Raw genomic sequence first — 144,179 nt, 5'->3', positions numbered from 1 at the left:
CAAGGGAACTTATGAGGCTTGTTTTGGGCGGCTGCAGGATGAATGGATCTCCTCATCCGCCCACCAGAACCTTAGAACTTTACACAGAGGACTTCAGTCATGTGTATAGTACAGATGGTCTCACAACATATTACTCTCTCAAGGCTGTGTCCTTGGGGCAGCTTCTAGTGCAGGGAAAGCAAGCAGAACACACATTCCAAGGACAGAGAGGGATGAGGAGCCGCTGATTTCCCGGGTCCACCTCACAGGTCAAGCCGTCACCTCCTCTCGATGACCTCCTGCAACAGCCACATATTGCTAGTGCCTTGGATTCTGAGTGAGAAAGGCTTGTGACAGGTAGATTGTATGCCCCCTTTATTGCCCTCTTATGCCAGTTAGGAGATTTAAGCCCAGAGAGGGCAAACGCAGTTCTCAAGTTGACACAGCAAATAGTGGGTATAGCTAGGAGTCAAACTCAGATCACCTGTTTTTCCCACTGTTCGCTCCTGGGACAGAGTTCAGGAGTGGGGACACTCATCCTGGGGAGAATGAAGAACAGCCCAGGGACTCAGGGCCCAGGGCCAGTTATTCCGTCATGAAACTAATATCTTTTGAAACAGTGATGAGAGGTAAGATTCAAAAAAATCTTAAAACTATACAGAGAACATGAGACATGTAGTTCTCTGGAGTAGAGTAGATTCTTTAATATCCCTTATGTAAAAGTTTGATCAATAATGAACTAACCATTTTTAAAACACATTCTCTCATTTGGGAATTTTAATCGGTTACACTTTTAATTTGGTTGTGTGCTTAGTGTTAAATATTTACCTCAAACAAAAATTTGAGTAGTGAGGTAAGATATCTATTTTATTAATATTAATTAACAAATCCACATTCATGTCTTAACCTATTCAATTTAATTGAAGTTTGCTTTTGAGCACATTGAGATTTAGTACAACTATGGTTGTCCATATCAATGGACATTTCATTGATGCACAGGTATTGGATTTGCGAGCTCCATCTCTCTAAGAGACTGCATTAATTTTCCTCGATGATAGTAATGATGTAAGGAATTATCTGGTTGATATACAGAATGATTAATCCTGTCCCTCCTCAAAGACTTAAGACTTATGAGAAGCATAGTTTGGGGAAAGAAGAAAGGCCATTTTGTGTGTATATGGATATACAGTACAATATAAAAAAGAAGCCATACTATTCAAAAGGTATATATAAATTTTTGTTGCCTTAAAAATTATTACTTTTCTAAGTGTTTAAAATGCTTAGTTCATTAGTGACTTGGATCTAAAGCACTGAATTTAGGTTTATTTTTTACTTTCTTTTTTGATGTTGGTTTTGTATTATTTCTCTAATTGCTTTACACTTTCAAAACACAGTCATGCACCACATAACGAAGTTTCAGTCAACAGTGGACCGCATCTATGACAGTCGTCTCATAAGATTAGTATCATATAGCCTAGATGTGTAGTAGGCTATACCATTCAAGTTTAAGTACTCTTTGGTGTTCACACAACAACAAAATTGCTTAATGATGCATTTCTCTGAACATATCTCCGTTGTTAAGCGATGCGTGACTGTACTTTTATGCTAGTGTGCCTTTGTAATACTCCTTCTTAGAATCAGACAAGGCCAGAAATATTATACTATGACGGCAGTTTGGAGAAGGCCAAGGCAACTCTTCTAAGGTCTTTTTTCACTAGTAATTTGCATTTAATTTATATCTCTCCACCAAACAATATTGAGTTTCATTCCTAGAGTGATAAACATAAGATCTCTTCTCATAACTCAATGAAAAAGGCATTTTTAAGTATTCTCAAAAGTACAGTGAAAAGGGTAAAAATAAGTAATTAATGTACAATTGTAGCATGATTCAAATAGTTGTAAACAACTATTTAAGTTTATTCACATAGTTTAGACTGTCCCTGGAAGTAGATATAGTAACATTACAGTTTGGGGTAAATGCCAAACTCAGTTTCAGCACACCACTTGTAGTAATTTCAGAAACTGAGATGTGTACGTTTGCCACTGAAAAGGCTTCAGTCCTTCTCTAGGCTATATCTGATATTGCAATAAGTTCTTCCAACTTGACAGGTTTGCACCTGATTTAAGAGTTGACTTTATTAATATATAGCGAACTGCATTAAGAAGCAACATGTTTTCCATTGAATTGGTCTTTTTTTGTTATTTACTGAGCAATGAATATTAAATAATTGCTGAGTATTATTTCATAAACAGATTATGAGGAAAAGGATAGACCTAAGTATAGTCTAAAAACTGTCTTTAATATCCAATGACTCACTGATTCTTCAACTATGGAATTCCTTCAGGGCTGAATTATTCACAGATAATTCATGCTAAACTCATTATTAAAGTAAAACGACTCTGGGGGATGTACTGGATTGAATCGTGTCCTCCAAAAATCCGTGTCCACCAGAAACCTGTAAATGTGACCTTATTTGGCAATACGGTCTTTGCAGACGTAATCAAGTTAAAAGGAGGTCATACTGGATTAGAATAGTCCCTAATCCAATGAGTAGTGTCCTTATGGGGGGAGGGAAATTTGGATACAGAGACACACAGAGGGAGAAGGCCAAGAAAACGGAGCCATAGATTAGAATAACGCATCTACAGCCAAAACGTGCCAAGGATTGCCAGCAGCCACCAGAAGCTGGGAGAGACGCATGGAACAAATTCTCCCTCAGAGGCTTCAGAAGGAACCAATCATTGACACCTTGGTTTTGGACTTCTAGTCTCCAGACCTGTGAGAGAATAAATATCCATTGTTTTAAGCCAGCCAGTTTGTGGTACTTTGTTATGACAGCCCTAGGAAACTAATATAGGAGAGATACACAGTTCTGATGGAATTGCAAGGACCTTCAACTTTTAATGTGAGATGCACTCTTCTCCATTTATTTCTCAGAGGAAAAGTGCTCTTTACTTTTCTAATTCCTCTGTGTCTCTCTCTCTCTTTTTTTTTTTTTAACTTACAAAGAAGCAAAAAACAGAGAAAGTATATAATAATATGATGGTATTGATCTATATGAAATCCTATCATGGTATTTTATTAAATCAAAAGTTTTCTTAATAGTTCTTCATCATCTCCTCCAGAGAGAGCTTTCCAACATTATTTGATAAATTTAGATTGAATAGTCAAATTAAATATTTCTGCACTTTATGAAAAGTCAGAGTTCTACAAATTCCTGTTTTGAACTTAAAATTATTTTACAGAAGAGAAAATACAAAAAATGCCTTATTTTGTTGTTTACATCATATAAATATAGCAAAAGTACACTTAGCCAGGAATCATCTAGCCCACACTTTCATAAAATAACCAAGATGTTAAAAATTTAGCAAAAAAAAAAATTCACTTAGACTATCTCCTCAACAGAGTAAGTTTTTAGTGCAATCATAAAATACATTGTGATGTTTGTGATGGATATTATTTCATCCAATAAATTTGGTATACATAGGAAAACTCATATTTGTAGGAAGGTAGATGACATCAAGAAATACATCCCTTCTTATCAACGTCGATGTTCATAGAACAGACATATGAGACGTTGTCCTTATCTTTCTTTCTCATGAGTTATTCTTTATAGGTCTATATGCCTTAAGTTCACAAACTGTGAATTTAACTACATTAACATTTTGTTCCCTTTTGTTTTAAAATTTGTATCAGGAAGGATTTACATTCACCTATGAGCAACTGAACCCCAGCATGTTCTCTGTAACTAGCAGAAGATTAAGAAAAAAACTCTATATCACATTTAAAGTCTTTCAAATTAATCAGAAAGAAAAACCAAGATTCTTTCTATAGTTACTCCACAGGAAAGTTACCATTAACTTCTAAAGAAACATAGTGGAAAGTATCTTTTTTTTTTTTTTTTTTTTTTGTGAGGAAATCAGCCCTGAGCTAACATCCGCCAATCCTCCTCTTTTTTTGCTGAGGAAGACGGCCCTGGGCCAACATCTGTGCCTATCTTCCTCCACTTTATATGGGACGCCGCCACAGCATGGCTTACCAAGCAGTGCGTCGGTGCGCACCCGGGATCCGAACCAGCGAACCCCGGGCCGCCGCAGCGGAGCGCGCGCACTTAACCGCTTGCGCCACCGGGCCGGCCCCTGGAAAGTATCTTTAAGAGGCAAATAGAAAACTGCAAGTACTAGACATTCTAGAAACTTATCTTTTACAAAAAAATTACAATATATGTAAAACTGGAACTAACACATTTTAATTATTTTATATGTCTAAGAAATAAAATATATCATAATAATATAAGGTTAATACTTATAAGGAAACATATATAAATTTCAGTTGCAAAATTTCCAAACAATTGATACTTAGTATGATTTTTCTTCAGTTCTATTCTGAAATGGAATAAAGATACTAAATATTTTTGTGTTACTTTTAAATGTCACATGGAATGTAAGACCTGGTTCCACAGACCTATAGTTTCTGAGAAACACGGATAAAAAGTCTAATATTGGGCCTCTCTTTAAGCCTGAAGATCTTTGAAATAAATGGTTGGTTGGCTGGTTGGCTGGTTGGCTGGTTGGCTGGTTTTCACAAGTAATGATAACATTAGGGCTTTTTTTTTAACTACAGTTACTCCTTCTTTTAGGAGACACTTCACTCAGGAAAACAAAAGTTGAGAATAGACCATGTTGTTCACAGCTCCTACCCCTTGGGTTCAATGATTTGCTAGACAGACTCACATAATTGAGGAAAGCCATTGTACACGTAGTTACAGCTGTTACAGTGACAGGGTTCAGGTTCGCATCAGCAGAGAAGAGGCACACAAGGCAGGGTCGCAGGTGAGCCTCCAGTTATCCTCTCCCAGGGGAGTCACGTGGACAGTGCTTACTTTCCCAGCAAAACACACGGAGTACTGTCAGGAGGGGAAGCTCTCCTGAGCCTTGGTGTCCAGGGATTTTACTGGGGGCTTGTCACGTAGGCATTGCTCACAGCCCACATGGCTGCCCTAAGTCTCCAGCCCCTCCAGAGGCCAAGCTGCTGCTGTGTGGTCCCAAACCTCCCCAGTAATGGCATGGTGGGCACAGACTATCCGGCATGGCCCAAGACCCCGAGTAAACAAAGACACTCTTGTCAGGCAAGGTATTCCAAGGGCTTCGAGTTAGCTTCCAGGGATGGGGGTAACGGCCATACTTTTAATGTGCAGGGTGTGGACAAGACAGACTTGTTGAGTCAAATGACTACAAAAGAGGATATTGATAAAACTTCTTTTATTGTAAGAGACCCATTTCTAATATACCAAATAATTTCATGAATAGAGAGCTCATTTTATATCAGAAATATAAACTAGCAAATTTTAGAGTATCTTACATTTGAAAAACTTTTGAGGACATAGGAAAAAATTGCCAAAACTTTTTATTATCTTATTTGCATCTTAGGAACATTGTCTGAATTATCTACTCCAATTTCTCAAATCAGGACAAATAGTAAATTCTTGCAGAAACTATGCTGACCAAATTCACCAGGTTGTGTAAATAAAAGAGTAAATGGTTAAATATTAATACTAATAATAAATTACTGGAGAATGCTACATGATGATAAAAAAGATAGAGTAAAACAGAACATATCACTTCTGCAATCAAAATAAACAGAAGACAGACTATGAAAGAACATAGTTTCCTTTCCATGTATAATTATGGATACATCACTGTGTATCTGCTAAAACTCAAATCAAAGCAATCTCATCAGATGATTTATTTTAAACAGCCCTTAAGATACTGTAGGAGCAATAAAGGTTATTGTCCCGTGGTTTTTGCACTAATGATATCTTCAATTCACACTTCTCACAACTGTTTTGTTTCTTAGAACAGCCTTGAAATTTTTTAGTTCTGAGAGGAAAATCAATGACATCTTTGGGAACTCACTTCTTTGTGATAAAAATGTACTTGAGGGCCGGCCCCGTGGCTTAGCGGTTAAGTGCTCGTGCTTCGCTGCTGGCGGCCCGGGTTAGGATCCCAGGCGCGCACCGACATACCGCTTCTCCGGCCATGCTGAGGCCGCGTCCCACATACAGCAACTAGAAGGATGTGCAACTACGACATACAACTATCTACTGGTGCTTTGGGGGAAAAGAAATAAATAAATAAAATTAAAAAAAAAAAAATGTACTTGAGGTCAGATGAATAGCAAAATTTCTCCTCTCATATCAACAATGGTTATATTTCTTAATTTCTTCTCCACAGTCTCTTCTCAATGTTATAAGTCCTGAGATCTGTGGATTTTTTTTACTGAACTTTCTCAACTCTAATCAAAAAATAAAAACTTTAGTTGTTTGTTGTTATAAAATATTTGCAATGCATCTTTATGCAAAAAATCTTTATCCTGAAAAAATTAGTTAGCCCAGAAATTTTCCTAGTCCTTAATAAGTAAGTTGTTTCTTATTCTTTTTTTTTCTTTTTGTGAGTTAGATCAGCCCTGAGCTACCATCCATGCCAATCCTCCTCTTTTTGCTGAGGAAGATTGGCCCTGGGCTAACATCCCTGCCTGTCTTCCTCCACTTCATGTGGGATGCTGCCACAGCATGGCCTGACAAGCGGTGCATAGGTACGCACCCAGGATCCGAACCCAGGCCGCCAGCAGTGGAGCGTGCACACTTAACCGCTACACCACAGGGCTGGCCCCAGTAAGTTATTTCTTAAAAAAATAAGAATAAAATAGGTTTAAGACTGGTTCTGGTACTTATTTGTTAACGTGGGTACAGAAAAATCAATCTTTTCCTAGGACCACAAATAACCACCAGAACACATCTTAAATCCACTCAATCAACAGCGATAGACATATTCCAGTAAACTTGAATATGAAAGCAGCCAATTAACAACATTCTTTTCTGTTACCACGCTTCTAAAGTTTACCAATTCCTGAACATCATGCTTCCCCCCAAACCCTATACAGTATAAGACTAATTCCTTGCTTTGCTGCAAAAGACTGTACCAGTCTCCCATACTATCCCCTACTTAAGTAAGCAATAAACTCAGCTTTGTGTTTTTGCTTTGGTTATTGAGCGGTGATCTCAAGCTTTGATACTCCTATGTTCTAACAACAATAATAGCCTATAAAAATCATTCTTGACCCTGATCCCTTTTCTCACAATTTTCTTAAATGCAGTCTTTATTTCTACAATATTACCTTATTACCCCTTGCCTATATATTTTTCCTTTTGTTTCTTGAAGAGTTTGTAATAACCATCTGTTGACACAAATAATCCATAATCAATCTATAAATCAAAATTGGGGTGAGTTTATTATAAGCCAAATTTGAGGGCCATAGCCCAGGGCCTTCCTTCCCCAAGAAAGGAAGGGCACCAAAGAAGTGGGGTGTACAGAGCAGTTATATACAGTCAAAGAGCATGTGTCATATATGATTGCAATGTCCCTTTTACAACAGTCACAATATTGCCCTGTCAGATTATCCTTTCAACATAGCAATTGATGGACACAGCAGGTAGCAAGTCTGTTGTCTCAAGTTGGATGGTTGCAGGATGAACGCAGCAATCAAATCCTAGCCTAAGGAGAAATACTTATCCTTAAGGAAATGCCAAGGTAGAGGAACTTGCATCCTTATCTCAAGGGCATTTGTTCTTATCTTTGGGACATGGTAAAGCAGATATGCAATGCATGTTCAAAGGCCACAGGGCCTTTCGGAAAAACAAGCTCAGGCAGGATTAGTTTTACACCAAATGGCTTCCTCATATGCTCCAATATAGCCTATTTCTTGCCATTTATTTATCACATCTCTAATTCATGCAATCGCTAAAACTTCCCTTTGCACTCTGGCCATTTCTACCTCTACATGGGCTGGTTTCTACGTGCACAACTTGCTAAGTCAACCAATTTGAATAAGAGCTTCCCATTAAAACTGTAAAAATGTTTTACTTTTACAGAATTTCTTCATTACCATCATGTCAAAACTGATTTGCACTTGCACAAACACCACCAAGCAGAAAAGAACAATCACGTCCCAGAACAATATATTTGACTAAATTTTACTGAACTTTTATTCAACTTAATTGAATATAGTAGTTCAATTTAACTTTGTAAAACATTTTAAAAATATTTCATGTTAGCCAAAATTTGCAAGAATTTTTCTTTGAAATGAGGATGGCAAAGTCATATTTGATAATCAACCTATATCTGCTTATCTTCACACTTGTTGAAATGATTCTTTACTATTTCTCAGAAAATAAAGTCTTGAAAAGTATGAAGATGTTCTCTTTGGTCCAGTTAGTATTAAATTGTAAGCAAATAGAATGGCAAAATGAAAAGATGAATTTATTCATCTATATGTTAGAAAAGATATAATTAATATTTCCCTAAGTATTGCCCTTAGAACTGGGCAAGATGGATTCTTGGCCTGGGTCCTAAGCTTTTAAGAGTCCCACATGTCATACACATCATCTGTTAAAGAAAATATGGATTCTGCCTCACAGAATTCAACACTTAATGCTGCTAGCAGGACCTGTGACACTAAACACCACCTCTCACAACTAACAACTGTTCAGGCCCCAGGAAAAAGCTTCTAAACTTCTCTTCTCCCATGTCCTTCCAAACAAAAGGTGATTACATCCAACTGCCAGGAAGGTTTGTGGATTGTATGACTGCCTCACCAGACACAGAAACTGAGAGTGAGGAGGATGTGAGTGGCAGAAGTGCTTAAATAGGAGACAATATAACTATTAGTCAACTCCTTCCTTCAACATGAATGCAAAAAATTCTCACATAGCAAAGAATTTCCTATCAGTACATAGAACCCTAATAGTTGCAGAAGGTAGCTGAGACGAATTTACTATATTAAACAATTCTTATTACTCTTAAATTTGTATGTATGTAGGTCTAGACTTATGATTTTAACACTTCACTTTGGTTTCACATGTGCATTGAATACTATAATTGCAAAGAGTTTTATTTTATGAAAATATTTAATAGGACTTAAACATTCAAAAACATTTCAGCTGTATTAAAATAATTTTGAGATAAATTTTTAAAAGGTATTATAAATTATATTTTGCATTTTAATTTCAATAAAAAACTTCTAAAAGCAAACATGAAAATAATTTTATTTTTTATTTTTTACTTTAATAGATTTTGGTAAAAATATACTTACTTTCTTACACGTTGAAAAAAATTACACTTTATTAGATGACTGAAAATGAATTCAAGTTAGAGTCACAATAGGATACATAAAAGTGGAGCTCAAAAGAAGCTGAAAAATGAGGAAACTCTTCAGAGAGGTAGTCTGTTTATATTTTTTAAAAACTAAAAGCAATGAAAGAGACTAGATTTTATTTAAGCATAACCAACCTAAATTGAGCATAAGGGACCCCACAAATGACTAATTTAATGAAGATTTAGTTTCTTATGAAAATGAGAAGAAAAACTGTCTCACCAAATTCAAAAGTTAAACAAGTCAGATGAAAACCCTATAATTTTATTTAATAATTCTTGGTTAAAATAACATGAAGCATTTCACTGACATACAAAAATGAACGTGAGCAATTATTAGAACTAAAAGAAGGCTGAATAAAACACCAAGCATAATGTAGAATAATTACAAGAAAATGCCAATAAAGAATATCGGTTTGAAGGCTTGAAGTTATTGAAAAAATAAAATTATATGTCCATTATTTATCAAGCATGGCAATAATTTTATATACTATATATATAGAAAAGTAGGAAATATCTAGGTTTAGTAGAACTGATTTCAAAATGTGATACTAGATTGACTAACATGTAAACATGATATAAGTAGTGAAATAAATGATCACTATCCAGAATGGAGACTTCTAAATGAGATTAACTTATTGTGTAATTAAAGGGGAAAAGAAACTAAAATAAAATAAAAATAATTCAATATTAGTTGATTTAACTGGATAGAACTTGGAACGAGAGTCATGTGGAACAATAAACATTTATACATACCATTGAACTACCAAGAGAAGAAAACAAGCAGATCAAAATTAATAAATATTTTACAGATTTTACACTGATTTTAAAAGCACAGGTTTTGACTTAAGTGAAGAACTGAAGAAACAAAATTCAACATTAGACGTGTTAAAAAAAAAAAAAAGAAATAGGTTCAAAATGATTTTGACTAGAGCAAACCAAGACTTCATTACAGTTGCAGTCCCTCCCAGGAATGTGACCTTTAAACAACCTGGAACTTCCTGAGTTGCACTAGTGAGGTCATCTGCATGAGAAAACCCCTGCCAGTTCCCTTCCCCCAGAAAAGATGTCCCGGCCCAAAGTAGCCCTCTCTTTTCTTCTTTTTTTTTGTGGGGGGAGAAGATTGGCCCTGTGCTAACATCTGTTGCCAGTCTTCCTCTTTTTCTTTTTCCTCCCCACAGCCCCAGTACACAGTTGTGTATCATAGTTGTAGAGCTGTAGCTCTTCTATGTGGGACGCTGCCTCAGCATGGCTTGATGAGCGGTGAGTAGGTCAGCGCCCAGGATCCGAACTGGCCAACCCTGGGCTGCTGAAGCAGAACACACAAACATAACTGCTATGCCACCAGGATGGCCCCAGCCCTCTCTTTTCTTTTGCTAACGAATTCCTTGCCCCACCCTTCTTCCTATAAAAACCTTCCATTTTGTACAAGCCCTCAGAGCACCCTCCTAGTAGCTATATAGGATGTTGCTTGATTCATGAATCGCTTAATACCTCTGCCATCAAGTGTGGCAGGTAAACACAGATAAAATTCAAGGCCTTGGAACTATGTTGTGGATTCACAACCATCAATTCCTTCAGCAGTTAGGTTCTGCTCTCTTTGGTCTCCCACCACCAAAGAGGGGCCTAACATATCCTTGAACTCAGGGTATTGGAGACAGTATGTGCCCTGCTTAAAATTTCTACTTGACCCCTTTCATTGACTGACCTACAAATCAGCTTGCTTTAAGTTGGATCTGTAAACACAAATAACCAATAACCATTCTATAGATAAGAGAGATGAGGTGAATTTTACTTGAGCCAAGCTAAGGCCTAGCCTGGGAAGGCAGTTTCCAGAAAGGGAGAAAGCATTCTGGAGAAACTTGGTTTTCAGTACAGTTTTATACCTTTTCAGAACAAAGAACATACATCAAACATGTTCAGGATACATAGTCAAAGAGATATGTAGCTACAGATTACCAGGTATTGTGAAGTCTGGGTAGGGAAACTTATCTTCAGGAATACTGATACTGGCATTGTAGGAGGGAAAGTATGCATTCTTCTTCAAAGAGTGCATTCCTTTACTTTGAGATAATGTTTAATGTATCTTATTTTACTGGTTAAAGCAGATGTACAACGTATGTTTGACAGGCCATAAGTCAGGCTTCTTTAGTTCAGGCTGAATCAGGCTTAAACCAGAATAGCTACCCCATGTACCTCAATATGTGAAAATTTCTTGTCATTTACCCCTTTTGATCAATAGTGTTTTGATAGAAAGCATTGATGATCAAAACATTGTCCCTTGGTGCCAGGGTGCTTGCTATCTGCCCTGGCTCCATCACATCCCTTGATGCTAGGCTGTTATTTCATTGATTTGCCCAGTTACCCATGTTGGGGAGAAATAGTCAGATATAGTGGACAAGCAGAGAGGTATATACTGACAGGGAAAGCATTTCACAGGTTATGTAATTTGTCAATTATTTTTAGATTGTCCCACAAACATTGTACATGAGCTTTTAGATGACTTCTTATGATTACATTGTTTATAACAACCATAGTAACAATGGTAATAAATTTAATACTTGAAATGATTAGTTTAGAAGAATGAGTTTTAGGCAGAGTCTTTATCAGGAAAAGAAATTCGTCCAGAGTTATAAGATCGATTGGCTATCTCAAGTCGTTGAGCAATCATCACTCTAGCCTGCATGCCAGTCTTATAACACTGAGCAAAGAAAACAACGATTAGTTTGAACATTATGATTAATACAAGAATTCCAAGGACTAACAGAAATAGGAATTGCAATCCAGATCACAAAAAGGAGCCAATGCCTGAAGGGAAGCAACTAAACAAATCGAGACTAGGTGTGGGCTTGCTTAGGGCATTCATCTGCTTTTCATGGGCTTTAGCAGAGATGATGCCTTGGAAGACTCGTCAGGTATAGAAACACAGCATTCAGTTTGAATGATTGCACATGTACCACCTTGGGATGCAGTTAGAATATCTGAGCCCATTCTATTTTGAAGGACAGCATTTCTCGTTAAAGATATTTTGGTGCATCATAAGGCTATTCGTACTTGACTATCATTAAAGGTTTGTTGAGTAAATTTGGCCAAGGCCTCTATATGTGATATGACATCTTCTAGGCCTAAGAAGGAAAAAATATAGCCACTAGGTGGTCATACCAGTGGAACACTGAATGAGTCCATCTGGTCTTAAGGAGAGGAAGATTGGCAATAGTTGTTAGCTCAGGGCAAAACCTTCCCTGCATCCAAGAGAAACCCAGGGTGCAGAGTCCTAGCCATCCAGGCAGTAGCCAAGGCCAAATGTTTGTTCCACATAACCACTGAGTTCCATTAGGAGCCACCCAATAAATGCCTGGCCTTCAAGACCAATCTGTTCTAAACTCATCACTTTCTTTAAGTATGATTGCATTTTGACATGACTCAGGGAATATCCACCACATATTTTGAGTGCAACTCAGCAGAATTTGTTTGGAATGGTTTTGTTCCCAACATAAAGGTGCTGGTATACTTAAAGATCCGTAGCTAGGAATAAGCCAAATATATCTACCCCAGATTTGTGTGAAACCTCTCATAGTTCTCACTGTAATATCTGATTTCTTTTGCTTAATTGCAAATTATTTGGATAATTGGATGGCTTGAGTAACAGGAAAAGAATTTCTGTGTTCTGTATCATTGATAATATGGGCTATTGGCCATGTTTCAGGGTCATAATTGGTAATATCAGATGAACTGTGAACACTGGAACTAGATCTTTCCAACATAATAGCTTGTTTTAAAGCTTTCCAGTCTGTACCTTGAAAGGCGGAAACCCACCAAGGTAACCCAGATGCACTAGAAAGAGGAAGTTCGCCACATATCCAACAATTGGACGGATTTTTGTGTGAAACAGAGTAATGAGCCCATTGTAAAAAGACATTGCCATCAGTGGCCCATTCAGATGTGGATTGCAAAAACAAACATAGTATCAGGAAACCCTTAAATGGCATTTTTGTGGTTAATTAAAAGGTTTTGTAACTAGGTTCTAACCTACCTTATAGAGTTGGAGGGGTAGAAAGAACAATAGTTAAAAGGAACCAAAAAGGCAATCTAAAACAACAAGGAAGGTGACCAGCGTTGTGTAAGAGTATTAAAAGTGCTAATACACTCATGATCATCGTAGCCATTATAAAGTGGGTATATAGTTTATGTATTACAATGGATTAACCAACGAGACATAAGGTTGGAAATACAGGCCTGGTCCGGAGTCTTGCGACAGCTGTCTGTAACAGATGCCATCTTCTTCACATCCTAGTTTGGAGGTATTTGTCTTGATCAGTCGAAGTCAGGTGTCAGAATCAGGAGTTGAAATCCACTCAGACAGAGGGGACTTTTTCAAATGAGACAAGTGAATCCATAAGTTCATTCTTTTTAATTTTGCAACGCATGGATTGGATAAAAGTATATGATTTGGTCCTTTCCAATGGGGCTGCAAAGAGTCTTTTATTTGATGCCTCTTCCAATAAACAAAATCTCCAGGTTGTAGTCCATGATCCTTAAGGTCGTCATCTTCCTGGAGCTCACTGTGAAAGGAATGAGCTACCAACCTGTCATTTCTTTTAAGTGCCTCAATGAGGCCCTGACAATAATGTAATATATCTCCCTTGAGGAAAATTGGTTCTACATTCCCTCATCTAATTGCATAAGCTGTATTGTTATTATTTCAAAAGGAGACAGCCCATGTTTACCAAAAGGTGTAGATCTAAGATTGAGAAGTACCAGTAGAAGAACTTTTGGCCATGAGAGAATAAATACTTCTGAAAGTTTTGCCAATTGAGTTTTGATAGTGCTATGAGTTCTTTCCACTGATCCTGAGAACTGGGGATGATAAGCACAGTGAAAGTGCTGCATTATTGGTGAAATGTCACAAATAGATTTAATTACTTGTCGAGCGAAATGAGTTCCCCAATCACTATGTAACTCAATAGGAATTCCTTAAACAGGAATTATTCTTTCCAATAACAATTTACCTACTGTTAAAACCATTGCTCTTCTGCTAGGAAAGACCTCAACCCAACGTGAAAACATACAAATCATTACTAAGATATATTTATATACTTGAGATGGTGGCATTTGAACAAAGTTCAATTGCCATACCTCAAACGATCCCTTAGGAAGAGGAAAGTGACCTTGCAACCCCTGAAATGTTTTCCTAGGATTATATTTAGAACATATAGTACAACAAGCATATGCTTTATGAGCCATTATGGGATAAAGTTTCCAAAAATATTGTTTTCCCCATAAAATCATCTTTTCAGGTGCCTAATGAGTTAAATGATGTATGTGTTAGAGTAACAGCAATTATGCCCCAACAAGTACTATAGGTTTTTTATTAGGTCCAAACTACATTTGTGTAGCGGGATCAAAAACTCCCACTTTTTGTCAGCGTATATGTTTCTCTTCTTCTGTGGCAATTTCTTGAGTCCGTAGAAGGAAATCTTTCACTGGGTTAGCGGGGTTAACAGAGAGCAGTGGGCATTCTTGAGGCTGGACAGGCTATGTATTTAAAGTTGCCTGCTTGGCAGCAGCATCAGAAGTTGGTTATCTTTGGTTTCCACAGTATCACATTTGGAATGCCCTGGTATTTTAATAATTGCTAATTGTTTCAGTAGTTGCATAGCATTTAACAATTCTACAACCTGTTTTCCAGTTTTTATAGGTTGTCTTGAAGAGGTTAAGAAGCCTGTTGTTTCCATAGCATTCCAAAATTGTGTGCCACTCCAAAGGCATAATGATTGTCAGTATAAACATTAGCTATCTGATCCTTAGCTAGTTGACAAGTTCAAGTTAAAGCAACTAATTCAAGTTGCTGTGCTGATTCTATTCCTGATAAATAAGAGCTTTCAATTATGTTCACTGTGGATGTTATTACATATTCATCCTGGTAATGTCCCTGTTCCTCTTTTTTAATACGACCCATCTGTAAACTAAATTAGATCAGCATTACCAATAGGAGTCTCTTGTAAGTCATTCCTAGGAGTAAAACGGTAATCTGTTATTAAATTGCAGTCATGAATTTTCCTCCTGTGGTGCTGGAAGCACGGTACAAGGGTTAAGTTTATTACATAGAGCTAAGGTAATATTAGGTGCAGAAAGAGACAGTACTTCATAAGAGGCTAATCAGCTTACAGAACAGTGCTGAGTGTGATGAGAATTTAGAAGAGATTCAACTGAGGGTGGGACATAAATAGTGAAAGGAGACCCCATTACCATTTCTTCCGTAGCCTTACAGGAGAGCTGTTGCTGAAATAACCCTCACACGCAGTGGAAGTCCTTTTGCTACCAAGTCCAACTGCTGACTATAATATCCTATAGGTCAATACTGATCACCATGTTTTTGAGTAAATACGCCTAAAGCATTTCCTTTATCTTTATCTTCATGTACAAAGAGAAAAAATGGCAAGTTGAAATTAGGGTGACCTAAAGCCGGGGCCTGAGACAAGATTTAAGGTGTTTATTGCATTTTCTCCTCCTATTCAATCAAATCAGGCTGGTCGGACTCAAGCAATGTATACAAATGTTGAGCAATGAGCAAAAAGTTAGACACCCAATTCCTGCAGTATCCAGTCAGCCCTCGAAATCCTCTCAATTGTGCTTTTGTTTTGGAGAGAGAAAAAGCCAAAATTCCTTTAATTCTTTTGGAGTCAATCAATAGCCCATCCTTAGATATTAGGTGCCCCAAATATTATACAACAGGCAAACAAAATTGGAATTTACCTTTGGACACCTGATAGCTATGTCCTTTAGATACTAGTTGTTGTAATAGATAGATAGTGTCCTTTGGGGAGTTTAATTCAGCCTTGGAGCATAAAAGCAAGTCATCTACATATTGAATAAGGTAGAGCCATTACGAAAATCTACATTAGCTAAACCAGCCTTATGTATTTGAGAAAAGTAAGTGGGACTTTCACTATAGCCCTGTGGCATGACTGTCCAGCTATATTGGTGATCTTCTCACATAAAGGCAAAAAGATACTGACTTTCTTTTTCTACTAGAATAGTAAAGAAGGATCTGCATTAATCAATTACTGAAAAATAGCAGCTATCAGCTGGAATGGCTGAGAGCAGAGTGTGTGGATTTTGGACCACAGGATGATGAGTAGTCACAATATTATTTATAGCTCTCAGATCTTGAACAAATTTCCAGCCTTTCCCATTTGGCTTTCTTACTGGTAAGATAGGTGTATTACAAGGACTAGTACAAGGAATTATAAGCGCCTTCTCAAGAAAGTCCTGAATCATAGGTCTTATTCCATTTAACATCTCTGTTTTAAGTGGATATTGTCAAATATTAGGTAAAGGCTTTAAGTTGTCAACAGTTACCTTAATGGGAGTAGCTGATTTAATTTTTCCAATATGGGAAGAAGAAGATGACCATAATTCTTTACACACTTGTAATAACAGGTCATCAATTTTTCTCTTGGTCTATCTGAGCTACTAATTTCATAGTCATCAATTTTTCAGTGACTAAATTTTGGTCAGCATCCAAATCTTCTAATTCTAGAAGCATTTCACCTTTGTGAAAAGGCAATATGAGCATTGTATGCTTCTAAAAGATCTCATCCTATCAAATGAATTGGGGCACATTTTACTAGAAGAAACACACGTTTCCCTGTGATGGTTCCTAACTGAAAAGTTATTGGCTCTGATTTAAAAACTTGCATTGGTAAATTAGAAACCCTTACCATTTGAATTGATTGTTTACACTGAGGGAGAGGGCAACAAATAAGGGTAGAGTTGAGAACAGATAATGTAGCTCTAGTATCTACAAGGGCTTTTGAAGTTTCCCCTCCAATAGTTATTTCAACCTCCCCTAAGGTATTGGTGAGGAGGAGGGGAAATGCCCTCTCATAATCCTCGGAGCACCCCTGTTCCTTTTTCGACTTTGTCATGTTTTTATTCCCATTTAAGTTTATGGCAATCTTGTTTCAAATGACCGTGTTTTTGCAATAGTAACAAGCGTGGTCATTTCATCTTTGGTCAGAGCTGGAAAAGAGTATCCTAATTGGGCCGCTAAGCTGTCGTAATCGCACATTCATAACTTTAGTAGCTCTTTCCTTTTCTATCTTTTGTAGAGTTTTAGAGAGTTTATCTACAATAGTGACAAGTGCACTAGTGGGCAATGCAGCCCAGTCCAATTCATGTCTTTTAATCAATCTTGCCAATTCCTCATCAAATCCTTCCAAAAAGATTGAATTTAAAATTGGATCATTTTGATGTCCTGAAAATTTTCAGGAGCCATCCTAGAGAACTGCTTGAAGGTTTTTTCAAACCTTTCAAAACAATCAAAGATGCTTTTTGCTTACATTGGTGGACCTTTGTCCAATCTATTTTCTTAGGAAAAATCCTGGGAATGGCTTGGTGTAAATTATGAGCAAGTTCCCAGCATTTCTGAACATCAGCAGGCTCGTGTTTATGAAAATCTTACATGAGTGCTTTCCAATTTACCTCCTTTAGCAATTCCTTAGCTTACTTCCAGGACTAGCAAATGCACACACTGATATAAATGAGTATCCTGGTTCCTTTGTTCTAACAGGTTGAACTCTTGAGCCAACCCTAAAGGATCTTGTAAAGAGTCTGGAAAGTCGTTAGTTAAATTCTCAAGTTCAGTAGTCCAGGGAGAATATGTAAGTGCAGGCTCACCTCTCCCGGTAGGTTTGCTTTACAGGGAGCTGCAAGGATTTTAGGACTTTCAGTATTAGTTCTCACAGATTCAGTTAATTTTTCCTTTGGAGATAAAGGAGGAGGAGGAGACAAAGTAGACAAGTCGGGGTATGGAAATTCAGAAAGCAGAAGATGCAAGGGTGCTGAAGAAAAGGAAGGGAAGGTGAAGAAGGAGATGGCGGAGGCAGGGCAGCTACTGAACTCTTCTCCAATTTAGCAACAGTTTCTAATAATTTTCAATTAGTTTCCTATAAAGATGTCATTTTATCATTACCATGCTTTGAAGCTTCCAAATACCACTTACAATATGCTTCCCATTCTGCTTGTTTGATTTTATAGCCGGCTTTTTCCAATTGTGCATGCAAATAAACTAATTGGGGTAAATCAAACGTTCCCCATATTGGCCATTTAAGATTCAAGCCATCCTTTGTAAAATTTCCCCATTTTGTTAAGCACTTGCAAGTATCAGCTCCATACATATTGTGCATGAAGGCAGCCAGAGTTCTAGTGGGAGGTTGCCCGTTCGGGAGTTGGTTGGCTTTAGAAGCACAATTTCCCATTTTCTTTTAGTTTTTTTTTTTACTATAAACTCTGAACAATTTCTAAGGACAATGTAGTGTATCAGAAGCGTGCTGCTTGTGAGTGTCACTTTTAAGGCCATGATCACTCTCTTACGTGTCTCAGTTCCCCCGCCAGTAGTTAAAACTACTCAGAGCACTGGCCGGCCAATCCTTACACGTGTGTCCCTGGACGATCTATTGACTACTTAAAGTGAACGATCACAATGGAATTCCCTATAGGACTGTTGCACATCATAAAGACCAACCTCGGACACTTCCACTAGGTTCTCAGTCACCTGAGAACGCCTTTTGATTGGAAGGAGCTGGTGTCCCTTCTCCTCAGAGGTGAATGAGATCAGTCTCTCATTTTGCTATCAAACAATTTGTTCAGATTTTATAGACACAATTTTTTCCAAATTAAAGGAAAAATAAAAGACCAGCCCTGCTCCCTCCAAAGATCCCCCTAAGCTCCCCTGGCCTAGGAAAATTCCCCTAGATTCCTCTTACCTAGGGTATGTACCAGGACCCCCTTAAGACACCTAGTGAAGCAGCTCAAGTAAAAGTCAGGATCCGTGACTTAAACAAGGAGGTCTGGATTTCAGGAGAACTCACCACGGCACCTGAAGTGTATAGTAAGCCGAGGGGCTCAGTGGGCTCATATTCAAGGTCTCAGGTGGGTTTCTCTGAAATCCTGCTGAATGCCAAGAAACGTTGACTCAAATAACAAATACCTATTCTACAGATAAGAGAGAGGAGGTGAATTTTACCTGAGCCAAGCTGGCGACCGGCCTGGGAAGGCAGCCTCCAAAAGGAAGAGAGCCACCCAGAGAAGGATGGTTTTCAGTGCAGTTTTATACCTTTTTAGAGCAAAGAACATACATCAAATATGTTCAGGATACACATTCAAAGAGACACTTAGTTATAGATTAGCAGGTCCAACATGATCCTGATGTCTGGGAAAGAAAGCTTATCTCCAAGAGTACTGATACTCATGTCACAGGAGGGGAAGTACGCATTCTTATCTTCAAAGAGTGCATTCCTTTACTTTGAGATAATGTTTAATGCACCCTTACTTTTAATGGTTAAAGCAGATGTACAATGTATGTCTGACAGGCCATAAGTCAGACTTCTTTAGTTGAGGCCGAATCGGGTTTAAACCAGAAGAGCTACCCCATGTACCTCAATATGTGAAAATTCCTTGTCAGATCCAAATCAAAAGGTTCCTTGGAAACTTTCCTGCAGACTGGCATGTGCTCTCTACTTTTGGGTCCCACAACGTTAATGACCCCTTTGAGATAAAAACTTCTATGACTGATAATTTTGCCTATTGAAGTCCTCAGGGATGGGAGGTAGTCTCTCCTTGGAGGTCCCCTTGAGGGTTTTGGAATAATTGTTGCTCTGACACAGTTACCAAATATAGCACTTTTGATAAACAACTATTAGCATGCTATTGGGCTTTGTTTGAACTGAACACCTTACCCAGAGGGGCCTCCTGAATCTCCAACATAACACCCCATTTGGAGATGGGTCAACCCAGAGTCCCTGACTAACAAGATAAGGCACGTTCAACAAGCCTCACTTGTCAAGTGGAAATAGCATATTCACCCTGGCCCCAGCAACGTTTTGTCTTTACACGAGAAAGTGGCAGCTGTGCCCGTGAGGGACACTTTATTCCCCACTCCATTGCCTGAAGCAAAATTGCCTGCTCAATGAGTCCTCATGTCACAGAGATTCCCAGAATGCCTGGGCCTGGTTTACTGATGGCTCTGCTAACCCAAAACCTGATGGTGTACGCAGGGCTTCTGCAGGTTCAGCCTCAGGACCAGCTATGCCAAACTGAAAAGGACCGTGGTTGTTTTACTCAATAGGCAGATCTCAAAACATTCTCACAACTCAGACAAATACTCCCCTTGATGAATTTTGTTATATTTTCTCCTACTCTTGAGCTGCTGGAAAAGGCCTAGAGGTTTGGTCAGCTACATGAAAACTATGGACTGTTAGATTAAAGACAACTTTCTTTGGGGCCATAAAGTATGAAAACAAGTCAAGACTACTAATCAAACTGTCTGGGCCACTTTTTAAATCGCCATGATAAAGGTCCATTCTCTGATGAGGCCAACTGGAATCACACTGCTGATGGGACCTACACTGCCTAGATTGCCACAATCATTGCATGGATTCATCGTCATACCAGATATGGCAATCTACCCACTATCATAGACTAGGCTCAAGGGAAAGGATTCTATGTGCCTGATGTGGAGGCTACTACTGCATAACGAACTCTTGCCAAAAGTTGGCCTATTGTCTCGAGGTGGAAGGAACCAAATTGCATGAGACTTGTCCCCTACTCAATCCTTACCAACTGATTGCTTCAGCCCCCTGACCCTTTTATTGAGGCAACTAATAGCTGACTCTAGTCACATCATTTTGGCCCTTGAAATTAATCTCTATCACGTGTTTGACTTTCTCGACCATTAGCAGTCTGACAGTGGTGATCCTTCTATTAAAAAAGTCACTCAACAGACTGGACACTACCCTGATATGTATTTGATGGATCTTTTACACTGCCTACCATCCCCAAGCATCTAGCATTGTTGAGCATTGGAGAGCTCTCCTAAAAATCAGCTCAAAAAGATTTCCAATGCTACTTGCCTCACTTCCTCCTCATCCACACACCTGAGTAAGGCAAGCTGGTCCTTAAAGAAGCATCTGATGATCAGGATGAAAATGGTGGGGGACTATGTAGATCTATTTTGAAAATTTGGGATTGCAACCTGACAAATTCTGAGCATTATGCTTCTTTATTTCCCTTAACAGCAACCCCAGGCTAGACCAGTTAGTACATTCTCCTAGTGGCAACTGAAGCAAAAGGGATCTTAGGGGATTCAAACTGAATGCTGGTCCAGCACGTGGATTCTCTTGTTGAATTTATGTGATTTTAGAACACAAGAATAAAGACGATTTTGTTGAGCACACTGCACCACAAGCCCCCTAGAGTGGCCCATGTGGCCAAAGTAGGGGATATGCCGTGTCTCTGAAGGTTTTATAAAAATGTCCTTATCCCTCTTGCAGCTGGGCCTTCTGGATGAAAGTTTTAGAAGACAGTAGAGGATGATTGGAAGAAAGTGGCATTATATCTACTGTAATAGAACACAGATTTTTATGGTAGTGGAAAGAGCAACAACCCTGGCCTCTTAGGAACTAACACCTCAGACACAGGAGGTGTGAGAGAGGGAGGGATGTTAATGATAGTTTGCCTTTCAGAATTGCCGTGGAAGCCTTCTCTGTAAAAAAAAAAAAAAAAAAAAAAAAATGCTATTTTGTAACTCTCTCAGATGGTTGCAAGTACCTTGAATTTAACTGACTGCTGGGTTTTTTGTCTCCCACCAGATGGCTCTGATGATGATTTGATCACCAGTCCCTGTAACCATCCAAGAAGTCTATTGGAAATAACAAGGGAAGACCCCGTCTCCCACATTCCCTCATAAAACACCTGTCAACACTTCTGGGTGTCTTTCCCACCCTTATTCTTGTAGCTATTGTTCTGACGCTCCATGGGGCAGATGAATGTCCCCAGATGGTGGTGTGTGAAAGCTGGACAGATCAGCCAAATTGCCTCTAGGCAGTCTCTCCAAAGATAAGTATTAGACTGAACTGGGAACTACAGCAGCTGGCCAGGAGACCCTGTGGAAGGCACTGCCAACCTGTGTCTTCTAACCAATATAGGTCCCATTTGGGAGATTCTTACAGTTGTAAACAACAATTTCTTTCCAAGATCCATATACACCCCCCTGATGGTACTTCTTATAAAGAAGCCACCATTAACTTTCTTCCCTCCTTCAAGTGTTTGAGGGAGTTCAATCTGTAATTGATGTAGCCCTCAGATGACTGTGGAGATCTCTTCAAAATGGCTACCCTCAGCTCCTTACGGGAGCTTCCTGGAGAGATAACTGACTTATGATTCATGAGTACCAAGTGGACAGTTTTACCTACAATAGGAGTCATTCCATTAGAAAAAGTGGCACAAATTTGTAAAATTAAACTTCTGTGTGTAGAATTGTTCGTATCTCCTCATAACTAGTCAGCAAGGTCTGATACAAGTTCCCATGGGTTGTGTTGTATCATGAATATAGGCTTGGCAATCAGATAGAGTCTCTCTGAAAGACATGGATTCAAATTCCAGATGCTCCATTCTAGAATGGAATGACCTGGAGGAAATCAGAACACTTCAGTGTTTTGGATTTTTTCTCTGAAAATGTGGATGATATTACTGAAACTGACAAATTACATGAACACGTCTGGCATAGTTACTGGTATATAAAAGAGGCTCAAATCAATGACGGTTTTCTTTGTTTTTCTTATTTCATTTAATACAGTTGAAATATTTTTTCATTATTTTTCTTTAGTCATTTATTACTTGAGATTTTAAGTTTCTGACTGTCCTTAAGAGGAAAAAATAAAAAGTAAAATCTTGCCTACACTATGTGATGTGCTGAAAATAAATTGGACTTTGCAATCTACAAATCTAGATACAAACTGAGGTCCATCACTCTTTATCAGTGTAAGATTAGGCAAGTTACTTAAATTCCTGGACCTAAAAAAAATCAGAGGTTTGAACTAAATGATCATTACTGTGCTACAAATTTCTAAAAGAATAAATGTGGTTTTGAATACTGTGTTAGATTACTAAAGTATCTTTTAAAAACATTGAGATTTATTTTTTTAAAGATTTGTGACGACACTTTTAAAACTGAATTACATTATTCTTATATTCTTAAAAAAAGTGATCAGAATACATTTTCCCATTTATTGATAAGTCAGGATTACCATTATGGTCATTAAATATCATAATGTGCTGTAATACTGAACAGTCTTAAAATATTCATGCCTCATGATTTTTCAGATTTAGAGCTTCAGATATGTGACAACACCCTTCCATAATCTAAGAAACATAAACTCTTTTGGGGGGAGGGAGGGGGGGGAAGAAGATTGCCCCTGAGCTAACATCTGTGCCAATCTTCCTCTATTTTGTATGTGGGTTGCTGCTTCAGCATGGCTGACAAGTGGTGTGGGTCAGTGCCTGGGATGCGAACCTGTGAACCCAGGCCGCTGAAGAGGAGCGCTCCGAACTTAACCACTATGCCACAGGGCTGGCCCCCAGAAACTCTTATTTTTTAAACAAAGTTGGAGAAATAGTTGGTCAAATGTTATTTTTCCTTTCAACTGAAAAATAAACAAGACAGGGAACATGTTTATCCTAGGCGAAAGGCTCTATCTAAACATATCTCCAATAGGATTTCCTACGTTATTAAATTTATTCATAGAAACAATTCATATTTTACATCATTTATATTAAGCACTAAACTAGGTATTTTTAAATATATACAGGGAACAACGGGATTCTTGTCGGCAGAGCTCTAAGACATCAGCACCGTGTGAGATTCTGAAAGGTGTTCGGTCCCCGTCGTGACATGAATGTGCTCCAAGCACGACTGCAGCTCTGCCAGCTCAGGCCCCATGCACAGATTTTCACAAATTAATTCCTCCAAGCATGAAGTGTATTCTGGCAGTTCTTCTCAGATACACAGCCAAGGAATGCAATTAGTGTCTAGGGGCTGTGTTGGAGCTTTGGGGGAAAAAAAAAAGATGGATATTGTATGTTACATCACTTGAGCCCATTATCTCATTGTTTACTTATTTATTATTTAGAGTCATTCAGAAGCAGATAATCATGCTTCTTAAAACAAAACATCTAATTGCTATGAATGTGACATTTGAGAAACTGTCCAGGACGGTAAAACCTTCTGTAGATCACAATGACCTAACTCTGCCTTAACTCCTGTTTCAAGGACATGTTGATAGGCATGAGCCTTGACTGTCAAAAGGGAATGGACTTTGACAGTGGACAATGGTGAAGAGAAGACACAATGACTTGAACGATGCTCTCCTCATGAAGATTGTCCAACCAGCACAAGGAAAACTTATTTTTAGATGGAAAATTTAAATGTTGAAAGTGGTAACTAACATTATTTTATTAAGCATTTGAGGAAAGATAGGCACTTATGAATAATCTCTATTTATGTAGTGTCTTTTTACACAGCTCCAGGCATTCTGTTGCTCACAGTCCCCATGGATTGTGTTGTGTCACAAATATAGGCTTGGCAATCAGACAGAGTCTCTCTGAAAGACATAGACTCTTTATCATTTAGGTAGAGTTACTAAAGGAATCATCTGTTTTAGTGGCTTATTTGGTCCTCTTTATTGAGAACTAGAATTGCGTCTTCCCAGCTCCCTCACTGTATGAAATAGAACTATTCCTTCACCTAAGACAAAGTAGTGAAGTTATTGGTCCACCCTCCCATTACATCTGTAAAGAGTACCTGATTTAATTCCAGAAGCGCAAAGTATACTCTTATCATTTTGCTGAAAAATGTCCACTTAAAATATCAAAGCAGATATGTAATCAAAAGTATTTTTTAAAAAGCCAATCAGTTTTTACCTTCTTTGTTGTTATGTGTGAACACTCACTAAAGGACATTTGGGGAATGACTATGCCGGTGTGATGGCAGTGCTGGTTTTCTTTGTTTTGCATAGAAACAGCATTTCGGTAAGCGGCAGGACATCAGTGAGAATTTGAAGGAAGTGCTCTAGAATTCCTAATATAATATTTCCAAAATTCTCAAATACCCTGAAAAATGGATATATTACTTTCTCTAGGAAAAATTCTAAAGCATTATTCTCTTAATGTAAATATTGGAAGGGTTTCAGTGAATTGAGGAAGATATTGCTACAGCATTTATTACATTTCGTCCCTTTAAACTCTGACCACCACCTCATAATCCTGGCTGCTTTCTCCCCTTGTGACTCCTGAGCCCTTTTCTGACAATTTCTCATCTTTCATAATTTACTTTCTCTGCAGAAAAACCACGCACTGCTGTTGCTGTCCCTTCACGGAGCCTTGTGGGTCAAATACAAACCTGAGAGATGTTTCTAAGGAAGAGTCAGTAGGCTCTGATGACTTATTTGATGTCGCCGCAAGGAAGACGACAGCATTTAGATAAGGAGAATCTGAAGACTAGTTGCCAAAAGAGCCGGAGCTAAGAATTTATTTATCCTCACGAGTGAGAATCACCTGCTGCACAGTTCCCTTACTGAAAAGTTTGCTGACAGCTTCGGCTCTGGAACATTTACTGAAGTTTCTGCTGCTTTCTCTAAAAGATCGAGAAACTGGGAGTGAGAAATTAGAACTTTCCTAACCGTCCATTCCGAGTTTCCATCTATTTTAGAGTGCTTTTTGTCTTCATTTGCCAAAATAGTTGAGATTTTTTTTTCTCTGTGTGCCTTACCTGAACGTAGGTCTTTTCTTCTAGATCTTGACTATATACCTGAAACTGGAAACTTGAAAACTTTTCACTGGAAAACATGGTCTCCTTTGAAAGGCACTCATACCTAAAGTGTCAGAGGAAATGGCAGTTCTCGTCCCTGACTCTGAGCCCTACCCACTATGAGTCCAGATGCTGTACCAGTACTAGGGGTTCTGTGGCAAATGAGAAAATGTCCTTGTCCCAAAAGGCTTAAAATTTAAACATGCAAAAAAAAAAAAAATGTACCACACAATATGGCAGGTGTATGGTAAAAGAGGAGGGAAAAGAAGTCCACAGGGAATTCAAAAACTCTCCCCTAGGAACCAAGTATCATAAATGGCTTCATGGAGGTTGCGCCTCTACCTACTTTTGAACAGGGAATAGGAGTTTGCATTTCATGCAGAGAGCAGGTGCGTACAGGTACAGATGGGGCAAACAGACTCATGCTCAGGGAATGGCAAGCAGACTAGTACGTATGAAACAACAGCGTAGACAAGTATTCTCAAGAGATAAAAATGGATAGTTGGCAGGACTCACTTTACAGAAGATCTATGACATCTCTGGGACCATCGTGATTTCCTGTCCTACACCCACCCACCCATCCCCCTTATGTGGCAGCTGTGTAGTCTGAGTGGGAGTCACTCCACTCCAAGTTCTGGGATGCGCCATGATTGATGTCCACAATCAGAGCAATCCCACTCCCCTTGCCGCAGTGATTGGTGCAGGGAGAGACACTAGCCACCGCCTAAATGAGCCAATGCACTGCAATTTCCTACCCAAAGCGATTTGTTCAAACAAGGGCCAATCAGCATGAAGCTAAAGACATTTTCTATATGGTCATGGAAACTGACTAACTGCCCTTCCTCCGGAGAAGGAAGCTCCTTGTCCCATTTGCAGCTGAACAAAGTCAGTCTAAGAACGAAGATAACGGAGTGGGAGGGCAAGTCCAAACAAAAGCAGGAAAAAAGTGCATGAGGCCCACCTTACATTTCAGTGAGCTGATCCTGTCAATTGACTTTACCGTTTAGAAACTGTTCGTGTTACGTTTTCTGATACAGCGCCCTATAGAAGCCATTGAAACATTTTAGTTACAGAGGTAATATTACCAGTTTTATGCTTTAGAAAGACCGTTCAAGCCACAGGTGTAGAAGGAATTAATAAAGCACATGATTGCAGTCAGGACTCTCTCTTAAAAGCCTACTTCAGTAGCCTGTGTGAGAGGCTGCGAAGGCGCACAGCAGGGGTGATGGATTCAAGAGTCAGATATCAGACACAATGAGAAGATAGAATCCATAGGACTTGGTGATTTTAGGCCTGGGCAGAGGGGTCAGGAAAGCAGAGGATTATAGCTATCACAAGGTTTCTGGCTTTGGGATACAAGTTTTTTTACTAGACAGGAAGTGCTGGAGGTGGAGTAGTTCTTCAAGAAAATCTGGCCATGTCTATTCTGAGGCAAATGTAGGAAACACAATCAGACGTGTCAAGTAAACCCTGGATACACTCAAAGTAATTTTTTGATAGCAATATAAATTTGAGAACCACAAACACCTACAGGGGAATACATTAAGTAAGAAGAAGAAATAATAAAAGATAAAATGCAGAAAGAAGACTACTATGTGGCCCTAGGAGAAGGATCCAATAAGGGAAGTACAGAAAATGCCCAGAAAAGTAGTAGGAGAACCGAGAGGATGTGTATCAGAAACCAGGAGGGCAAGAGTGACCAGAAGAGAACGAGGGAGATGTTGAAAACACCACCGAGAGTGAGACAAGGCGTCACTCATTCATTCACCAGAGCACGCTCTGACTTTGCGCCAGTGCGGTCGTGAGGCTGAGACACGCAGTGCAACAGGCGGACAAAGCACGTACTCCCGTGGAGCTTTCAACTACGAGTCATTCCCACGCTGGACAAGACAGTTCCAGCGCAGTGATGGGGGCAAAATCCAAATGACAGGTGTGGAAAAGCGAGCCCTCTATTGCAGGCTGCAATGCTGAGAAGCATGGCGGAGAAGCAGGGAATAAGAAAGAGCATACAGTTCTGGAGTGGCCTCACATGAGAATGAGCATGATTAAGCTGTGGGACAAAAGAACGCTAGAGAAAACATTTGAAAATACAGATAAGAAAGGGAACAACAAATGTTGCTGGCAATGTCCTAGAAGGTGGGGTGAGTTGGAATCAAGAGCACAAATGCAGAAGTGAGCCTTGAGTTAGAAAGGGGATGCGAAAGCCGGGAGGTGGTTGGCCATCCTTGACCTCCCAGATGGAGTGAGGGCTGTGCTCCACGGTTCAGCTGAGCGTGCACACACCGCTATCTTATTGTTGTGATCATTTTCAAGTGCTTTCCTCCCTGATGAACTGTGAGCTCCGTGCAACCGGCAGCGGTGTATTTCAGCTGTTTCTCCCACCATGAGAGCAGCACCTGGAACGTGGCATGTGCTTAACAAATGTGTGTTCATAACAGATGCTGCCAGAGCAGGACTGAGCACTCCTGACTTGAAGGACTATGAAGGACTACATTCTGAAGGTGAAGAACTGCCAAATAACTTCAGTTAGTTCCCACTTTGTTTCCATGAGGCTTCAGGATTAAGTAACATAAATAAAATAAAACACTTCAAAGTTTTTATTGGATTTTCTTACCATCATAGCTGTAAATAACATATACAAACAACTCCATATGCCCTCAACCTACACTTTCATTGAATAAAGGCCTTCCAAATGAGGTGTGCTTATTTGCAACTAATTCCTTCAAAAATGTGAAAAATTTTCCTGTTATGAGACCTCAGAATTAACACTACTACTTAGTGATTACTTACTGGTTACTACTTAGAGATTAGTATAACACTAATCTCTCCAAAGCATAAACAAATATAGAAACTCCACAGAGTCCTTCATACTGATGATAAAATCAGAGCTGCTTTTTAGTTAAGCAAGAGTTCCCTAATGAGTCACATAATCCATATTCTCTATGAAGGAATGGGATTTAAAACACAGATTGGGTCTTTCCCTTTATACAAGTAAGCACACGATTGTAATCACCATTCTTGCCTTGTCTCTTTCTTCTCCAAGTGTCTCTGATCATATAAACAAAGGATCATAGTTCATAACCCAGTGAATAAGAATAAAATGACTTACTTTCAAAAATCTTATTTCAGAGAAACCTTAAATACTTTCAAAGTTAAGTAACTGAAGTTTCTTCATCCTTAGTTGATAAACTTGTTTTTAGTTCTGAAGGAGGGGACAGGAGGAAATAAAATGTGAATGTTAGCCAGTACCATTGACTTCTAGAGAAGAGATTACATCCATTCTTGACATTTTGTACCACATTTCAAATTTAATGACAACCAAAAATTAATGCAATAATGATTCCCAAGTTCTTAGCAATGACCCACTTAATTCACATGATTGTTAGGAATACAAAATTTGCTCTGTAAGTGTTGACTTTAATTTATGTTACTCTGTTACATCCCTATTGATCCTTTTGTATATGTGTATCTATTAGGAATTTGTTCCACTGTAAGTGACAGAAAACCCAATTTATAATGACTTTCGCTAATAGGGATTTATTTTTCTCACATAATAATAAGTTTGAATGTAGGAGGTGGCTGTAGTTGGTTCAGCTGCTCAGTAACATTGTCAGGGAATTGATCTTTCTAGCTCTCTGCTATTCCATCTTTAGTGTGTTAATTTGTTTCTCATGAATGCCAGATTATGGTCACGAAACGTCTGCTACAGGTCCAGATCCCTGTCTGTTTTCAAGGCAGAAGAAAATGGGGACGAAAGATGCTAGCCACCATTATTCTCTACTTCAAGAAAGGAAAAGCCATTGCGGAAACTCCTCCATATACTGTTATTTCAGTCTCTTTAGCCATTCTTAGCTGCAAGATAGACCAGGAAAGCAGAGAACAGGATTCTAGAGATTGGATTAAACCAAACACGCCTTGCCTATGGCTGTGCTCATTGTTGTTCCAAACAAAATAGGATAACAATAACAGAAGAAAAGAGAGGAGATGGATTTTGGGTAGACAACTAACAATGTCTGCCAGAGTATGTAATAATGTCTCTATTGTCTAGAATGTTTATAAAATACAATTTTACTTTTTCTAGTTAAAAAAAAAGAGTTTAGGTAGTAGACTGTTAGCCCTTCAAGAGCAGGGACTGTGATTTTCTCGTGGCTTTGTTAAAACACAGATACAATAACTGACATATAGCAGATATCCAACAAACTTTTGTGGATGAATGGATAAATAAATGAATAGATGAATGAATCCACATGTGAATTATTGATTTTCAAAAACTTGAGTGCCAAAGCATCATTCAGTACTCAAATTATATTGAATAATAGATATTTTATGCTGTATTATATAGTTGTGATCCCCTCATGTTTTTAACTTCTTTTTTAATTTAATTTATTTTTTCCAGCTTTGTTGGGATGCAATTGACATATAACACTGTGTAAGTTTAAGGTGTGCAACATATGGATTTGATACACTTATATATAACAAAATGAGTACCACCGTAGTGTTAGTTAACACCTCCATCACGTCACCTAGCTACCATTTCTTTTTCATGGTCAGAACATTTAAGATCTACTCTCCTAACAACTTTCAAGTATATACTAAGTCTTATTAACTATAATAACTGTGCTGTACATTAAATCCCAGAGCTTATTCATCTTATAACAAACTTATCCATAAGTTTGTACACTTTGACTAGCATCTCTCTATTTCCCCCACCTCCTAGTCCCTGGTAACCACCATTCTAGTCTCTGTCTCTATGAGTTCAGTTTTTTTAGATGCCACATATAAGTGATATCATATACAGTCGTGTACCTCATAATGACGTCTTGGTCAATGACTGACTGTATACATGATGGTAATCCCATAGGATTAGTACCATATAGCCTGGGTGTGTAGCAGGCTATACCATCTAAGTTTGTGTAAATACCATAGGGGAGGAAGAAATTTTTCTCTACCTTTCTAGATTCTTCTCGCTAGTTTAAGAATTAAATTGACATTGTGGGAGATCAAGATTTGGCCACCCTGAAATATATCTCTTTACCTTGATTGTTTTCTCTGAGGGACATTTGACCTCCCCCACTAACTGCCTAAAGAATTTGACATGGTGGCTCCTTTCTGGAACAGATCATCTATCATGATGGCTATAAAGATAATGTAGGATAGAGGTTACAATAGCAAAGGCACCAGGCCTCTTTTATCAAAAAACTCTGTCTCTCCCTGACCACATTATCTATAGATGACCCCAAAAAGAATTGTCCTCCTGCCCTCTGAAGTCCCAGGCCACTACCCACCCACAACATGCTCCTCGCCTTTAGCTGCAATACTTAGGCAAGCAGCTTAGACAGAGGGACGAGTTGCTCATTTCTGAGTTTCTCCCATGTATACATGTTATTAAACTTGGTATTATTTTCTCCTGCTAACCTGTCTTGTTGATTATTTGGCCAGCCATAAGAACCTTAAGGAAAAGGGCAGAGGGAGATTCTCCCTCTTCCCCCGACAACATGAAACAAATTAGCAGGAGAAAAGGAAAGTTTAATAGTGTGTATACATGGCAGAAATCCAGGAAAAGTGAGTAACTTGCCAAAATGGTCAAAACCCTCACCTGAAACACCATCCTTAGCTGAAGACAAAAGAAGATATTGGGAATGGGCAGAGCTAGGTACTTCAAAGGGAGGAAGGCAATTCACAGGTTGGTGAAAAGGAGCAAATGTTCAAAAAACAAGTGTTTGTTTGGCCATGCAGAAACAGAAGAACACAGAGGGGAGCCCAACAAACAGGCTTTTCTAGGTTCCTCCCTGTCTACCACCTAGTTCATGTTATGCTAAGGTGACAGCTCACTTCCTGAGACAGGTTTTATAGTCTGATTTCTTTTAGGCAGTTAAGAAGTAACAAGAAAAACTTTCTGAGTCTTTCATTTCTCAAAAATAATCAGCCTAAAATAATCCTCATGTTAAAGAGACATATTTTTGGGTGGCAAATTTTGGTCTCCTTCAATACACTCTATGATGTTTGCATAATGATGAAATTGCCTAACAATGCATTTCTCAGAATGTATCCCTGTCATTAGGTGATGCATGACTGTAGTATTTGTCTTTCTCTGACTTATTTCACTTAGCATAATCCCCTCAAGGTCCATCCATCTTGTTGCAAATGGCAGGATTTCCTTCTTTTTTATGGTTGAATAATATTCCATCATATATATACACCACAATTTCTTTATCCATTCTTCCATCCATGGACACTTAAGGTTGTTTCCATATCTTGCTATCGTGAATAATGCTGCAATGAATATAGGAATACAGATATCTCTTTGAAATCCTATTTTAATTTCCTTTAGATATATGCCCACAGATGGCATTGCTGGATCATATGGTAGTTCTATTTTTAATTTTTTGAGGAACCTCCATACTGTTTTCCATAGTGGCTGCACCAATTTACTTTCCCATAGACAGTGCACAAGAGTTCCCTTTTCTCCACATCCTCGCCAACACTTTTGATCTCTTGTCATTTTGAGGATAACCATTTTAACAAGTGTGGGGTGGTATCTCATTGTAGTTTTGATTTGGATTTCCCTGATAATTAGTGAAGTTGAGCACCTTTTTGTGTACCTGTTGGCCACTTGGATGTCTTCTTTGGAAAAATATCTCATAAGTTCCTCTGCCCATTTTTTAATCAGATTTTTTTTTATTTGCTACTGAGTTGTATGAGTTCTTTATATACGAATATAAACCTCTAATCAGTTATGATTTGGAAATATTTTCTCCCATTCCATAGGTTCCCTTTCATTTTGTTGATGATTTCCTTTATTCTACAGAAGCTTTTCAGTTTGATGTAGTCCCATTTGTTTATTTTTGCTTTTGTTGCCTTTGCTTTGGTATCAAATCCAAAAAATCATCACCAAGATCAATGTCAAGGAAATTACCTTGTAATTGTAAGGGAGGGAGGGAGGCAGAAAAAAGAAAAAGGAAAGGAAGTACTCAAGTTATCAAGATGGCAGCCAGACATCCAAGAGTGAAATGTAACATCATCTAAAGTCCTGGAAATAACAAAAAAAGTATAGGTTGACTTAGCTTTGTCTTCTCAAGTCTAAGAATAAAATAAGGATTAGATTAAATAGTCTTTGATAATAAAGTATAATAGAATAAGCTCTTAATTATACTGGGACATTAGAAGCTCTTTAAATAATACTCAGAATGATACTTCCATCTTTTAAAACAATATTAAATAATATGAGGTAGGTGAGGATTTTCTTTTCCCTGTAAATCCTTTTCTCTATTGCCTAACCGTCTCCTCAATCTTCCACTTTTGGCAAAAGGGAGTTATTGGTTAGATTGAGAAGAGCCTCCTAGATTTCCGGGTAGCAAACTAAGAAAATCTCAATAGGAAAGGTAGAGAAAGTGTCATACCATTTTCTGGACTCTACATGAGCCTATGATAGATAATAGTAAGAGTGTTTTCTCTCTGGGAACCAGCTACCCCCACAACCTTGTAAAAGGTACAAATGAAAAGCTACCTTTTTTTGCAGTTATTTTTCATAAATTTTAATTTTTACAGAAAAAAATAAGTTGAAAAGTATCCAATACTGTATTTCTCTTAGCTACACATGAAAAGACTTGTTAAGCTGATGGACTGTGCCCTCCTGGTGAGAGGTGTTTCAACTGCAAGGCAAATATGAAGGAGGAAACAAATAGCACCATAAATATCATAATTCTGTGCAAATACAAGCCAATCAAATAGGGGCAAATTAATGGAATCATTAAAATTTAAAGCAGAATAAGACCTTAGAGAAAAATGAATCTAACCTCCTCATTTTAATGAAGAATAAACTAATATTTAAAACTACATAACTGGATGGCAGAATTCAGGCTAAATCCAGATATCCAACAGCATAAGATTAATCTATTTCATCATGCTGTAAATTTTGGGAAAGTATATGACTGTCTCTTGACTGAGTTTATCATTGAGGCCATCAGATATATAAGCAAGTTTGTCTGTAAATAGTTTAAGTTAATCCAAAAACCAGTTTGACAGATTTTTGTTAACTACCTTAATTTGCCTAATGAGTAACATGATTATGAATTTTAAAATTGTCCATATTAAATGGGTGTTCTTGGCTTTTGTTATGCATAAATTATCATGCATATAAAAATTAATGTGTGGAAGTTTACGTATCTACTTGCCTATTAAATTCTAATGTGCATAATGTAGACATTAAACCTGGAGTGAAGTCTGTCAGAGCTGTGCTACAGCTGGTGAACATCAAAGATAGGCTATTTGCCTTCAAGTTAATTGCAAATAACTTTTGTCTGAAATAGAAAAGTATTGCTGCAGCTTTACGTTCATTTAAAATCCATCCAAATTGCATATGTGGTTGCCACAGACTAGATAGAAAAGTTACTATTTCCGTTGAAATGGTATATGCTGATCACAAACGTTGTCCTCCCATGCCAACTTCCCTAATTGTGTATCCAATGTTTTCTTAATTATATGGTGTTATATGAAGGGTGGCACAATCAATATCATGGCCCTGGCTTTATTTAATTAGTAATATGCAGTTTACTGCAAATTAGGTTTTTCTTTGTTCTTTGGAAGAGTAGCTCTGTGTATTTTACTGAGAAAATTAGCTGAACATTATCTTACTGAACATATCAAAGCAAGTCTAATACGGTTTCATTATTCTAATGAAACAATAGCTGTTTCGTTTGTGATGTTACAACCACGTTTTCTAAAAATCCAACATTAGTTACTTTGTATTTTTGTAAATATTTGACGAATGTCCATTTCCTCAGACTCTATGCACCATTGTATCCCCAGTGTCTCTTGTGCAAAGAGCCGCTCCTCAATAAACATTTCAGGGATGTGTTACTGAGTGTTCATCACAGAGGAAAAGGCTAGCCCCTTGTTACACAAGCGTGATCCTGAGACCACGGCAGCTTTGCCATGCCCTAGGTGCTTGAGAGAAGTCCATAATCTCCAGCCCCATGCACACGGACTGGATGAAAATCTACATTTTAACAAGATCCTCTAATGATTCCTGTGTATTTTAAAGTTTAAGAAGCAATGGGATAGATTTTGCATGTCCTCCAGACTTTAGATAGGCAGATTTTAAAAAGTTATCATAAATAATAGGTGTAATTTTATTACATGAACCTCTGGGAGGGGTTAAAGCAACAAATGAAAGTTGGGGAGCCCTAGGTGTGATATTTTGATTTTAAAACTAACCCTGATGACGAATAAAAGAGTATGGTACATAACAACAACAACGAAAATATCAAAATGGTATTGAACAGGAGTTCTCTGCCAGTTCAAGTTTTTAAAATAGCAAGTATAATAGCTAATATTTAATGAGAGCTTTCTATATACCAGATGCTGTTCTACGTTCTTTATATGAATTAACTTATTTCTCCCTTATTAATTGATTAATTAATTACATTAAACCCATGCAATGGGAGGGAATGCTGTCCTCATTGTATAGATGCTAACACTGAGAAACAAAGAAGTTGAATAAATACCCCAAGTATAAATAGCTAATTAGTTTTGGAGGCAAATTTCAAATCCAAGAAATCTCTTCCCTATGAAAGTCATAAGACAATTGAACTGACTTGTTACTACAGCATTTCACAGTCTTAAGACCAAAATGAGGTTTGCTATAAGTCAACGTATAACAAAAAGTCCTTTCTTTTCCTTTCTGTTGAATTAAGTTTGAATAAAAGAAGATCAAGAAAGTGATAGTCTCAGTGTTTGGGGCCAAAAGTATAAGTGCTGATGCAGGAAGAAAATAGCAAACTCTCAGTTCTGATTTGTTTCTGTCTTCCCTGAAAATGGCAATAATTTCTTTAGTGAAAGGGGTAGAACAGACATTTTTAGAAAGGCGTATAAACTCAAGATGGATGAAAGATTTGAAAATCTACTCTAAATGAGTTAGTTACTTGGCCACAGAGAAGTTCCATCTTATGGTATTAAGGAAACCTAAAATAAGAAAATGAGGAAACTATAAATCATAATTAGGAATATAAAAAGGGAAAAAATCTTAAAAACTAGAAAAAGGGGAAGTGAGTTACAAAAATTAAAAATACAATTTTCAAATATCTTGACAGTGATTCTAATAAAGAAATTAGAAAAGTTTGTATTATATGAGGAAAAAGCCATACATACATATGAATGCTCATTTCAGCTTTGTTTATTATAGCAAAAAATTAGAAACAACCTAAATATCCAATGATAAATTGTTATATAAATTGTTACCTTCATGCTATAGAATACTTTGCAGTCTACAAAGGTAACTCTACAGACAACTATATGATTGTGGAATTTTTTTAAATGTTTAGTAAACATTCCCTGTTTGTGTGGGGTGTGTGTGTTCAGATGTAAATTTGTTGAACAATGAAATGTCTAGAAAAAGTTCATTGAAAGATAAAATATGTAGAAAATTTTCCAATACTTATAGGAGAATTTGTGGTTATTTTAAGCATATTTTTTTACCTATATTCCATAAAAAATATATAATAAACAAGTATTCTCTTTGATTTTTTAAAGTTTTGCAAAGCAATATTTATTGAGGAGATAGTTTATGAGCAGCCCTCACCACCCCATATAGGTTCATATCCAGTAAGGTCTGCTTATTTCTTCAGGAATTAACAGACTAGTAGAAGGGAGAATCATGGTAGCCATAGAGGATCTATATTAAACAAGCAAATTAGGAATAAAAAGTAACATCCTAAAACTGATAGAAGGTGTCTCATTTCAGCTTGCTGAGACTTCTAATCACAATTGGAGGTTGAATTCTGTCGAAAGATTTTTATGCATTTACTCAAATGATCATATAGTTTTCTTCTATATACTGTTTATATGAGAGATTACATTCATTTATATTAGAACGTTAATTCCTGGAACAAACCCTACCTGCTTATGATGCACTATCCTTTTCGTATGTAGTTGGATTCAAAATATTGTTTTAGTATCCTTTTAATGCCTATAGAATGTACAGTGATAATTCATCTTTCATTCACTAAAAATCTACTAGAACTATTGAGCAAGTTCAGCAAATTAAGGGTTAGATGATCAATCTATAAAATTCAATTGTATTTCTAGGCATTAGCAATGAATAATCCAAAAAATTACATTAAGAAAACAATTCCATTTCCAATAGCATGAAAAAGAATAAAATACTTAGGAATAAACTAAACAAAAGAAATACAAAATGTATAGCCTGAAAACCACAAAACAGTATTGAAATTAAAGAAGACATAAATAAATGGAAAGACATTTCTTTTTCTCCAATTAGGAACACTAACATGATTAAAATGGCAATGCCTCCCAAATTAACTTACAGATTTATCACAATCCCTATCAAAACCCTGGTTGGCTTTACTGAAGAAGTTTACAAGCCAATCCTAAAATTTATATGAAATTTCAAGGGATTGAGAATAGCCAAGACTATTTTGAAAAAGAAGAACAAATTTGGAGGACTCACATTTCCCAATTTCAAAACTTACTACAAAGCTACAGAAATCAAGGAAATGTACTACTGGCATAAGGATAAATGTATAGATCAATGGAATAATATTGAGAGTCCAGAAATAAACTCTTAGATTTATGATATTGATTTTCAACAAGGTGCTAAGATAATTCAATTGAGAAAGAATTATCTTTTGAATAAATGGTGCTGGGACAAATGAATACCCAATTGAAGATGGACTCTTTCCTCACACCATATACAAAAACTAATCAAAATAGATTAAATACCTAAATGTAAGAGCCAAAACTCTTGGAAGAAAATAGAGGAATAAATCTTATTGACCATGAATTAGGTAAAGCCTTCTTAGATAGGACACCAAAAGCACAAGAGACAAAAGAAAAAATAGATAATTTGGACTTTATCAAAATTAAAAACTTCACAGGACACCAACCAAGAAAGTTAAAAAACAACTCATGGAATGAGAGAAAATAATTGGAGATCATATATCAGATAAGGGACTTGTATGTAAAATATATAAAAACTCTTACAACTCAATAATACAAAACCAAATAATACAACTAAAAATGGGCAAAGGACCTGAATAGATATTTCTCCAAAGATATTCAAATGACCAATAAACACATGAAAACATGCTCAGCACCATTAGTCATTAAGAAAATGTGAATCAAAACACCAGTGTGGTACCACGTCACACCCAGTAGGATGGCTATAATCAAAAAGGCAGATAACAGTAAGGTTCACAAGGACATGGAGAAATTGGAACCCTCATTTTGCATGTAAAATGCTACAGATGCCTTGGAAAACAATCTGGCAGTACCTGAAAAGGTTAAATATAGACTTACCATATGACCAGCAATTCTACTCCTAGATATAGAAAGAAATGAAATGAAAACATATGACTATGCAAAAACTTGTATACTAGTGTGCATAGCACCACTATTCATAATGGTGAAAAATTGGAAATAACCCGATGTCCTTCACCTGATGAATGGATAAATAAAATTTGGTATGTTTAACCATACAGTGGAAGCCTAGTCTGCAATCAGAAGGAACAAAGTAGTGATACATGTTTAACATAGACGATCCCTGAAAACATGCTAAGTGAAAGAAGCCAGACGTTAAAAGACCATATATTGTATGTTCTACTTACATTAAATGTCTAGAATGGGCAAATCTATAGAGACAGAAAGTAAATTAGCAGTGACCTGCGGCAACGGGATGGAGTGGGGGAAACCGGGAGTGAGTGCTAATGGGCATGGGGTTCTTTGGGAGATGATGTATATATTCCAAGATTGATTATGATGATGGCTGCACAACTCTGAGTACACTAAAAACCACTGAATTATAAACTTTGAATGTGTGAATTTTATGAGACATGAATTATATCTCAATAAAGCTGTTTAGAAGTTAAGGCATGAGTTGTGTTAGTGAAAGAGCAAAGAAGCAGGGCAGGGCTGGAAGGGAGAGAAGGGGCCTAAGCACAGGGCTGAACACAACGTAAGGGCTGGAACTGGAGCTGGCAGGATTGGCCTAGAGACTTTATAAAAACAAAAACTCAAACTTTAAAATACTTACCACACAGCACCACATACCTTTTTTTTTTTTTTTTTTGGTGAGGAAGATTAGCCCTGAGCTCACATCTACGCCAATCTTCCTCTATTTTGTGTGTGGGTCTCTGCCAGAGCATGGAAGCTGAAGAGTGGTGTAGGTCCGTGTCCAGGAACCGAACCTGCAAACCTAGGCCACTGAAGTGGAGCATGCCCCACTTAACGACTACGCCATAGAGCCGGCCCCACATACCTATTCTTAGTAATACTTTTGACTTTAAAATTAAATCAATATACATAATTGCTTTCTATTAATGGTGTTTTTTGGGCAGGAAAGCATACTTTTGAATCAGTCATAAGATGGATTCAATCCAATATATGCCACTTACTGGCTGGTTAACCCTATGAAAGTTACTCAACTTCTCTAAGCCTCAGTTTCTCTACTTGTGAACAGGAACACACACATTTCTCTTAGTCTCAAAACACATCTAAGGTGCTTGTCTTGGCGTGGTGTTGGACTCAATAAGCGGCAGCCGTTGGTAGAAGTAGTCGTAATAATCATTATCATTCACTGATAATTACTAATTTACAGTGATGATTCACCATATTCTACTGAAAGTTTGCCAATAGGAAAATCTGAACCTTGTTACTTAGAGTATTGTTTCTAGGTTCTACAGGAGGATGTAGCTAAAAATCTTTTCCTTTCTGTTTCATATCAAACAATTATGGAACAGCAAATATTTTTCATCATGTAGAAGAAAACATGGGAAAAAAGACAATAAAGATAAATAACTGACCTGAAGCCTAACAGTACATTATTACAGAACAACATAACTTTCTCACTGTGGTATCACCACCTAGAAAAGTAAAGTAAAGTGAAAGGAAAAGAGACTTAGAAGTATAGAAAATAGGAGACTGATAGAAATTGGAGTCTCAAAAAGGAGAGAAAGAGCAAGAAAAATATACGTACCTGAGGGCAAATAACTCTTTATTATTATCATCGACTTAAAAAATGGACAGTTTCAGTTATGACAATAACATAGAAAAGGCAAACACGACATATAAATTTTGTATGTTGTAATATCATATTGTAACATATAGCATATATTAATACATAATAATTAGGGCCAAACATCTGCCTATCTATTTTACAGAGACATCCTCCTTAAACTTGGAAAGGTTAATTAAACATCAAGTATTTGTGCATTTATCCATAACACCCCTGCTAACATGGCAGTTAAGAAATAAAACGGTGTTAAGCTACAAGGAATGAAAAAACAGGAAAGCAGACATGAAATTTCCATATTTTACTAGGAGAAGGGAAAACTGAAAGCAGATAGATGAACAGTAGCTGGCCCCTCTGCACCCAAGAAAGGCTCAGAACTGGAAAGTGTAGGCATCTTAGAAGGTGGGTGTAGCACAGTACCAGAAACAGGTGTGTTGGTTATAAGTCTTGTATGTGTAATGGAAAACTATGGCTAAGTCCTGTGACCATTCCTTATAGCTGGGCAATAATTTCTCTGTCTTCACCCCAGGAGAGAGACTGGAGATTTATTCTCTAGAAAAATTGCACCAGAGATTTTCTGCACAGAAAACATCAGACACAAGACACAGTATAGGAGGATAAAGTGAAAATTTATATAATAAAGAGTGGAATTCGCAGTTCCCTTACCCTTTACTATTCCCAGAATGCCTCCAGAAGCAGACTGAAAGATTCTTCTCTGTAGTAACTGACCAGCCCCAGAGAACAGATTCTCTCCTTCCATGGAACATACAGCTCACTGACCCACCAATTTTAAAGAAGCCCACTCTTAGGTACAACCTGGAACACAGAGCTTCTGTGTCCCACTTTTGAATATTAATAAACATCCAAAGAATACCAGACATTTGAAGATACCTTCAACATGAAAAGCAGAGCATGACAGCGGGGGAGAGGATGGATATTTTATATGGCATCATTGGATGACACTGTAAAAGGCACTGAATAACTTCTACCGTTCAAGAAATATCATTTTTGAAAAACGAATGAATAGATTTTATTTAATATCAAAGTGAAAGATATATACTCGATATATTTATTCATGTATACATTTCAAAAATTACTTAGCATCTTCCAATTTCTGGGTACTAGGCAAATTACCAAGGGTAAGCAAAGTTGAAAAAAACAGTTTCTCCTTAAAGTACCTCAGAGTCTAGAAGAAAAAAAACAAATGCACAAACACAAAAAAATTACAACTAAGTGTGATAAATAATAAAATAATAGGATGGACACAGTCTGAGGCATCATATAAGTAAAATAATTAAATACTTGGGAAAGCCTGCTTCCCAAAGCAGCATTAAGATATACTTTAAAACAAACTCACTAATACTATTATACTGTAAACACGTGCTTTTTAAAGTAATGTAAGGAAAAATTTATAATTAAAAAATGTTGAGAAATTCATCTCTCTTAGAAAACTAAAAGATTTATGGGAGAACCTTATTTCAAAGAACCTGTCTACTTCATCTGATGTTCTTACTAGGACTCCACTTATAACAGCGGGTTTACCCATACTGCTGTGCTGGGCTCTCTGTTTTCAACTTTAGACTATTACTACGAAGGCACTTTAAAGGGTTGCGGGATTGGCATGGAGTTTTGAACAAATTGTACTAAAATTCTTTGAGAATTGCACTTAAGTAAGCAATAATAATTTATCAACAGCCCTACCAAGCTGTTAGTTTATTGGTCTCATTTCACATTCATAAGAAGAAGCATACATGTAAAGATAATAATAAACATATTATTTTTAAAATAATCAAAATTTGTTCTCCATCAAGGACACACATTAATCAATCTCCTAAATACTAATGTTTTGGGATATTTTTATTCTGTTTTAAACACTTGTAGTCTACCTTGTTGTCCTAGTAAATTTCCAAGGATAGATGTTAATTACAGTGGAGCCTGTTTTACATATATTATTAAGAACTGGCAACAATCTAGTAGAGAGTTTTACCTTGATTTTCCAAAAGCAACCTTGTTTTTATTGGCATTATCTCTATAACTACATCTATACAGAAATAACAAGCAGGACATTGTGAGGACAAAAGAGAAAGACGTGTTTATCTTAAGTACATACTGGCTTTTCAATGTTGCCATTTGGTACTCCAATTGGTTATCGTACTCACTGGTACAAATGCATGCAAAGCACCCTATCTGGCTGTCCAGAAGCTGCATTCAGTAGTCCCCCCTTATCTGTGGGGGATACATTCCAAGACCCCCAGTGGATGCTAGAAACCTGGGATAGCACCAAACCCTATGCTTGTTCCTATACATACATATCTACGATAAAAGTTTAAATTAGGCACAGTAAGAGATTAACAACAATAACTAATAATAAAATAGAACAATTATATACTGTAATAAAAGTTATATGAATGTGGTCTACCTCTCTCAAAATATCTTATTGCACTGTACTAACCCTTCTTCTTGTGATGATGTGAGATGATACCAAGTGATGAGATGAATGATGTAGACATTGTGACGTAGCTATAGGCTACTCTTAGCCTTCTAAGAGTACGTCAGAAGGAGGATCATTGAGCCCTGATGTAGATGGTTGGATGTCGGGAGCAGAGGATTTCTATGGTTGGTGATCCGATAAAGGGATGATTCACATCCTGGGCAGGACAGAGCAGGACGGCAGGAGATTTCATCACGCTACTCAGAACGCGCACAATTTAAAATTTATGAATTGTTTATTTCTGGAAATTTCCATTTAATATTGTTGGACTGAGGTTGACCTCGGGTAACTGAAACCTCGGAAAGTGAAACTGCAGATAAAGGGGGACTAGTACAGTTGCAAAATTATATTTCTACAAAATATCTTCAAATGTGGTTTGTATATGTTGACATGAGGAGCTTCTGATCAAAAGATTAGCAACATTGAAGAATCTCCTTAAGGATCAAAACCTGATAGTTTTGTTTTGATTTCCTTGCTAATTTTCTTCACATTAAGTTGATCTTATATTGTGTAATACTTTACCTCTTTCTATGAAAGTTATGTACTGTATCCCAGTATACTCAGGGTAACTTCTAGACATAGATAGATTTGGCATTATTCCCATAAGAAATTTTAGGAAGCTGAAATTGCAAGAAATTAAATACCTTAAGTTACCAAGCTGTTTAACAGCTAGACGAAATTAAGAGTTAAGTTAGTTCAATTCTAATGCAAAGCTCTTTTATGATCTTTATGCCTGGTTTTCTCATGAATACAGAGAGAGAACTATAATTTTCCTGTTCCCTTACCAAACTCACAATAAATGAGAAATTGTGCAATGGTATTGAAAATATTGAGACTAATATAAACAATGGCTGTGGGTAAAACACAATTATAACTGAGAATAACATTAAAGTTATTAAGAAACATGGACTTATTTGTATCGACATCTCTTGAAATAACTTGGGTTTTTAGCGGGAAGGTTTGATTATATAGCATCTTAATGTTAGTATCTCTTTAACCGAATTGGACCAACAGTTGTTTTTCTATCATACCATCATAGTAGACTTAGTAATAGTAACTACTCATTTTTACACATCTCATAGTCTCCAATATTTTTGCCCAGCCATATTACATATTATAATGTGCAAAACATCATGTGCGATTCTCTCAGCCGTGGAACCAAAAACAACGCGGCAACAGACGAGAACATCATTTCAGTGTTTGTGTTCCTCTTGGTCACTACTGTTTTTTGTGTGTGTGTATGTGTGAGGAGATCAGTCTTGTGCTAACATCTGCCAATCCTCCTCTTTTTTTGCTGAGGAAGACTGGCCCTGGGCTAACATCCGTGCCCATCTTCCTCCACTTTATATGGGATGCTGCCAAAGCATGGCTTGCCACGCAGTGCATTGGGGCGCGCCTGGGATCCCAACCGGCGAACCCTGGGCCGCCGCAGTGGAGCGCGAGCACTTAAGCGCTTGTGCCACCAGACTGGCCCCTTGGTCACTACTCTTGTACCCAGTTTTACAGATGAACTAACTGTGGCCCACTTCACCTACAGCAAGATTGTTCCATGGTGACAGACTAGAACCTTCTAGGTAAGTGGTCTTTCTGCTACATCATATTGCACGTTTGGAAAACAATTCATGAATTAAACTAGAGTGGGAATTTCAATGAACCAATCTAAATGAAAGATAAATAATCTAAATAAAAGAACCAATCTAAATTATGAACCCAATTTTTCTGTTGGTGTTTTAGATATGACGATATTCTCTCGGGAGTTGCCTAGGCATGTTTTCTACTTACAAGAAAATAAGCATTATTTTATAATAGGAATTATTTCCCAATCCAGTCTTCCCCTGCATATTATGGAGTTATTAAATTACATTTATTCAACCTTTTCATACCTTTCTATTTGACTTCCTTCCAAAGGAACTGAGCAATTATATGATGAATTTAATGAATGGATGAAGTCAATCTGAATGATTATGAAAAAATGAAATGCTTTTTCCATAAACTTAGGGATACGTTATTGATTTTATTGCTTTAATTTGCTTTATGAGTTTTCTTTTTATTCTGCAGTATTTTCTCCAAAATAGGAAAAAACAGTACTTAAAATAATGCTTCTAAAAAGTGACCTTTTGATGTCATGGAATGAGTCAGTGGATCTTACTTGTGAGGTTTATGAGGTCAGGTTAATCTTCTGTAGTTAGCCATATAATTCAAGGAAAACACAAGCCATTAAGGAAAGGCTACATTATTTAGGCCTGCATTTTTTGTGTTAATTCTGTCTACACTCCTTACATCTTTTTACAACTTCTCAGCTTTTTCCTTAATTTTGTGACTTATGGCTGGCTTTTACAGTTATCTTAACAAAGCAATCAGCTCAATTGAAAGGAACAGGGAACTTCAACTTAGTCTTAAACTGAGATCAATATTATCAAAATAGTGTAATTTGTCCTTAATGAAAATCTCCTTTCTGGCAGGAGCTCAAAAAATAGACTATTAGTGTCTTACCTATTAACACATGTGTCCCCAAATATTTAAGATTAAAACAAAACAAGACCTTTAAGAACAGACACTTTCTGGATGTTTCATTTAAACTTTCAAAAAGAATTTGTGATGATTTAATTCATTTAATTCATCCTAAACAACTTAAAAGCAGTGAACTTAAAAACTGACTGAGCTGCTGTTCTCTTTCTCACTGAGATTCAGCCTTGTAATATGTAGTAAGACACCTAAAGAAGCGGCCTAGTTACTCATCCTCTACTTAGAGTAATGCTTGCTGAGTGCTCTGACAGTATCTTGCCTGCTGCGTTAAGTATCTGTGTACTGAATACCAAATGGAATATCTCTAGGGCAGAAAACGCCCTGTTGCAGGATGGAAGATGCATTTTCATCACTGATATCTAAGCAAAGTTGTTTGCTGCAGTAGCAATAGCAGAAACATCTGAAACTTAAGATCCCCTTTGCATCCTAGGTGAGGTCTTTCCCACATCTTCACTTAACATAATCTACCCCTCAGATGCTGTATAGAATTGCTAGCTCCAATTGCACAAATCCAAACATGGCATCTAGAAGCATCCTTCTAAGCAGAGGGTGGAGACATTCCTAATCTGCTTAGTGAGGTGATATAACCTTGGACTCTCTCCATGGCTGTCATCTACAAGATTTGTTACAAATCACTCTGGGTACAAGTGTAAAATCAAGGTGGTGAATACCATATCTTCTAGGGAAATGACTGTTTTATTAGGAAAGTTATACATCTTGACTTCCTCTGGGATTATTTTCACTATGCTTTGCTAAATGAGAAGCCATAACCACACAGTCACATATTCATAAGGGACAAGGCCTGGAACTGTGCAAATCATGGCTCAGGGAACCAAGGTTTAAGAATTATGTGGGAGAATGAAAACACGAAATAAATGCTAATGATAATCTGAAGTCATTACTCATAATAATTCAGCTAGCATTTCTTGAGGACTAAGTGCCAAGCATTATGTTTAGTGTTTTATATACAGTATCTCATTTAAATATATGATGCCAGAGAACAAGGATGACATCACCCACAGAAGAAAGATGGGCTGGAAAACATAGATTTAGTCCATCAGGAAGATTTATATGCGATCATCTCTGGACGGCAGAAACTACTGGGAGGTGGGAGAGCAGAAAGGATGTTCAGTGATGAGAGCTCATTCTGGGAAAAAGGATCTAGAACAGTCAGGCCCAGGGTGAAACAGTCCTGGGAGGATCAACCCGTGGACTGTGGGGAAGGTGCTCTGTTCAAAAACTCTGTCCCACTCTTCCCAGCTTTGGAGACCTGCTGGGAAACTTTCACCTTTAGGAAGCACTCCAGTTTTGAGGGTCAGTCAAAGCAGGTTTGGGAAGTTCCTGGTAGACCACAGCTGACGGGACTCTGTCTACTGGGCTATGAAACATTAATCTGGAAAAAAGATTTAAACCAGAAACAGGAAAAGCCAAGTATTTTCTCAAGGTCAAATCCAAGTCAAAACACTAGAGATATATTCTAAGTCATCTGGAGAGTAAACCACTATGGACGCCTTAGAATAACGACTTGAATAAACTCTGGACCCGCAACACTGCCTATCTCTCCTCTCCTCTCACCCCCAACCTCAATTCTTTCTCAGGACACTGCTGCTTTGTGAAATTGTGGGTAAACAGATCTCCGGGCCCACTTAGTGGCTGGTTCTCAATCCCACTTACTGCTGCCTCTAACTGATCTGACCTCACCTTCACTTTCTTCACTTTCCTGATCTGACCTCACCTTATCCCTGGCCACCTAACCAGATAACAAGAGTCACTCAGAAGGAGATGCAAAGATAAAAAGGAAAAGGAGACTAAAGTCGTTTTACTTTAGATGCTTTCCGAAAGGTTGTCCACGTCATTTCCAGATTCCATGAACAGATAATCTCCAAGGTATCACTCAAGTTAGAGAAAGGGCACTTTTCCCTCCCCCGCCCTTCTCCGCGCATCAGTGGGAGGGGAGGGAGGGGACGGCTGAGGAGAGGGCGGGAGGGGAAAGTGAGAGAAGCCAGCCGAGAAAGGGGTGTGGGAGGAAGGAAGCGATGAAGGCCAGGAGCGAGGAGTATTAGGGGTGAGAGCCCGGGCGTCCGTCCGCCTGCGCTCGGCACCCGCCGGCGCGCACCCCAGCGCCGCAGCGCGCAGCCAGCTCCGCGGCCCCGGAGCAGCCGGGCGCGCCGCTCTCCGCCGGCCCCCTGCCCGCGCCCCCGGCCCGGGGCGCCGCCCTCCCCGCGCCGGACAGCGCCCGCGGTGAGTGTGCGGCCCGCGCCCGGCCGGCAGAGCGGCGCCCCGGGCCGGGGGGGGAAGGCGCGGGGGGCCTGGGGCAGCGCCCGCCGCGGCGGGGCGCCGGGACGCCCTGCGGGCTGCGGGCTCAGTCCTTCCCCACGCGTCTCTGGGGCGAACGAGCAGCGCTGGGATTCAAGAATCGCCCTTTCCCGCTTCGCCCGCAGCCCGTGAGCCCCCGGCGCGAAGTTGCGGGGAGCACGCGTGGTCCTGGGCGGAGCGGTGGTCCGGGCTGGGAGGTCCGGCCTGGGAGGGAGGGGCCCGCCTGGGCCCAGGGGCGAGGGGTGGCGGTCCCAGCCCGCGACGCTCACTTAGGGCGCAGGCTCCGCGAGCTCCTGCCTTGAGGGGCCGCCGGGCTGGAGAGAGACGAGCCCGACCGGAATCCAGCAGCGGAAGGACAGGAGAGTCTTCCAACCCATCCCTCGGTGAGATCTGGGGAGGATTCTGGGGAAATTAAGACAAAAGAGGGGCGGGCGGAGGCGTCGATCGGACAGAAGGTTGCGGTTTCTCACTTGACTTCCCGCGGCCCGAACCACGGAGTGCAAGGGCGGGAGGGAGCTGCCCCGCGCGCGCGCCGGCCCGGGCCCCGCGGGTCTGCCCCACCGAGGGACGCGCCTTCCCCTTCAGGGGGGCGGTGGAGCAAAGGAGAAAGGGGATCCGGGAGGGTTCGTCCCCAGGGTTCCTGTCCTCAAAGGGGCTGGGAGAGCCGCATCTCTGTCCCCAGGAAGTGAAGGAATCAAATGGAGGCGATGAGGGGAGAGAATACGTACGGAGATTAGCATTTGCCGTGCCTCATATGCTGCGTTTGGGTTTGGTTATTCCTATTTGCATGAAGGAGGCGGCCCCTGATAGGGCACTGGGTGGGAACAGAAGGTGCGCTGCTACGACGCACTTTGGAAGGAGCCTTGAGAAGACTTCGTTTTCTGCATGTGAAGTACTTCCCGGGCACCTTGACGGTTGTAATATAGTTAAGCTGATTTGTTGAGTGAACATTTAGGATGACATAAGCAGGGAGGGTCACCCGCCCCTCCCCTCAATTTTTCTGGAATATGTATGTAATTATCACAGTTTGATGAAATTTTAGTGGGTGTGCTATACCAAAAGCCAGGAAAATAAAACAAATTCGAAATGGGTTCACTTTGGTTCCGTTTCCGTACAAATCTGCAATTAGATTCAGTTGCCCCATGTGTCTGTCTGTCTGTGGGGGGAGGCCGACTGGGCTCAGGGCTTTCACTGATGGAGGGGAGTGTCGACAGCCAGAGCGAGCTGAGGAAGACTGCCGTCCCTATGGGCCTGCGAGTGCTGTACCTCCTCCTTCCCTTTCTCCCTCGCTGAACCGCTAAGCAAGTTCAATCGTCACTTGTGTGTCTCCTCCAACGAAAGTGGAGCTCTCGCTCCCCTCCACCCCATTCGAACCCGTGGGTCATAATAATGAAAGTAGTTATTCACTACTTCTAATCAGAAGTGGTGTTCTATGCTTTGGGTGGATTGTTCCTTAAACTCACATGTTTCTAGAGCGAATGTTATACTTGCCTGATATTAGCTTAGGAGTTCCCAGATATGAAAAATAACTTATTTTGTCCAAGAAATTTTGGTATATTTTCCCACACCCCCTTTGGTCAGTATGAATCATTTGTCAAGCCTCAGCCACTGAGGCTCATTACAGAGCTTCAGAGCTTAAGTTATATCCTTAATATATATCAACAGATTGTTCCCTTTCAACAGTATGTAAAGATCTCTCTTGGAATGAAGATTTAAAGAATAATGCAACTTTTGCAAGTTTACCTCATTAGGCAAATTTTATAAATGACTGGAATTGAGCAATAGCACATTTGTAAAGGCAGCTTTTTCATTGTTTTAAATAAATAAATGTATTACTTAAGTTTTATAAAGTTCGTAGGCATAATGTTCTTATAAAGACTACGATGAAGCTGCTAATAAAAATACAACACACCTTTCTTCAATTTTTTAATTTAAAATTCAGTACATATCTCTTTTCAAAGACTTGTAGAATTATAACTTAATTCTTAATGGAGAAGGAGAAGAGTGACAGTTTGAATTTTCTTATCTAGTAAATGTAGTCCCTTTTGAATTTGATTAACTAAAATTGAAATCATTTCAAAGATTTTTGAAGGGCACTTTCTAGTATATTAGTAATACATGGCTAATGTAAAACAACATGGATATGGTAATATTTGAAAGGCCATGGCAGGATTCTCTTTTTTTCAATGTTGATTTACGACGTGGGAAGGATGCTGTTTGGGACAGAGTAAACAAGATGCGGTGTGTTGCTTCCTGATTGCTATTAACTGAAAGCACTAATAATCCTTAGGTGATGGAGTCCTGAGCCCCCCCAGGCAAGCATCTGTAGGGATCCGATATAGAACCACAGCTCCCGCACCCACAGTGGGAAACTCTGCTTTTCTATCCCCTCAGCCTTAAATTAGATGGGCAAGAAATACTAATTTCTGCTCTAATAGTGAAGAACCCTTGAAGTGGGAATTGGCATCTGTAACAGAAATTATTGCTTCCACTTGAAAAGGTACAAAGAGAGATGTTTCAGAGCCCAGGAATAACATAAATAAGCAAAAATTATATCAGTGAGTGCGCATAGTATTAAAGGGGGAGCTGTATTGATCTGACAATTTCTCCAATTCCTTGGTCATATTTCCTTCTCTCAGAAGTAGTAAGTGGCCTTTTAACTCCTGGTGCGGAGTTTCTACCTTCTTCTACATACAATGGGAAGCCATTGAAGTGTTTCTGGTGGGAAACTGTTTTACCAGGATCCTCTTGCTATTGTGTCGCCATGATATGTTGAAAGACAAGAAGGAAACAAAGAAGCTATTAGGCAGCTCGTCTTTCACCAGAGTGACAACAGCGGAGATGGGGAGAAGGGGCCAGGTTCTGGGCGTACTTGGAGTTGAAGGTGACAGGACTTGCTGATGGATCAGAAGTGGTTGCTGACAGAAGGAAAGGAGTCTAGGGTCATGCCTAGATTTCTGACCAGAGCAACTGGAAGGATGCAGTTGTCGCCAACTGCTATGGAAGACTAAGGAGAAGCAGTTCAGTTTTGAGCAACCTCTGATATTCAGGTGCAGGCATCACAAGGGTAGTTGGGACAGAACTCGGGAAAAGTCAGAGTTGGAGATAACAATGTGTGAGTCATCAGTGTCTAAATGGTATCTGAACAGTGGGACTTTATGAAATGATTTAAGGGGAGAATGTATTTAAAGGATCAGACTGAAAAATAAGCACTATGACAGTCCAACATATGGACCTCAAGAAGGGTAAGAGCCAGAAAAGGAAACTGAGAAGGAGCAGTCAGTGAAATCGGGGGAAATCCGGAAGGTGTAATGTCATGGAAGCCAAAAGAAGAAAGTATGTTAAGAAGGAGGAAGTGATGATCAGCAATGTCCAATGCTGTGGAAGAGTTAAATTATATAAGGACAAAGAATTACCTTGGAATTTTATTTGACCTTGGTAAGGGCTATTTCAGTTGAAATGGTAGTGATAAATGATTGACCGATAAGGATTGAACAAAGACTGGCGACCTAGTGATTCCAATCCTAGAAATTTGTTTTACAGATATATTTGCACTTAGGAAAAATAGTGCATGTTCTGAGTTACTCCCTGCAGCTTTTTATACAAGTAAACAATTGAAAATAATAAATACCTTTAAACATAAAAAAGCCAAATAAACTATTATATCCATTCAATGAAATACTATCCAGCTGTTAAAATTATTAAGGCAGCTTTCTATGTACTAATATGAAAAGATCTTCAAAGTATATTAAGCATAAAAAGTTGCAATGCAATGTGCATGGTATGTTATCATTTATTAAAGAACAAAGAAAAATGAGCCTACATATGCAAGTATATACCAAAAAAATGGATAATAGTGGTTGCCTGCAGGGAAGGAAACTGAGTGGTAGGGTACAATAACGGGAGGGAGATTAAGTCTTGTATATGCTTAATTCCTTTGAGTTATGTGCACATAGATTAGCTATTCAAAATACTGAATAAAATTTTATACATAAATCTGAAAAAAATTGTAATTTAAAATAATGAGAGGAAAGAAAGAATGGGAGGTGAGGAAGTAATGCTCTATATAAAAAACTCTTCCAAGAAGTGTTCAAGACGAGGATTAAAAGTAGCTGGAGCAGGCCATGGAGATTTGTTTTTAAAATCAGAGCTATTAATGTTGGAATTAGATCAATGAGAATGAAGCAGACAGAAGGAAAAGTTGATTAAAAAAAAAGACATGTAGGGGAGCACAATTCTTTAGTAAGTGGTAGGGGATGGAGTTCCGGGCACTAGTGAGGGAGGAAACGAGCGTGACTGGGAACAGAGGCAGTGCTTGCTCCTACAGACCCCCACATCTGGATGGTCCTCTGGTCAGCTTCCTACATTCCCAGAGTTAAGTGCTGCCTGGGACATTTGTAGGAAGTATTCCAATTGAGGCAGCTGTAAAGTCTTAGTTCTAATGTCATTTAGACCCTCAACTTCCCGTCACATCTTTTCTCACTACTGGTTGGCATCCTCTCTAGTTCTCCTCAGCAGCTGGAGCACAGCTTGCCACTCCTTTCAAAACTCACTCTCTGCCCCAGCCCCCTGACTCTCGAGATGATTCTTCTTTCTGGGGAACTCAGAGACCCCCTGGAATGAAGCTCCCTCGCCACTTCTAACTCCTGCATATTTATGTGCTCAGCTGCTCTTCTTCCCTGCAGTCTTACAGTCAAGCTGACCTCCCTCGCTGCTCTGGATCCCACAACCATCCCATTCCAATCTGAACTTTGCTTCAGAAACTATTCTTTTCATCACTTGCAAAACGTTGTCTTCTTTATCTAATGACTCCATCATTTAAGTGTATTAAGATCATACCACCCCCATATCTAAAACAAGCCAACAGAAAAGCCTCTCATGATCCTGAACACCCCTATATCTAGTCTCCTATTCACTCTTTTTCTCAGCCAGCTTCTAGAAAAAAACTAATTTTTATCTTTCCTCACCATCTTCTCCCTTCCCATTAACTCCTCTCCCACCACAGTCTGGCTTCTACCCTCACCATCCCATGAAACTGCTCTGCCAACGGTCCCCATGTTATTAAATCAGAAGCTACTGATCATTGAAAGCTTAGCTCGCTGAATTACATAGGAGCATTTGAAGGCATAAGCATAACCACTCATGCCTTTTCTCTCTTCCCTTAGACTCAAGGTTCCTTTCTCCCTCTTGAAGACTGGCAGTGACAGCGCTCTCTTAGTCCACGACCTGTGTCTTTGAATTTTACTTCTCCATTCATTTGGTGTTCCTCTTCCGTTGTCCATCTTTAGCTCTCTTCTGCATTCACTTCCATTTTTCTTATTCTTTTACGATCAAAGATCCCTTTATGAGTCTAAAAACAAAAACAAACACTTATGTTATCTCTCCTCAGGGAAAAAAAAAGCACATTGGTACAAATATTTACGATAATTTTTTCAATTAACAGACTCCCTGAAGCCCATCCATGGAAATTAAGAATCCTTCCTAAAGTAATTTCATTAGCTACTGTGGTTTCAGTTACCTCCAAGTGAGATGATGGATCCTGGGTATTCCAAATGTGAAGATGAATCTCAGTTCTAACAATACCCATTAATGGTCTGCTTTTGCTGTATCCAAGTCTCAACACATACTGCCTTCATGATTTTTTCCATATCTTCACACCACATTATTTCTTCTTTATGTAATTTCTCAAGTTGAATCACATTTAAAAATATAAATAAATAAAAATAAAATTCTTATCACTGTTGTTAATGGAAAATCAGTCTTACTGCCACAAATAAAAGACAATGATAAAAAAAGGAAGATAGCCAAAAAAATAGTGATGTTATTAAATTTTAATCAGATATTTCTTTCCAGCTAAGAGCCTTGAGCCTCAGGCTGACTTTCCCTTGGCTTATAAGGGAGATAGCAAACGTTTAAAACCAATTTTCACCGAACTGAAGCTCTCTCAAGTGGTTAATCCAAAGGGAAAAAAATCAAAGAGGGAATAAATTCCTCACTATGTGCTCCAGTGTTATTTAATGCCATGACCTAGTACAAGTCAAGTCATGTCAAGTAGCACCAGTGGGACTGACTTGGGAAAATTCCGTCTGTTCTGCATATCCAGCCCAAACTTCCCCACTAAGCTACAGACCCTGGAGATCGCCATATGGACAGATAAATGAGCCCCAGTCCCAGTCAACAGGTTGGTAATTAAACTCGTTTTCTTTCTCCCTTAAATGTTTAAGCCTCTTATATTCCATATCCCATCAGAGAAACTCCCAAATTCCCTTTTTAAATTTTTCTCCATACCCAGCCAAATTCAGTTAGTCTACCCCCAATGGGGCTCTTGAATCTACTTTCCTGATCATCCGTTAACTTACTTTAACTCAATATGCCTCACCAGGACTCTTAAATACCTTCAATCCCATCTCCCTGGATCTAGCCGTTTTTCCCATACTGTCACCAAATTAATTTTAGAGATCTGTTCTGTCCCATGCTTGATGTCTTTTGGCGGCTCCACATTTACTTCTGGGAGCAAGCCAAGCCGTGCGGCTCACCCTTCCAGCCCTCCTTCATCTGGACTTCTGCTCAAGCTCACTCACTGCCGCTCCACCTTGCCCCCCTGCCAGGCCTGCTTCAGCCATGGGGACTACTCACACTTCTCCGGCACATGTGGTTTTCCTCTCTGGTCTTCACTTGGCTTTCAGTGTCCTTTCTTCCACCAGGGAAATTCTCAGTCATTTGACAAAATGCAGATTTTTTTTGTTTTGTTTTCCTTTCCAGATCCCTTCCTTAACCAGAACCACCCCTCATCCCCGCCCCATACACCAGTTACAAACCGTTTGCAAGCTTCCATGCTGCACTCACCAGGCTGTTTATATTTTATCTACATATGTCTTCTCTCCAATTAGACCAGTGAGTCCTTGGAGGCAGGAATTGAGTCTTTCTCGTCTCTGTTTCCCCAGACTGAATGAACACAGTGCTTGGCACAAAGAGCATCAAAGGGAAACTTCTCTGCTCTCATGCTGCCTCTGAACAGGCCTTGGCACCGGGCATTTCACAAGTGTTTGGGTGAGAGTGATTTTCTACACATCATTTCAAAAACTTCTCTTTCGCTATTCAGCGGTAGCTCTGTCTATGGCATTTCACTCTTTCATAAAATTAAAAGGCCAAAAAAAACCTCAGAGAAGCTTCCTAACAAATTCTTCTATACCTACAATCTCCAAGACAAATGGCTATTTTTCTCATATAATAAAACCTCAAGAGAAGAAAATTATATAACTTCACTCAATAACCCACTTTTGTGTTCAACTACCTTCATTTTTTATACAATAATAAATTGACATTGCTGTAGTCATTTCTATTCTTTTTTGAAATGGACGGTGTGTGGTTACATTTTCCTTATATCAATCTTTCATCTATTTCAAAACAATGTCAACTAATATTGAACAAAAATATCTCAATTAAATCAAGAGTTATTGATACTCATTCATCTTGTGCAAATGTTTAACTTTCAACCTTATCCAAGCTACAAAGATCTTTGGCTCCAGTTCAACTTGAATTTTCTTCTCTTTCTGTGTTATTTCCCTACCTTGTAATTAGTATATATCAGTGTATTAACACACTCATAGTAAGAATTAATGGAATAAAATCTTCTTTGAGATACATGTTTTATATTAAGTAGAAACCAGTACATACATTAAAACAGTCAGGGTTATCTGCAGATACCCAGCCATCAAAAGCCCTCATTTTATAATTATGATTTAGTCTTATATTATTTTGCTTTCTGAGGCAGTTATGATATTTTGAAAAGTAGATAAAGTATGATTTTGTTTTCTAATTACCATAGCAAACAAGATTCCTACCTACTGCATTAATAGCTACAATAATTTCAGGAAAAGACTAATTTGGCTCATGCTTACAAGTAAGGGTGGCTTAATTATGTGGTACAAGTAATAATGAATAGGTTAGTCACATATTTTCATACATTCTTGTTAAGTAACATTTGAAATAATGAGTTCCAGATTTGGAAAGTGGTCATTTCAACATTTTGTCTGCATGTTATCCAGTGTGGCCACTGCAGCACAGCACTAATAATCCAAGGCCTCTTCTAGCTCTTCTTTGGGATCTTGGCAGCTGTGCTTGACAAAGCAAGGACCCTTCAATCTTTGTAATTCTAGTTGAAATAAAAGCAACGGAGCTCTCTGTTTTTAACTTTCATAACTAAAGTCTAGATTGCATGATTTGGAGCCTTTCTGTTTTGAGAACAGGAGCTGTATTTCAAATGCTCAAAGAACCATTTTCTCTCAAATTCCTGTGTGGATCTTTCTTTCCCCTCTTCTCTGACTAGGTTAAATCAGCCATCATTAGTCCAAGAACATATCAGAAGAGAGGAACTAATATTCTATCCTTCCTAGTCATAATCTTGAAAAGGGCTTTCAAATGAATGGGTTAAAATCCTGACAAACTTCATTTTTGTCTTAAAGAAGTTTACCAAGATGTAGCTCAAATCCATGCAAGTTTCCTTTCTATGCTTCTCCTCCCAGAATACCCTCTCACTGAAAACAGGTGAACCTTTCATGAAACGTCATTGCTGCCACAGGACCCAAGTGGAGAAAATCTGTCAAAATTGTCACACTTTTTAAAAAAGTACATAAATACACCACGCTATTGTAAAATAGTAAATAGACCATAATTCTACAGTGGCTGAAGAAGGTTACATTAAAACCAGTATCACTTGTTGGAACATTTGTTTTCTCAGAAAAACATGTTATTTGATGTAAGATATGAATATGTAGAATTCATAGTGAAACAGTAGGGAAGTAAGTGCTTTCTGAATGAATAACTTTATGATTATCTATAGCATACTGAAGTGGTATTGGACCTCACTAAATGAAAAGTAGAAGGAATGCTTCTGCCCTGGAAACAAACTAATTGAGTAAGTAGAAAAATAATTGAAAAAATTAGAACTATACGTAATTCCATGAGCACAATCATAATGGCTTGAAAATGAACTGTTTGATAGTTTTTACAGTTACATTCCAACGTATTATTACATTTTATCTTCACATCCAGACAGGAATATTTTTCCCTACTTTACAGAAGAGGGAAGTGATTCCTGGAGATTACACGGTTTCCTATAGCTGGGGGCTCATAAATGGAATAACTGAGGGGCACAAATCCACATTCAACTCGGGCCAGTCATCTTCCAACTATAGGATATGTTGTCCTTTGACCCTAAAGTATTTGAGAAAAAACTGCAGCCTCTTCTACAGTTTTTAAGATGCATTTTACCATTTTCATTGTTAGGTTTAAATAGAAATGAATTGCAAAGGTACACTTAAAACTAAAAAGTATTTTATTTCTTATTACTCACTTTACAGATGCTTCCAATATACAAAAATGTGATTTTATTCTAATAACATTTTCTTCATTTTGAAAACATGAATATATAAAACTATTTAAAGAATAAAATAAAAATCTCCATGATTCTATCACAATATTATCACAAGAATTGAGTATTATATCTTAGTTTTTAAGAAATTTTTGCTGAACTGATAGCCAAAATTATACATCTCAATTCTTGTTGACACTGGTATATTTTTCATTTGATTACCTATAAGGCTGAATATAATTTTTAATGTTTTTATGATTATTTCAATTTCTCCTTTTTGAATTGTCATTACTTTTTGCTCCTATTACTATAGACATATTTATGGTTTTTCAAAGGTGTGTCTGTCATGTATTGCAAATATTTCCCTTTGTTAATGTCTTTGAACTTGTTCCCTGGTAATTATTCATGGCACATAAGTTTAAATTTTGTGTGATTCAGCATATCAATTTTTTTACTTTGGTTTGGTTTCGGTTTCATGAAACCAGAAGTAAGTTTACAACTTTCCATCCCAAGATCAGCTGGATATTTGTTCATATTTTTCAATTTTAATGGTCTTATTTTATATTTAATTCTTTGATCAAGCTGTAATTCATTTTTATACATCATGTGTGACAAGTTACCATCTTGATCTTTTTTCTAAAGACTTAGCCTATTGTCCTAGTACCATGTCTTGAAAAGTCATTCCATCCCCACTGGTATGAAATACTAAATTTATCATCTACTAGGTGCTTCTGTTGACAGTGATCAGTTCTGTTTAATTGCTCTCCCTCTCTTAACTGTTGCAGCAGACCTGCACTACTTTTAGTGATTGACAATTTTATAATATTTTAGCAACTGTAGGGCAAGGGTTTTTTATAACTCTTCTCCAAAATTTTGCTTATTCTTTTCCATTTGTTACCCCTCAATGAGCATGGGTAATTTCATGAGATATCAAAAAAAGTTAAGATTTTTATTACAGCATTTTGAGTAAAAATTAATGTGAAAGGGCTAACTGGATTTCCCATGGAGGAATATACCTTTCAGTTTATTTAGGACTTGTTGCATGTTTGTCAATAAAGTTTTTTTTTTTTTTTTGTGAGGAAGACTAGCCCTGAGCTAACATCCGATGCCAATCCTCCTCTTTTTTGCTGAGGAAGATTGGCCCTGGGCTAACATTTGTGCCCATCTTCCTCTACTTTATATGGGACGCTGCTACAGCATGGCTTGACAAACGGTGAGTTGGTGCATGGCTGGGATCCTAACCTGCGAACTCCAGGCCACCAAAGCAGAACATGCACACTTAACCGCTGCGCCACCAGGCTGGCCCGTAAAGTTTTATAATTGACTTCTTATGGGTCCCACACATTTCTTATTTGGATTTTTCCAAGGTATTTCATGTTATGGAATATTAATATGGATGATAATTATTTCTTATTACATCTCCTTGTGGCTATGGCTAGTTCATAGAAAAGTCACTTATTTTTATTCATGTATCTTTAATCTATTTAATTTGCTAAGGTCTTGTTAATATGAATAGATTTTTAGTTCATTCTCTTGGCTATCTAAAATAAACAATAGTATATTCTGAATCTAAAAATCTTACTTGTTTCATATTTTAAGCAAAACAATAGTATGTAATTGTATTTATGAAGGTATTCCATTAGAATTACTATATAGCATTCTTTTTTTTTTTTTACGTTTGTCATATATTTTAATTTGTTGTTTATTGCAGTAACATTGGTTTATAACATTGTATAAATTTCAGGTGTACATCATTGTACTTCTATTTCTGCATAGATTACATCATGTTCACCACCCAAATACTAATTACAACCCATCACCACACACATGTACCGAATTATCCCTTTCACCCTCCTCCCTCCCCCCTTCCCCTCTGGTAACCACCAATCCAATCTCTGTCCCTATGTGTTTGTTTATTGTTGTTATTATCTACTACTTAATGAAGGAAATCATACGGTATTTGACCTTCTCCCTCTGACTTATTTCACTTTGCATTATACCCTCAATGTCCATCCATGTTGTCACAAATGGCTGGATTTCATCGTTTCTTATGGCTGAGTAGTATTCCATTGTGTATATATACCACAGCTTCTTTATCCTAGCATTCTTAATAGTACAAACCAAATAATGTACCATTGAATTCTAATGTTCCTCTGTAATTCAAAAATTATTTTGAAGAAGCTGTTATAAATGACAAGGTTTTGTGTTTTTGTGTTTACATATCTTCAGTTGATGTTTATTTTTAATATTATATTGAGACCAGAAAATGTGACCAGCATGATTTCTATTTGAGATGCTTAAATAAGGTTTTCTGTTCGGTTTGCATATGTTTAATTTGTGTAAAATTCAACTGCACACTTGAAAAACAGTGACTCATGTGCTGTGTATAACACTAAAATTCAACATTATATTTGTCACTTCCATATTATGTTATTTTATATGACTGATGTATTATTGATTTATAGAGATCCATTAAAGTCTCCCTCTAAAATTGTATTTGTATATTTCCCATTGGATATCCAACTTATGGTTATTTGTATATTGTGGTGCTTGATTCTGGGGCACTTAAAGATATATACTTATCTGGGGGGTTTTCTTACATGAAATTTATTTTTCTTCATTGAATTCATCTTGCCTGATATTAGATGTATTATCCTTACTTTTTTAGGTTTGCCTAAAGTTTGTTGGCCTGAGTCATTTTATGTTTGGATTTTTCTTAGAAGCAAAACATTACTAGGTTTTGTTCTTACCTGATCTGGATACTCAATCTGGATATTTTTCCATTTTAATAGATGAGCTCACCTTATTGTTTAAATTAACTACTGTAAATATCAGGTTCCATTTTACCTGGACTGAAAAATTTTCAGTGTTTTCTTGTTCTTTCCTTTCTATTTTGTCACTTCTCTTCTATTTTGGCATTGATTGGTAATTTATTCTTTTGGAGAAAAATGCATGTTTATTCAATTTGGAATTATAGGCAAATGGAGTTGATATGGATTCTGTTAGAAATTGGTATAGACTGTTGTTTGAATTCCTTATCACTTCCAAGATCCTGTAGTCTGATGAAATGGAGGGAATGAAGTGTCCCAAAAGAAACTTCTTTCATCAAAATGTCATCATTCACACCTTTTGATGTTACTGTCCTTGCCACAATAAACTTCAGCAGTGCCCAGTTGCATACTTAGCCAGACCACGCACTTCTGGACGTTAGCATGCCTCCCAGGGCCCCAAGCAGACAGCCGCCCTGGGAACAACAGCGTCCATTCCTGCCCAGACTCTTTACTGCCATTCCTTTGCTCACTCAGTTAGAGTGTGGCAGATTGAGGTGGCCAGCATTGCCTTTACTTACTGCCAGATATTCAGCTTTATTAATGGAGGTAAGATCGAAAATTGTTATATTCCCATCCTCTATGCCTTTCATCAAACTGATTTACACTATTTTAAGGAGAAACTCCTGAAATTTTGGCCAGTAAGATGTCAGATCTTACCAGTTTCTAACAATAGCTCAGTTGTTTCCTTCTTTATTGGTTTATAAATTATTTCAATATGAACTCAAGTGGGTGATGAACTGTATGCAATCTTACAAAGAAATTCCTCGAATTGTGGCTTTTGACCCAGTTTACATATCCTGTGAAAACGGATAGATAGAAACTTTGCACAGGAGTTATTAATTTTTAAGAAGCACTTGGCCAGAGTGTATACATTGAATTCTTTATCAATCTGAGATAGATCATCTATCCATTCTTATAAATTTAGAATATTAAAACTTACTCTTGTTTTCCCCCAAATAATCTTTTTTACCAATCAGCCAGAGACTAGGTACTAGTATGCGATTCTGATTTCAGATAGTTCATTAACTTATTTCTTCTCCTAGTTCAGAAAGGCTCCTCACTTCATACTTCTTAGATTCTCACTTAGTTTTTGTTTAAATCCACTATTTGCTTATTGACTAAGCCAATTCCATCCCTTACCTCTTCCCCTTCTAAGTTATTTTTGTCACAACTTATTTCATCTTGTGTTGTTAGTTTGTGGTTAAAATTGAGGAGATTATATTTATTTTTGGTGTTTTCCTTCTCTTTCTTTTAATGTTATAATTAAGGGTTTGCTAACCTGTTCTGAAAGAGACCTGCAATTTCCCAGTTTTGTCTGCCTACTTATCTCCTTGCTCAAAGCTTGGTAACCCCCCCTTTTTTTTCAAGTGTGAGGACTTTCTTGAGTGTTTCTTGTGGGGGGGTTCTTGTGGCGATGAACTCCCTTAGCATTTGTTTATCTGGGAAAGTTTTTATTTCTCCATCATATCTGAAGGATATTTTTGCTGGATAGAGTATTCTTGCCTGAAAGTTTTTGTCTTTCAGAATTTTAAATATATCATTCCACTCTCTCCTAGCCTGTTAGGTTTCTGCTGAGAAATCCACTGAAAGCCTGATAGGAGTTCCTTTGTAAGTTATTTTCTTCTGCCTTGCTGCCCTTACTATTTTTCCTTTGTCATTGACTTTTGCCAGCTTTACTACTATATGCCCCTTTATATTGATAGAGTTAGGAGTTCTATTAGCTTCTTTCACTTGTATTTCCAGCTCCTTCCCCAGGTTTGGGAAGTTCTCAGCTATTATTTCTTTGAACAAGCTCTCTGCTCCATTCTCCTTCTATTCTCCATCTGGAATACCTATAATCCTTATGTTGCATTTCCTAATTGAGTCGGATATTTCTCAGAGAATTTCTTCATTTCTTTTTAGTCTTAGTTCTCTCTCCTCCTCCATCTGAAGCATTTCTATATTTCTGTCACCAGGCCACTGATTTGCTGTTCCATAATATCAGCTCTGTTATTCAGGGAGTCCTGATTTTTCTTTATCTCATCTATTGTGTTTTTCATCTCCAACATTTCTGATTGGTTTTTCTTTATAATTTCAATCTCTTTTGTGAAGAAGTTCCTGATTTCATTGAACTATCTGTATTTTCTTGTAACTCATTGCGTGTTTTTATGATCGTTATTTTGAATTCTCTGTCATTTAGATTATAAATTTCTGTGCCTTCAGGATTGATTTCTGGGTGCTTTTCATTTTCCTTCTGGTCTGGAGATTTAATATATTTTTTCATACGGATTGACAGCATGGATTTGTGCCTCCACATAGTGATAGAGATCTGGTCACAGCTTCCACCAGCTGCCAGAGTGGGGGTCTGCCACGATCCATGGCTCCCTCGCTCACCCCTCGCTCAGCTGCTGCTTTTCTCTCACATGTGTGGGTGTTCTGGCCAACCTGCTGAGCTGGAGCACTGGGCAGGGGAGGGGCGCTTTCTTTCACCTGCATGATCCCAGGGGCGTTCTCATTCTGCCCTCACTATCTGCTTTCCTGGAGTGCTAGTTTGATGAAGACAACCCTGCAATAGGTTAGTCACCTCCCTGTGGGGCTTTCCCATGGGCTGTGAAGGAACTTGGAGAGTGAAAGGGCCACCCCTGCCCCCTCTCCTCTCAGAACCACCCACGGTCCAGAGCCCAGGGTCACTGATGTTGGGAAGGGAGAGGAGATCCCCTTATCTCCTTCTACTTCCCCTGGGAGGTCCAGCACTTCCACCTTCAGATGTATGGCTGTGTGGGTCTCTCAGAAATCTGTTGTGTTGTGTGAATGTCCTCTGTTGGTATGTGAATGTCCTTTTCGTTGTATCGTGGGGGGGAGAGTCTAAGGGGAGAGCTCACTCTGCTATGATGCTGACATCACCCTTCTATTCAATTCCATTTTTAAATCAAGTTATTTGGGGTTTTTTTGAGATTCAGCTGTAGGAGTTCCCTATATTTTGGATATTAACCTTTTTTCAAATATATGGCTTGCAAATATTTTCTCCCATTCCATAGGTTGTCTTTTTATTCTGTTGAGTGTTTCCTTTGCTGTGCAGAAGCTTTTTAGTTTGATGTAGTCCCACTTGTCTATTTTTGCTTTTGTTACCTGTGATTTTGGTGTCATATCCAAGATCACATTGTCAAGCCCAAAGACAAGAAGCTTTTCTGCTATGTTTACTTCTAGGAGTTTTGCAGTTTCAGGTCTTATGTTTGTAAGATTATGTTTAATCTATAATCCATTTTTAGTTAATTTTTGTGTATGGGGTAAGATAAGGGTTCGGTTTCATTCTTTGCTTGTAGATATCCAGTTTTCCCAACACCGTTTATTGAAGAGACTATCCTTTCCCCGTTGTGTATTCTTGGCACACTTGTCAAAGATCAGTTGACAGTATATATGTGGGATTTATTTCTGGGGTCTCTATTCTGTCCCATTGGTCTGTGTGTTTGTTTTTATGCCAGTACCATGCTGTTTTAATTACAGTAGCTTTGCAATATATTTTGAAATCAGGAAGTGTAATGCCTCCAGTTTTGTTCTTTTTGCTCAAAATTGCTTTGGCTATTTAGGGTCTTGTGTGGTTCCATAGGAATTTTAGGATTGTTTTTTCTATTTCTGTAAAAAATGCCATTGGGATTTTAATAGGGATTGCATTGACTCTAGATTGATTTGGGTAGTATGGACATTTTAACAATATTAAGTCTTCCAGTCCATGAACACAAGATGTTTTTCCAGTTATTTGTATCTGCTTTAATTTTCTTTATCAGTGTTTTATAGCTTTCCAGAGTATAGGTCTTTCACTTTGGTGGTTAAATTTATTCCTAAGTATTTTATTCTTTTTGATACTATTGTCAGTGGGATTGTTTTCTTGATTTCCTTTCCAGATAGTACATTGTTGGTGTATAGAAGGACACCTGATTTTTGTATGTTAATTTTGTATTCTGCAACTTTACTGAATTCATTTTCCAGTTCCAACAGTTTTTTTCTTTTTTTTTGGAGTCTTTAGGGTTTTCTACATATAAGATCATGTCATCTGCAAACTGATAATTTTACTTCCTCCTTTCTGATTTAGATGCCTTTCTTGCCTGATTGGTCTGGCTAGGACTCCCAGTACTATGTTGAATAGAAATGGCAAGAATGGGCCAGATCTTTGAGGAAAAGCTTTCAATTTTTCACCATTGAGTATGATGTTAGCTGTGGGCTTTTCATATATGGCCTTTATTGTGTTGAGGTAAGTTCCTTCTATACCTAATTTGTTGAGAATTTTCATCAGGAAAGTGTGTCTATTTTGTGAAATGCTCTTTCTGCATCTGTTGAGATGACTGTGACTTTTACCCTTCATTCTGTGAGTGTGGTGTATGACACTAGTGGACTTGCCTATGTTGAGCCATTCTTGCATCCCAGGGATAAAACCCACTTGGCCATGGTATATAATCCTTTTAATGTGCTGTTGAATTGGGGTTGCTAATATTTTATTGAAGACTTTTACATTCATATTCGTCTGGAATATTGGCCTATATTTTTCTTTTCTTATGGCCTCTTCGTCGGGCTTTGCTATCAGGGTTGCTAGCCTCATAAAATAAGTTTGCAAGTGTTTCCTCTTCTTCTATTTTTGGAAGAGTTTAAGAGGGATTGGTATTAATTCTTTAAATGTTTGGTAGAATTCACCTGTGAAGCAATCTGGTCCTGGGCTTTTTTTTTTTATAGGAGATTTTTTATTTCCACTTCAATCTCCTTATTTGTTATTGGTCTGTTCTTGCTTTCTATTTCTTCTTGATTCAGTCTTGGTCAGTTGTATGCTGCTAGGAATTTATCCATTTCTTCTAGCTTTCCAATTTGTTGGTGTATAATTATACATAGTAGTTTCTTATGATCTTTTTTTTTCCTGTGGCGTCAGTTGTAATGTATTTTTTTTCATTTCTGATTTTATTCATTTGGGTCTTCTCTCTCTTTTCTTGGTTAGTCTAGCTAAAGTTTTGTTAATCTTGTTGATCTTTTCAAAAAAACCGACTCCTAATTTCATTGATTTTTTTTCTGTTGTTTTTCTATTCTCTATTTCATTTATTTCTGCTCTAATCTTTATTATTTCCTTCTTCTGCTAACTTTGGGCTTAGTTTGTTCTTTTTTTTAGTTCCTTGAGGTATAAAGTTAGGTTGTTTATTTGAGATCTTTCTTATTTTTTAATGGAGGCATTTATCACTATAAAATTCCCTCTTACTACTGCTTTTGCTTTATTCCATTGATTTTGGTATGTTGTGTTTTTATATTCCTCTCAGATATTTTCTAATTTTCCTTTTGATTTCTTCTTTGACCCAATGATTGTTCAAGAGTGTGTTGTTTAATTTCCATGTATTTGTGAGTTTTCTCATTTTCCTTTTGTTATTCTAGTTTTATACCATTCTGGTTGCAAAAGATAGTTTGATTGATTTCTATATTCTTAAATTTGGTGAAACTTGTTTTGTGACCTGTACGTAATCTATCCTGGAGAATGTTCATGAGTGCTTGAGGAGAATGTGTATTCTGCTGCTGTTGAGTGGAACGTTCTATATATGTCTGTTAGGTCCATTTGTTCTATAATATTGTTCAAGTCTGCTGTTTCTTTATTGATTTTCTGTCTAGATGATCTATCCATCATGAAAAGTGGTGTATTGAATCCTACTATTATTATAGCCAACCGTAGTGGTCCAGTGGTTAAGATTTGGTGCTCTCACTGCCATGGCCCAGGTTTGTTTCCCAGTCAGGGGACTACACCACCCACCTGTCAGTTGTCATGCTGTGGTGGCTGCGTGTTGCTGTGATGCTGAAAGCAATGCCACTGGGATTTCAGATACCAACAGGGTCACCCAAGGTCGAGAGGTTTTAGCAGAGCTTCCAGACTAAGACAGACTAGAAAGAAGGACCTGGCCACCCACTTCCAAAAAAATTGGCCGTGAAAATCCTATAAATAGCAGCAGAGCATTGTCTGATATGGTGCCAAAAGGCAAGAAGATGGTGCAAAAAGATCGGACAGACTCTTGCTCTGCTGTACACAGGGTTGCTAGGAGTTGGAATTGACTTGACTGCACTAACAACAACAAACTATTATTGTATCATCGACTATTTCTCCCTTCACATCTGTCCATATTTGCTTTATATATTACGTGCTCCAACGTTGGATGCATATATATTTGTAATTGTTATAGCTTCCAGGTGAATTGGCCCTTTTATCATAATGTAATGTCTCTTTTGCCTCTAGAGACAGTTTTCAACTTAAAATCTTTTTTGTCAGATTTAAGTATAGCCACCCTGCTCTCCTTTGGTTATCATTTTCATGGATTATCTTTTTCCATCTTTTCACTTTCACCCTCTGTGTATCTTTAAATATAAAGTGAGTCTCTTATAGATAGCATATAGTTCAAATTTTTTTTTATCCATTCAGCCACTCTGTGTCTTTAGATTGAGGAGTTTAATCAATTTACTTTTATTATTGATAGAGAAGGACTTACTATTGCCATTTTGTTAATTGTTTTCTGCCTGTTTTGTAATTCTTTTGCTCCTCTCTTGCTGTCTTCCTTTGGGTTTTGATGGAGTTTTTTTGTAGTGATATACTTTGATTCTTTTCTCTTTATCATTTTTGTGTCTACTGTAGGTTTTTTCTTTGTGGTTACTATGAGGCTTGCATAAAACTTCTTGTAATTATAACAGTCTGTTGTAAGCTGATAATAACCTAACTTCAATCACATACAAAAACTGTACACTTTCTCTCCCTCTACTTTATGTTATTGATGTCGGAATTTACTTCTTTTTATATTGTGTATCTGTAAGCAAATTTTTGTGGTTATAGTTATCTTTAACACTTTTGTCTTCAGAAACTACTTCTTAAAACTCTCTTTAGTTAGTACAGCAAAACTCTCCTGATTTTTCTTTTTAACTATTCTTTTTATATTTTACATAATTCATTAATTTGTTTGATTCTGTTTTGGTGGGACTTGGGGGTCAATGGAGTTTGGTGAAAGCAAAGGTCAGAAGCGTGATAAAATCAAGCACCTTTAGGGCCAGCCTGGTGGTGTAGCTATTAAGTTCACATGCTTGCTGCAGCAGCCTGGGGTTTGCGGGTTTGGATCCCAGATGCGGACCGATGCATTGCTTGTCAAGCCATGCTGTGGCAGTATCCCATATAAGGTAGAGGAAGATGGGCACAGATGTTAGCCCAGGGCCAATCTTCCTCAGCAAAAAGAGGAGGATTAGCAACGGATGTTAGCTCAGGGCTAATCTTCCTCACACACACACACACACACACACACACACACAAAAGATCAAGCACCTTTAACCTGGTGTAAAGATGCTTCACAGTCTGGCCTCCATCTATATTTTCAACTTCATCTCTAAACCAGATTAACTCACCATTCTGGATCTCTCAGCTGAAAACCACTTAGCAATCACATCCTCAACAAAATCCTCCTAGAGTCTCTCTAGAAGTTGTTATTCAATTTACTGGCCTCTCGCAACTCTTATTTGTATATATTTATAGTTGAACTTATTACATTTATATGTAGTTTATGTATAAAAATATATCCCCCACCCTTACTGTACCATGAGCTTCTGAATGGCAAGGAACATGTCTTTAATCATTGTTTACCCAGTGACTACTGACTAAAATAAGGTTTAAAAATATCAACAAAAGCATATTTAATAAGCAAATGAAAGTTAAATGAACTAATACTCTCTGGGCCTCTTATTAGTAGTGTCATCTTGGTCTAGTCTCTAAACATCTTTATGTCTTTGTTCATTGAGCTGCAAAAGAGGTATAATAATTCTTGGCCTCTTTAAAATCTCACAAGTCTTGTTGGTATCAAAATAAGGAAATGAATTACATCAATATTTTGTAAATATATTATGTATATTTTGAATTTGAATGTTATGAGTCCATAGTTTTTCTAAACTTCCAAATAGACACACACCTGCATGCAGGCACAAACACACACACAAATGAAATTAAATGCTACCGGATTTCTTATCCTTACTAGTTCTTACATTGCCAATGTGTAGAGAAAGTATCAGCTTTGCTGAATTGGTAGCCCCACAATTGAATGCTATCAAGGGGGAGGTATTAACTTCATTCAACATAGCTTTTTGAATCATCTTAGTCTACATCATTATTGTTCTCTTAGATTTTAAGTTCCCAAAAGATGAGAAGTGCATTTCTATGTAGTACGTAATTTACCATTATACACAAATCGTCAGTAAGGAGGCATTTTTGATAGTGATAAAGATTTTCTTAATGTTTATAAACAGGATTGGAAGTGATAAAATAACTGATATGCAATAAGAAAAGTCAGGCAATGGTTCTTACCATCCCCATTGCAAAATTCCTACACAGAGTGGTATGCATTTTAGCTAGCAAAATATGATTTACAAGTCCTTGAAACTACCAGTTGGGAATGCTACACTCGTTGAATTGCTGAGAGCTCTGGCCTGTCATTATTGTTCTGTATATGAACTAAGCGATGCTTTCGGCATCCTGCAAACTGTTAAATTTTGCAGATGAGACCACAGCTGGAAGATGACTTGACCTTTGCTTCCAGCAATCTTTCAGATGCCTTTACTCCAAGTGAAGAAAGGACGTTTACATCTACAAAGGTAAAGAAGACAAAGGGTAAGATTACTGAGGTGTTTTAAACATATGTCAAGTTTTTCATCATTCATTGATTTTGCAGATGCCGCCTCAGTACTATTGCTCATGTTGTTGATGAAGCTGTGCTATATAAAGCACAGCTCTGTCAGATACACAAGAGTTAGTGGAAAGATATTCCTTGTCAGAGATGGAATTGACAAGTACAGACTGTGGAAACTGTCTGATAACCTTCAGAAATGGCATTCTACTTTTGTAGGATCCCAAAGAAACACCATTATCAGGAAGGAAAAAGAGTTCTTGTGATTTATTTTTGGTTGCTGTAAAGAATTATACAAATGTGCTGTAATTCTGGGAATTTTGCATATGTTTATTTGCTTCATGTTTGAAGAGCTCTCAACGGAGAGACCTCGGCTAAGATGTAAAGTAGCCATCTGAATGAATGAGAGAATCTGTAAAGAGCTGTACTAATGCATACATACATAAGAGCGACCTGAGAGCTTGTGATAGAAACTTTAAAAATAATCCATGTACAGGGCGATGGGGCTGATGGAAGGGTGACAGTGAAGAGTCAAACCCCCTGCTGAGCATAGCAAGGCTGCATATTTCCCATGTGTCAAGGGAAGATCTAGAAGATATCTGTATTTGAGCTGTCTTGCCAGTACCCCACCATGAAGGCTGCTCAGGGAGTGAGGCAATTCCAGAAGCAAAAGGATCTGGGGAGCAGGGGTAATGGTGGAAGACAGTGGCTCAGACCTAAATGTCATCTGAGGCTTCCACTTGATCCACAGGAGATCTGCAACCCTGTCATGCCAAATAGTGGGCTTGTAGGCTCCTCCACTGCTACCCCTCTTTCAGCCTCCCATTCCCCACCCTCCTATCTCTGCCTCTGTCTAATGATGGTTTCCCTTGTTTATGTATCCACAGACATACATCAAGTCTACAGGTTAAACCAATATCCAGTAGGAAAGAAGCCTAGAGCACAATAATTAAGGAGGCATTTACTCTCAGGACGGTGCAAAGACCTCCTTAAATTTTGCACACTAGGAACCTCACTTGCTTCAATCTAGACCCAGGTGTGAGAGGAGGGTATAATGAGGTATCTTAGTCAGTTCAGACTGCAATAACAAAAATGCCATAGACTGGGTGGCTTGTGAATAGTGGAAATTTATTTCACACAGTTCTGGAGGCTGGGAAGTCTGAGATCAAAGTGTTGGCAGCTTACTTGTCTGGTGAGAGCCACTTCCTGGTTCATCGACAGCCATCTGCTAGCTGTGTCCTCACAGGGTGGAAGGGAGGAGGGATCTTTCTGGGGCGTCTTTTATAAGTGCACTAATCCCATTCATGAGGGCTCCACCTTCATGATCTAATCACCTCCCCAAGGCCCCCCTCCAAATATCATCACGTTGGGGATTAGCTTTCAACATAATGAATTTGTGGGGGACACGAACATTCACTCTATAGCACAGGGTAACTTTGGAATCCTCTCCATGAGCTCTGCAGGAATTTGACTAACCTCAATAACTAGAACCTTTTCAGTAGATTTATAAACTTACATATTGGGTTCTTGTTGCCTTCTGTCTTCAGCTTTGGCCTGAAATTCCGGGAAACAGACAAAATATGCTTCCACTTCCTGGTACATGTAGAACAACAGAGATAGTTTTCTTCCAGTTTTTCACTGTTATAAACAGTTCAATGAATGGTCTCATGTGCATATTATTTCATTTAAATTATTTCTGCATGATAAATATCTAGGAATAGGATTACTAGTCAAATGATATGAACATTTTGGGGATGTGTTGCTTACTGCCAAGGTTCTTTTTAAAAGAATTTTACCAATTGTCCCTGTAAATTTGTATGGTTGTGTTCATTTCTCCACAACCTGATACAGAAATAAGTATTTTAGTTGCTAATTCAGCTGACATAAGAAGATAAGATTTTTTCTTAACTCTTGAATATTTTTATATGTTTGTGTCCATTGTTTTATCTTTTGGCTTATTTTTATAGGGCAGTTTTATTTTTCATCTAGTTTGTTAATTTGGATCTTCTAAATTCATGGAAGAATGCTAGGAGAATTATAGTAAATTATCTCATGATAACTGGATTCTTCCTTATTTTTTTCTCTTGGTTTTTTTTTTCTTTGATATCATCTTATAATGCTATTCCTTTTCATAATATCTTCTGCTTTTGTTTTGCACATTTATATTCATGCTGGGATTTGGCCAAGTTATATAAAGAAATAAAATTGGGAAATAGGAATTATTTATTAATGAAAAAACTTTATAATTGACCAGTATCTCCATCATGCCAATATATAAAATTATAAAATTTTAATGTATGTGATAAGATAGTAGACCACTAGCTAATATGAAGCAAAATGTTTTTGTATTTTATGTTTCCCAAAATGAGATTCAATATTAATCAGTATTTCAACCAAAATTCATGCTTACTATTGACAAATACAGAGCTTAGTAAAATGAGGAAAAATTAAATATTGAATGTGAGCAGTTTAACTCTTAAACTTATGGAGCAAGTTTTCAAGGATATTATACTTATATGTAATTTCAATTTTTAACTTTAATATTCTGCTTTTTGATGTTTCTATGTGATATCTGAATTTCCTTTTGGGCAATAGAAGTACTTTAACCCAACTTTGAAAAGTAGTAATAATGAGCAAGTCTAAATCCTAAAATCTGATAGACAAAAGTGAAAGAAATAGGCTTAAGTAAAGATTTCAATGACACTAGTTTCCTAGAATTATGAACCATTTCAACATGATATATGCTCATGTGTAGAGAGCAGGATGTGTTGCTTACTGCCAGCATCTCCAAGATGTTGAGAAATGTGTAGTAGGATGGTCACATACCATCAAAGATGCAATTAGATATTTGGAAATATACTAATGTTGTTTTAGAATATTTACTTAATACTTCATAAAATGCTTGATCAGATTTTTAAATTTTTTACATTCAAAAGGTAAATTCTAAGTAATAAATTTGAGAGTTAGTATTGGTACATTTGGTTAAAATCAATCTCATAAATGTTATTAATATTACTAGTTTTCTATCTTAAAGGGAAAGGAATGAGCCTAAAATAAAGTGGCTAAGATTTACGGTGCAACCACCAGTAGTATTAATTACCCCACTTATGTTTTGTAAAGTTTTTCATAACCATTTGACTATCAACTCAGGTAAATCAAATTTTAAATTTATCTTAAGGGATACTAAATATGACTAAACCAAAAGTCAGCATAAGCATTCCAGAACATGTCAAATAAACAATTATTTTTCAATTGAAGGTAATGTCCATTGATTTCCTAACTAACTGATTTAAACAAGAAATAATAGGATTGCCAATGCATAAACCAATCTGTTGGTAATATTTGGCATTTCACATCAATAGTGCTTTTCAACATTTTATTCCTGCCTAAAGATATTAAATAATGAATGACATATGCTTTTGCTGCACAGAGATTATTTAAATTAAATTCTATGAAAAATATTATTTTGGATTTTAATATCCACATTTTCTGCATTATATTCTTTTATTGAAAGCCACTGTAAAGAATTCCAGGAACTCATAGTGTTACATTTATGTAATCTTTATATTGTCCCAAGTACTTCCAATTACATTATCTCCTTTGACCCTCTTATCAACTCTATGAAATAGGAAAGACCAATGTTATCGGTCCCTTTTTTCCATTAGAAATTGACCCCACCCCACACAGCCAGTGATCTTATGCTTTTCTAACCTTAGTCCCACAAAGCACGGAATGCAGTATGCCATTAGCTTACTCTAGATTAAAATGCTAGCAATTTGATGTCCCACACCTGCTAGAAATAAAGTCTTCCCATAACCCCTCAAATCCCAAAATATTTGCGATGGCCTTTCATTTACTGATAACACTAGTTCTGCCCCCTGGGTAGAGTAGATAGTGTCATAAAGAGCAGGTCAATGAAACCACCGTCCCAAGTGTCATTAGTCGATTTACTTCCTGTTCTCTAATTAATTCTTTAATCAAATATATGGTAGATATTGATTAATGTTAGCAACAAAAAGAACTAGCCAAATATCCTTATTTAGTGTACATTTCATAACACAGCTATTAAAGTTTGTCTTCACACACACACAAAAAAGCCTTTTTTTTCCTTTGACTTCTAAATCTGTTGTTTCACTTTAAAAAATGGCTATGGTGGAGGAGGGCTCCAGTTGCATCAATACAGCAGAGCCAGGGTGTATTATGGCTGGAACAATTTGAGGAGAATAGAAACGAAATAATTTGGAGGAGGTAGTCAAGATGGCAGCATAGGCGGACTCTGAACCCACCTCCTCCCATGGACACAGAAGACTTAACAGCTACTCTTGGAAAAATTACCCCTGAGTGAGAACTGAAAACTGGATAAAAGGAATGCTGCAACAAACAGTCCTGACTAAGGTGAAAGAGACAGAAATTCCCTTCTGGAGAGAAAAAAACCCACAGTGCTTCACGGCCACCCAGGAGCACTCCAAAGGTACGCAGCCTTTCCTGGAGGAGCAGGGGACCTGAGCTGGGGAGCATTGCCGCTATACACATTTTTTGGACCCAGCACAACTGAGACATAATATCTGACTTTGCCGGCTACTAACAACAATGGTGAATACCCCCCGAAAAGCTGGGACATAAAGAAATTAAAGTTGGCTCTTAAAGGGCCCATGCACAAATTCGCCTGTTTTGGAAAGCAACCTAAAACCACCAGAAAGAAAGATACACAGTCCTTTGGTGAAAAGAGACTCACCTGATAGGTTCTAGGTGCATCTCACTGAGAGGTAAGACCTCTCCAGGGACTGAGACATTGGCGGCAGCCATTGTTGTCACCTGGTGTAGGTGTGCTGACACAGATACTAGCAGAGGCCATTGGAGTTCTCCCCCTGGCCTGCTAGCCCAGGGCCTGCCCCACCCACTATATTACCTATTTAATCCAGCTTAGCCAGGGCAAGCAGCCCACCCTAAGTACTGGCCCCACCCAACAACAAGCCCTTAGGCAGCTTATGGGCCTGCATAGGCTAGGTGCCTGGCTTCTCTGCAGCCTGGCGAGTGGATCCACCTCTGCAGGGCAGGGCATGCAGGAGGAGCCGGTGGAGTGTGTGGTGTATGGGGGAGGGTGTGGGGCCTCTGCCATGGGGCAATTGGGTACACTTCAGGGAGTCAGGGCATGTGCTGGTGCAGGACTGTGTTGATGGTGTGTGTCGCCCTGTGGGCAGTGGGGCTTGTCAGCTGCAGAAGACTTGTGCTTTTCAAACAGCCACATAGGGGATTGGCCCCACCTTCCAAAGCCTGAAACAATTAGGTGCTCCCATGTCTGGGGCCAGCCCTACCCAGCTGCAATCCTCAGAGAGGGCTGACAAGAGCCTTCTAGGTTGGAGGCTTATAGCAATTGTAAGCCCTTGAGCCTAACAACCAGCAACACTAGGGGCTTACTCACTTAACAAAAAAACTGTAACAGGAATATGCTGTTAGTCCTAGCAGCCAGCTGTACTGGGGCTCCCCACACCCAATAAAGAGACTGAAGTGTCCACAACAACTACACACAGCTGAGCATTACAACCAGCCAGGCAGGGTACAGCTCAGTCTCCCTGGGTACCTACAGTAAGAGCAACCCCACCACAACAGAAGGACACATGTAGCCCACATAGGGGTCACTCCTGGAACAGTTGGAACTGGTGATGAGAGGGAGCCACACTCCTGGGCCTCATAAGGCATCACTTACATAAGAGCACCTCTCCAAGATCAGGAGACATAGCTGACCTACCTAATACCTAGATACAAGCACTGAGATAGAGGCAAAATGAGGAGGCAAAGGAATACATTCCAAGTAAGGGAACAGGACAAAACCACAGAAAAAGAATCAAATGAAAGAGAAATGAGCAATCTACCTGGCAAAGAGTTCAAACAAAGAGTCATAAGGATGCTCACTGACCTTGGGGGAAGAATAGATGAACTCAGAACATCAACAAAGAAATGGAAAAGAGAAAAAAGAATCAATCAGAAATGAAGAATACAATACTGGAAATGAAAAATTTACTAGAGAGACTCAAAAGCAGAGTAGAGGATACAGAAGAACAGATCAGTGAGTTGGACGAAAGACTAGAGGAAATCACTCAAGCTGAACAGATAAAAGAAAAAAGAATTAAAAAGAGTGAGGACAGTCTAAGGGACCTCTGGGACAACATCAAGCACACTAATATCCATATTATAGGTGTCCCAGAAGGAGAAGAGAGAGACAAAGGGGGAGAGAATCTATTTGAAGAAATAATAGCTGAAAACTTTCCTAAACTAAGGAAGGAAACAGACATCCAGGTACAGGAAACACAGAGAGCATGAAACCCAAAGAGGCCCACACCAAGACACATTATAACTAAAATGTCCAGAATTAAAGATAAAAAGAGAATCCTAAAAGCTGCAAGAGAATGACAACAAGTTACATACAAAGGAAACCTCATAAGGCTATCAGCTAACTTCTCAGCAGAAACCTTACAGGCTGGAAGAGGGTGGCATGATATATTTAAAGTGCTAAAAGGAAAAAAACCTACAGCCAAGGATACTCTACCTGGCAAGGTTATCGTTCAGATTGGAAGGAGAGAGAAAGAGTTTCCCAGACAAGCACAAATTAAAGGAGTTTATTACTGAGAAACCAGTCCTACAATAAATGCTTAAGGGACTCATTTAAGGGGGAAAGAGAAGACCACAAATAGGAAAAGATTACCTATTTCCATGATAAGAGAGTAACAGATACAAACACACAAAAAAGAAGTTAGATGTGATATCAAAAATATAAAATGTGGGAGGAGGGGAGTAAAAGAGTAGAGCTTTTAGAAACAAGTCAAACTAAAGAGACCATCAACTTAATATAGATTACTATATATGTAGGTTATTGTATATGAAGTTCATGGTAATCACCAGAAACCTATAATAAATACACAAAAAACTAAGAGAAAGGAACCCAAACATAATACTAAAGAAAGCCATCAAACCACAGGGGAAGAGAGCAAGAGAAGAAGAAAGGAACAGAGAAGAACTATTAAACCACCCAGAAAAAAGTAAAAAAATGGGAGTAAGTACATACTTATCAATAGCTACTCTAAATGTCAATGGACTAAATGCTCCAATCAAAAGGCATAGGGTGGCTGATTGGATAAAAAAACAAGACCTATATATATGCTGCATACAAGAGACACACTTCAGACCTAAAGACACTCACAAACTGAAAGTGAAGGGATGGAAAAAGATACTCCATGCAAATGACAATGAAAAGAAAGCAGGGGTAGCAATACTTATATCAGATGAAATAGACTTTAAAACAAAAACCGTAACAAGAGACAAAGAAGGGCACTACATCATGATCAAGGGAACAATCCAACAAGAGGATATAACACTTGTAAATATCTATGCACCCAACATAGGAGCACCTAAATATATAAAGCAATTATTAACAGACATAAAAGGAGAAATAGACAGTAACACAATAATAGTAGGGGACTTTAACACTCCACTTACACCAACGGATAGATCATTCAAACAGAAAATCAATACAGTAATGTTGCGGGATACAAAATCAGCAAACAAAAATCAGTTGCATTTCTATATACTAACAACAAAGTAGCAGAAGGAGAAATTAAGAATACAATCCCATTTACAATTGCAACAAAAAGAATAAAATACCTAGAAATGAACTTAACCATGGAGGCGAAAGATCTGTACACTTAAAACTACAAAACATTGTTGAAAGAAATTGAAGACACAAAGAAAGGGAAAGACATTCAGCGCTCCTGGATTGGAAGAATTAACGTAGTTAAAATGTCCAGGGCCGGCCCCGTGCCTTAGTGGTTAAGTGCACGTGCTCTGCTACTGGCTGCCCGGGTTCGGATCCCGGGCGCAGACCGATGCACTGCTTGTCAGGCCATGCTGAGGCTGCATCCTACATACAGCAACTAGAAGGATGTGCAACTATGACATACAACTATCTACTGGGGCTTTGGGGAATTAAAAAAAAGGAGGAGGATTGGCAATAGATGTTAGCCCAGAGCTGGTCTTCCTCAGCAAAAAGAGGAGGATTAGCATGGATGTTAGCTCAGGGCTGATCTTCCTCACACACACAAAAAAAAATGTCCATACTTCCTAAAGCAATCTATAGATTCAATTCAATCCCTATCAAAGTTCCAACAACATTTTTCACAGAAATAGAACAAAGAATCCTAAAATCTATATGGAACAACAAAAGACCCTGTATAGCCAAAGGAATCCTGAGAAAAAAACTACAATACTGGAGGTATCATACTCCCTGATTTCAGAATATACTACAAGTCTATAGTAACCAAAACAGCATGGTACTGGCACAAAAACAGACACACAGATCAATGGAAGAGAATTGAGAGCCCAGAAATAAGCCCACACATCTATGGACAGCTGTTTTTTGACAAAGGAGCCAAGAACATACAGTGGAGAAAGGAAAGTCTCTTCAATAAATGGTGTTGGGAAAACTGGACAGCCACATGCAAAAAAATGAAAGTAGACCATTATCTTATACCACAGACAAAAATTAACTCAAAATGGATTAAAGACTTGAATGTAAGTCCTGAAACCATGAAACATCTAGAAGAAAATATAGGCAGTACACTCTTCAACATTGGTCTTGGCAACATATTTTCAAGTACCATGTCTGAGTGGGCAAGGGAAACAATAGAAAAAATAAATGGGACTACATCAAACTAAAAAGCTTCTGCACAGCAAAGGAAACCATCAACAAAACGAAAAGACAACCTAACAATTGGGAGAAGATATTTGTAAACCATATATCTGATAAGGGGTTAATCTCCAAAATATATAAAGAACTCATACAACTCAACAACAAAAACACTAACAACCCAATTAAAAAATGGGCAAAAGACTTGAATAGACATTTCTCCAAAGAAGATATACAGATGGCCAACAGGCACATGAAAAGATGTTCAACATCATTAACTATCAGGGAAATGCAAATCAAAACTTCAATGAGATATCACCTCACTCCTGTCAGAATGGCTATAATTAACATGACAGGAAACAACAAGTTGGAGAGGATGTGGAGAGACGGGAACTCTCATACACTGCTGGTGGGAGTGCAAACTGGTGCAGCCTCTATGGAAAACAGTATGGAGATTCCTCAAAAAATTAAGAACAGAACTACCATACAATCCATCTATTCCACTGCTGGGTGTTTATCCAAAGAACATGAAGACACGCACGTGTAAAGATACATGCACCCCTGTGTTCGCTGCAGCATTATTCACAATAGCCAAGACTTGGAAGCAACCTAGGTGCCCATCAAGGGACAAATGGACAAAGAAGATGTGGTATATATACACAATGGAATACTACTCAGCCATAAGAAACGATGAAATCCAGCCATTTGTGACAACATGGATGGACATTGAGGGTATTATGCTAAGCAAAATAAGTCAGAAGGAGAAGGTCAAATACCATATGATCTCACTCATAAGTAGAAGATAAAAACAACAAACATATAGAGACAGCGATTGGATTGGTGGTTACCAGATGGGAGGAGGGGAGGGAGGAGGGTGAAAGGGATGATTAGGCATCTGTGTGTGGGGATGGATTGTAATTAGTCTTTGAGTGGTGAACATGATGTAATCTATGCAGAAATAGAACTATAATGATGTACACCTGAAATTTATACGATGTTATAAACCAATGTTAGAGCAATAAAAAAAAAGAAAAAGGAAAAGAAAAGAAATAATTTGTTTCATTCTTTTTATTTTTAGGGAGAGGCTATGAAGAGAGAGAGAGATTATTGGACTGTGAGACTTTCACTGACTTCTCACAAGAGCAGGAGCGTGAGGAGTGGGAGAGGTGATAAAAACCAGTCATTCAGTCTATCATAATATGGTGAGCATTCTCAGATTTAAATGATAAAGAAAAATAAATTGAGAATTAGGAATAAAATGAAAAAACAGTGTGGTAAATCAGGAACTAAGAGCAGAAGTGACACTGAGGGGATGAAAGTCAGTATGGGTACTGAAAGGCCACCGCCATTGATTAATTGGTTCACTAACGGCCAGTAGTGTTTAAAGGTGGAAGGAAGGACAGGCCCAAGAACCTGCTGGAAGAAGAGAGGGTAGAAACTTAGAATGTTGCTTAGGGAACATTTGAGTGAGTGAACGTGAATTAAGGATAAAGTGAATTAAAAGAAATGCTTCTAGAAAATGAAAAATAGACATAAAATACTATATTAGAAAGAAAACCTGCAGAATTTTAGATTTAACAAAGAATCTTAGTAATAGTCATCATCATTTGGAAAATCCAGTTTTTCTTTTTTATTGTTTGAAAGGATGATAATTGTCCTTGATGGAATGACAAATTGGTTTTAGCTCTTCTCTCTCCATGTTTCAGACTATTTGAAGTAATAGCCAAAGTAAGGTATTATTTTAATCACAGCCACTGCTGGTGTTGCTCAGGCTGCTTACTTCCCAGCGTGAGGGGACCACTCATAGTTTACCCATGCAATGCACGACCTGCACAACCCACACACAGGCCTCTGATGCTGAGGGCAAATAAGAAATTGAACTGCATAATAAATGGTGATGTGGGAAAAGCATTGGATTAGGAGTCATAAGATCCTCGTTCGGGTCACATATCTCCCAGCTCCTAGCTGGATGACGTTATTCCAATCAATTAACCTCTGAATCCCAGAGTACTTATTAGCAAAATGATGATAATAGTACCTTCCAAGCCTTATACAGTTGCCTGAGTTAATCAAAGAATGTTTTATAAAATTTCAAGTTTTATAGAAATGGACATTATTATTTAGAAGAGTATGGTTGTATTTGACCATAATATAATTGCCTTGCCACACATGTGGATTTTAATATTTTTGAGACAGAATGTATACTATATCATGTAAGCTACAAAGCTAACAGTATCTGTTTAATAAATGAACTAATTTTTGTTAAATGGATTGCCAAAATATTACTGTCTGTGAAAAAATTTTTTTAATTGAGGTAACATTGTTTTATAACATTATATAAATTTCAGGTGTACATCATTATATTTCCATTTCTGTGTAGATTACATCATGTTCACTATCCAAAGACTAATTGCCATCTGTCACCGTACACGTATGTCCTTTTTACTTTATGTTAATTTGTAATTCTATTTATTACATTTAGAAATCCCAGTGGTCCCAATTCTCCCTAGTATTCCTTTCAAAGCGTTTTTATTTCCCCAGTGCATTGGTTCTCGCTTATGATAGAGAATATCCGCAGTTGATAGACTGTAGTGGGTTGCCAGTTTGAGTTAGAGAGAAGTAATGTGGAGAGCAGAGGTGCTCTGATTGAAGACCCTCCTGCTGGTGCGCAAGTCTACTCTGCGGCTCATCCTCCTCGTCAGGACCTCTAGATGTCGGGATGCTCCAGGAGCCTCTCTTCAGCCATCTTCCCTTCTCTATCCACATTCGGGTTGTCTCAACTGTTCCCATAGCTTAAAAAAAGTACATGTGCAGAAGTTCTCCAGATTTTTAGCTCCACCTGAATTCCCGTGACCCCTAGACTTATACATCAGCTGGCTCTGCCACATCTTCCTTTGCGTGTCTGATCTACATCTCAAAATAAACATTTCCCAAATCAACTTCTCCGTATTCTGTCTACACTTGTTCCTCCCCACATCTCCCCTATTTTTCTTATAATACCACTAAATTCCTAGTTGCTTAGGCCAAAAATATGGGTGTCCTTCTAGACCCCTCTTTTTCCCTCTCACACCCATCCAAGCCATCAGCAGGTTCTACTGGTTCTGCTCTAACATATATCCCTTATCAAGCCTGTAAAATGCTGCATGATTGGATCCTGGCCACTATTTCAGGCTAATCTATGTAAAACAGGCCTTTTTCCTTATCACTCTTCATAGCACAAAGCCACCCTGGAAATTATATTTATGCTTATCTGTGTATCTATTTATTGTCTCTCTCCCCTGTTAGGGAAGAACTTTTCCATTTTTATTCTCAGGACCATACCTAGAATGCTGCCTGGCACATTGTGGACACTCAGTAATACTCATGAATGATTGAGTTCATAGCCATAGTATGAATCCCTCAGCAGAAACAGGTTTGGGATTGCTGGGAGTCAGATTGACAGCTGCACATGACCATAAGTGTGCAAGGTGTGCTTTTGTAAACATATTCTTTGCTTATGAAATACATTCTTTGCATTTCTTTTGAATACAGAGAGCCAAAAATGTCATATTGGTTCAATGAAATAATTCTATGTGTTTTCAACTCAAGATAATTCTATAAGAATGAAAGCTCTCAAAAAACAAGGCAAGGGAAAGTCGTTTTATTTTGTTTGAACTATCCATCTCTCCAACCATCTTGCCCTATCTCCTGAATTTCTATACTTAGGAACATATTTTTTCTTTCCTCTCATAGTTAAAAATGATGTTCAGACTTGATGATAGTGATCATAAGAAGCATTACTATGCCAAATCATTTCAAATTGTGCAGTAGCCAAAGCACATAAAAATATGTCGTGGTAATAAATCTGTTTTCCTTCTCTTCATGTCTTATTTGCCCTAACAACTTTTCAGACACTAGCCATAATAAATTAACTTTCCAGTGTGATTTGCGTATCTCTCACAAGAAAAACAGTGTCTTAAAGTTCTAATTGATATATTTAAATGATCCTAAATAATAATCCTCAGAGTTGTCTTGACGTGACTGATAATGAATTTTATAGTCCACTATAGTGTTAATTTGCCAGGGCCTGCAGTAAATTAATTAACAGGAAATGTATGAAATATGCTGTTGTAAAATCTCTGGTTTCTCTCTCCTGAATTTATTTGAATAATTACTAATGTATGTCTCATTGTTTTCAGGCCAAATTCAATCCCCTAATCATGGAGCTTGTACCTCTGCCCGTATTCTATATGTTGTTGATGGTATCTTCTTTTATCCAGTCTCCCAAGCCCGAAGAGTCATTCCTGAATGCCCGTCTCCCCTTCATTTCATATATCAAATGGGTCCCCGTATCCTCTCAGTTCTGCATCCAGAACATCTCCGGCATCTATTCCCTTTTCTCCAGCACTGTGACCTCCTTGAGAGATGAACCCATCCTAGCCTCACAAAGGTGTATTGGCTGCCTTCTGACTGCACTACCCCTTCCCCATAAAACCAGAGAGGGGCAGCTCAGAATCATGTCCCAAAGACTTCTCCTTGAAAGGCGGTAGAATTTGGGAATGGTTGGTCATCTTGTTACTAAACACTCAACCACAGAGATGCTACTTGAGGTAGGAGAGTCTACAAAAAGAGTGTAAGTTGTGATACCAGACAGGGAGGGTTTCAGATCCTGTCTCTGCCTTTACCAGTATCATCCTGGGCAAGTTCACCTCTCTGAAACTTAATTCAACCATATTTGACTTTGAGGTAATAACTCACACCTTATAGGGTTGTTGTGAAAACTAAATAAGATCATGTGTACTAAAAGGTATTTCCTGACATGTGTTGGATGCTCACCAGACATTAGTTCTCTTCTTGAATTCTCCTACCCCTTATAGTCACCATCATATGTTACCCAGAACACACCTGGAGAAACCCCACAAGCTTTCTTAGCCCTCTTGGACTGATCTCATTCTCTCTCTCTCTTTTTTTTTTTTTTTTTTTTGGTGAGGAAGATTATCACTGAGCTAACAGCCATGGTCATCTTCCTCTACTTTATATGTGGGACGCCTGCCATAGCATGGCTTGATAAGTGGTGCATACGTCCATGCCTGGGATCTGAACCTGAGAACCCTGGGTCACCAAAGTGGAGCACGAATGTAACTACTATGCCACTGGGCCAATCCCTGGACTGATCTCTTTTGGGTAGCAAGGATTTTCTTATTTCTCAACCAGGATAAGGGAACCTGAACGAGACTCTGTTCTGTCTCAGGGAACCTGTTTATTTCCATGCTTTTGCAAATCCTCATTGCAGAATAGCTGGAAACTATCTCTTTTCATGCTGTTTTCTTGCTTTAATATATATCAATAACTCCCCCCTAGGTTACAAACAAAAATACAGATTTCTTAGCCTTCTCTTTTCTTCCCTTGTGTATTTTTACAAACTCAGCTCTGACACTCCTTCTTTTTAGCTGCTTGGCTTCCTCATCCAGTTCATGGTGTTTCACGCCTCTGTGCCCTACATGGCTAGTCTCTCCAATTAGATTGCCTTTCTCTGCTTGTATGTTCAATAAACGCCTAATATTCTCTGATAAATTTCTCTGTAAAGCTTTGTCAACCTTCGCCTCATCTCAAGACTTCAGTTTTTCCCAGCTTAGCATTTCCGCTGCACTTTGACACGTCTCTTGTCATATTGGTACTGTGTACTGTTCATCTTACCACTATCATGTAAATTCCTTGAATGGATGACGGTACCACAGCACCTAGAATGTGTTTGAAGGTCCATAAATAATTAATGGATAATGAGAGGTATTATTATCTTTATTTCTATTGCCCTTACCTACTTAAAAAGTTTTCTTTTCCTAGATTTTTTTGGTCAAAATATGCTACAATTGTGTATTCTATGTCATAAACTAATATAATTTTTATGCAAACACTATTTTCATATAATTCTGAACACCAAGATTTAAAAACCTACATGAATACTCTGGGTGTGTGTGCTTCTCTCATTTGCATGAAAATAACATTCTGCAATTGAAATTTCAAAGTTGAGAAATTTCAAAGCCCTGTTAAAAAAAAAAAAAAAACTAAGAAAAATTAATCATGTTTTAGCCCGTTTATTAAATAAATAAATTGGAAAGTAATGAAGCCTAATTTCAACAATCTTCAAAATAAACACTCACCTTTACCTTCAAAGTTCTTTCATATTGCAAGTTGGTGTCAAAAAATACATCACTACGGTAAGAGAAACTTCTTACTTGGGAAAGGATGAGGAGATACAGGAAAAGCTGGCTTCCAGTTGTTATACCATCTTCAGCCTCAGTACAACCCGGCCAAAAGGGCCCACAAGTGCCCGGGATCTGTATCCTTCTCCTAACATAACTTAGTGAGCTTCTGTGGTCCCCTGCACAGGCTCTCCATCACCGAGGTCAAGGTCAGAGAGAGGCGAGCATTTAAACGTCTAGCCACTAAGTCTACTCTATGTAGATCTGGACCAGAAGGTGTGAAGATGTCTGTAATGCCATCTGGGAATGGGGAGGGTAACTGCACTGTCCCTTCCCTTATGTGTGATGTGTTTTATATTATTTATGTTACTTTAAGATCCTTTTATAAATCCTGTCCATTCCTTCAGAAATCTGGTAGGTTATCATATATCTCTACATTCTTTAGTTTGTGCATGAGAATTTTCGAAAACCTACTTTGTAAAATAACTGACAAAGTGGGGAACTTGTACTTTCTGACATAACATGAGCTGGGAGTGTCATTCAAGTTCAATTAGTTAAGCATTAAAAATATTAGTCTCATGCCTAGGGAAAGATAAGAATGTTTTCAGGCTCTTTTCATTACTTTAAAAGAAGTTTTATAACAAATTCAGTTTAAGTATAAATACAACTCTTAATTATCTGTAACAATGGGAAATGGAAAATTCACATCTACAGATAATCTGAAATTTTACTTTAAAGAGTATATTAAACCTTTGTTCCCAATGAGCGTCTTAACATTGCTTTGAGCTGAGAATTAATTTGTGTGGATTCTTTCTCCTTTTTTTGACACCTCAACGTGGAGGAGGGGCTGATCAGCAGTAAACTAGACACTAGGTAGAGAATAGCAGAAAAAGCAAAATCAGAGACCAAAGGACTTGAATCAACCACAAAATTCATATCTACCCCTTGAAAATGGTAAATTAAATAATTCTTCATTTTGGTTTTATTATAAAAATAGACATTCTAAGAACTAAATACAAAACATTTTGAGCATGTAGTTTTTCTAGAAAGGATCATCTCTTGTCCTGTGAAAATATTAATACTTTAATTCAACTGTCTGGATCAAGCAGTGCAGATAGCTATTCCAAACTTCATCAAATCCATTCTTTTCCAAGCAACAACAACAACAAAAAACACTTTCTCTTTTTCCCTTCTGGATTTTTCAAGTGCTGTCATCAACAGAAAACCATTTACAGAGGGGATACTATTTCAAAGGTGGAAAAGTAATGCTTTTTATTGGTGTCAAGTCAGCACGCAACAACATAACAAGTAGTCAGTAAGCTCTGTCCTGACGCTCTCTGTGGTTCTGCCTCTCCCTTTGAAAAGACTCGCCACGCAACCAGACGGTACAATACGGCAGACCCAGCAGCAACCGCAGACGGCTTCCTTTACAGCCTCGCCAACACCTCCTTCTGCCGATTGCAAAAACAAAGTTCATTTTTGTCTCCAAATTCTGATATTTTGGCTGGGTGATTTCATGAGAATTATCCACTAATTTCTAAAAGGATATTCATTTTCATTTATTATCATTTGAGGATAAGTAACAGTCTATATGTATGTAATACGCAGAATCTGAAATCCAGCACAGAAATTGTCAAATGAAGCATAAGTGATATGTTAGATGTGCCTAAAGAAATTGTCATCTTTCTTAATAAGTGAAAATCCAAATCCTCCACAGTGTGGCATTCATGAGACGGCACGCACACGGCCACCCTCACAATCCCTCTCCTGTGTTGTCCCGATTCCTGAGGGATCTCTGGATTCCATCTGCCCTTCCACTGGCGTGAGTGGACTGAGAAGTGCTGCATCTGGGTTTGCACACCTGCCTTCTAGTGACCGAGCGCGTAACTGCTTCAGAGAAACCAACCACTCGTGCAAGACACACCATTATTCTCATGGAGATAATATATAGGTCCTCCTTTGGAAAGAGAATCATTTATTTAAATTGTTTGTAAAAATGGGGCCCGCCCGGTGGCGCAAGCGGTTAAGTGCATGTGCTCCGCTGCGGCAGCCCGGGGTTCACAGATTCGGATCCCCGGCGCGCACCGATGCACCGCTTGGCAAGCCATGCTGTGGCGGCGTCCTATATAAAGTGGAGGAAGATGGGCATGGTTGTTAGCCCAGGGCCAGTCGTCCTCAGCAAAAAAAAGAGGAGGACTGGCATGGATGTTAGCTCGGGGCTGATCTTCCTCACAAAAATAAATAAATTAATTAATTAATTAAATAAATTGCTTGTAAAAATAATGATGGAGATTTTGCTATTTAATCAAAGGTGTGCATAATTTGTAAATACTTTGTAAATTACTGATATCCTCAGTTAAAACCAATAATTAATATTTGCAATAAAAGTGTAAATGAAATGAACTCAATGAAATGACTAACCACTATTCCTTGTTTAAAATTTTTAACTCAAAAATAGTCTTTAGTATGACATATACAGTTGTATTCCCCTAATTCAAGCAAACTTAACCTTTACTCTTATTTACAAAATAAATTGAGTCCTAATATTTGATTTGGAAATGAATTTTTTATTTTGAAAATAATTTGGCAGAGCATTAAAAAAAACAAATTCTTCCTAGGCATTTAAATGTTTAGTGTAGACACAAGTTTTCTGCAGTATATTTGTGACTAGAGAACAATCCTAGAGGATCTGTGAGCCCTTTGAAATTATGTATAAAACTGTACATGTCTTTGTATGTACCATTTTGGGAGAAAAGTTAAAACAGCTTTCCTCAGAACCAGGGCAGTAAGTAAAATCCATTCATGGTGTAAATTCCTCTATGCCTGTGTGTTTTTCAATAATGAAAAATACCAATGTGTATGTACTTACTGAAGTGTATGAAGAATATTGATGAGACCATCAGCATATGCACATAGACATATTTTCAGAAAAACAGGAATATTTTTGGTCATAACATAAATGATAAGTATTATAACGATACAATTTTATTATTCATTAGCTCATTTTATTATGATTTTGTTTATCATCATAAAGATATTAATTTCTCATGATTTGTCTTGTTCACTTTATGGAAAAAATCCTTTATTGAAAAAATAAATATCTTGAAATTAATGGCAGCAAAATAGATTTGAGAAGATCTGTTTAATGTGTATTTAGTGACATCTCACTGACTGTTGGTTACTTTAAAATACAGAAAAATATTTCGGATGTTTAAAAAATGAATGTGCAGAACTGGAAAGCTCCCACCGAGAGCGCTGACATTAATTGCCACCTATACCTTGATTTAGGGGACTCTGATGGACTTGCTCTAGATAAGTTAGGTTGTGTAAAGAAGTTCCTGGGTAAAAATTGATATCACTTAACAAAAATGCTTTGCCGTGGGTGGTTCTTCTAATCAATGCTTATGGCACGTGTATTGATATTTGAAGTAGAAATGAGTTTTCGATAAATATTACATATAAATAACTATTAGATACCGTTCCATGAAAGAAGGAACTATGTCCTATTCAGTGCAGTATCTTTAGAGTCTGACATTCAATCAACAGTTGATGAATAAAAAATCAATCACTCAAACAATATATGCTGTAAATCCATAGTTATCCTTCTGGTTCCTGCGAGTGGTAAGAGCAGTGCATGACCTCGGTATAGCCTAAATAACTCTCTATATCTTCTTATACATGGGAGAGGAATTTGCCAATACAATGGACAAGCATTATGATACAGTAAAGTGATAAACTGAGGTGAACAACACATTTTGGGCTACAAACTACATAACAGTGATAAAAATATTAGTAACTAACTTTTATAGCTTCCTTGTATGTTGAAAGGTATTAAGAAAAGTTAAGACGTGTAAACAAGGCAAAGGGGCATGCTTTTAATATCTAACAGGCCCACTCCAAATTATTTAATAATCTAGAGAATGTGCTTTGTTAAATTCACTGTTGGCTGTTGATGAAAAGTCCAGACTTAATCAAATTACATGTTAACTTGTAAATTTTTCTAACACAGATAGAAATAATTTCTATCCATGAGAAAAATAAACTCAATTGTTATCTCATAGGATGTTAATCAGTTTTGAATTTTACCTAGAAATCTTTACTAATAGTGTTTCAAAATGCCTATAAATACCCAAATCCTCAAAATGCTCTGAATCAGCCTTGTCATCTGATTGGTTTATTTATTAATTAATGAGTTTAATAAAATCTTTGACATGTGTTTATTTTATATTTGTATGAGTCATTTACTTTTATTAATGTTTTGCAAATTATACTTAATGGATTATTGTGATCTTCACAACCACGTGAATAGGTACTAAAATCCTCCCCATGCACCGTTGTTATTGCTAATGGTATGATAGGTACCATTGTCATCCCTACAAAGAAACTGAGAATTAGGGAGGTGAAGTGGCTTGTCCAAGGTCACACAGGTGGGAAGGCTGGCAAGCTCTCAATGCCAAGGGCCTGTGCTCCTAACCTTACACTGTGACACTGACACCAGCTCAAGACGAGGTTGACGTGAGGGAAGCCATGTTGTAGAAAAGAAAAACTCTATTTTAACCTTGAGTGACCTCTGACAAACTAACCCAGCTGGACACGCACCCTCCAGGAGATCTAACTGCTCTGTAGATTTGACGACCCCTTCTTGTGCACGTACCTCCCAGCTGCGATAAGACGATAACTTTGTTTTTTTGAGTTCCTTAGGAATGTGATGACTCCCAAACAGAGAATCTATGCTAATAGCCATCATCAATGAAGACTGAAAGATCTGGTATGGCACTCCCAGTCTGTAACACCAGAAGGTCAACATTCCTAACGCCCTCCCCAATAACCCAATGGCCTATATAACTGCTGTAAGATTTCATGCCCCCTTAAGACGGTTCTTTTAGACATGAGTCAGCCATCTTCCCTCTTGCTAGCAAGCTGTAATAAAAAAGTCCTTTTTCTCCTAGCACCTTGCCTCTTGACTATTGGCATGTCTTGAGGTGAGCAGAAAGCCCCACGTTGGGGGGTAACAACACTGCATGGAGGCTAGAAGAAAACACACACTGAATAAACTGAAGCTAGAAGCCATGTCTTGCACGAGTCTTAAAAACACTGTTAAAGGCAAAGTGAATTTATAAAAGTGCTTCCTTCATGAAATTAATGTGATAGCAGAAACTATTAATAATATATAATGTCTATGTATAGTATGTATAATATATACGTAAATCTGCATACACACACACACAGAAATACTCTTTCTTGTAAGAAATGATCATCCTACTGCATATTCTGCAATTGAATTCATAATCAAGGCAAAAACCTTTGTCTCTTTCAGAAATCAAGCTGCACCATCATCATATTGCCCCAGAGTGTCACATGGGACATGCTAGCAAAATAATGGTGTTTGAAAGTTATATTTGAGATATTTGAAACTTTTGTCAAGAGTCCCAGAACAAAAAGTCCTCTGGGTAGTGGATGAATAGAGAAAATAATTGTGAGGTTTTATTTTATTTGTTTTTGTCTTCAAACTGGTGTAACAGGGTTTAAGTATCTTGAAATCACCATTTTCTTACCTGAAGTTTCTTCTTTAGGATGTGAGTGTCTGAATCAACAGCACCTTTTCTTCAGCCGTCAAGGAAAGGCCAAATATGAGAGGTTTTTGCATCTTGTTTAGACTTTTAAGCTGCAAAGGGTAACACTCAGCTTGTCTTTGTCTGCACTGTTCTTTATTCTGGCCCTGAACTGCCGAGAGTGTTGCCCTCGTTTCCACTGGTGGACTCTGCTTCCTTTGAGAGTTGTCTTTAAACACAGGCAGATAGAGCCAATGGGCTTCTGCCTCCCTTAGGGTGTCTGGAATGCTCTCAAACTAGAACTAGGGAAAAATAAAAGCCTTAACTGTTTTCCTCTTAAAGCCATTTCCCAAGTGTTGCCCTTGAGCATGCTGTATCAAAATAACCTAATCTACTTGTTTAAAAAAAAAATGCGAATTTCTTGGCCTCATTCCTGACCTACTGGATCAGAACCTCTCAGCCGGATCAGGGAAACGGTATTTCAACAAGCAACCAGATGACCCCCACACCCTCTAAATCACTTGAAAGAAATCCTCTTTATATATTCATACACCTTGGACTTGAACACATTCTTAGCTTTTGACTCTGAAAAAAGCATCACTTGTATTTTAAATAAGTAGCTTAGGAATTGGCTTACATGTGAAATTCTGATTAACTTTAAAGGAAAATTATTTTGTTTTACCTTCAAAAAATATGTAGATTGGCTGCTTACCTCAGGAGGATATTTTGTTTTACATTTGGCAAAAAACTACTTAGTAGGATGAGTATCCTAACTGTTGCAAATTAGCTGATAATCACATTCCTAATTTATTTCAATGGTTGTATTTCTGGGACAGAGATGATACATTTGAATGTAAAACTGAAATTGGAATTCCTCTAATCAGTAAACTACATGTGATATGTGATTGAATTTCTACATTAGAATAGTAAGATGTCGTGTGTGTGTGTATGTGTGTGTGTGTATGTATACACCATAACAAATAGTGTTATGCCAGTGTTGTTTTACAGGTTTTCCTTTTATATTTGTAGAGAACCAACGTTCAATAATTCTTGAATTTCTGGAGAAAATTGCTAGACAGTAATAGTTACTAACATCTGTATAGATCTTTAGCCTTTACAAAGTAATTTTGATTTTCATATTGAACCCTCTTATTAGCTATTACTGTTGCTTTTGATGACAGTAATAGTAACTGATACACACTGTAATCATCCTCCTCCTCATTCCTCCGATTGCACCTCTCCCTACACTACTGTATCACTTGATGCACACTACAATGTGCATTTATTCTGTTGGGTAATAATCATTTAAGTGTGCCCCCTCCATGAGAATCTGGGTTCCTTGAAAAATGAAAACATGTCTTTGATCCCTAATGCCAAGTACAGTGATAAGCACATATCATTGAACAGTGACGAATGAAAGAATGAATGGATGAGAAAACAATGGCTTAGACCAGGGATCTGCAAACTATGACCTGCAGGCCAAATCCATCCTGCCATCTGTTTTTTGCTTTTTTCTTTGTATTGAAGTACAGTTGACACACAACATTGCGCTACTTTCAGGTGTACAACATAGTGATATGACATTTATTTACTTTACAAAATGATCACCCTGATAAGAGTAATAACCATCTGTTATCATACAGAGTTATTACAATATTATTGACTGTATTCCCTATGCTGTACATTATATCCTCATGACATTTATTTTATGACTGGAAGTTTGTACCTCTTATCCCCTTCATCTGTTTCACCTTCCCTCCACCCCCTCCCTCTGGCGACCACCAGTTTGTTCTCTGTATCTATGAGCCTGTTTCTGTTTTGTTTTGTTTGCTCATTTGTTTTGTTTTTGTTTAGACTCCACATATAAGTGAAATCATACAATATTCTTCTTTCTCCGTCTGAATTATTTCACTTAGCAAGATACCCTCTAGATCCATCCATGTTGGTGCAAATGGGAAGATTTCATTCTTTTTTATGGCTGACTAGTATTCCATTACATTATATATACCACATCTTCTTTATCCTTCCATCTACAGATGGACACTTGGGTTGCTTCCATGTCTTGGCTATTGTAAATAGCGCTGCAATGAACATAGGGGTGCATATATATTTTTGAATTAGTGTTTTCATTTTCTTTAGATAAATACTCAGAAGTGGTATTGCTGAATCCACTTCTACGGTTCTGTGGAACTACCACTAGTATGGTGGTTCTATTTTTAATTTTTTGAGGAAACTCCATAGTGTTTTTCATACTGGTTGCACCAGTTTACCTTCCCACCAACGAATTATGAGGGATCCCTTTTCTCCGCATCCTCACCAACACTTGCTATTTGTTGCTTTTTTTGATAACAGCCATTCTGACAGGTGTGAGATGATATCTCATTGTGGTTTTTATTTGCATTTCCATGATGATTAGTGATGTTGAGCACCTTTTCAGGAAGATAAAGACTACAGCAATTATAACAAACAAACACATAGACATAGAGACTAGATTGGTTGTTACCAGAAGGGAAGGGGGCAGGGGGAGAATGAAAGGGGTAAAGGTGCACATGTGCACGGTGATGGATGGTAATTAGTCTTTGGGTGGTGAACATGATGTAGTCTACACAGAAAATGAAATGTAATGATGTACACCTGAAATTTACATAATGTTATCAACCAATGTTACCCCAATAACAAAAAAATACATAGTGCATTTTCTCCATTGTGTCTGAGACTGAGAATATAAACTTTTCTTACTTTCCCCTTCCTTCTTTCCTTCCTTCCTTCCTTCCTTCTTTCATTTCTCTTTCTTTCTTTCCTGACTTCCTGCCTTCCCACCTTCTCTCCTTCTTTCCTTAGGTCACATTGTTTTATAGCATTATATAAATTTCTGGTGTACATCATTATATTTCAGCTTCTGTATAGATTGCATCGTGTTCACCACCAAAAGTCTAGTTTTCTTCTGTCACCATACACATGTGCCCCTTTACCCCTTTCACCTTCCCTCGCCCCCTTCTGCTCTGGTAACCACCAATCTAATCTCTGCATCTATGTGTTTGCTGTTGTTGCTTTTATCTTCTATTTATGAATGAGATCATACAGTATTCGACATTCTCCATCTGACATTTCACTTAGCGTAATACCCTCAAGGTCCATCCATGTTGTCGCAAATGGCAAGATTTTGTCTTTTTTTATTGCTGAGTAGTATTCTATCGTATATGTAGACATATCACATCTTTTTAATCCATTCATCCGTTGATGGGCACTTAGGTTGCCTCCAAGCCTTGGCTATCGTGAATAATGCTGCAATGAACATGGTGGTGCATAGAGCTCTTTGAATTAGTGTTTCTGTGATCTTTGGATAAATACCCAGAAGTGGAATAGCTGGATCATCCGATATTTCTATTTTAAATTTTTTGGGAATCTCCATACTGTTTTCCACAGTGGCTGCACCAATATACATTCTCACTAGCAGTGTACGAGGGTTCCTTTTTCTCCACATCCTTTCCAATACTTGTTATTTCCTGTCTTTTTAATAACAGATGTTTTGATGCGTGTGAGGTAATACCACATTGTAGTTTTGATTTGCATTTCCCCGATAATCAGTGATGTTGAACATCTTTTCATGTGCCTGTTGGCCATCTGCATATTTTCTTTGGAAAAATGTCTGTTCAGATCCTCTCCCCATTTTCTGATCGAGTTGTTCATTTTTTTGTTGTTGAGTTGTATATGTATTTTGGATATTAACCGCTTACCAGATATACGGTTTGCAAAAGTCTCCTTTCAATTGTTAGGTTATCTTTTTGTTTTGTTGATGGTTTCTTTTGCTGTGCAGAAGCTTTTTAGTCTGATGTAGTCCCATTTGTTTATTTTTTCTTTGGTTTCCCTTGCCCACGATATTCAAAAAGATATTGCTAAGACCAATGTCAAAGAGTGTACTGCCCATATTTTCTCTGGAAGTTTTATGGTTTCAGGTCTTACATTCAAGTCTTTAATACATTTTGAGTTAACTTTTGTGTATGGTGTAAGATAATAGTCTACTTTCATTTTTTTGTATGTGGCTGTCCAGTTTTCCCAACACTATTTTTTGAAAAGACTTTCCTTTCTCCATTGTATATTCTTGGCTCCTTTGTTGAAAATTAGCTGTCCATAGATGTGTGGGTTTATTTCTGGGCTCTCGATTCTGTTCCATTGATCTGTGTGTCCGTTTTCCTGCCAGCACCATGCTGTTTTGATTACTATAGCTTTGTAATATATTTTGAAATCAGGGAGTGTTATGCCTCCAGCTTTGTTCTTCTTCCTCAGGATTGCTTTTGCTATTCAGGGTCTTTTGTTGTTACTTTGGTTTTCATAATACATTATTTGGCTTGGCTAGCATTGTCAGAGGGCAATGCTTACTTGTGTTATTTATACTAATTTTGAGAAATGAAAAATTCATGAGGCTAAAAGAGGGACATAGAAGATAAAAGTATTCTGTCATAGAAAATTTAACATCAGCACTTACTTCCTGCAGCACATTAAGTATACATATTCCATGTTTTGTTTTTCACAGCAAAATCTTGTCACCATTTTGCAACAAAAAGGGAAATAGTTCCCTTGTAAAGGGTTGACAGTGTTTCTCAGGAAGGGAAAACATACACAGTAAACAAATGTTTTGCCTCAGAAATAACTGCTAAATCAGGCCTTCAAATACCCAAACATCTATTTTAAAATACAATTTGAATTTCTCTGAGTTATTAATAAGCAACATTTCTTATAAGAATAATTTCAGTGGGCAAATAATTATAACTCATAAGAATGAATTAAAAATATGATATTTATGTAAATCAAAAGCATTAAAAACCACATAAAATGAAATAGGCCTCAAGAAACAAAGGCAGCGGTCAGCTACCATATCTCCACAGTTATATCAGCCAGTCCAGCACGTGGTAGGTACTGATGTCACATTTTTTAATGAAAAAATGAGTTCATCTTCCATATCGAATTAATTTTTTCTAGTAGAAACTAGAATGTTAGGGAACTTAATCATATTGCAATAATATTTTACCTTGGTCTTACAGTTAACGTTCTCAGACACGACTTAACGATTTAGCTTTATGACATGCCAGTTTATTCCTACCCATTCTTCCCGTGCCTGTAGGAAAAACAACAACATAAGCTGAAACTTATATAGGCCAAGTGACTGGCCCAAGCCCTCAAGCCATCTAATGTTTCTGGGCCTCGTTTGCTACGCCATAAAAAAGAGGCTAGGGCTAGAAGACCTCGGATGAATCCCGTGCTCTACCATTCCGCCGTTCTAGGACTACACAGTGAAGCCACCTAAAACGGATTTGCATTCGTCCCTGTTGGAGCTCCTATCACACTGAATTGTAATCTGGGCTCTTTCACTTATTTTATTTTTAGCCCATCTTGTTTCCTGGTTAGAGTTTAAAGCAGCTTATTTGGTCTAAATTCTCCTTGAGACGGTGAGCACCCGGAAGGTAAGGACCATGTCTGCTAGGTGGGTGCCTGCAGCGCTCGACCCCTCAGCTGGTGCGTGAGAGGTGTTAGTCAGCAGCAGGGTGTGTTGGCCACTCTCTTAAATTCTTTATGCTTGGTTTTATGTTTTTTAGTTTAGTTATTTTGTTTTGTTGCCTTAAGTATAGGAAATGCCATTAGAAAATTCCCTTTTGCTAGGTATTTTAGGGCAGATTTCAACACTGCCATGTGCAGAGTAACAGTGAAAGTATGATAAATGCAGCTCCTGATATGTTGAAGTCTCTGGATTAGTCATTGGTAATTACTAATTCTAGAAACCCAGGCGCCCCATTTAGGATAATATGAGGCATGGGTAATATTCACAGATGATAATAACGTAATATAATATAAAATATAGTGATAACACAATGGAAGTTATAAGTACTGACACAATCATGTTGTTTTAATGCTAATATAGAAAACACAATCTGACACATATTTAATGATGCATATAATCATTTTTTCTTGAATGATAGATACAAGTGTAAGCAGTTCATATAAATGACTATAATTAGAATAATTTTTTTCCTCTTTTAAAGAAATTTTTCCAGGGTATAAAATCAGTATCAATATTGACCTTTTTTTCTTATATTATTAAATATTTGATTATCATGCATACTTCTACACGTTGCCTCTCATTTAGAGAGCAGAATCTTGGATCTTACTTCAAATTAAATGAGGTCCCTTTGTCTCTGGGAGTTCCATTCTGCCTTGCTTACACCCATCCAACTATGCATCTAGTTATACCTTCATCTGTTTTTTCATCCATCTATTCGTTCATGCAACCAGGCACCCATCATCCGTCTACTGATCTGTCCATCCACACACTTACTCTTCAACTAATTATCAAGCACTTAATCTGTGCCAGGCTTATGGTGTTGGAGAGACATAAATTTCATCCATTATAACATACTGAGATAAGTATAATGAACAAGTTGTATAAAATTATATGCATCACAAAGTTGGTTGGGGATAGATAGGGAAAATGTCCAATAAGAGGTATGAATAACAGTTTCAGGGTGGTGTGGGAAAATAGAATGGAAGAGAAGAAGTGACACGTGCAGGGGTGTGAACGAACACGAAGCATGGGTGAAGCAAATTTGTTCCGTCTATGCGAGTCCATATGTGTGTGTTTGGGGGAGGCAGGAAAGAGGGAAGTAATAGGAATTGAGGCTGAAAAGATTGGTGCCACAGATCACAAAGGGTTGTCTATGCCGTACTGGGTACTATTGAGTTAAGGTAAAATCTTTGTAAGACAGAGATGAGCTAATAAGCTCAAAAAACTATTTTCATGGGATCGCGGTATCTTTTAAGAAATTAAAAATGGCTTTTTGTTTTTACTTTAAAACAAAACTGAATAGGCCCTCTTGTCTGATAATGTTGAACTGATTATGTGGTCTGCTAACTGAAGTTATTTAAAATGGGGGAATTATGAAAAATGATCCACACATAGTTCACATACTAAGCTGAGGGATTTAACTAATAAAAATAATCAACCCGAGTATTGGGGTAAAAAGATTGGTTCACAATGGTTACATCTCTAGGGGAGGATTACAGGGAACTTTTGCATTCTTATAGATCCCTATAGTATTCATATTTCTATATCAACAACATTATATTGATTTAATAGTAGAAAAAGTTAAATTATTCTCGATTTGAGGAAAAGCTTGAGGAAAAATATTAATTACCACAATGGGGTATTTGAAAAGCTGAAACTTCAGCTTAATTAAATTTCAGAGAATTTGTTAAATGTTCCTTATTTGATGAAACCTTTGTAGCCTTCATCAATTTCAGCAGCGTTGCAATCACGAGTCCTTTGTGTAATGGAGCTATGCACTTAACAAATTTAATTAAAATTCACCTTAGAGAGCATTCAGTATTATTTGCTGTAGAAATAAGCATTTGGAAATCTAAAGGCACGACACGAATCCTTCGCTTAATTAAAATGATCATAGTAAACATCCACCGATATGATGAACCAGCACAAACTAATTTAGACAAAACTCTTGTTAATTTCATGAGAAAGTCAAAATTACTTTCAAGATCCCTTTCAGACGAACACACTATTTCTACAACAGAATATTCTAAAATAAATGTGTAACAGACAGTGGAGAACAGATCAGATTTTAAAATTACAATTTTGATGCCAAGAATATATTTTATGTCGTCTACAGAGTCCAAAAATTTAAGTTAGGTAAACCTACTTTTAAATTTAAGTCACTTAGTGTTCTTTCAGCTAATTAATTTAAATAAAGACACAGAATGTTCTATCTTGGGCAATATAATATAGTAATGTCTAGCACAGTGCCTGGTACACATTAGGCAATCAGACAAAATGGTAGATGCACTGTAAGCCCCATCCCTGCAGTCTGGTTAGGGTCTGGGTCCCTTCCGACGCTTCAGGTGAATGCCCAGGAGCTGCTGTGACCAGTGGCGTAGGCATTGAACAGATAAGGCCCCTTTTAGCTAAAGGCTCTGAGGTGAAGTAGACTGACAGATAAATAGTCAGAGAGGTCATAGCTGAGCAGCTCTGGGAGAAAGCAGCATCCGGAGACCAGTAGGCCATCTGCTGTTCTCTAGCAATGTCATTGTCCCAAAGTGGAGGAAACCAATGATTCACAACAGTCTCTTTCCCATTTTATTTTTTAAAGTATTTATAAGTTAGCAATATAGGTGACATTTAAAGCACTCTTCTGGTAAATACATCTTTTGGAAGGGCTTCAATTCATTACTACTACAAATTACTTACTCATCACACTACCTGCTGGTGTTTTCTCCCTCCATCTCTCCTTTTTAGTGCCAATGCTATTAACCCATCTCTTACCTGGACCAAATTTTATGAACTGTAAGAAAGACGCAAAAATTCATCAAAGTCTTAACTTCATTTTAATGAATTTTTTAAAATGATGAATGCTCACTAAATGAAAAGCTTTTTGTCTACAAGTATGATATATTCCTCCACTTAGGCAAATAACAGGCAATTTAAAGATGATAGTTAATTGAAGACTATGAGAAGTAAGAATCACTTAGCTGAACTTAGCTCCCTTCCTCCTGTAAACTGAACTTGCTATTAATTTGGTAAAATCCAAAGAGGTATTTTGTATTCTTGGGAAATCAGTCCCAACAAACAAAATTTTTGAAGGGAAAGGGTGGGAAATAACATTGATGGAGTACTTATTCTCTGCTGATATTTCATATATATTATCTCATTTAATTTTCACAAGACTCTCACAGGATAGGTATTTTTAACTTTCTGTTCTCTATAGAGAAGTCAGTGTTATCCAACTAGTACAAGCAAACCCACATCAGTGGGACATCAAGGCTGTGCCCTTTTCACCATGGCTGCTTCTGAGTAGACAATCTTTAAAATAGGTTTTGAATTTGGAAACTGTTTAACTCCCTTTAATCCTTTAGGACTAATGCCTAATTCACCACTTTAGATCTACAGTAGTGGTAATAGTATTAGTGCCATTCACTGGGCCTCAGTCATGAGACAGACACTATGCTACTGGTGCTATACACACTATTCTACTCTATCCTTTCAAAAACCATTAGAGGTGGTTAGTAATAAACATCTGTGTAGCCCTTCTAATGTGCTAGTGACTGTCTTCAGCACTTGACGTATATTAACTCACTTCATCGAATGCGGTGGTGATTATTTTATCCCCATTTTACAGTTGAGGAAACTGAGGCACAAGGAGATTAAGTATCTTGGTAAAGGTCACCCAGCTGGCAAATGCAGAGACGAGATTCACATCCAGGTAGTCTGGCTCCAGAGTCTTTGCTCTTTACTTTTTTTCTTTTGAAGAGCAAACAACTCAGAAACGTTCAACAACTTAAGGAAGATGATTCAGGGATAAGTGGCCAAGGAAGGCCTATAAGATAACGTGTGCAGACAAAGGACCAATCTCAAGGAACTACACTGCAACATTGTAACAAAATTAATGACACAGCTCATAATCATTTTGGATGAATATATTCCTTGTCTTTTCAGAGGAAGAGTGCAAAGCATAACTTTCTGTGGTGACTCAGGATGAGTCTCAAGAAAGGGCGCTGGTTACTGTCATGCATTGCAGAGCAGTGGTGCCCTAAAGGGCCATTGGCATGGGTCAGATTTTTGTACTCATGTACAAATCTGTACCAACAGGCTAAAAAGTCCGACCACTGTACTTAAAAACTTCCTTCTTGTGGTCAGATGTTTTAGCTTGCTGCTGTCGACACTGCATCTGAATCCAGCAGTCTTCTAATCTGGTATTGGAGTGAAGTGTCAAAAAGATGAGTCAATTGGGTGGTGTTTCTCAGATAAGAATCTGCGAAACTCTGGAGTCTAAGGATGTATTAGGATTCTATGAGGATTTTTTTTTCTTCAAAGGAATTAATGAATTGCTCAAATTTATGCATTGTGAATTAAGGACATTACTGTATCTGGAATCTTTTTTGGGAAATGACGAAGAATGTGAACAGACACATGCATGTACTAGAATTAATGCTTAGGTTTGGTACCAACAATTTTGACTGTTCAGAGATTGTATTATTTCTTTTAATTATGCTTGATAGGTTGGGGGTTACAAATACGTGACTTCCAGGTAAAAAACTTTACTAACGCCCATGTATACATCACCCACTCCGCAGGTGCACGGTTCTTGGACTAGAAATAACAGAGCATCTGGATCAAAACCTTTTATATTTTTGGCTAATTGTCTCTTACCAATTAAGAAAATGTATCAACTGTATTACAAATACTTTTAATCTACACTGTAGAACATTCTTCGATATTTATAATCAATCATATTTAACTTAATATGGTCAAGAATTTCCAAGTTCAGCAATGCTCCTGGATGTTTGGCTTTGCCTACCAAGTACTAATGATGTTTTTTAGATAAATTTAGTTAACCTACTCAGTTTATTCTTGCTCATTTAATGACTCATACTGAAGATTTTAAGTTACACAAAAGAGATTTAGATAAATTTATTCAAATATGCAATTCCAAGACTGAAAATGTTTTTAATGTTTAGCCCTATGCCATAAAACCTTCTTATTATTGACATTGATCAACTGAAAATTAGATTATTATTTAGGCAATGTAACTTTAGTCCCAAGTTTATAATGATTTAGAAAATAGCCAGGCTGCAAAAGGTATTCATAAGCCATTAATGGTGGAAGCAAGATGTCAATAAAACTATGTATCTATATATCCAAGTAAAAACTAAACTACTTCAAAAAATTTTACAGCTCTTTTATCAGAATTCTATTTCCTTATAAATAGTTAATAGGCCAATAATCAATGATTAATTAAAGTAAATCAGGATGGATCAAGTCCTTGGCAGAATTATTGGTTACTATACCATGTGATTACACATATATTATACACGAGTGTGTGCACACACACGTGCTCACAGTCAGTACTTTGGATAGTCTCCAAAACAGTGTTTTCAAACTTGCAGGCGTGTGCGAACCACCTGAAGGTCTTGTTACGCTGTGCACTTGGATTCGGTGGAGCCTGAGAGTCTCCATGTTTAAGAAGCTCCAAGTGGTGCTGCTGCTGCTGGCGCCTGAACTGCACTTTGGGTAACAAGGTTTTAAACGCTGTGTTGTTTTAATGCAAACTTTATTCATCAAAATTACATTTCAATCAAGTGTGTATATTATAGAAATTTAATAATTTATAGTGAAATCACCATAACATATTTACACAAAAACCTGCTATTTTTCATTGAAGTAGGCTTGGAAATTAAGGGTGAGAGAGGATAATAACTTTTCCAAAGCGATAAATAGCAAGTTATTGCTTGTTCTAGCAATCATTTAATTTCAAAAAACAAAAACCCACTTAAGCCTAAAAGAGTAAGCATAAAAGAGAATGAATTGGAACAATAAAAGAAATATGTTGGGGAGATCAAGGAAAATCGCGTGGCATTCAGGAAAGAAATGCCAGTCAGAATATATAGGAGAACCAGCACCTGAAGAGAGCCACAGGACACAGGCCGGCTCTTCACGGCTCTCTCAGAACAGCACGGTTGCTTGACACTGCTTCTGTCAGCACATCTGCTTTGTTTTCTCTCCATTGACCGTCTGTCTCTTCTCTACGTGAATATAAATATTGCTATCCTAGCGCTTATGCCTCCTCACCCTCCCAGGTCACATACATTCTAACTATAATTTTGTGTTCCCGATTCACATACAGAGAAGAAGGAATCTGGTTGGCTAGTTACGCTGGGTCCCAGGTCCAGGGCCCTGTCGTCCTGAAGTCCCTCAGCCCCTCAGGTGGGCTGTGGGGGCAGTCTGAGAAGGGAGCTCGGACAGGACAGTAGACTGATTTATGTGGTCACTGTAGTGCAGAGCTGGTGCCACGATATTCAGACCAAACGGTGCCTACATACCATTCACTGCTCATAGCAAAAGAACACCTCCTGAAACATTTTGTAAATAAAAATGAGGAAATAAGATGGCTATTTCAACTCAGTCAGTTAGCACTTTGCATTTGTGTCTCTGTTTCACAATCCTTTTGAATAAGTCAGAGTTAAATGTTCTCACTACCAAACCAATAAAGTTAAATCTGAAATTACATTTGGGGCTTGAGTCATCTATTTCAGTAAATGGACATTGGAAAGACAAAATCTGGGTTTAATCAGAACTGGATTTAGACGAATGACTAGTTAACCATTGCTCAGAAAAATTCCGGTTGAGGAAACTGTGGATGAGGAAAGCATCTTATCAAGGCTGCGTGGCTTAATGCACAGCCAGCCAAATGGGAGGCAGGAGATCTGAGGTCAGTCACCAATTTGCCATACAGACTGAGAATTGTGCCATATCTCTTATTTCTGGCTTCCTCTTTAGTGAAATCTGTAAATTGGAAGAGGCTTTTTCAGATGTCAAATACCTAGAATCTGATAATCTCTAACAGTTCTGCAATAAAGGCAATGATAACCCTGTCTTTTTTTTTTTTTAGAGTCCTCTCCTTTTTAGAGATTTAATCAATTATTCCCAAAATCTTGGACAAAGATTATGCTGACTAGTGATGGTAGCATACCATTCCTTATTAAACAATTGTTATAGTATCTCCATCACAAAAATATTTGCAACTCTGCCTTAGAGATCCAGATGCAAACTAACTGCTGTTCCTTGCAGTATAAATGAGAATAAAAGAAAGCTAAAAAACAGTGCACAATAGTATAATTTTCCTTTATTTAAAAATGTTGCATATTCAAATGTTGCATATTCAAAAATTATATATTCAAATATATAATTAATACCATAAGTGAGTCTAAGTTGAAAAGCAATACCATAAAAAAATACTAATATTTCTGGAACACCTACTGTGTGCCACAGCTGGACTGGGTGGCGTTACAGATGTCATCTCATCTCAAGCCAGATTTTACTCCCTTGTTCAAGATGAGAAAGCTGATGATCAGAAAAGTTAAGTAAAAAGAGCTGGAATTTGAACCCAGGTCTGTGAATTTGTAGGTCAAGTTTTCTCCACCACGTGTTTCCTGCCGCCTTTGTGGTAATCATAAAGCAACGAAACATTACAGTGCATCTGGATCTTAAAATGGAAAATCCTAATGATCACTAGAAATAGAAATGTTAAATGAAAGATATCTAAGCACTTAAATCTTCTAGGGAAAATGCCAATAACAGAATTAAACTAACTTTGGCTATTTTGCAGTATATTTCCTTTTATATTTTCAATACTTTTTGTCAATGCCTTTCAAGTAGCATAACAACATCCCCCAGATTACAAATCCTTGGCTTATCATCTAAGGCAAATAAAATTTTATCAGTGAGATGACTCAGCCCCAGTCATCAGAATTGAAGTCACAGAGCTATTGATGGGCTCTGACAGCAAACAAGGATGCTGACATCACAGATGGGGTTGAAACACTCATGTGAATTTAACGATTCTTCCCCTTTAGGTTTGTACAAGATCTGGAGAGGAAGAGAAGATATTGCATGGGAGAGTGAAAATATGTGTTGAGTTGGCAGTTCAACAGGAATGTGCACTTAACTTAAATGGTCTGTGTTCCCCTCCGCCCGCCCCCAACTGGCACTGTACAGTAGACAGAGAGATTAATTACAAATCATGGTAATTGTGGAGTTGGTAAATGAGTTGAAAAATTCCCCAAAATGTCTTAATGAACAGAAGAAAGAATTTGAGAAATATGGCATAATGACTAATTGGAGACTGGAATAGGTAATTTCATGGGCATTCCTCCATGAAGAGCTAAATGGGTGACATATATTGAGAAGCAGCAATGTATCCATAAAATGACCTTAAGTGATGATGAGTCTGACGGATAAGAAAGTAAAACTTAAAGAGGGTCCAGAAACCAACCAGGTAGTAAGTGGATTACTCGCAATGTGTGTAAGGATACCAAATTTCAATTCTATTCAGATGATTAAAAGTTGTGTAAGCTTTTGTAAGAAAAGGAGAGTGCTTGGAATGTTCCGTTTTTATAAGAAAGGAGCCTTATAAAAAAGATGCTGGTTACATCATCCTGAAAGATGAACCCGAATTCCCAGATGCTGGTGGCTTTGCTTCCCAACACCCTACACCTGGCCTCACTGGCATTCTTCCCCCTGAGGTCAGCAAATATCTCCCCAAGTCATTCACAACAATGGGAACGTTTATATATTTGTATAGAGAAAATGTGGAAGCAAGACATAATACATTTATGTTAAGTTCAGGAATAGGTTTTATAATTCTCATGATAACTTGTGTGTGCTTTGTTCATTGTTTGTAAATGTCGAAGATAATTTGACATTAGAGAATCATGTTAGATTTGTCATTTAACTTAAATGTTTAAGAAATGTCATTGACATTAAACTTATGGTTTTTAGTTTGGATTTTTCAGGATTATTTATTTGATGTTAGAATTTTGATTTTAAGATGAAACAATTGAGATGCACATTCTGTACTTATGATTTTAAATTGAAAACTAAGAAACTATATACAATATTTGATTAAATATTTGATACTTTAATACTCTAGAAATTTAAACATTTTAGGTTTATAAATATTGGTTAAGTGTTTAAGAGACTTGTTTATTAGATTTGTAAGTCGTTCTTGTTAGGTGTTTGAGAGATTTGGATGTGTTAAAATTTGTAATTGTAACTTAAAATGTCTAAGGAAATTGAATTAATCAGGTTTATAAATGGTGCCAAATGTTTAGGGGAAATTAATCTGTCAGACTTATAAGTTAATTGAGCATTGATCAAAGGACAAGGGAGAACTGCATGTTTTTTTTTCCTGTCTTTTTTTGTTTGTTTGTTTGGTGAGGAAGATTGGCCCTGAGCTAACACCCATGCCCATCTTCCTCTCTTTTGTATGTGGGACACCACCACAGCATGGCTTGATGAGTGGTGTAGGTCTGCCCCTGGGATCCATACCCGTGAACCCTGGGCCCCCAAAGTGAAGTGTGCAAACTGAACCACCACACCACCAGGCTGGCCTCTGCATGTTTTTTATTTTAACAAAAATAGTAGATTTATATGTGCATTTATTAGATGAAATTTCTCTTTGAGAAGAATTAATTTAAATTGTAATTTTAATAAACTGAATGCAACTTAAAATATGCAGCACTGTAAGCATTCTTTTTTGTATATCTACACAGATTTTTTTCCTGGACGTTAAGAAATCATTGATTTGGGTGGAGTGGGGACGCCTTCAGCAGGAACTCACTTTAGTCCTAGCATTGGCATCGAGATGTTAAGTACTTTCTTAAAAAATTAAACTTCATTTTGGAATAATCTTGAATAATGAGAAGTGCCCTTCTCATCCCATCGTATCAGAGGGCACACGACATCCACGGGACGTTACTGGTGATGTCAGTCTTGACCACTTAGTTAAGGGAGTTTAGCCAGGTTTCTCCACTGTAAAGTGACTGTTTTTCCCTTTCAATATTCAAGTCGAAGTCCAGCCCACAACCAAAGGAAGGGACGGGGAGCTAAGCTTCACCTCCTGGAGGGGGAGCTATCTACACATATTATGTGGAATCCTTCCTTAAGGAAGATTTGTCTTGTGTCTCCCAAATATTTATTAACCTCTCGAAAATTGCAGTCTCTAAAATTACCTGTCCTTTGTTCCTTAATGGATTGCTAAGAGGACCCGTAATAGATACAAGTAGATATCAAGTTTTATGAAAACTGCAAAGGTTTAAGCAATTATATTCCCTCAGATATATTTTTGAGGTTAAGTTTTAAAGCATATATTTAAAAATAGGAGTAAATTTTATCTGTGTGTGTTAGTGTATTGAATATCATCTTGAATTATTTTTGCTTCCTTGAGATGCCACAAAGAGCAAGCAAACTCTTCAGCAACAAAAGGCAGATTTTGGATTATCAATTAGATGACACCAACTTTTTTTTTTTTTTTGGTGAGGAAGATTGGCCCTGAGCTAACATCTGTTGCCAATCTTCCTCTTTTTGCTTGAGGAAGATTGGCCCTGAGCTAACATCTGTGCTGATCTTTCTCTATTTTGTGTGTGGGTCACTGCCACAGCATGGTTTGATGAGTGGTATAGGTCTGTGCCCAGGATCTGAACATGCGAACCCTGGGCCGCCAGAGCAGGGTGTGCCGAACTTAACCACTATGCCACCAGGCGACCCCTGACACCAACTTTTTAAAAGGAGCACAGTGCATAGGTGTTATCTATGACTATATTCTTTATCTGGGTCTGTGCTGGGCAGTTCAGGATATAAGGTACATATAAGGTAAGAACCACATGTGCATAACACAGGATTCCAAACTTCCCATTGAAATCCTAAGACCACCTTTGTTATAGTTGTCTTTTGAGAATTTGATACCAGGAAAAAATTTATACAATATTTTAATTAAAATTTAAAATATTTGTATTACTTCAGTGAAATCCAAATTCTATTTTCAGCAGAGATCCCTGTTGTAAGACTTGTGATCTGAGTTCAAAGGCTCTCACGTCTAAATCACAGTTAAATTATTAATCTCATTTTCACATCAGAATTTCACTTGTCAGACTCAGCAGACCAGCAATTACTGAGCGAAGTAGGTTTCCAGTTATTAAATAATCAAATACTAAATGTCAAATGATCAAACATGGGCTCACTTAAAGGAAACAAGAAAACAATCCATTTTGCTGTGGTCTGGATCATCAGACAGGACAACCTTGTTTTTAAAGGACCTTCTAACATTTTCCTTGTAGCATCTCAAACCTAGATATATGAGATTTTTTTTCACCTGCTAATCTTCAGTCAGGAAACTTCTCCTAAATTGGAGGAAAAAAAGATGTTCTCTAGACTTAAACTGATAAAATTAGATCTTTTGTGTTTTAGAAATGTCAAAGTCTTCTTGAAACAACCCAAAATTTAAAAATGAAATAGTCTTCTGTTATAATTAGGGAATGGCAGGTGGTAGGAGGGAAAATATACATGTTTTGTGTATTGTAAATTTAGTCATTCACAATTTTATGAATATATCCCCTGCAGTTCCTTCTAAAATAATAGTAATTATAGATGCTAACATTCCTTGAGTGCTTATTCTCTTTAGCACTAAGAGCTGTGCTAAACACTTCAGCCTCATTATTTCATTTAATCTTTACAACATGCTTGAGGTAAGTACTTTATTCTCCCATTTTACACAAGGACACTGAGTTTTAAAGTTAAATAGTAAGGGATCAAGAAGGAATAGATGACAAAGCCTATGCTCATCGCCATTAATTATTTTATACTCCTAAAATAATTAAATAATCAGAGTTCCTGATATGAAATTTGTGAGACTAGGTAGATTTTCTTTTTCTTTCTTTCTTTTTTTTTTTTTTTTTTGGTGAGGAAGATTAGCCCTGAGCTAAAAATCGATGCCAATCCTCCTCTTTTTGCTGAGGAAGATTGGCCCTGGGTTAACATCAGGCCCATCTTCCTTTACTTTATATGGGACAAGCAGTGTATAGATGTGCACCCAGGATCTGGGCCTGCGAACCCCTGGCTGCCAAAGCGGAGTGTGCACACCTAACCGCTGCGCCACTGGCGGCCCCACTAGGTGGATTTTTCTGACAGTCCATGAAGCCCATAGTCTTTGTCTCACAGTGTCTTCCTCATCCTCAATGCATTTTGTCGTTTCACGCTTCTACTCCAGTACTTTACAAGATATGCACTCACACCACAGTGTGCCTTTCCCTGGCTTATTAAAATTCCACTGGGCAGACTCGTTAAAGTAAATTTGATAAGTCTCTGATTATTACTTCAATTGTTTACTTTGAAAATTTCAAAACTAGAGGAACATTGAAAGAATAGTAAAATTAGAACCCATACAAGCTAACCTACGTTTACCGATTGTTAACATTTTGATACATTTGCTTTCTCTCTCTGTCAGTCTCTCTCTCCCCACACATATGCGGAGATACTCGTCAAGGCATGTATATATAAATATGCGCACACACACGTTTTTGGCTGAACCATTTTAAGAGTTAGTTGCAGGGCCGGCCCCGTAGCTAAGCGGTTAAGTGCGCGCGCTCCGCTTCTGGCTGGCCGGGTTCGGATCCCGGGCGCGCACGGACGCACCGCTTCTCCAGCCATGCTGAGGCCACGTCCCACATACAGCAACTAGAAGGAAGTGCAGCTATGACATACAACTATCTACTGGGGCTTTGGGGGAAAAATAAATAAAATTAAAAAAAAAAAAAGAGTTAGTTGCAGATTTTAATTTTAGGTACCAATGAATAAATTGGAGAAATATTTTTTGAAAAGTATTTATTCCTACAAATGAAGTAATCCACGTAACATTCCTAAAATCAACACTTTAACTCTTATCACATTTCCAATAAACACTATTTATCAGAAGAAAATGAGTTTTTCTTTATTCAACTTAAATTTTTGATATGTTCTGTTTGTCTTTTTGTTGATGATGTCTTTCAAAGAGTTGACTAATTTTGGTGAAAAGTGTATTTTTTTAAAAGAATCAATTTTATTGAAGTGTAATCTCTGTACAGTAAGCTGTATTCCCTTAAAGTATATAATTGGATACATTTAGACAGACATGTACACCTGAAAACCACAGCGCGATCAAGACACAGAGCTTTCCCATCACTGCCCCGTGCCTCCTCGGCCCTTTTGCATCCTTATTCCCTTTGTCCTGGGCCCAGGCAACCACCTATCTCTGTTTTTGTCACTATAGATTAGTTTGCATTTCTTAGAATTTTATGTAAATGGAATCATTCAATGTGTACTTTCTTGTGCCTGGCTCCATACGCACAGCACAGTGATCCTGAGATTCATCCATGCTGTTGACTGTATTAGCAGTCTCTCCTTTTACTGTTGTATGGACACCACATCTTGTGTATCCATTGACTGATTGATGGACATTTAAATTGTTTCCAGTTTTTGGCTAATGTGAATAAAGCAGCTATGAACATTCATGGACAAGACTGTGTTTTCATTATTTTGGATTAAATACCTAAAGGTAGAATGGTTAGGTAGTACAGTAGATGTATTTTTAATATTTTAAGAAACTGTGAAACAATTTTCCAAAGTGATTGTACCATTTTACATCCTCAGCAGCAGCGTTCTAGTTGCTGTACGTGCTCTCCAGCACGCCGTATTGTCAGCCTGTTAATTTTAGCCATCCGAATAAGTGCGTGGTATTATCTCCTTGTGGATTTAAACTGCATTTCCTTAATGCTAATGATGTTGAGAATCTTTTCATGTGCCAATTGGTCAATCATCTTCTCTTGCAAAATGTCTTCTCCAATCTTTTGCCCAGTGATCACTGAGTCATTTAATTCTGTCACAGTCACAGCACGTACTCTGCGTGCATTCAGTCTGTTTAAATGTAATGAGACTTGTATTTTGCATCACATGGTGCATCTTTGCAAATGAAATGTGTATGTTCTATAGTTGTTGTGTATAATAATCTATGAATATCAATGATATCAAGGTCATTGACAGTATTGTTCAGATCATCTGTGTCGTAACTGCTCTTTTTGTCTAGTCAGTGTAATAAGTGCTGAAAGAAGTGTTAAAATCTCCTACAAAGATTGTAGAACTATTTCCTTCTTTATTTATGTCAGTCTTTGTTTCATGTAATCTGACGCTCTCTTATTATTGTATACTTTGATGATTGATATGTATTTCTGATGAATTGATCTTTTTTTATCATGATGAAATGCCCTTGACCTCTGGTAGTAATCCTTGTCATGGAGCCTATTTTATCTGATATTAATATCATATTTCCAGCCTTTTTATGCTCATGATAGATCTTTTTTCTCTATTTGCTTTCAACTATCTTTGTTTTATATTTAAAGTACATCTCTTGTAAACAGAATATAGTTGGGTATTGCTTTCATATCTATTATGAAAATATTCACTTTTTAATCAAACTGTTTAGACCGTTAATATAGTTATTGATGTGAATTTAGGCCTACCGTCTTGGCATTTTTAAAATACCTTCATCCATCAACCAAGGATTGAGTAGTTATAATTGTTATACATGTTACCTCTGTATTGTAAATCTCAAAATGCAATGTTATAATTTTTGCCTCAAATGGTATATGTATTTTTTTTTTATAATTTTTATTTATTTTCCCCCAAAGCCCCAGTAGATAGTTGTATGTCATAGCTGCACATCCTTCTAGTTGCTGTATGTGGGATGCGGCCTCAGCATGGCCGGAGAAGCGGTGCGTGGGTGCACGACCGGGATCCGAACCCCGGGCCGCCAGCAGCAGAGCGCCCGCACTCAACCGCTAAGCCACGGGGCTGGCCCGGTTATATGTATTTTTTAAAAATTAAGAAGAAAAAATATCCTTTTATTTTATCCAGATATTTATCATTTCCAGCGCTGTTCATTTCTTCTTGAAAAACATTTCCCTTCAGAAAACTTCCTTGGCATTTCTAGTAGTGTAGGTTTGCTGGCAACAAATCCTTTTATGTAAATTTTTTATTTTTTGCTTCTGTACTTGAAGAATGTTTTCACTGGAACTAGAATGGTGGGTTAACTGGATTTTTAAAATTTTTCTATTTTTAGCCCTTAAAAAACTTTTCCCCCCACTGTCTTTGGCCTTCATAGTTTCCAATAAGAAATCCATAGTATTTGAATCATTATTTCCCTATGTGTAAAATGTTTACTCTGGTTGCTTCCAAGACTTTCTTTCTATCTTTGTTTTCAGGAGTTTGAGTATAATGTTACTAGGCATAATTTTCTTTATATTCATATTTCCTGGGATCTGCTGAGCTTTGAGGATTTGTAAATTTATGTCCTTTACCAAACTCGGGAGATTATCCATCATGATTTCTTCATATAATTTTTCTACTTCATTCTCCCTCTCCTTGCCTCTGGGACCTCAACTACACATTAATTAATTCTTTTAATTGTTTTTCCCCTCAAGTTCTTGAAAATCTTTTTATGTGTTTTTATCTTTTTTTTTCCCCTCTCTTCTTTAGACTGGATAATATCTATTGATCTATCTCTCAAATGCACTGATTGCTTTTTCTGTCTTCTCCATTATCCTTATGGATATCTAGAAAATTTTTAATTTAAGGTATTTTATTTTTCAATTCTAAAATTTCTATTTGGGTTTTAAAAATATTTTCCATATTTATGCTGAGATTTTCTATCTTGGTTTTCAATATGAGAGCATTTTCCTCTTCTTATTCAATGTAATTATGATTTATACGTCCTTTTCTGATGATTCTAGCATCTGTTACATCTTGAAACTGGCGTCCGTTGGCAGCTTACTACTTGGAAATGGGTCACTCTTCTTGGCTCTTTGCATGACTGTGGCCTGCTCTTGGGCCAGATCTACAACAGTGAGAAATTCAAACCATGCTGGAGTCTACTTTCCGATTTTAGCTCTCCCGCAAAGGCCCGTGTGTCTTTCTCCCACTCCAGAGCTTTCAGGTTGTTGGTTTTATTTTGTTGTTTCCTTTTTTGGTCTAGAATTTATAGTTGTTATATGCAGGAGTGTGAGTCTGTTAAGAACCTTACTCTTCCGCCATTCTCGAAGCAAAATTGCTGTATGTGAGCACCACTATTTATCTTGAGTATAATTTATGTTTCTGTCAGCCACTTTTACATCTAAGAGTGAAAGTATATTTTATGTGGCTTTTGATAGTGTTGAGTATATATAAATAGGTTACAGAATACATATTTGCTTTGAATGAAGTGATTTTATGATTAAGATTGCAAATCTATTGATATTTCTTGAATTGGGATAGGAATCATTCGAAAGACAGACATAGTGAAATTAATTTTATCAGGCTTTAACTCTCAGACTATATCCAGATTTTCATCTTATATTAAAAATACTTTTTAAATGTTAAATTGTATGTCTCTTTTAAATAGAAGGGGGTATATTAGAATCATTGGAAAAGAAATTCCTTAAGTTCTATATGTTTTAAATTTATTTATTTTAGATAACAGAAAAACATGCTACTATTAAAATTTCTGTATTATTAATAGTATAAGAAATAAGACAAGCTGATGTTGTAAGTAAGTATAGAGGCTAAATGAATCTTGTGTATCTAACTTCTACTTACAGATAGACGTATTGGTTAAGTTCTACAAAAAATGAATAATTCATTTTATGGAAATATTGATAATACTTTACAATATATTAGAATTAAATTGTGAGAAATCCATTTCTTTAACTGAAATTTTAGGAATCTTGAGAAATTGTCATCTTTTTCTTTAATGAACAAGTCTACATATACTAGAATGTTATGACACTATTACAGAAAAATTTAATGAAAGATGCCATCCAAGGCGATGTGTGTGTGTGTGTGTGTGTGTGTATGTGTGTGTGTGTGGTTTGTGTGTTGGGGGTGGTCGCTGGCTAATGAACTACCAACTTGACATTAAAATAAAGTGGTTTCACTTATAAGGTATCTCATAAAGGTATGGATTAAGACCCAGTGAAATAAAAAAATGTTAGTGACATTTAGTATCTTGATATATATCAGTATTAAGAATTATATTGTATAAGTAAAAATAGGAAGTGAAAATATGGTTAAATATATTATAGCTTTCAAGGTGAATATTTTAATCAAGAATTTTCAATGATGTTTATTGTGATACATAAGATTTCAGTTGTGTTTAACAGTAATTAAGGATATACACCACATTTCCAACTAGACTGTAGCTAATATCACCATTTTTTACTTCCAGCATACTTTTTTTTTTTTTTTTTTTGTGAGGAGATCAGCCCTGAGCTAACATCCGCCAATCCTCCTCTTTTTTTTTTTTGCTGAGGAAGACGGCCCTGGGCTAACATCGGTGCCCATCTTCCTCCACTTTATATGGGACGCCGCCACAGCATGGCTTACCAAGCAGTGCGTCGGTGCACGCCCGGGATCCAAACCAGCGAACCCCGGGCCTCCGCAGCGGAGCGCGTGCACTTAACCGCTTGCGCCACTGGGCCGGCCCCACTTCCATCATACTTTTAAATTTAAAAAAAGGAACTACTTTAGGGACCGGCCCCGTGGCTTAGTGGTTAAGTGCGCGCTCCACTACTGGCAGCCCGGGTTCGGACCCCGGGCGCACGCTGATGCACCGCTTCTCTGGCCATGCTGAGGCCGCGTCCCACATACAGCAACCAGAAGGATGTGCAACTATGACATACAACTATCTACTGGGGCTTTGGGGAGAAAAAGGGAAAAAAAGGAGGAAGATTGGCAATAGATGTTAGCTCAGAGCTGGTCTTCCTCAGCAAAAAGAGGAGGATTGGCATGGATGTTAGCTCAGGGCTGATCTTCCTGACACACACACAAAAAAGCAACTACTTGGTTGAAATCTATAGCTTACCAAGAACAGATTCATATCATATATGATTTCAAAGATCAAAAAAATGACTCTATATCGTTACTTCTTGCACACTTAAACAGCACAGATCAAAATCCATTTTCCATTTTCAACTTAAAAATATTTATATCTATATCCATATAAATGTAACAGGTTTTTTGGGGGTATTAATTACATATTTCTACTGAAAGATGAAAAGAATAACAGACTTCTTACTGTGTTTCAAACACAGTACAAACTAAATATTGCTTTTCTCAACTACAATATGGCAGTGTACAATAAACTTTTGGGAAGACTCAAGTTCAAGCAAAGACCTAGGGCAAGATATAAACCAACTAGCAACAAATAACTTTTATGTAATGGATGGAACCAGCCTATAAGTATTTTCCTTATTTTTATTTTTCTCTCCACTCCTGTCCGTTAATAATAATAAAAAAAATCTGTGTGTGTGTGTGCATTTGTGTGTGTGTATGTAAAGAGCAAGATCAATATAAAAGATTAAATCTGAAGGCACAATGTCTCATTTCTACTGAGAGACACAATGAGCATGCTTAAAAAGATACTACCTCTGCCTCACCCTACACTTCTAGATGAAACAAAACTGTGAACAAAAGAGTCTGATTCAGCTGAGAAGGGTAAAAATCCTCTTCTGTTCTGTCAGTCCTGCTGGAAATCACACTTGTCAACATTTCTGGTTCAACTCGACCTTGCACACGAGTCAAACAATTTAGCAGTTACTTAATGGGTCTACCAGGCGCCACCTGGGAGTGTTCCCACCCAGAGTCTTAAGCAATATTTCCTCTTCTTCAAGGTGATGTGATAACCAGTGATCTGGATCATGGATGGTCTGAAGTTCTACACTGAGCTCCATGCATGTTTCAGCTTAATCTTTTCAAAGCAAAACCTCTGCTCTAGAACATCTCATCTTACTATTGTTCACAAAAACAGTCCTGTTAACTCTTACCTCTGAGCCTTCTCCTATTTTCTCAGTCTATTCAAACTTAACCCATTTCTCAAGGCGAGCTCATGCTCCCTACTCCATTAGAACTAGTATTGATTGTCTGAGTTTATGCTGTTTCCCATTTGTAAAGCATTTTAGAAAGCCTTACTTACCAAGATAATAAAACTGAGAGAGAAACTGAGGAAACTATAAAATTCATTTTACTTGGGGTCTGGAAAGAGGTGGAAATTTAGAAGTATAAAAGAAGGGAGGAAAATTTGCCAGCTGTCTCCCTCTTCCCTCGTCCTCACACGCAGATCAAGACTGTTCATGTTTTGATTGCTCTTTATTTCTGTGCAAGCCTGTGTGCACATTTGAGCTCAACCTCCATGTACTGTACAGTATAGTACAGCTGGGAGCTTGAATTTAGAATCAGATCTGGAGTTGGTGTCAGGCACCGTTCTTACTCGCTGGAGCACTGGATAGCTTACTTAGATTCTCTAAACCTTAGGTTCCTCATTGGTAAAGTGGGAATAATAATAGTGCCCTCCTCATATTTGTTGTCAATAATGCATATAAAGTGCTTGGCACATTGTAATAACAATAATCATTACTTTTTATGTTAAAATTAATATTTTCTTAAATAATTTGTTATGTAAGTAAAAAATCCTTCACCTTTATTTTTGGAATGGTTTTCCAGTATTATGCATCAGTGGACTCCCAATCAATATTTAGTGAATTGAAAGGAAAAGGGAAGGGAATGAGAAATTTCATTATCTACCATGTTCAGGAACTCGGCTAGATAATTCAGGAACATTATCTCATTTAATCTTTATAGCATGCTATGTGGTAGGTAACATTATTTTCTTAATACGAATAAGAAAATCAACTTGGAGTGACAATATAATTTGGCCGTGTCCTAGAACTTATAAATGGCAAAACTATGCTTACTTTCTAGAGATTTTAACTCATTCCAAATCTTTTATTTCTTTCTACTCTATCAGTCTGCTTTTCTATTTTAACTGAAATCAATGGACTGACCTCACCAAAAAATGATGCTTTCTAAATAACTTTGTAGACATTATATTTAATATTACTAGGACTAAAATTACTTTTTGAAATTTTGATTTCTTTTATTGTGGGTTAAAAACATGTAACATAAAATTTACCATGTTAGCCATTTTTAACTGCACAGTACAGTGCATACTGTTGTGCAACAGATCACTAGAACTTTTTCATCTTGCAAAACTGAAACTCTGTACCCATTAAACAACTCTTTTTCCACTTCTAGCAACCACCATTCTACTCTCTGTTTCTAAGAGTTTAACTACTTAAGATATATCATGTAAGTGGAGTCATGTAGTATTTGCCTTTTTGTGACTGGCTCGTTTCACTCAGCATAATATCCTTACGATTCATCCATGCTGTAGCATATGACAGGATTTCTTTCTTTTTAAGGCTGAATAATGTTCCATTGTATGTATATACCACATTTTCTTTATCCATTAATTCATCCATTAACTTGTAGATTGTTCCAACTCTTGGATATTGTGAATAATCCTGTAATCAACATGAGAGTGCAAATATCTCTTCAAGATCCTGTTTTCAGTTCTTTTGGATGAATACCAAGAAGTAAGGTTGCAGGATCATATGGTACTTCTATTTTTAATTTTTAGAGGAACCTCCTTACTGTTTTCCACAGTGCCTACATCATTTCATACTCTCACCATCAGTGCATAAGGGTTCCAATTTCTTCACATCCTCGTCAATACTTTTTTAGGCTTTCTTTTTTTTTAATTAAAAAACATAATGATTAGTCATACTGAGCATCTTTGCATTTGCTTGTTTGGCATGTGTGTAAACATGGCGTGTGTGTATCTTCTTTGGAGAAATGATTGTTTTAAATCAGGTTATTTATTCATTTTTACTATTGAGTTGTAGGGGTTTCTGAAATATATTTTAGTTATAAAGCCTTTATCAGATACATAGTTTGCAAATATTTTCTCCCATTCCGTAGGCTGCCTTTTCACTCTGCTGATTGTTTCCTGCTGTATAGAAGTTTTTAAGTTTGATATAGTCCCATTTTTCTATTTTTGGTTTTACTATCTCTGCTATTGCTGTCATATCAAGAAATCATTGCCAAACCCAATGTCATGAAGCTTTTCACCTGCATTTTCTTCTAGGATATATAGCTGCAGGTCTTACATTTAGGTCTTTAATCCATCTTGAGTTAATTTTTGTGTATGGTAAAGGGTAGAGCTCCACCTTCATTCTTTGCTTGTGGACATCTAGCTTCCCCAATGCATTTGTGGAAGAGATTATCCTTTCCTCATTGTGTGGTCTTGGACCCCTTGTTGAAGATCCTTTCACAATCTATGGGAAGGCTTATTCTGGGTTCTCCATTCTGTTCCAATGATCTATATGTGTGTCTTTATGCCAGTACCATACTGTTCTGATTACTGTAGCTTTGTAATATCTTTTGAAATCAGGGAGTGTGAGGCCTCCAGCTTTGTTTACTCTTCTCAAGATTTTTTTTTTGGCTATTTAAAATCTTTAAAATTCCATATGAATTTTAGGCATTTTTTATGTTTCTGAAAAAATTGCCATTGGGATTTTGATGAGGATTGCATTGAATCTTTGCTTTGGGTAGTATGGAGATTTTAACAATATTAAGTCTTCTAATCCATGAACACGAGATGTTTTTCCACTTATTTTTATATCTTTAATTTCTTTTAGCAACATTCTATAGTTTTCAGTGTTCAAGTTTTTCACCTCCTTAATTAAGCTTATTCCTAAATATTTTATTCTTTTTGGTGCTATTGTAAATGAGGTTGTTTTCTTAATTTTCTTTTCATAGTATTCATTATTAATGTATAGAAACTCAATGGATTTTTGTGTATTGACTTTGTATCTGCAACTTGACTGAATTTATTTATTAGTTCTAACAGTTTTTTTGTGGAATCTTTAGGGTTTTACACAAGAAGATCATGCCATCTGCAAACAAACATAATTTTACTTCATCCCTTCTGATTTGCATGCCTTTTATTTCTTTTTCTTACCAAATTGCTCTGGCTAGGACTTTGAATACTATGTTTAATAGAAGTGGCAAGAGTGGGTATCCTTGCTTTGTTCCTGATCTTAGAGGAAAAGGTTTCAGTGTTTCATTGTTGAATATGATGTTATCTGTGGGCTTTTCCTATATAGCCTTTATTGTGTTGAGATAATTTCCTTCAATTCCTAGTTTGTTGAGTTGTTTTTTTTTTTTTATCATGAAAGTATGCTAAATTTTGTCAAGTGCTTTTTTGCATCAGTTGAGATGACATGTGGTCCTTCATTTTGTTAATTTGGTGTATTACATTGATTGATTTTTGTATATTGAAATATCCTTGCATTCCAGGAATAAATCCCACTTGGTTATGATGTATAATCCTTTTAATGTGCTGTTGAATTCAGTTTGCTAGTATTTTTTTTTTTTTTGAGGATTTTTGCATCAATATTCATCAGGAATATTGGTCTGTAGTTTTCTTTTCTTGTGGTATTTTTGTCTGGTTTTGGTTTCAGGGTAATGCTGGTCTCATATAATGAATTTGAAAGTGTTCCCTCCTCTTCATTTAGGAGAAGAATTTGAGAAGGACATGTGTTAATTCTTCTTTAAATGTTTGGTAGATTTCTCCAGTGAAGTCATCTGGTCCTGGGCTTTTCTTTATTGGGAGGTTTTTGACCACTGATTCAATCTCTGTACTAGTTATAGATCTATTCAGATTTTGTATTTCTTTATGTTTTAGTTTGGGTAGGTTGTATTTTTCTAGGATTTATCCATTTCTTCTAGGTTAACTAATTTGTTGGTGTAAAATTGTTCATAGTAGTCTTTTATAATCCTTTTAAAAAAAATTTTTTTATTGAGGTTTCATTGGTTTGTAACCTTATACATAATTATATTTTGACTTCTGTATAGACTGCATCATGTTCACCACCAAAAGTCTAGCTTCCATCCATTCAAAAGCAGTGGAATACACATTCTTCTCAAGTGCTCATGGAACATTCTCAAAGATAGACTATATGTTGGGAAACAAAACAAGCCTCAATAAATTTAAGAAGATTGAAATCATATCAAGCATCTTTTCTGACCACAGTGCTATGAAACTAGAAATCAACTACAAGAATACAGCTGGAAAAGTCACAAATATGTGGAGACTAAGCAACATGCTACTGAAGAACTATTTGATCAATGAAGAAATCAAAGGAGAAATCAAAAAATATCTGGTGACAAGTGAAAAGGAAAAACCAGATGCAGCAAAAGCGGTACTAAGAGGGAATTATATAGCAATACAGGCCTACCTCAAGAAACAAGAAAAATCTCAAATAAACAATCTAACACTGTACCTAAAAGAACTAGAAAAAGAAGAATAAATGAAGTCCAAAGTCAATAGAAGGAAGGAAATAATAAAAATCAAAGCAGAAATAAATGAAATAGAGACTAAAAAGACAATAGAAAGGAATAATGAAACTAAGAGCTGGTTCTTTGAAAAGATAAAGAAAATTGACAAATCCTTAGCCAGAGTCACTAAGAAAAAAAGAGGGAAGGCTCAAATGAACGACATCAGAAATGAAACAGGAGAAATTACAACAAATACCACAGAAATATGAAAGATTGTAAGAGAATACTATGAAAAGCTATACACCAACAAATTGGATAACCTAGAAGAAATGGATAAATTCTTAGAATCATACAACCTTCCAAAACTGAATCGAGAAGAAGTAGAGAATCTGAATAGGCCAATCACAAGTAAACAGATTGAAACAGTAATCAAAAACTTCTCCCAAAACAAAAGTCCAGGAACAGGTGGTTTCTCCAGTGAATTATAATCCTTTTTATTCCTGTGGCATCAGTTGTAAAGTCTCTTCTTTCATTTATAATTTTTATTTTCTGAGTCTCCTCTTTTTTTTCTTAGTTAATCTAGCTAAGAGTTTGTCAACTGTGTTGATCTTTTCAAAAAAACAACTCTTAGTTTTTGTTGATTTTTTCTACTGTTTTTCTATTCTGTAGGTCATTTATTTCTGCTCTATTTTTTATTAGTTCCTTCCTTCTGCTAACTTGGGCTTAGTTTGTTTTTCTTTTCTAATTCCTTAATGTATAAAATTAGGTCGTTTATTTGGGATCTGTATTCTTTTTCAATGCAGGTGTTTATCACTATAGACTTGCCTCTTAGTACTGTTTTAGCTGCAACCCATAAATTTTGGTATGTTGTGTTTTTTATTTTATTTGTTTCAAGATGTCTTCTAATTTTCCTTGTGATTTATTCTTTGACCCCCTTGGTTGTTCAAGAGTATGTTGTTTAATTTTCACTTATTTATGAATTTCCTATTTTCCTTCTGCTATTGATTTCTAGTTTCATTCCATTGTGGTTAGAAAAGATATTTGGTATAATTTCAATATTAAATTGGTTAAGGGCTGGCCCCATGGCTTAGCGGTTAAGTTCGTGTGCTCCGCTGCTGGCAGCCCGGGTTCGGATCCTGGGCGCGTACCAACTCACTGCTTCTCCAGCCATGCTGAGGCCGCGTCCCACATACAGCAACTAGAAGGACGTGCAGCTATGACATACAACTATCTACTGGGGCTTTGGGGGAAAAGTAAATAAATAAATAAAATTATAAATTGGTTAAGACTTGTTTTCTGGCCTGACATATGATCTATCCTGAAGAATGTTCCGTGTGCACTTTAAAAGATTGTGTACTCTGCTGCCGTTGAATGGAATGCACTGTATGTGTCTGTTAGGTCCATTTGGTCTATGGTGTTGTTCAAATTCTTTGTTTCCTTATTGATGTTCTGTCTGGATGATCTATCCATTGTTGAAAGTGGGGTATTGAAGTCCCCTACTATTATTGCATTGCTTTGCATCTCTCTTTTCAGTTCTGTCAATGTTTGCTTCTTATATTTGAATGCTCTGATATTAGGTGCATATGTATTGTAATTGTTATATCTTCCTGGTGAATTGAACTTTTATCATTAAATCATGTCCTTCTTTGCCACTTGTAACAGTTTTTGAGTTAAAGTTCATTTTATCTGATGTAAGTATAGTCACCTCTGCTGTCTTTTGGTTACTATTTGCATCGCATATCTTTTTTCCGTTCTTTCATTTTCAGCCTGTGTGTGTCATTAAATCTAAAGGGAGTCTTATAGACAGCCTATAGTTGGACCTAGGTTTTAAAATCTATTTAGCCACTTTACGTCTTTAGATTGTGGAGTTTACTTCATTTACATTTAAAGTAATAGCTGATGGGTAAGGATTTACTATTGCTATTTTGTTAATTGTTTTATATATGTCTTGTAGCTATTTTTTGCTTTCTTTTCCTCTCTTGCTATCTTCCTTTCTGTTCCTTTGACTTTTTGCAGTGACATACTTCATTCCTTTCGTGTACCTTGTATAGGTATTTTCTTTGTGGTTACCATGAGGATTACATAAAACATTACAGTTATAACAATCTGTTCTAAACTGATATCAACCTAACGTTAATTGCATACAAAAACTCTACTCCTTTATATCCTCTCTATTTTATGATATCGATGTCACAAATTACATATTTTTTATATTTCGTATCCATTAACCTAATGATATAGTTGTAGTTACAGACGTACTTGGTTTTATTGTGCTTCACTTTAGTGTACTTCATGGATAATACGTTTTTTACAAATTGAAGTTTTGTGGCAACCCTGCGTCAAGCAAGTCTATCGGCGCCATTTTTCTAACAGCATTTGCTCACTTTGTATCTCTGTGTCATATTTTGGTAAGGCATATACATTGTTTTTCTAGACATAATGCTATTGCACACTTGATATACTACAGTATAGTGTAAATATAACTTTTATATACACTGGGAAACCAAAAAATTCATGTGACTTGCTTTATTGCGATATTTGCTCTATTGCGGTGGTCTGGAACCGAACCTGCAAGATCTCTGAGAAATGCATGATTTTTTTTATGTTTTATCTTCTATATTCTATACTAGAATTAAAGTGATTTTCACACCACCATTACTGTGTTACAGGATTCTGTATTTGTCTGTATATTTACCTTTCCAGAGAGCTTTATATTTTCACATGCTTTCATGTAGCTGTCTAGCATCCTTTCATTTTGACTCGAAGGATTTCTTTTAGCATTTCTTGTAAGACAAGTCTAGTGATGAGTTCACTCAGCTTTTGTTTATCCGATAGTCTTTATTTCTCCTTCATTTTTGGAGGATGATTTTCTAGATATGCTTTGTATCTATTCTTTCTCCCGGTTTACTAATATTTTAAAAAGGCAAGACCCTATGAGGTTCAGATGATGGACCAGAATGTTTGTAGCAAGTAAACGTGCAGTGATGCTCAGTGAGCTAAAGCTAACTCCATGGGGAATACTAGATCCATACACACATTTACTTGAACTCTACACCTTATAGAGTAGAAAATGCTAGCAATAAATAAATTTGTTTTATTTATTTGTTTGCACCTTACAGACACAGCCTTAACACCACACAGAAATTTTTCTCTAATTCTCTGGTAAGGCTATCTATTTTGGAGTTTCACCTTATTTACTCCTTACCTAAAATATATGTTATAATTTTCCCTGAGGCTTTGAGAAATTTCAATCATTTTATCATAATATAGGTAGATAATATTTCATGTAAGAAAACAAAACATAATAAAAATATCAAATATCAGTAAGGTTAAAAAATATTTTAAGAAAACCTGCTACTAGGATTGGTGTTGCACTAACTCTTTTATCTAAGCAAGCACAACCTTGTTAGCCAAGTGCTTCTTCCTCATTTTCCAAGCAGATCATTTAACAAGTGTTATTATTTAGCACACATAAAAGAAAACCACCTGCTAACCCAAATCTCGACAAGAGAAAAAGACTATAGAATTAATCTGATTAGTTCTTTATAATTTTTCCTGAATTTATTAAATGTTAATCTGAGCAGAATTCATTACTTCACTATCAAAAAGAAAGTAAAAAGAGCTAGAAGAAACAATGAGATCCAACAAATGTCAGAAACCTCCAAGCGAAAAGCCACCATGGCAACAAAATCATATTCTAAAGAAAGTGTCAGAAATTGTACCTATTTTATTTGATGAATTGATGTGGCTGATTAACCTTGTAAGACGAGAGGAGAGAGCAAAATGTTAGCAGTGCCCTAAGAAACACCAGAGAGAGATACCAAAAGGAAACACAACTAATGAGACTTCTAAGGCAAACCAGACCACAAACCATAGCAAATATCTACATTTACTCTGACCTGTAGTTCATTCCATCTGTGCAGCAGAACCACTATTTAAGTATAAGCCTTTATTTAATGATTTAGACAAGAAAAAATTGAAGCTATAAAATCAAATCCAGATGTGGAAACGTTTTCTGATGAAACTATAAATCAAGGCCTGCATTATTTAGTACAAAGTGGTACCGTTTGAATTCTCAACCATACTGCCTTTCCTCCAGTGAGCAAAATCAGAGCACTGAGAGTAATGTGAAGTAGAATTTGATACTGTTTAAACAAAGGAACTTCAGGCTGCATGGAAGAATTAACAGATTTTCATTGGATGCTACATGTCCAACTTCTTACAGTAAGGAATGTGTGCTCCTCAGGGCATATATACATTGGTTTGCTGGGGGTCACTCGGAGGTATAGGGTGTAATTTATCTTCTTGGAGTATCTATTACTTTGAGATTTATTTATTTTTATTTTTTATTATTTTTTGGTGAGGAAGATTGGCCCTAAGCTAACATCTGTGCCCATCTTCCTCTATTTTGTATGTGGGATGCCACCACAGCATGGCTTGTTGAATGGTGTGTAGGTCTGTGCCAAGGATCTGAACTTGCAAACCCTGAGCCACTGAAGCGAAGCGCATGAACTTAACCATTACATCACCAGGCCAGCCCCTACTTTGAGATTTTTGGATGAGAGTTATTAGTTTTTCTTCCTTAAAAGATTTTGTCCCATGCTAGAGCAGATAAAATGAGTTCCATTATTTTTCCATTTCAACTATTCTGGAGGTTCTGTCTGGGTGTGTTAGAAGATAGAGAATGTGAGGGAAAGGAGGGCTAAGATTTTAATGTGCATTTTAATGAGCGATTAGAAAATTTGGTACCTCTATGTTCTCTAAGAACTTGCTGTTATTCCGACCACATTCTCATGAAGGGGAAAATTGCTAAGGTATATTAAGCTAGCATCACTGACCCCCACAAAAAGTGCTAATGTGCTGCCACGGGGGGAAATGAACTCAAACGAGAGAATTTCCTATTGTATAAAAGATTCCACGGCCTGGTGTTTGAAAAAATACTTTGACATGTTATAAGCTAGTACTAAAATTGTTTTTGTTGTATTCAATATTAAAACACTTCTTAAGTGTTCACTTCTTGCAACAATCATATTGTGTCAATATTTTGTTTATAAATCGAATAGTCTAAGCATTCACTTCAAGTTCAACTAGTATTCTTTACAGAAATATTGCTCAGAGTGAGTATAAAGAAATCTAGAGAAGTGGTGCTATGCTCCCTTCCTTTCACTTTAATAACCCTGCCCCCTGGCATACACATGCATGCGTGCACACACGCATATGCGCACCCACACACACACAGTTGCCCTATGGACACCTCTCCTAACCCCAAAATTTCTCCTCCCTTTGGAAATAACTGGCCTAAGAGAAACTCTAGTGAACAACTGTAAAAAAAATCAAACACCCATATTTTACAGAAAAACCACCAGAAGTATTTTTACAAGTGCAGAGAGACAAATCTTGGCTACAAGAAACAAAATAGTAGAAAGCATAATGCTACTAGCAAACTCCTTGTTTTTTTGAAGTGCCCCTCTAAGTGAATTTCTAAATTCCCTTCTAATGTGAAGATCGTATAGTACTGGATCAAATCTGGTGAGGTCCTGTTTCAGTATGCTCAAAAGACATTCAGAAGCAGCTGGTTGTTTTTTGATCAAAGTATTTATGATTTTGCTTATGGATGCATGGTCACCAAAATTAATTGCCTTGACTAGTGCCTCCCCAGTCAGGCTCTGATTCCAAAGTTATGTTCTGACTAGCTGCCAAATCTTTACCCAACTGCATAAACATTCAGACTCGACATCAGATGGGACATATGCTCATAACATCTCAGTATAAAATATCTGCTTTTGCATTTGAGGCTGTCATTTTGAACATTCTAATTAGAAATAGTGGGCAATTATTTGTCTTCAGGACACTGGATTATTGATTTATTGGAGTTATTTAAAAAATTGTTCTTAGTTCTCATTTTAGTGAAAAATTCCCTGGATCAAGCAAGCTAGTATGAGAAAACAATTGAAAAATTTTTCGTGGTTCACATGATAAAAGTGACTAAGTATTGGCAAGGATGTGGAGCAAATGATGCTCTCATTCACTGCCAGGGACTGACGTCAACTTTCTGGTGAGCCGTCTGTCAGTATCAACTAAATCTGAACACGTGCAAATCCCGTGTTCTAGTAGCTCCACCCTTAGACATATATGCCACTGGAATTGGTACTCATCAGCGCCAAAAGCCAAGCACTAAAATTTTTACAGCGGTCTATTTATAATAGTTCCAAACTGGAAACGACCCAAATATCCACCCAAAGTAGAAGAGAAGAGTAAATTATAATTTTTCATACAAAAGAACACTATACACAATGAAAATAAATGAGCTACTGCTACATGCAAACAATATGGATGGTTCTTATAAATATAATGTTGGGTGAAAGAAGTCAGACACACAAAAATCGGTGTGTTGTGTGATTCCATTTACATAGTTCTAGAACAAGCAAAACTAATTGGTGATAGAAGTCAAGATAATTATCAGCTTTAGGGAAGAGGGTTCACAGTGACGGAAAGGTGGCATAAAGTGACTGCCAGTGGAACCGATAATATTCTGTTTCTGATCTGGATGCTGGCTGCCATGGCATGTTTACTTTGAGAAAACACTGTCATCACGTGGCGTACTTAGGATTTATGCATTTTTCAGTATACACGTTGAATTTGAATGAAAATGTTTCTCTAAAAACATCTGGTAGCAGGAGAGAGTGCATTAGGTCTGAAGAAATAGAGTTAACATTATTCAAAGTAAGTAATACAAGTGATGATGGAAGGTAAAAAGGAAACATTGTTCTAGTGAAATTTAACATATTGAAGTAAGTAAATAAGGTCAACAATTTTAAAACGGAATATCAAGGCTTCTGGTATGGCTAGAGACCTCATGCCAACCCTCAGACCAAATTTCATACCAACCCTCACACAGTTAATTATATTTTTTCCGTGAAGAAAACAAGACATCTCCCTGAAGGCACTAGGCAGTGTCCACAAGCAGACACTGGAAAGAAGTCAACACTTGATGGAGGGAATCACACGAACTGTTTCCCATTTATATGACTTTTCAACCAATGACAGGCACCAATCTTCATCGTGTAGGGTAGCTAAAACTTGAATAGAAAATCCACAATCTTACTGGCTCGAAATACCTGAGGACAGAGTTTGGATTAACCATAGTCACTGGCTGATATAGGCAAGACCCCAGAAATGCGAGAGCCTAAGAGGGAGGGAGCCCTGAATTCTACGTGTAGACCCTAAGCAGCTCCTTGACTGAGCTGAACAGCACATCTGCAGGCGAACTCCTAGAAGCACAGCTACGGCTAAAAGGAATGAACTGAGATTTGGGCTATTGCATTGCAAAAGAGAGAGCTGGCAATTGAAGCTGTCCGTGGTAGGCTAAATAATGGCCTCCCAAAGATGTCCACATCCCATCCTTGGAACCTGTGTGTATGCTAAGTTAGATGCCAAAGGGGAATGAAGGGAGCAAGTGGAAGTAAGGTTGTTAGTCATCTGACCTTAAAAAAGGGAGATTTTTCTGGATTATATGGGTGAGTCCAATGTAATCATCAGCATCCTAAAAAGTGGAAGAGGGAAGCAGTAGAGTCAGTTTCAGAGTGATGCATTATGAGGAAGACTAGACCAGCCATCGCTGGCTTTGAACATGGAAGAGGACCAGGAGCCAAGGAATTCAGGTAGCTTCAAGGCAATAAAAAAAGCAAACAAAAAAGAAAAGTATTCTCTCTTGGGGGCCTCCAGAAAAGAATGCAGTCTTGCCATCACCTTCATTTTAGCCCAGTGAGAACCATTTCAGACTTCTGATGTCCAGAACTGTAAAGTAAATTTGCATTGTTTAATCTGCTAGGCTTGTAGTAATTTGTTACAAAAGCCATAGAAACGTAATACATATTTTGGTACTGAAAGTGGGGTGCTGCTATAACAAATACCTAAAAATAAGGAAGTGGCCTTAAATTTGGACAATGGATTGAGCCTGGAAAAATTTTCAGGAGCATTGTAGGAAAAGCCTAGATTGCCTTGAACAGACTGTTAGTAAAAATGTGGATGTCCTGCTAAAGAGGACTCAGAAGGAAATAAGGAACATGTTGTTGGAAACTGGAAAAAAGGGGACATATAGCAGCAGAAAACAGTAGAATTGTGTTCTGAAGTTTTGTGGAAAGTAAAACCTGTTAAGTAATGAACTAAATATTTACTTGAGGAGATTTTCAAGCAAAAGGTTAAAGCTGTGGCCTGGTTTCTTCTTGCTTCTTAGAGTAAAATGTGAGAGGACAGAGAAAAGACGATGGAAAACTACTAAACAAAAAGAATCAGGGTTTGATGACTTGGGACATTCTCAGCCTATCCAGATTGCAACAGACATTAAAATTAAGAGATTCACTGTAAGGAAAGTGTGCTCTAGAAAAAAACCCAAAACAACTGAGGGTGTGGCTGGACAACATTTTGCTAATCCTTCCAAAAGACTGAAAAAAATTCCCAGACATTGAAAACAAATGGAGTTTGCTTGGTTGGATTTCAGAATTGCCTGGGACTGGTGACCTGCCTACCAAGAATTCTATACCCGTTGTAAATATTCTTAAACAATAAAGACAAATTAAAGATATTTTCAGATAAAAGAAAACCAAGAAAATGTATTGCAAGCAGACTTGTACTATAGAAAAATGCTAAAGGACATTCTTCTGGCAAATGGCAAGTGATACCTGATGGAAGCTTTAATCTTTAGAAAAGAATAAAGCACATCAGAAATGGTAAATATGTTGGTAAATATAAGAGGCTATTCTTTCCTCTCTTAATTTATTTAAAATATAGATAAATGTTTAAATCCAATGTTGACATTGGATTGTGGGGTTTATAACATATAAATGTAATGCATATGAATAATGTAAAGGATGGGGGAGTAAATGGACCCAGATGGTCACGCGGTTTTGACATTTTATGTGCAGTGGTACTATATTAACTCCAACTAGAAAGTGAAAGGTTAAGGATTGTAATCCCTAAAACACTCATCTAAAAATAATTCAAAGAAGTATACCTAAAAAACCAAGAGATATAAATGAATATCAGGAAAGGCTTAGGAAAACACAAATTTATGTAACTAGAAGAGCTATGGAAAGGAATCAGCCGTCTAATTTTCACAGTGCAATAGGGAAGAGCTATTTTTGTGTTTTCTAAAATATTTATGAGCTCTATGGCCTTAAATTTTAGCAAGAGAAATTCAAATCTGGCATAATAAAGACTGTAAGCCATGTTGAATATTGCTACTCTATGCAAGGGCAGAAAATGGCTTATGTAGCTATCTGAAGTCAATAACGATTGTTGGCATATTGATGGAAATGCAGCCCTTTATAAAGGAATCATTTTGAGTTTGTCTTCTAACTGAAGATTAAAGAAACTTGTCATTTCCAGGAGGTAAAATTCCTTATCCTAATTTTTGGGGCTCTTTTTCAAAATGTAATTATTTAGGCTTCATTCAAAATAGAGTTAGTACTCACAGTGATAAGAAGAGTGAAAAAACGTTCTTCTTAATAGGTGAACCAAGTTCCTACTAAAATCAGTGGAGCCACCTTCTCAATGTTTTGCCCATGAGCAAAAGCCCAAATTTCATACTTTCTCAGATACAGTGGGTTCTGAATTGATAATAGTATTTTATATGTAAGTCAGATTAAGTCACTGTGGCATTCTCTTTCCAGTTATTTATTCGACTTCTCACTTACATTACATACGAGTCAAGAGGTTTCTGAGCACAACATTCAAATATTCCAATTATATGCCATACCCTCGTCCAAGCAAATAAATGCTGAACTGTGGTTATGATTGAGATAAACTCAATATCCTATTCTGATTCTAAGCCTGGATCTGAAATAAACTGAAAAAAATGTATATCTCACTCGTGTATTTATTATATCACTGATGCATAGAGGGAAAAATTTAATACAAAATTCAATCTATAGGTTAGTTTATCAAAGCAACCAAGCATGACTCTGAATCTAGGAAATAATAACAATTGATAGAGGGAAAAAAAGGACAAATGCTAAAGAAGAAGGCCTGTCTGAGAACAGTTGGGGCCTATGTCAGAGTCCCACAGAGAAAGAACAGCGAAGAAGTCCTAATTCAACCTAATGTTCCCCCAAAATTACAGCCCAATGTATGTTATGCCTCAATTAAATAATAACAAAAACTGTCAGCCAGTATTTCAGTGGTACTCGCGCATTTACATATTATAGTAGTACCCTTGTACATATCAATTGAAATAGTAAGTTAAAAAGTACAGCTACTGGTTTCAATCTAGACAAGAGAGTTGATTTCACAACTACCTATATTTCATAAAAATTTTTTCATTTGTCAGTTTTTCAAATGCACGTTACCTAAAATGTTATTAATGCAAAATAATATATTCAGATTAATTATTGTGATACACATTTCTCAGCAAAGTTCTATACCTATGCAGTGCATCTTGAAATTTTCTAAGTTATCTTCAATGTCAAATATAAACTGTGCGTAAGTGGTCCCATCTGAGCGACTGCATCCTTAATAACCACATTTTTAGTGAAAATTAAATGTTTGTATTCCTCCATTTTTGTTGTTGTTTTCGTGTTTGGTTTAGAATCTACCGGCTTTCTAATGAGTGATCAATGTAGCCCAAGGCATTATAAATATTCATGATTTTGGTCTCTGGATGAGAACACGCGGTGAGATATTGATTGTTTTTCCAGTTCCATGGAGGACCTGACTTGGAATATGAATGGGGACTGAGCTTATCTTGGTCGCAGTTCCGCATGTTTGCTTTCATCAGGATGAGGCCGAGGCTGATGGAGTAAGCTTGAGCTCAGTGGTGCACAGCTGTGTAAATGCAGCAAGGGGGCAGAGCCACGGCGGATACCAAACATGCTCTGCCTGGAAACCCTGTGCCTCTCCTGTGCTGGCCGCACTGAGCGTCACATCTGCAGCAGCTTTGTCAGTTCACTGAGCACTGCTGAACCACAAGCAGTGTGCCGGTCTGCTCTAAGGACACAAAGGTCATGTAAGTGCATTTCCTGAGAGGGTTACAGTTTAGTTAATATGCTTTCATTGTGTGGTTGTTTGTGTAAAATTTGACTTGGTAAATATTAAATGCCTTATTGTGGGCAAATCATGCTAGGGTACTCAAAGATAGAGTGATATAATCCATCTCCAAGTAGCTTCCAAACCAATGAGAACTGTTATACTGGTAGTATTAGGTACTAGTTATAGCAGAATTTTAAAATCAGGGTGAATGTAACTATATACAAGGCAACTATGTCAATCATATGTTCTGATCACCTAATCAACTATATTGTAAGATACTACTTTGGGTACTACCAGCACATACAAGTGAAATCAGTAGAAACAATAGAATAGCATATAATTCACTTGCAAAAGTAATTGTGCAGAAAATAGTTCCAGGAGTTTAGAAAAAGAGGAGAGTCCATGTGTTAGAGCATCCCTTGAGCTGGACAGGAGTGAAACATGCGCAGGTGAAGAAAGGCCTGGTTTCTCCTTCAGAAGTACACCCGTGGCGGAAGGACTTTCTAGAGCAGTGCTTGTCAAATTCTAATGTGCTGAACCAAGGCCCTGGGGATCCTGTTACTGTGCAGAGTCTCATTTAGCAGGGCTGGGCTGGGTCCAAGGTCTACATGCCTAACAAGCTCCCAGGTAATGCCAATGGTGTCGGGCCTGCAGACCACACTTTAGAGCAATTTACATCCCAACCCCTTCCAGCCCATCCTTCCCGCAGAAAATGGAGTGAAATTGCTGTGTGGCATATTAATAATGGCGTTGTTTTAGGCAGGAGCTTACCCTTTAGGAGTAAATATAAGAACCATAGGTGATATAATTCCCTAGCTGCAGAACATAGAAGAAAGATTTGCTTCCTTCAATTTGTCGCCCCAGTGATTCCTTAGGATTGTAGCTATAAAATCCAATCAACGTCATACGGCTCTAAAGATGACACTTTTTGTGGTTCTGCTGTAGAAACAACATTCTGCTAGTACCTCATTCCTGTTGTCCATGGAGTGACACACAGCATACTAAGAAACCAAGAAACCAGCTACTCTGGTCGGCCAATCTCCAGAAACCTGAGTACAGCCAGTTAAGTCATATGCAGTCTCTTTTTAGACTCACTGACCATTTATGTGAGAATAATGTGCTACAGCAATAATAAATTCCTGTGGCAAAACTTCTTAAACTCAACAATGAAAATGCACTATTGAAGAGGAAAATTCACAAAAATCTAAGCACTTGTCTCAGATCTGCCATTTTTGCAGCCTTGGTTTGTAAAGGAACTAGAAGTGGTTTGTTCCATTATAAAATGCTGACCTTTACAGTAAAGCGTCTATCACTCTTAGTAAAGATATCATGCTTGGTTTTAGTAAAAAGGGGGAAGTCTACACAGAATATCCCATTGTTGTGAAAAACATACATCCATTTTTCTTAGATAAAATTAATTTTACAGAGAATTGCAGGTGTTAAAAGAACTGAAACCACATCCACAAATATGGTACTTCAGGGTCCCAAAATGTAGACAATCACATTCAAGGAAGGGTTCATGCGGGACATAGGATTGGAAAAAATCTTTAAGAAATAAAATACAGAGAGGCGAACAGGCGAACTGATGTGGAGGGCATTTTATGTTGTAGAAAGACAAGCCCAAGTGGTAGCAAAGCCCAAAGGATAACGCTGTCTTCCCAGGCTAACCAATGTAACACGCTGGCTGGGGGTGAAGTTTTTACTGATCCAACCCCAACGCAGACAGCTAAGATTGAGCAGACGTTCATAGGGGATCACAAGCCACAGTGAAATAGGCCTATTCAGGTTTGGGCACACCTGAGGTACACAGACTTTTACAGTGCTCTGTACATGGCTTTGCTCAGTGAAAGTTGAAAGTCATTTCCCTTTACTACTGCCTTCTTTACCAAAGGAGAAAGAGAGTAGCAGTACGCGTCATCATTTTTCTCTTCTCTCTCTCTCTCCTTTCTTCCTACCTTCCTACTTGATGGCATTAGAATACTGAAGAAATTTAGTTTAGTAATAAAAATAATAGTGATAGTATCATCACACTTTGTGGTAGGCAGAATAATAACCCCAAAGATGTCCCTGCCCAGATCCTGTGAATGTTACTTTACTCGGCAAAAGGGACTTTACAGCTGTGATTAAGGCAACAGACCTTAAGATGAGATGATTATCTTGGATTATCTGGGTAGGCCCAATCTAATCAAAGGAGAATGTTCCCTGGGTCAGAAAGATAAGGGAAAAGGAGGAGGAAGTTGAAGTGTGAGGACTGGCCTGCTGTTACTGGCTTTGAAGACAGGGAAGAGGTGGAGGAACCCAGGAACGTGGGTCTGGAATGTGACCTCTAGAAGCTGGACAAGGCGGGGAAACCACATTCTTCCCTAGAGCCTTGAGCTGGGGCACAGCCCTGCTGACACTTTTATTTTAGCTTAGTGAGGCCTTATTGGACTTCTCACCTACAGAACTACAAAATAATAAATTTGTGTTGTTTAAGCTGCTAAATTTGTGGTAATATTTCGCAGCAACAATTGAAAACAAATACACACTTCTTCCACATTTATCAAGTCTGACAAGAAGGAAAGAAACTGGTACTGTTTACAAAATTATTTTACTTCAGTCCTACCGTTTACACTGATCTTTTACCATGACCCTATGAGATATGTATTAATATCCTCAATTTACAGATGAAAAAATATGATAATTTGTCTAGCCTTTATTCACTCACTGACTTATTCATCCACTCTCTAAAAAAGTATTAATAATCTACAATATGTAAGATGCTGTATTAAGTGCTAGGACATAGTGGTAAAAAAGGAATGACACCAACATAATTTTTCTTGATTGCCCTTACATTTTGTTGGAAAAGAAAGGCATGGAGCACGTAATTAAATGTGTGATGTATGGTAAGGAAAGGAAAAATGAGAGTGCCGTTGGCCTGTAAAACAGAGAACAGCATGGGGCCCAGGAGGTCAGAGAGGATGTCTCTGAAGACACAATGTCTTAGATGAGACCTAGGATGGAATATGCCAGATGAAACAAGGGAAGGCGGGTAGGGGAAAAACGTTTCTGGGCAAATGCTGTATATCATGTAGGAGGTCTAGAGATAAAGTCAAGTTTAGAGTATTTCAGGAACTGAGACAAGGACAGAATGACTGAAGAAGTGGTTCAGGGTGAGGCTGAAGAGGTAGGCACAACAGTGGTCCCTGGATCTTATCTTAAGAACAATGGAAAATGACTGAAGGATTTTAAGCTACTGTGTGACTTGGAAAGCTTCACACTTTAAAGTATTTCTCTGGTGGAAAGAGGATAAATGGATTGGAAGGGAGATGGTGTAGAGTCTTCCAGGACAACTGACAGGCTATAGTGGTAGACCAGGGGAGGGTGATAGAAATTAGGACTGAGAGAGATCGATACATTCAACAGGTATTTAGCACTGGCATGGACTTGACTTGGCATGGGCATTTGGAGTCAAACAATAGTTTCAAAATTCTGGCATCAAAAACAGGAGACATGGAGCCATCCACTGTGAAGGGCAATGTTCCAGGGGATGTTTATTGGAGAAGAACAGTTATGAGTTCTCTTGGACATACTGCATTTGAGATGCCTTTGAGACAACCAAGTAAGGAGACTGAATTGCCATTAGATCTAAAGTGGATCTGAAAATCAGAATTCAGGCCCGAGCTTGAGAAACATAGCTGGGAGTCATTGACAAATAAGGCAAGAGTATAACAACGGCAAAGAAAAGTTCCTGTGACAGCACCCTAGGGAATGCAATTCCAATGATAATGGAACAAAGGTGAGAAACTGACAAAGTTTCAGAGCTACTGAGGGTCAACATTTGTGACCAAGTTTGTATGACTCTGAAGTCCGGAATCCAGGATATCTTATTCTGTTAAAGAACGATTTTGGAAGGTTTAAGGGATTCTTCCTCCTTCTGAATGACATAAAGATCATGGACCCTTAAAAGACATAGTAAAATACTTTCCTCAAAATTAGTTATCCTCTATTTTTTTTATTTTGGGTCTATTTATTATGAAAAAAAATCACTAGGATCATTCTTTCTTTTGGAAGATATTTGTCATGTATTATAAATTTGTATGGCTGGCTTTAGGGAAATTAATTTTTAAAACATGGATTATACATTTGATATTCTTTCTATTCATCATAGTCTGCATACGGAATATAAATTATGATGATTTAGTGATATGTATTCATTCTCTTCCCGAATTAGACAAGTTTGCCTAAAATTTTCTATCTTTATTGGAAAATATTTTAATTTGGTGCAACATACAAATATTTGCCAAGTTGTATTCCTGAAAATCCAGAGATAATTTTCTCCTGCTTGTTTCCATTCTGTCTGATTGTGCTCTTTAAGCAGCAAAAGTGAACATGATGAAATAATTTCTTGGTTTCACAAAACAGCCCTATGTAGAGCAATATCATAAAGGAAGAGAGTAAGACATAAAAAACAGTAGCGAGTCTGGAGAAATAAAAGGGTCGCACAGACTGGCCCTCTGTGAAAGCACTGCCAGAATCAACGGAAGCTGACGCACACCATTTTGTTAATAATGTCTCAAGGACTGTGTTCTGGGATCTTTGGAGGTTAAAAACTTTGTGAGGACTTACAGGTTGAACTTGGTAAGAGCAGTTTACAAGCTTGTTATTCCCTTCTTGGAGGTACGATACAGGCTGCACTGTTTTCTACAATATTACGTTTGTCTAAATGCACATATTTACATTGGCACATATTGAGGAGAAAATTGGTTAGGTGCATATTCTGCAAGCTTTTTTAATTTAACCTTTTTGGTTTAATAACTATGTATTAGCAACTGATTGGAGATTTGTCTTCCTTAGTGATGCTGGGAGAAATTCTTTGCAGAAAGCAGTTTTGTTTTGGGTATGCCACAAAGAACAGGTATAAATGTCAAGTCTATGTTATACAAGACAAGTATTGGCATCCCTTTGAATACTTTAAAGTTTTAAATCATGTTCAAATATATTTACTTCTACATATTTCATTTTTTAAAATAATAGACTTTAATTACTAGTCTACTACTAGTTTTAGGTTCACAGCAAAACGGAGTGGAGGGCACAGAGGTCTTACATAATCTCCCTGCCCCCCATACCTAGTTTAAACATGTTACTTTATTCTGATTATAGGTAATACAATGGGCGGAGAAAGAAGATTCTAGAAATGTGGCAATTAAATGCATCCTATCTTTCTCTCATTTTCAACATCAAATTAAATTCATTCTCTCTTTTGAATCTGCCATTCAGACTGGCTGAGGGATTTGGAGAAAAAGCCATTGTAGGGCTTTCACCCTCTGTTTTGGGGAAAAGCTTGGAAGGCAGCCTTGGAGAGCTCTGGGGTGAACATCTGAACACAGCTCATTCTAGGAAGACCTTGATCCATGGATATCCCTGGAATATCAGGAAAAGAAGATTGATAGTCAGAGTTCATCTGGTTTCCAGGATTTGTCTCCAAAGGGCCATGAGTAGCTCCATAGGTGAACTAAATTCTCTCTGCCCCTAAAGCTTGGAGAGCACAAAGAAACAGAGGAGCTGGGAGCTGACTCCAGACACCTTGAGAGACTGAGGAGCTGATTGCTAATACATGCCTGCCTGCAAGAGAAGAGACCATAACATCATTCCTCACTGATTGTCTGGGCTTCTGGTATTGAGGGAATCCCAGCAGATAGAACAGACCTGTTAAATACATAAAGAAAAGCAACAATACATCTACAGAGGAGAGGCAGCAGCAACGAGCAGGGAAGGTGGATGAACAATTACGAAAGATGCCCTAAGAAAATAGAGTCGCTTGAGGAGACATAAAGAACCTTACCAAACAACAATAACAACAACAACAAATATTTAAAACATCCAGGAACAATATCTTACTGCTAAAACTACAAACACAATTTTTAAACATAAAAAAATCAGTAGATGATTGAATGGTGGGTCAACTCTTAAATTAGTGGGCTGGAATTTCAAGAGGAAAAGTATCTCAAATCACAGAACAAAAACGCAAAAAGACAGTATAATTAGCAAATTCATTTTCACCTATTGAAAATAAATTTTTAGTTTTTTCTGATTATAAACAATAAAAATAAAAAACACTAAACTGTGTTTCTTAGAAATTAAGATGTACCACAGAAGATAATGCTTAAATAAAAAAGGAAATCAAAACTAGTATTAAATATTCTTTTTTTTCTTGTGAGGAAGATCGGCCCTGAGCTAACATCTGCCAATCCTCCTCTTTTTGCTGAGGAAGACTGGCCCTGGGCTAACATCCGTGCCCATCTTCCTCTACTTTATACTGGACGCCGCCACAGCATGGCTTGACAAGCAGTGCATCCGAGATCCAAACTGGTGAACCCCGGGCCGCCGCAGCAGAGCATGCGCACTTAACCGCTTGTGCCACCAGGCCGGCCCCAAAACTGGTATTAAATTTTTAAGAAATTAATGAAAAGTTTAACCCTTCACACCAAAATGAATGGAAACTCATAAAAGCTATCCTAAGAAACAAAGATCTAGCCATGGTTGTCCTAATTAGTAAAGACGAAAAATGAAAAAATAATGGAAATTTAGAAAAAAGAACAAAAATAAACAAAAGAGGGATCAATAAGGTAAAAGCTAAAATCAATTAATTAGAAAAGAAAAATCTTAGAAATGAAAAATGAACCTCAAATCTGATTCTTATAACTCTCAACAACCAAGAAAGTAGATAAAACACTAATAAAATATATTCAAGAAAATCTTATTCAAGAATAAGAAATTAGTCGTAAAACTATGGTTTTTTAAAATAGAAAAACTATAAGAATCGTTATGGAGCACTACAGGTAACATTTTGAAAGGTAAATTATAAAGAAAGATATAAATTATGAAGATTAACGTAAGAAAGGACAAACTTAAAATGATCAATTACTGTAGAAATAAGTGTAAAGATATTAAAATGATGACATTAAAAAGACACCAAGATAAGATGGATTCACAGCTAAATTTTACTAGTTTTTAAAAGGAAGGCATTAAAATATTATTTAAACTATGCCAGATTATGGAATAACTATAAAACTTCATTGAAGGAACATAAAAATATGAATAATGAGAATATATGTCTAAGAACAACCAAGTGAATATGAAAAAGAAGGTTACCAAGGAGGAATTTGCTTTAGCAAATAGTCCGTATTAAAAATAGATCATATAGTTGTGGTATAATAATGAAAAGAGATAAATATAGTAGAATAAAGAGCCTACCAATTGTTTGTAGAATATATGAAAATTTAATGCATGACATAGGCAGTATCAAATCAATAGGGAAAAATGTGGTTTATTTAATAAACATTTTTGAGTGTTATTTCAGGACGAATCTAGGTTGAATCCCTACTTCATATCATATGCAAAATAAATTCCAGATGGATTAAGGATCAGCAATTTTAGAAGTAAACCTTGGAGGCTACATGTAAGAGCTAAGGATGGGAGAGACTTCTTAAACAAAGAACAGAAATTCATAAGCTGTAAAAAAAAAGAGACTTTTTGTTACAAAATTTGTAAAGAGGATGGTAGACTAAAGGCTAAAATCCAATGAAAAATTGTTAAATTGACAAGAGGAAGACAAAATGCAATGGAAAGTTGAACTGGAAAAAAATTATGGATAATAAATTCACACTAGAGAAAAATCTAAAAGCCAATAAAAATAAAAATATAATGAAACTCACTATTAGTCACGGAAATGAACATGAAAATAACAATAAAACACCATTTCATAGCTATCAGACTGTCAATAATATATATTGCTAGTGGGGATATTGGGAAAAATATAGTCTTATCTATTGCTTGGAGAAATGAACATTGGTATAGCATTTTTTTTGGTGAGGGGGCAAGGAATCTAGCACTACCTATTTTAATTTAAAAGATACATATCCTTAGGCCTGGCAATGCCACTCTTGTAAGTCTATCGCACAGCAATTAAAGCACTAATTCATTAGGTTAGATGTTCAAGGATGTTGACTGTGTCATTGTAAAAAGAATGCCATAGAGGAACAATTGGATTAGTTATGGCACATCAACAACATGGAATATTATGCTATCATTAAAAAGAGTGAGTTAGCATAGCTGACTTAAAGATTCTCCTGAAGTAGTATTAAGCAATAAAAGTGAGATGCAAATAAGTGTATATAATGGGTAATTGTATAAGCAGATTTTGACAGATTGCTATCTGGGAGTGGGAATGAAATGCCTGGAGGGTTATAGAATTGAGTGAGAGGAAGTTAAAAAAGATAGCAATAAAAAAAATCCACATGACATGCTTTTGTTTCATTACATGCTGTGTAATGATACATGCATAAAGAAATTTGAACAATAATATGGAATTAGATTTATTTGCTTGTCCGATGATCATGATAGACAGTTAAGTAAAAAAAGAACTGCAAAATAATGGGCATAGTAGAATTTTATTTTGGTAAAAAAGAAATTAAAAACAAACATTTAAACATGTCCAGGTTTGCATCAACTATGAGAAAAATGTGGAAAGATATACCCCAAACTTGTTATATTTTTCCTTCAATGGAGTGAGAGCAGAGGCGAGAGGTTGGAGGGCAAATAGAAACGGTTAACTCTGCGTTTAAACATAACTATTTTATTTCACTTATTACAAAACAATCAAATAAAGACACACTTTAGAAAGGTAGTGCATACATATTATAGAAAACTATAGAAAATTTAGGGAAGTAGAAAACTATGATGAAGAAAGGGAAATCACTTACTTTCAGAACACAGAAATACCTATTGCTAACATCACTTTTGGTAAATTTTTTCTAGTTTATTTTTCTGTTCCTGTGTATAATTAAATGTGTATACAAAATTTATATATATGCTATTTTGCATTTTCAGAGTACATATATTATTCTTTATGCTTTTCCCTTAATAAAATACTTTGAGATTTTCTATATCATTAAGCAATCTTTGGAAATATTTCTCATGTTGACAAAATATTTAATTTTATGAATGTATCATAATTTATTGATTAGTTAAATCATTTTCTCATTTTTAAACATTTATTTCTTTTTGTAATTCTAAACATCTCCTTGTACCCAATCTGCTTTAAAAAAATGCATTTTCTATATATATATATTCTATATACATATATATTACTTGAAATTCCAGACTTCTATGAAGCTCAATAACATAGAAAACTAAAATAAAACAGATTTTGTCCTTTGAAAATTTCCCAAGAACTACTGCTAATGCCTCATTCTTGGTCACTTTTTTCCCCTCTTCTCCTAAAATTAGAAGTTGATTAGATAGGGAAAGAACCTCTCTATTTCCATTCACATTATACTGTATAGTCTCTCTACCAGAAAATGCGAAATCTTTGAATATTTAACTATTCAAAATCCAAAACCAAAAAAGGACTCAACATATTCAGCGAGTTATAAAACATCTTTGACTTCATATAATTTTTTCCTAAGCATAAATTTCTGGAAATGGAATTCCTCAGTCTAAGCTATAGAATTTTTTAAGGTATTTGATATTTATTGTCAAATAAAACTATAGTAAATTTGTGCCAAGATGAATATGCCTCCCTCAAATCATCATTATTATTATTTGCAAATCTTTGTTAATTGGAAAGACTAACCACCCCCCAAGAGTATGTCATTAATCGTTTAATTTGCATTTTTTTGATTTTGAGTGAAGTTGTACTTTTTTCATATGTTAAATGATCATCTTATTTTATGAATTTTATATTCATGGTTTTTTTCCATTTTGTATTTGGCTGTTTGAGTGTGTGTGTATGTGTGTATACTACATACTTTTAAAAAGAATAATACACATATCTGGAAAAATTGATACTTTTAATCATACTTACCATGAGATTATTTCAATTTTAATTAAAGCAAATTAATAGGGTCATTAGCTGTAAAATGACATTTCACTGCCCGCTGGAAAATTCCTATAAAACTCCTATGAAATTCAACTTCAGCGTGAAAAACATGGAATTTCTGTTTTGAAAGCAATAAATTGTCTTATGTAATTAAGATACAATTACTATCCTGGAAGAATCTGTATTTAAACAGGAAGTTGTTCATTCAAACTTCATGCTCAAGAGAAGGAGCTATAATATTACAGAATAGTGTCTTCCTCCTAGTCTTAATGTTGAAAACCAGTGTCTTAAGCATGGAAATAAACATTGGCTTTATAGTTCAAAAAGACAAATATAAATGCTGACTGTGTTACTATTTAGCTGGGTGATTTGGAAAAGTCATTTAACCTTTTATGAGCCTTATTTTTCTCATTTATTAAATTACAAAGTTGTGTAAAGTTAGCATTCCTTCTCACTTATCCTGCTCTGCCTTCATACCACCCGTATGTAACTCACTACGAGTTTATTTAATTATGTTTCCCGCCGTCTCCTCCCCACTGGCTGTCAGCTCCACAGCAGTGAGGACTTGTTCCTGTGTCTCCCTTGTTCCTAGACGAGCGCGAGCACATAGTGAATGTGCCATTCGAAAACGTCAACAGAACTGGCTGCCTGTTGCGTGCTAAATGCTGGAGATTTGGTGACGAATAACACCCATGCTCCTAGGGAATTTATAATCCAGTGGATGAATTTCTGAGTGCAAATGCCAAAATAATCTTTTCAGAGAAGAGATTATATTCCATCTCTAAATAAGAAATTAGGACTTAAAAATTGGAATATAACATAAAATGTCCAAACCATCTGAAAGCTATATTAACTCAGACGGTGAGAACTTGAGCAATGCGTGGACATAGTTTTCTTTGGTAAGTAGAACTTCCGCCACGCCTTGTCTTGTGTGAACAGGAAGCTCAGGACAGCAAAGGAGCAGCATGACACCCACGGCACAGGGTCTGCTGCGCTGGGTCACAGGCTGCTTCAAAACAAGACATATATGTAAGCGTCGAGCAATGATCAAGCGCGCGCGTGAAGAACGGAATGAAAAATAGGAAATACTGAAGACATAACGCCGCAGACAGAATCCAGCTAAACATATCCGTGTTACGTCAAGTTAAGAAGTTAAAATAGTTTTAGCCTATATTAAGACCACCAGCACAGACAAAAGATTTTACAAGTTATCTTCGTTTCTGCTTTTATTAATATTTTTGTTTCTGAGATTGTTCCTGAGTGAATATAAATTATAACTATGTGTAGAAAAACATGTGGCATAATTCCACATATACAGGTGGAGCTAAAACCTCAGGGGCCTCCATGACACGGGTTCATCGAGTAATGGAGTCGGCCAGCCGTGCTCTGGTGGTAGAGGGTCAGCAGAGCTTGTCTGAATTTGGGAACCTTGACCGTGGCTCTCAGCTTCGCTAAGACCCAGCGCCGTGTCTACAGAGCCCATCCTCTCACTCCTGTGGTTGAATGCGTGCCTCTTGTTCTACAGTGACAGAGGAATCTTTCAGCTTTTAAAAATGACTTGACTGTGGTCTCTGGTGGAGGAAAATTTATTTTTTCTGGGGGCAGACGTCCTGATGCACTAGAAACTAAGTGCCACAAATTTGTTTTGTAAGGAGAAAGACTTACAGAGTTTCCTGATTTATAATCCACAGAGATTTCCAGTGTCTGTTCTTCCTCCAGAAGGAATTTGGGTCCTGTTTCGCTATAAGAATTTTAGAGCTGTCATATATGTGGTAATATTTCATTTTGACCTCTCTGACTTTAATAACTTAGTAGTTGCCATTATTTTAGAGTTTGTTTCCCAGGAGACTATTTTATTGAAATAAAATCCTAGATATTGGGGCCGGCCCGGTGGCGCAAGCGGTTAAGTGCGCGCGCTCCGCTGCGGCGGCCCGGGGTTCGCTGGTTCGGATCCCGGGCGCGCACCGACGCACTGCTTGGCAAGCCATGCTGTGGCGGCGTCCCATATAAAGTGGAGGAAGATGGGCACAGATGTTAGCCCAGGGCCGTCTTCCTCAGCAAAAAAAAAAGAGGAGGATTGGCGGATGTTAGCACAGGGCTGATCTCCTCAAAAAAAAAAAAAAAAAAAAAAAAAAAAATCCTAGATATTTGAAATTCTGTTGTAGCTCAAATGATGTTTTGTAATTCATTTCAATGTGTTGGGTCTCTTTATAAAAATTATAAAAACTATAGTTTTGAGTTGTTGAATTGTTAATAGTCAAATATTCTTCAATTTCCAGAAGAGTTGAGTATACAATGTAACCTAAATGGGAATGAAGGCATTCTTTCACAATCTAAGCAACTTCTTATTTTAGGAAGAGAGAAAAAAAAAAAAAGCGACTAGGAGTGAGGCATGAGCAGCAGTTCTTGGGAAATCTTCAAAAGATGAGATTTATTTTATTTTAGTGTTTTAGGTTATTGAGTTTCATAGAAGTCTAGAATTTCAAATAATATATAAAGAATACATTTTCTTTAAACTAGTTGCTCCACTGGCCAGCATTCTCAACTCCCCTTGCCCCCTCATATATTTGCTATTACAATTAGTGGGATAATGGGTTACTATTTTAGCTACTCCACATCCTTTCAAATATATAATGCAATTGTAAGTACAGAAGAGTTTTCATTGCCAGGTATGATTAAAAGGATTGATTAATGATGAGAATTTCAAGGACTAAGAAAAACCTAGAGAAGTATTTTTTTAAGGAAGGCAGCTTTCAGACCCCCTCAGATTATTGCATGTGGCAAGCCACCGGCTCTACTTAGGCACAAGTTGGGTCCTTTCTAGATATTCCCATGAAAGAGACTGTTAGATTTTAAGAAGGTGGAGTTATCCCAATTCTGTTTCCTTTTCTTCTCTATTATTTCCATAATGGGTGTGTAGAGTTCAACTGGTTTTCATTTCAGTCCCTTATTGAGTGATATTGCAACAATTTAAATGTAAAACACTTCAACTACAAAGCAACAAAAGACAATCACAGCAATAAAAAGGAAGAAACTACTGATCCTGATTGATTGACTGATATTGACTGATATTTATATTGATTCATACAGTAACTCAGATGGATCTCAAGGGCATTATGTTGAGTGAAAAAAGCCAATCTCCAAATATCACATATTACATGATTCCATTAATATAACCTTCTCAAAAAGACAAAATTATAGAGATGGAAATCGGAGTGGTGGCTGTCAGGGGATCAGGGTTGCGGGAAAGCGGGAGGGGTAGCAGGAGGGAGATCATTATGGTGATGGAATAGTTCTGTAATCTTCTTTGTGGTGGTAGTTACGTGAATCTACACAGTTGATAAAATGGAACAGAAATATGCAAGCACATTTTACCAAAGCTAATTTCCTGATTTGAATATTGTATTATAGTCATGTAAAATGTAACTATCAGGTTTACTGGGGAAAGGGCACATGGGAACTCTTTGTACCATTTTGCAACTTCTTGTGAATCTATTAATTATTTCAAAACAATTTTTAAAAAGACCATAATTATTAAAAAATGATCAGTCTTTTAATCACTTGAAACTTTCACCCATGAATATCATTTTTAAGATATATTTTTAAAATATTCTGTCATATATTAGAGATATCACATAAGCCCAAATTTGAAATCTCAAAGTTTGTCTTTCATAAAATAAAAAATGTCTCTTAGTTCAATCATCTCCTTTGCACATTATATTTTAGTAACAAATTAAAAATTTCAAAACATAAAGGCAAGAATCAGAATTCCAGAAAACTGATTCCAATAAGCACACCAGCTGAATAACGTAGGAAGTGTGTGAGCAAGGCGGGATGAAGGAGCACAGCAGTCTCACAGATTGTTGCTGGGTTTTTATGCATAGACTTCTAAGAGTTCCCTTCGTGTCTTATTCAGTAAAAGAACTGCAGCCATTTATCCCCTGTTTTAAAGCCCCTATGTAGATCAAGGATTTAAAATGATGAATGTGATAATATGTTTTCTCCAGAGTAATAGAATAGAAATGGCATGGATTTTGGATCGGCAGAATTGTGTTCAACTTCTGGCTGTGTGATTTGCTAGGTTGGTGATTCCATCCATTATAATGGAGTGAGAGAGTAAAAGCCACGTTGACGTGGGTTGAGGGGTGAACAGAGGAGAAAAGAGTGAAGTCAGAGGGATAGTTAAATCCTTGTTTATGGAAATCAAGGGTGAAAAGAATTCAAGAATATGTGAGTGGTTAGTCTACAGAGCCAAATATCTAATGAGTTCAGATAGTATGAGGATCAGTAGCATCTGCTAGAATTGGCAAATGCATGGCCACTGTAATTCTGATAAAAGCATTTTGAGTTTAGTGGTGGTAACAGTTGAGGAATAAATGAAAGATGAAAAAGTGGAAAATATCAAATGAAATCATTCTCAGGATGATAGATGCCAGGGAAAGGAAGATGTGAGCCGTAAAGAAAAAGAAACTCGATAGATATAGAGTGAGGGAGATCTTATGAGCAGAAGAGAAAGGATCCTGGAGAGAGATTGCATATTTACAGGCACAGGAGATAGTTGGTTGATCAAGGTCCCTGAAATGGCTGAAGAGATGGAATACAGAGCAAAGAGAAAATGTTTATCCTGGCACCAAAAGCGTCCCTATTCCACTGAAAGGAGATAGAAAATTGTAGGGATGGTGTTTTGATTAGTGGTTGCTCCCTCCATCACTTACTCCAGCTAACTCAGCCCCTAACATCTTTCCTCTCTAATGGTCAGTTCCTATTAGGAATTATTATGTCATTAAGGTTCTTTTTGAGTGGACCTTTTTTTTTTTGGTGAGGGAGATTGACCATGAGCTAACATCTGTTGCCAATCTTCTTCTTTTTGCTGAGGAAGACTGGCCCTGAGCTAACATCCATGCCCATCTTCCTGTGTAGGTCTGTGCCTGGGATCTGAACCTGAGAACCCTGGGCCACCGAAGCAGAGTGCACAAACTTAACCACTACGCCACTGGGCCAACTCCTGAGTGGGCCTTTTTTGAAGCTTAAATCTCGTTTCTTTCCAATGATCTCAAAATAATCCTTTTACTTTCTGAAAGAAATTGTTCAATAATCTATTATTATTTCCAGATAGTATTCTCACAGATCAAATAAATTCTACAAAAATCTTAATAAATAAACAGAAAACGACACACTAATTTTGAGCGAAAGATAACAGAAAAAGATTCTTCAATAGTGATAATTATAACACGGTAATAATGTTTTATCTGCCTTAAATCAATGTAATTTAATCCAGAGTAAGGGATTCAGTAGTGTTCAGCTCAAAAATATGTGATACTTACAAAAGACAATATGAGGCAAGCATCTAGAAAATTGTCAGCCAATACATAACATGCTTTCAAAATAATCTAATAATAAATTACCAAGATGCATTTGGGGTCTTTCAGATTCATCTATTTCTATCATTAAATTATGGGGGGCATTTCTTGTTTTTGCCTGTGGAGAATCGGTTATCGTTGCTCCCAGTAACAGCATCCCGATCTTGCCTAGGAAACTACTCCTCTTCGCTGTTTTCCCCTGTAATTCAGGTGAGGTTGGCCACGTACTCAGCTTATGAGTTGTGAACATGCCTCCGGTTTGCTATCAAAGAAATGCAATGATGCTCAATCCCAGAGGTTTTGCTGAAACTACTGGAAAAGAGATTTTCTGTTCCATTGGCATTACTAAACTAGTGAAATACAAACTGGGGTTGCTGGCGACTGTCTTATTTCTGTAAAGATAATGAATGCTTGATAATGAAACTATCATAGAGGAAAACAGAGCTGCAAACATGGAGAAAAGGTGAGACTTTATGACATTTTGTGAGGCCTGAACCCCTGGCCTGTTCAGATATGTGAGTCAAATTCTTCTTCTTCTTCATTAAAAGAAGATAGTTTGATTGGGTTGTTGATACTGTAACTAAAAAAAAAAAAATCCTATTTAATAGTCTTGAAAGTGAATATATCCACGAAATTTATGGAATTAATATTGACTAATAAACTATGTTAAGGAATCCATATCTTCCTGAATTCTTTGTAAACATGATAAATCTGCAAAAATTGATGTTTCTTATCACAAAAAATTATCATAATATATCATTGATATGGATAATATAAAATGTTCTTCCTATAATCTACAAAACATTATATTGTTGTAATGATACTATATTAATAACTCAAAGTTAAAAGTTACCGTCATTAATTTATAGTTACAGACCTAAGGACAGCAAGGAGTAG

At 37.2% G+C, this 144,179-nt stretch overlaps 1 long non-coding RNA gene across 2 annotated transcripts; it reads left to right on the top strand.

Moving 5' to 3' along the window:
* The first annotated feature begins 46,947 nt into the window (after positions 1-46,947).
* Positions 46,948-102,640, top strand: LOC131423105 (uncharacterized). Of its 2 annotated transcripts, XR_009224232.1 has the most exons (6): positions 46,948-47,121; positions 54,141-54,246; positions 56,039-56,113; positions 67,921-68,032; positions 77,807-77,930; positions 81,702-82,626. It is a non-coding gene; the product is annotated as an uncharacterized LOC131423105 (long non-coding RNA). The 2 variants fall into 2 exon arrangements; XR_009224233.1 differs by lacking the exons at positions 77,807-77,930; positions 81,702-82,626 and adding an exon at positions 101,873-102,640 and having other exon boundaries at positions 67,921-68,016.
* Positions 102,641-144,179: the final 41,539 nt, after the last annotated feature.

Source organism: Diceros bicornis, chromosome 27, assembly GCF_020826845.1.
Source record: "Diceros bicornis minor isolate mBicDic1 chromosome 27, mDicBic1.mat.cur, whole genome shotgun sequence".
Classification (NCBI taxonomy): domain Eukaryota; kingdom Metazoa; phylum Chordata; class Mammalia; order Perissodactyla; family Rhinocerotidae; genus Diceros; species Diceros bicornis.
This window is presented reverse-complemented; position numbering and strand designations above follow the sequence as displayed.